General features: G+C 36.3%; 1 long non-coding RNA gene across 3 annotated transcripts; it reads left to right on the forward strand.

Annotated features, from left to right (window-relative positions):
* The first annotated feature begins 16675 nt into the window (after positions 1-16675).
* Positions 16676-80497, forward strand: LOC306665015. 3 transcript variants are annotated; one of them, XR_013764891.1, is made up of 4 exons: positions 16676-17041; positions 62500-62564; positions 68741-68888; positions 72232-80497. It is a non-coding gene; the product is annotated as an uncharacterized lncRNA (long non-coding RNA). The 3 variants fall into 3 exon arrangements; XR_013764892.1 differs by lacking the exon at positions 62500-62564 and having other exon boundaries at positions 16684-16965; XR_013764893.1 differs by lacking the exon at positions 62500-62564 and having other exon boundaries at positions 16685-17041.
* Positions 80498-144179: the final 63682 nt, after the last annotated feature.

A 144179-nucleotide genomic window follows, 5' to 3' on the forward strand; every position in this document is an offset into this window, starting at 1 on the left:
CCTTGCAATTTGATGCTAACTGGATGAAGATTCTCACTGACTCATAAATACACATTGTCTTCATGCCAGTCTCAGGGCCTTTTATGACTTTTTCCTTCTCTGTTCCTCTGCGTATTCATCTATGAATTTTATGCATCATCTAAGACTCAGCTTTGGTCCCACCATAGTTATAGTTACTACAACATTTATTAATGTCTTCTTCTTCCTGTGAGTGCTTACTAGGGTTAATATATGGAGAAAAGAGTTGAACACTTTTCCAGCCCTATTCCTAGGCCCTACTCCTCATTCCTATTTCTTCTGAGCTGCCACAGTGAGGTTTCCCAACTTTATCTTCCCTAGTTCTCTGACCAATCTGCAGATAATGTCCAGAGGCTGGTAGGCATTATGCCGGCTCAAACTGCACTTTTCTTTTCAAATGCCATCTGGCCCATCACAAGTCCTCTCAGACCCAGGTCCCCAGACAGGCACAACTACTCAGGTTTCTACTCTGCTCTCTGGGTGGATTCAATGGCCTCCCCAAGGTTTACCCTAGTTGGCAATGTATTTCCAGTTCATTTGTTTCCTAACATTAGCTCAGTGAAAAAAACTGAGTACCTCTCTTGTCTTTCAGATGATCCTAGCATTCAAAACCTTCTTGAAGCCTATCTGCTTCAGGCATATAGTTCTCCTTCTTGGTTATTTTTCTAATTTTTCCATGTGTTTATCCTTAAAATAAATCTTACCATAAAAGTAATAATAACCTCTGCAGTAATAATAACCTCCTTAAAATAAATCTTACCATGAAAGTAATAATAACCTCTGATACCTGTTACAGGCATTGTTCCACACGTTTCACATTTTTTTTTTTTTTTTTTTTTTTTTTTTTGCAGTGCAGGGGATTAAACCCAGGGCCTTGTGCACGTGAGGCAGATACTTTACCAACAGAGCTATATCCCCAGCCCTCCACATGTCTTATTAAATGCTTTAATCTTTACAACAGTCCTATGAAGTTTACTGGAAATAAACCTGGAGCCCAAAAGGATAAGTAACTTCTCCCAGGTCACGCTGCTAATGAGTGATCTAGGATAGAATGCAAAGCAAGGTAAATGTCTCCAGAGCCTGCCCCCCTCAGCTTTTCACCAGGACAGAAGAATAAAAGAAGGAGCACTACCTTTTAATGAGAAATCTGTGTTTATCTCATGCTATTTCTTAATAATACAGGACACCTGATACATATATAGATAGATAGATAGATAAAGAAAGATATAAATAGCTATATAGAGATAAATGGCATGCTTCTCTATAATTCCATATTCTAGATTATTTGCTGCAGATACAGGGTAGCACTTCGATTAAATGGCACACTGTTTGATTTCAGGAATACTGCATTCACTTAGTACACTAGAAAACACTATATACTAAGTGATGAATTTTTAAAGCTATGATGGAATGAGACTAAGTAGCTACGATAGGCACTTGTGTTTTAATTTATAATGTCTATATAAAAAACTAAATCATTCTGCATCCATTCTCAGAAAAGCCCATGTTGTGAACACAGAAAACAAAGACCTTTTGTCTCATATCCCCACCCACAAGCAGTACATATACCCATATACGCACAACCCATAAGAACAAGGTCTAAACTCTTAATCTTAGAGAGTTGGAAGAAATAAAAGGGACAGAAGACACACACACAAAAAAATCGAAGATATACAAGGGAGACTTAGTACATAACCTCTCCAAGAGAATCACCTGTCCTGGCTATATTATGGGCAAGTGAACATCAGAATTCTTGGGTATAAATCTGGAATAATAATTTAGATCTACTGCAATGTCTTCTGGGAAGGATAAAGAATTCTGTAAAATCCATGTTTCCTTTAAATTGCTTTATAAATACTTGCGCTGAATCCTTGCTCAAGCTTGTTTGAACTTCAGGCAGCCCTACTGAAAGTGTCAGCTCATAGTACACAAATTTAAATACTCCAAGACATAAAGCTTATATTTACATATGCAAAGTTAAACTATAAATATGCATAGGTTGATTTCTGTTGGTTTTGTTATTAAGTAAAGATAGTGTGGGGGAGAAATATCTGGTAAATAATTCTCTTTGTTTTGCATGTAATCAGAGTCAACCATGGTCTTCACTCTCCCAGTACAGACCTCTGCCTCTGGCTTTCAGAATGCTGTTCTTCAACATAGTATCATACCTAAGCTGGCATCCCCTGAGAAAAGTGTATTTGGTCACCTCTCTATCCCCTGCTCAATCTGACGACAGCCTTTCATCAAATCCCCCATTTAACAGCAAAGAATTTCAGAGTCTATAAACATACATTCAAAAGCTCAAGTGAAAAAAACCAAAACCCCAAACACACACACACACACACACACACACACACACACACACAAGAATCTGTATCCCTTTACCTTCAAACAGTCACATTAACACATCTGGTACTTTGCTTCACCAATTTGGTAGCAGGAAGATTTTGAATACCAGAAAACCACAATGATCTCTCATTACTGAACTTACTGTTTTCTTCCCTATTTAGTACAGGGCTAGGATTCCATCTTGAGTCTGAAATAGCCCTGCGATGGCTTATGTAAGCACAAAAACACATTGTCATCATTTGCTTCGAAACTTCATTTGAACTGTTTTAAATCCTAGAAAATCAAGGAAGTGTCAGCAAAACCTAAATTTGGTACAGCATCTGAAAATCACAAGATGATAGAGTCTTCTATGGAAAAGGCGACTGAAAACATGGTTGTTCCGAGAAGCATGTGCTGTGAATGTGGTAAAAGATGCAGCTCAGGAGCTCAGCCCTGACGATGGGGCAGGAAACGTGAGACGTCAAAACGTCAAAACAACTCTGCACATGCCCGGAGCTGGTGAGGATTACCAGGGAGGATAGGCAAGTAATTGGAGTGCTGTTTGGGATCTGAGAGTATTAAGTACAATGAACAAGAATGGTTTTATTTTCTGTATTATTCTAGAAAAAGTGGGAGCTGGAGGGGGAAGCAGCTGAGTAAAACATACCGTGAACTTGGATTGAGGGCACTTCCATTGGAAACCGTTTGAGAGATGTGGTTTAATAGCCATTTGGGGAAAAAATATATCAATTATTTGGGGACTATTTTGCTTTCCCATCTTTGGAAAAGTAATTTCACAGAATCTCAGATCTATCTTTATTAGCAGAGCTACAAAGGTAAGGACTAATAACTTTTTCCTGGTCCATATATGGCTGGTATTTCCTGGTTTATATATGGCTAAAGCATGCTTCCAAAAAGATGTCAAACCACACAAAACTTCAACATAAACTTTTCTATATTGGTGGCAAAAGCATGTATGGTTATCATGTGTAGGTTCATGAATTCATTTGTGGCCAGTGTTTTCCAACCGCAAAAGCTTATTTCTTTCAACAGATGAATGGATAAAGAAACTATGGTATATAAAATATATACACAATGGAATATTATTCAGTCATGAAGAAGAAGAATATTATGGCATTTGCATATAAATGGATGAAATTGGAGAATATCATGCTAAGTGAAATAGCCAATCCCAAAACAACAAAGGCCAAATGTTTTCCCCGATAAGTGGATGATGATATATAATGGGGGTGGAGGTGGGGGTGAGAGAAGAATGTAGGAACTTTAGATTACATAGAAGGAAATGAGAGGGAAGAGGGAATATGAACATGGAATGAGACAGACATCATTACCCTATGTACACATATGATTACATGAATGTATGAATCTACATCGTGCACAACCATAGAAACAAAATGATGCACCCCATTTGTGTACAATGAATCAAAATGCATGTGTAAAAACTTAAAAGATAAATTAAAAAAAAGAAAAACATGTTCATACACACACACACACACACACACACACAGAAAGCTTGTTTGTCTCTGGCTTATTACAGTAAAAACGGACTGCCATCAAAGTCCTCACAGAAAGCTGCTGAGCACAACATGACACAGTGGAGAGTCTTGAGGTCTCTGTGTCTTGGAAAGAGGTTCCCTCCAAACACAATGGTTGAACAATTCCATTTACAAATGCCATTTTGAAACTTACCAGTCCTGGTTTGTCTGCATAGAGGCAAATATTAATCAGAATTCATTTGTTTATATTTCCCTATCAAGATCAATAGAGATATATTGAGCTCTGAGGAAGTTTTGTAGCAATAAAATGGACGATTTGTTTTAAATTGAAAAGAAATGCAAGCTCTATTGATGAGGCCAGTACATTGGAACTCAGTAGCCCAAGCTCACTCTATTAGCTAGAGGGACCACAGGGGCCATGACAGGACTAAGAAGATAGATGCTCACATTATAAAAACTTGCAGATTAAATAACAAAACAAAGAACTTACAAATGAAGAAAGGCTAAAAGCTATGAAAATGACACCTCACTATTGCAACGTCCTTAATGCTCTATGTCACCATGAAGGGCTCTACTAGGCAGCCTTTATAACAGTAGTCATGCATTTGAATTCAGTAATCTTTCTAACCCACAGAAGAAACATCACAATTCTCAGCCTTACCTAATATGCAAGAAAATGAAACAAAACAAAGTAAAACAAAAGTTTTCAAGCACTGTGTGTACAGACTTCCATTTCTTTATTCAAGGGAATTGGAACCCTCCCCCAACTCCCATTAGGAGAATAAACCAGAATGTAATTTGATGGAAAATCCATTTGGTTGTGAGAAAGAAAATGAAAGAGCCATTTCAAACCAATACGTGAAATTTTCCTCCGAGAATTTTTCCTTAAAAATAAAATATACAATTAGAATACAGAAGAAAATGTTTGGACTTCTTCAAACAAAACAGGAAGCAAGAGGCACACAGAAACACAGGCTTTATTAGTGTCCCAACTAAGAGTCTTGGCTTTGGAATGACACTATTTGGATTCAAAGCCTGACTTATTTACTCCGTGAAAATGGGCATATCACCTAACCTCTCTGCACCAAATTTTTTTCTTTGAAAAGGGGAGTAATATGAAAAATTAACTCAAAATCCACTCAAAAAATTAAGTGGCATGTGTAGAGTGGTCAGAATACTTCCTAAAGTGTTGCTAATAGTTCATTCATTCATTTGTTCAGCTCGTGTTTATTGAATACCTACCCTGTGCATGTCTTATCCTAGCTGCTTAGGTTACAATAATGAACTGAACAATGTCTGCCACTACAAAATTTATATTCTAGTAGAATTTAGCTATTATGATTAGTCTATTATTCAAAAACCTATTAAAGTCATTTTAAAATAAATTCAATTTGTATTGGGTGTCAAATGTCATAGACATAAGGCAAAGTTGAACACTCATTTCAAAGATGCACTAATTGAGCCTGAAGAAAAGGGGGAAGGACTAAAACAAATAAAAGCATGAGTGGAGATGCCTAAAAGCAATATTTCTTTAAATTTTGAGGCAGAAGGATCCCTTTGAGAACTTATTAAAAGCTACAGATCTGTTTCAAATGAAGTTAGAATATCTACCTGATGATCAAACAGTTACAGTCCCAGGTATTTCTTCCCAAAAATTAAAAGATATTTCCACAAAAAGGCATAAACAGAAATGTTAATAGAAACATTATTTATAACAACCAAAGAGGCAAAGTTCCATGAATATAAAAAAAGGATAGGCAAATTGTGATATATACATATAGAAGAAGATTATTGTGCAACAGCAAAGAGGAATTAAGTATTGATAGATGCAGTAGCATGATGAATTTCAAAAATATTATACATTAGACACACAAGTACATACTGTATGATTCCATGAAGACATGTTTCTAGAATAAGCAAGCATACTTTATAGAGATAAAAATCAGTAAGTCATTGTACTGAGTGGTGGATGGGAAATTGATTGGAAAAGGACCCAAGAGAACTTTGAGTGACAGGAAGTGTTTAAGTGGTAGCTACAGTAATGTATATAATTGTCAAAAATCTTAGAAGTCAACTTTTACAATCTATGCATTTTATTACATATTATAATCATTAATAAAAAAAGTCATTTAAAAAACTGTAGACACTTCCCAAGATAAATATTCACACATTTAGCATAAAATTTTAGATGATAAATGGACCCCAACGTAACATTTCCTGATACAAGAACTAGGGACTGAGTCGGTTAAATTTAAATGTCACTGTTAAAAATATGTATGCAGATAATTCAAGAAGAATATTCTAGAGAAAAAGCTTGGTCTAATTCTCTGACATTTCCCATATACCAATTTTATTTTGACATATCTTCTTTATGGATAGTCAAAATAGAATGTCGTGCTTGATCAGGACATATTTACCATAAAGGATTCCACCATTAATTTTGAAAGGCATGTATTTGGAGTTGTTAACTATTTCCTTTAAAAGGCAGGTAGGGCAAAAAGAAAGGTTGCTAAGTGCATTAGTTATGAAGATATCAATTTATATCAATGCTTAAACGTCATATTTTGCTTTGAGCAATATTTTAATATGTTCTAAAGAAATAAGTGCTTGGGCCCTTTAAAAAGAAGCAATTTTCTGTCAAGGGTCTGTGACCCAGGTCAAGCTATACATCTGCAAAAATGCCTATAGAGGCTAATAAGAAGCCCAATTGTATGTTAATTTCAAATTAGCTTTTATACTTGCTTCAGGCTTCAAAAGGAGCTGAGAGAAAAGAAGTAGTTATAGGGAAGAAAATTACTTGTGATTAGAAAAAGACCTTCCTGAGGGATTCAAATTTCTTTCTTACTTCTGATTGTAGCAAAGGCCATGTAGAAGAGAAAGACAGACTTTTGAGGGGGAAAAAGGCAATAGAAAGAAGAAAGCTAAATGTAAAAATGGCAGACAGAAGAAATGAAATGGTTCACATTGAAAGCCTGTACTCAAGACTTTTGGGGAAATTATTTAGGACTCTGCCTAAGAATGATTGAAGTTCAATGAGGAGATATCTAATCATACTGGTATGTTTATTTAAATATTTTCTACTTGAGTATTATAATGATTTCATTGATTAATAGTTCTGCTTGCTGTTTGAATAAAGAATTTTGTTTTTACAGAGAGCATGACATAACAGGATGAATGTTCTATCTAATACAGGCCTATGTTCAGTTTAGACATTTAATTACTTGGTCTAAGTTTACCAGCTACTGTCCTCCTGAAGAGGCTAGCCATTGTTACAGGGATAGAACCTATTTCTCTAACTCACGTTTAAAAAATATAACTAATATTTTACAACTTATATGAACCATTAATATGGGTTCAAACTTTTAAATCAAGATCCTCAGTAAGAGATATATTTTACAACTGTCTTAGTTGGTTCAAGTTGCTATAACAAAAATACCATAGACTGTATGGTTTAAAGAACATCCCATTTCTAGAGACAGGGAAGTTCAAAGCCTAGGTGCCAACAAATTCAATTCCTCAGGAAGACAAATTTCTTCTTGCTGTATCCTCACATAGTACAGAGATGTCAATATAAGAAAGGAAGGTTTTTCCCTATAGGAACCTAGTTTTCTTACAATACACTAATGCCACCATGGGGAAATTCACCTCAAAATCTCATCTAAACCTGGTTACCCTCCAAAGTCTCCACCTTCTGATACAATCTCATTGGAGTTTAGAGATTTCCACATAAACATTTTTAGGGGGACACAAAAATATAGTCCTTAATATTCTTCATCCTTTCCCCAAAAATTCATATCCTTCTTCTCTACAAAATATATTAATTTCTATCTCAACATCTCCAGAAATCTTTCTTCCAGCACTAAACCCTAAAGTCTCATCTAAATATAATTTAAATCAGATATGCATGAAACTCAAGGTATGATTCATCCTCAGGTAAAATTCTTCTCCAAGTGTGAAATTAAACAAGTTTTGTGCCTTTAAAATACAATGGTAAGAAAGGAGTACGACGGAGTCCCATTCCCAAAGGGAGAAATAGGAAGGAGTGATCAGTCCCTCTAAAGTCCATATCCTAACAAGGCAAATACCATAAAATCCTAAAGCTCAGACTGTCTTGTTGGATGATCCTCTCCACCATGTTGTGGTAACCCACAATGCCACTATCACCTTTCACCACAGCAGCCTTCCAAGGGGGCCCGCAGCCAAGCGCCACATCTTTATCAAAGGGGCCCACCCCACAGCTTCTGCTAGAGACTGAAAAGTCTGACACCCGACCTTCATTCCATTCCATCTCCTTCCCCTTCAGTTAAAGCAGGTAATTTTTCTGCAAGGGTGACTGATTAAGTCTGTGGTTCACACCTATCCTAATCTCTTTCTCAACTGTTTGCTTAGCCTCACTCTCAGGCCTTTTCCAAACAGGATTGTTCATTTTTTGCAGTATGAATAGGTGGAGAGTTTTCCAACTCTTTAAGTTCTGGTTTTCCTTTTGCTTAGAAATCCCTTCAACTCACTTCTTTCTTTTCCCATTTACTATGAGTAGTCAGGAGAAACCAAGATGCTCCTTCCATACTTTGCTTAGAATTTTCCTCAGCTAAAGATCCAACTTCATGGCTCACAAGTTTTACCTGTCACAGTGGACATGAATACAATTCAGCCGACTTCTTTGCCATTTAACAAGGATTGAGACTTATTTTCTCCGTTTTCCAGCAACATACCCCTCATTCTGCTTGAGTCCTCCTCAAGCTAATCCCAAACATCTATCTTTGTGCTAGCATTCATACATGATTGTTAATGTGTTCTCCAAGAAGATGGAGCTTCCTCTTCAGCTCTTCTCATTTCTTTCTGAGTCCTTATCAAAACTATCTTTAAAGGTCTTTCCTAAGTAATATTAGTTTCTTCTAACACCCTCATAGACACACTCAAAAATAATGTTTAACTTAATATCTGGGCCTCCTGTGCTTCAGTCAAATTGACACATAAAATTAACCATCACACATCATGACCCAGAACAGATGTCTGAATGTCACTGTCAAAAAAAAAAAAAAAAAAAAAAAAAAAAAATCCACAGAGAGATCTAATCCTTACTAAATGTGACTCATTGTATTATGTTTTTTCTACTGTTTTTAAACTGTGATCAACCAAAATGATTTCACTGATGCAGTTCAAGAGGTATATATTATCCAATTGTCTCCATGACTGATAAAGTGGCCACACGTGTTCTTTGATGACATGCTGGATACTGAGGTCTGTAAGACTGAGACATAGTCAAGGGGAAGAAGTCTTGGATTTCCAAAAGAGACCTCCAGAGAACTTGTTAAAGCAGATGAGAAACTTAGCAAGGTGTCTTTCCCCCATTTTCTCCACATTCTCATTTTATAGGATCATGTTCCACTCACGGTATCCCAGGGAAGAACTCAGCATCCGACTTTTTCTCACCTGGGTAATTTAATCCTTGGGAATTAAGATTTACTGCTCTAGCTGGCACAGTGGTGCATATCTGTAATTTCAGTGGCACTGGAGGCTGAGACAGGAGGACCACAAGTTCAAAGTCAGCCTCATCAATTTAGTGAGGTGCTAAGCAACTCAGTGAGACCCTGTCTCTAAATAAAATACAAAATAGGACTGGACATGGGGCTCAGTGGTCGAATGCCCCCTGAGTTCAATCCCTGGTACCCAAAAAAAATTTTTTTAAATTTAAAAAAAGATTTACTGCTTTAGTAAATGGATGGAACTGGAAAATATCATGGTAAGTAAAATAAGCCAATACCAAAGAACCAAAGGCCAAATGTTTTCTCTGATATGTGGATGCTATTTTACAATGGAGGGCATTGGGGTGTGCTAGGGAAAGACAGAGGTACTTTGGATTTGACAGAGGGAAGTAAAGGGAGGGGAGAGGGTATGGGGGTAGGAAGAATAGTAGGAAGAATCAGACATTATTAACCCAGGGGCATATATGATTACAGGACTGGTGTCACTCTACATCATGTACAACCCAGAATGAGAAATTATACTCCGTCTATGTACGATCTGTCAAAATGCATTCTACTGTCAAGTATAACTAATTAGAACAAATAAAAAATATTTACCAGAAAAAAACAAAGATTTACTGCTTTAACATAACTATGAATTTAATTAAATATTTGTGATGGTTTTTAGTTATTCAACAACTGATCTATTATTTTTGTTCACTGTCTTTCAGCCTCTAATCTTCATTACCATCTTGCTATAAAGGGTAAAGATGTCAGTATAAAAGAGGAAGGTATTTCCCTGTAGGAACCTATATGTTATGGTGCAGGGCCAAAGCACAGTCTCTGAGCTCAGCTTATGTCTCTAGAAGAACGTCTAAGGGAAGAAAGGTCAATCCCACAGCATGTTCACTTACGGCAGCCGAAGGATTTATGACAGTGGGAAATGTAGAAGGAGGGATAGGCCAACAACAAATTAGCTGATTGCTGGTGAAGCAATAGGATACCCTTTATGTGCACACGTTCCAGTCCAGTCAGTCCTTCGTGTAACGTGCAATAAAACCACCTTGAAGACTGTTTAAACCAAGCTTCATGGCCCAATGTGCTGCCCAATTCTAGCCCCTAACACTGAGTGGGAAGAGAGAGGGGAGTAAAAGCAAGGGAGCCCCAAAGGAGGACCATGCAATTCAAGTAAAGGTAGAGAAGGAATATATGGGTCACTCGCTATGGGTGTTTTCCCATCGAGACAGCTATTGCCATAAGATCACGTGGCTGAGGAATCACCACAAAGACCCCACAGAAAATGGTGGTACTGCAAGACTCTTACTTAAACACACAAGCATGGAAAACAGAGGAGAGGTACTCCAGAAGGCCTGACTTGATACTTACACAAACTACAGTGTTCATTGAAAACACGGTAACCTGACTTGTAGGGCTGCATTAGAGTCTGTGTGTGGAGTAAAGAGAAGTTCAGGAGGCATGAGTCCAGTTACACTATCATGCTCCTCATAGTAGCCCTATATTCAGTGCCATGATACATGATGCTGCAGTAGCACCCTAAATTATCACTAAATTATCTCAGTAATGCAGTCTCCGGTCCAGCTTCCCCAGAGGTCACGTGGTCTCACAGCACTGACCTGAAAACTTAATAGCCATTCATAATGTTTCTATGAAAAATATGTTCCAGGCTTCAAACAACATTCTTTCAGGCACACTTTCAGAGCACAGTCTGCTTAGGAACTGTCTCTACTGGTCTGTGATACATTTGTTTTGCACATGAAGTTTGTTTCAGACTCTCTCGCTACAAAGAAATTTTCTACTCTTGGAAGACGACTTCAAATAATAAATTGTCACCAAAAATGGACATGAAACTTTTAAAAAGCAGTTGGGAGGTGGAAAAGATGAACAAGCTGCAAACAAGTCCATTTTGGGAATGTTCTGAATGTCCTGGTTAAGACAGCTTTTCATTTTTAAGGAAAAAGCATTCATCTGATGTGAGTTTCTTTCTTAATGGCACTTAATATAGAATTCTACTGCGTGAAAACAGGAAGTCAGGTTTATATGACGTTAGCTTTAATGATACCACACTGCCTGGAAATAGTGTGTACTATTACAACTTTCAGACATTAAAAGAAAAGCTACAATACTTAACTCCCTGCTAAAGTTTTAAATGAGATCCCAGACTTTTTGGACATCTGAGAGCAAATCAGGGCAAATATAGGAAATGTAGAGTTCTATAATGAATTCAGGCATCTGAATTATATTAAAAAGTTGAAAAGATGCTCTGGCAGATTCATTCCCTCCCTGTTACATGTCATAAATTCCAAAGTGTTGGTGTCAAACTGTGTCAATTGCACCCATTTATTAATATTTGGAATCCTGTCAATTAACTTCCTAAATGTTATTATCCATTTCCTCATTTCCAGCAGTCTAGTACTAACATCACTAGCCACAGCATTCAGTCACCCGCTAAAACCATACATACTCTGCCTCAGGGAGGTTTGCTTAAGCCAGTTTCTGGGGAGAAGTGGAGGCAGGAAAGAGCAAATTGCAGGATCTGCTGATCTTGGATATAGGTCTCTCTGCAGGAGCTTCCAAATGTGTCTTTGTTTATGTTCTGGGCCCTGGCTTGTTGTGGGGCACAACAAGGAAGGAAGGAATTCCTAAGGAGGAAGGAACTTGTTGCCTCAATTAAAAAAAAAAAAAAAAAAATGTAATTAAGATGTGCAAGAAAGGCTAGGTGAAAGCAAAAACAAAAACTATCTCACTGTGTTCTAAAACAAATATTTACACATTTGTGAATTTAAACATCATCTTTTTTCTCTAATCTGGCTTTCATTCTTGGATATAATGGTTAATAAACCCCAACGATTTTACACAAAATAAAAAGAAGAAAAAGACGGTATGACAAATGACACACACAATCCAGACCCCAAAACTTCCCTGCAAAAAGCATCCATTACAATGATGCAGTGTTTCTTGGTTGGTAGCAAAGACCTTAATTCTCTTCTTGGTGGAACTTACTGTAAGTAGCTGCAACATCACTGGCTCTAAATCAGAAATCGCTTGATCCCAGCTTGGCCTCTGCCATGTCCTAGCCATGCACTGTGTGTAACAAAACTGACCTCTCTGAGACTCAGTTTCATTTTCTTGAAAATGGAAATTATAAGGAAATATTAAATGTGGTGATTATGTAAAAGAAAAAAATGCAGTTTCTGAAATGAAATTTCCTTCCTCTATGCCTTTCCCTCTTTAAGAGCTATATATGCATTTTTAATAAGAAAGTACATATTGATCAGAAAAATTATCCAGAAAGCATATTATTTCACTGCAGAGTGGGAGTGCACTGGGCATGGAAGAGTTAAGTGGGAACACCACTTTGGAATCCCAGTGGGAGGAAGGAGGAAAGAGAGGATTTAATAGACTCATACAAGTCTTGGTGTTGTGCAAAGCAATAGTATTTCTTCTCAGACTCCAACCAGCCAGGAAGTGATTCTCAAAGAAGTTTACATTGTGCCCAGCTCCCCTATATTGCTGCACAGCAGGAAACCCAGGATGCTGAATGCTCATAAGAAAGACGCTTGCATTTCCTGGAAGGATGGAAAGCAAATGAGCCTTATGCCACACATATATTATAAGGAAACAAACTTACTTACATTAAAAATAAGCTCAATTTATATTAAGCCTTACATGCTTGCATGTGTTAAGACTAAGAAAGTGATGCAAATAATATTAAAAAGCTCTAATTTCTGTCCTGCTCCTATTCATGTACCATGAAACATTTTGAGAATAATGCAAAGTGTCCCTGCTCGCTCAGCATCTCTCTCACACTTGCATACAATATATACACTCCCTGCACATGTCACACCTATTGGACAACATAAGAAAGGAAACTTAGGTTCCATCAGAACACAGTCCTGAATTACGCTGTGTTGTCACATGCTTAATGGAGAAAAGTAGGACGTTTCAGAACTTTCTAACAGAATATTCCAAATCTGTTACAATACATCATGTTTATCAGGTTTGTAACATGCAAATGATTCCCTTCTAGTCTTTCAATCAGTATTTTCTCTTAACTAGCCTAGGACATGGGCTTTGTCTGTATTGCTCACTTTTAGACTTGTCACTGCCAAGAATGTAGTAGGTACTTATTATTTGCTGACTGAATTAATGAACTTAGCAAGAACTAAAGGGAACACTGACATTTTTATACGTAATTACAATAAAATTTGTTAATTGAGTGAGAGTGGACACACAGAGAACAGGACAGACTAATGAGTAGCTAGAAATATTTCGTATTATGGATTATTTCCATTTAATCCTTTTTTGATTTTGTATAGTTACTAAAGATTTATTTTAGATTTCTGTTTATAAGAATATGTTTCCCTTTGATCACAGTCAAAATTTTTATACCCAAAGGTATTCAGGTTCTGAGGTTAGTGGTTTCCTTTTTTAGAATACTGTTTCATCCAAGGCTATTTTTATATGACTTGTTCTAGCTGAATGAGTCAAGGCATATTTTGCAGGTTAGGATGGTCACCTGTTGAGAGGTATCTATATGAAAGATAAAGACATTGGTTATTTTTTAATAGGTATCTACCTTCACTAGGGTATGGGTAACCAAATCCTTATCTTTCATGTACAAAAATAGATCAGTGATTTATGAATTCACTTAATCTTACACTAGTTTATGTTTCAGCCTGTTCTCTTTCCAGGTGATGCATTCTATGCCACCTTTCCTCTTCTTTTCAAAATAATGCCTTTTATTTTTCCTAGAATTAAGTACAAGCAGTTCAGCAAAATATCATTAACTCCCTCCTATAAAATAACATAATGCCAAAACTTTATCTTCATTCAGATAATGACTTTCTTTGTATAGTTTAAATTTTTTCTCTACTTCTTACCCCTTTGCATGTCCTTACAAGGAACCATGATGTCAAATTATTTCCTCTTACAGAAACCACATTTTCTTCCCTCTGAGGTCATTGCATGTTTAACCACTAAGTGACTGCTCATCATTACTTCCAGTGGGTGGTGCCAAGACCAGAGGGAGACTTGCCAGTTTGTAGTCATTGTCCATGGTCTACATTTTCCATGTGGAAAGGCATTTCATTAACGATCTTCCAACTTTCCTTTTATTTGTAACAAAAATATCCAAGGTAGTGCCTACACCCATACCATTTGTGTCATTAAAGCACATGCTGTCATGCCTTTGTCCAAACCTATATTATATGTAATATCAAGAGTGAACCCTAATGTGAACACTAATGTAAACTTTGGATCTTGGGGGATAGTGATGTGTCCGTGTAGGCTCCTGGATGGGAACAAATGTACCATCTGGTGGAGGAGGATGACAGTAGGGATGGACTGGATATGAGGGAGGACATGGGGTATATGAGAGCTCTATACTTCCATTCAATTTTCCACTTAACCTCAAACTGCTCTAAAAAAAGTCTATAAAAGAAAAATATTTGCATATAACATAAATACACGGCACTGTTCAAAGCATTTTGTGCATTTTATGAATATTAATATATGCAATCCTAATAACAAGATTGAGATATCGTTATAGACTTAGCAATATGGTTACATCCCAAGAAATCCATCATAAGTTGCAAACATTGTACCTCAAAAATGCACTTACCACCCCACCCTAATGTGCTCTGTGGTTGAGCATCATAGCATAATGTATAGTTTGGGTTTTTTCATGATCATGTGACCACCTGGGTGATTTCAGTAGCTGCTGCCACCAGGCATCACAAAACAGGAAGAACACTGCATATTACAAGGTTGGCATAAAGAACAAATATTGGAACTGAAAGTATAGTTTGTTCTGAATGTGTACAGCTTTTCTACCATCATAAAATCAAACAATTGCAAGTCGAATCATTGGAAGCCAGGGACCATGTGTATTATTATCTCCTTTGACTGACAAGATTTGAGCAGAAAAAGAATAAGTCATCAGACCCTGAATGTCACATCTTAAAAGTAGCAGTTGCTGGCCAGGCTATGATCTATGCCATCAGTATCCTATTTACCTACTATTCACTCCTGACGAACCAAGTATCTACTTACCCATTCCTCCCTTCCACCGAAGTACAGTTCTTCAAACTACCAGCTTTAGTTGTTTTCATAGAAGGATTACATATTTTACATGAAATGAACAAATATGTAGTTATATATTGATACCTCCAAGTGTGTCAATCCAAAGGATATTCTTCATCAGGAAAAGTAAAAGTAAAATAAGAAGTCACCTGAGTTTTTCAATTGCATCAAGATCAGCAAGTGTCACCACTAATTCTTGATATGTGCCTAATTCTGAAATATTCCACAAGTTCATACATTAATTTGGCAGTTTATTTTCCTAGTTATTCCAAGGTTACTTGAGAATGTTTTTATTTTCTTTTTTCCATTTTCTGTCTTATAAATTATCTGATTATGTATAATGTTTCTAAAAACAGAAAAGAATCAATATTTTTAAAAGTTTAATCAAGAAAAAGGCATCTAAATTGTTTAGGTAACTGTAGTGACATAGACCAGAGAAGTTCTCAAAGGACCTAGCTGTTTGTTCTCAAAGTTCAGATCCTTTCTGGGGAGTTACTTTAATGAAAATTATTATAACTACATACAAGCTTATGTTCTGAATATATCAGCTACCAAGAAAATGAGTTATTTTTTAGATGGAGTTGCCTGGATACAAGAATCTTAGAGAATACAAATGAACTTGGAGGAATTAGTAATACTTTCAAAACAATAGAGAAATGAAACTAAGAGTGAAAGAGGTAATTGAAATCTGTCTTTGATGGGAATAGTATCTAAAAGGAATATTTTAAGTATCTGCTGGCAGCTTTTAAAAATATTAACGATTACTGAAATGGAGAAATGTCAACAGTACTGGATGAATAAAAACTACCCCCCTAATGAGGTTTTATGAGGTGAATAATTGTTTTGTACATTTTCTAATCTTATTTTTCTATTTAAACTAAGAGTTTTTTTTTAAAGTGCAAAGAGTGTTTAAATGTTCACAGGAGACTTGTGGTAAATTCAGAATATGATATAATTGACCACTTAAAGAGAAATGCCTTCTTCAACCTTTTTTATTTTGCAATGCTAGGGATTGAACCCAGGGCCTTGTGCTTGCAAGGCAGGCACTCTACCAACTGAGCTATATCCCCAGCTCCACCTTCTTCAACCTTAAAAATGAATAGGGAAATAATAACTGGCATTCTCTATGGCATGTCTCTTTAAAATTAGAAAAAAAAAAAGTAGAATATTTACTTAAGATATAATCTTGGTCGTCAATGTTGCCATTTACAAAAGAGACAAATACAGACATAATGTGTTCAGAGAGAGTCCCTGATGCACACAGCGGGTGTAGTATGTTCTTCTGAGTTGCATAACTACTTTGAGAGAAGTTTTCTTTGTAATCACAAATGTTTTGGGCACTTCCAGGACACTCTATCATTTGGCGCTGTGATTTCTAGCATGCCTGGAGAAATGTGCCATTGGGGTGCTGTTTTTGAAGAGCATTCTGATTTCTGCTGGGTTACCCCCCTGGAATGGAAGACTCTGACCCACGAGTCACATTCCATCTGTCTGCATGTCCGTTTTTCACTTCAATCTCTTTTAATGGGAATGAGGTGAGTCACCTTGCATGTATGTCAGCTGACATTCGTGTCATGGAAACTTAAATGAATTGGGCTTGAAATTAAAAAGGTAAGTGTGATTTAATGAACTGTGTGTATACTGTTCTGTTTTTAGATTTTTCTCTCCTGTTTTTCTTGTTAGTAGATTCCTCGAGTGTTAAACTAAGTTCCATCTCTGATGCTTAGCCTCTCTTCTGTGAAGTACAGTTATTTGGGATGTACCCAACATCTGAACTCCCAACTGGCTCTGCCATGATCATTATTATGTGGCAGGTAGTATACAAAGTGTATACTAATATTAGCTCCTGGAAACAGCCTTATTAATTTGGAAATTCAGCTGAGAAGGGACATAGACTGACACAAATGCAGATACCATCACAAATACAAACAGGGTGTCTGAGAATAAAGGTCTGTCTCTTAACCATTCTGCTCTATTGGTCCTCAATCACAATTGAAAATACAAAAATCATTCTTTGAATCAATAAAGTAGAAATAAAACTAATTTTTCTTAGCTGATTTGATAATGACTAGTAGTCAAAATAGGTATTGAGCAGTTGTGGATGAAGCTAGTTTTTAATAATAGTTCCTCCCCTCCCTTTAAATGTAACAATAGATTCCTAATACCTAGATGGGCAAATAAAGAATAGAAAGGAAAATTACATGTTTTAGTCATTTCTGTTTATGGCCTCAGTTGAAATTTCCAGAAATCAATAGCTAATAAGTTATGAAACAATTCCAGTTGTTAGAGCAGCCTTGGGTGGCTAGACAAAGGTTAAATATTTCATGATTAAAAGCACCAAAAAAAAAAAAAAAAAAAAAAACCAAAGAATTTTCACTCAATATAAATGTTACCCAAAACATCACTATATATTTTAATTACATCTAATTAAAGAAATATTACTGAATATATTTTAAAGAGGTTTGTCATAAATCAAATTCATCTAAGGTCATTGTATTGAATTCCAACCCTTTTTCATATGGAAGAAGTAGAACTTTATTAAGATTAATATTAACATAAACATACAAAACTTCATTTTTAACTTAAGATATTTTGTCTTAGTTTGGATTATTTTATCAAAACAACACAGATTGGTTGATTTAAACAACAGACACTTATTTTCTCAGTTTCAAAGGTTGGAAAGTCTAAGATCAAGCTGCTGGCAGACTTGGTTCTTCATCCTGGCTGGTACACAGCTGTCTCCTTCCTATGTGCTCATATGGCCTTTCCTTGGTGCATGAGGATGGAGAGAGAAAGATCTGGTATCTTTTCCTATTTATATGAGAACACTAATCTCATCCTAAGGGCCCTACCCTCATGACCTTCTCTAAGCCTAATTAGCTCCCAAAGAAATCAGAACCACATACTATCATGTTGGAGATCAGACCTTCAATATACAAATTTGGGAGGACACACTCAGTGTATAACACACCCCTAGGAAAACTTTTTCACTTGGTGTAGATTTGTCTAGTACTAGTCAGATTATTCTATGATGAGAACTGATGGGGGAGTGGGCATGGGGAAGATTGTTCTTTCAGGCCTTGAGCTCACTTCTAGAAGACTCAGGAAATGATCCCCCTTGAAGGAAACCCAAGGACTGAAGAGCAACATGGTGTCTAAGGGTCAAGCATGAATTTCTTGAGGAGAAAAGTGGAAACACTCAGAGAGGGGGTGCAAGTAGAGAGAAGGGGAAGGAGGAACCGCATTTTGAGGTAGCAAAGGACACTGGGGAGGGTACAGAGCGGTGGCAGGTGAAGAAGGGATGAGAGAAATAGAAAAGGTCAAAGGAAGAGAGGGAAGAAGATGAAGGAAGAGAGCATAGTATTACTTTCTCAGCATTAGCATCCCAAACCCAACACTCTAAAAACAATACCTTTGATACCTGCCATGATATGGCAGGCTCTGGATTCCAATTACCAATGATTTCAATACTCTATCTTCCTCATGAACAAAATCCCCCTTCTTGATGAAACTGAATGAGCATTCATTGTGGATTCTACCTTCTCGGAATGTTCATCATCCCAAACTATAGATGTGATGGTTTGGATATTAGGTATCCTCCAAAACTCAGGCGAGACAATGCAAGAAGTTTCAAGGACAAATGATACGGTCATGAAAGTCTTAACCCAATCAGTGAATTGATACCCTGGTCGGGATTGATCAACTGGTAACTGAAGGTGAGTAGGTTTTGGTTGGAGGAGGTAGGCATTGGGGACATGGCTTTGGGCATATGTTTTATATCTGGCAAGTGGACTCTATCTCTGCTCCTTGATCTTCATGTGACCTGCTTCCCTCTGCCACACTCCTCTACCATAATGTTCTGCCTCACCTCAAGTCCAGAGGAATGGAGACCACTACCTATGGACTAAGATCTCTGAAACCATGAGCTCCCAAATAAACTTTTCCTCCTCTACATTTGTTCTGGTCAGGTCTTTTAGTCATGGTGGCAAAAAAAGCTCAATAAAACAATAGACATAAGCAAACTTGCACAGAGTCTAAGGACCGTTAAGCTGTGGCTCCTCACCTATAACCCAAGTTTACCAAATGTGAGTGAAAGCTAGGATAGTGGTTAGCAACCACTTGTGATCCTGAAATATTTATCAAAGAAACCACAACACAAATGCCTTATATAATTTAAGAGACAGTACATCTGAAATAGTGATATGATTTGGTATTACATAAACACTAAATGAAGAAAATTGGGTGACCACTGCATATGTGACATTCATTCCTGTACACATGTGTATCCGCCATTTAAAGAAAAAGATCCAGGGAGGAGACGTTGCCCTAACTCGGTGATGGCTGAAGAGCTGACTGTTGCTTTTACTATTGAAACAGTGTAAATACCAAAAGGAGAGATCTGCTCTGCTCTGGGGCTAGTGGGGGAAGCAGCAATTAGGTCTAATGGAATCAGTTGAGAAAAGGAACATTCGGCCTATTGGGAAAAACTTCCTCCCAGTGAAAACTATTAGATAATGGAATCATCTCCCAAGAGAAATGGTAGAAATTCTATCTTTGAGAATCATTAGAATTCAGCTGGACACTACAAGACATTCCATCATTTCAGATTTCATGCCCTTTTATATCTAAAGTGCTTCAGAATTTTATTTAATGAAATGTGTTCAAACATCTTCTACAGGGACTATGCATATAGGTATATATAATATAATAGCATAGTATATATAATACATACATATATGCACACATATACATGTATATAATGCATATATAATATATAATACATATGTATACATGCAGACATACATATACATACGTTAGTTTGTAGTCCATATATGTGTATATGTATATATGGAGATGGATTAAAAAAAAGACAAAAAGGGGGAAGCGAAAGAACCAGAATTTGATACTCAAGGTTGTTTTATATGTTTATTTTCAAACTTTCAGGTCATAAATGAAAACACTAAAAACTGTGGTTGATGAATATTAAAGAAATATGCTAAGAAAGCAAGCCCCTCCATTTTCCTTATTATACTAACAATACCCTCAAGAGACAGAAGTAATTCCTTTCAGTTAGTATTGGTTGCCTCTGAAAATAAGCCCAATAGTTTATCTAAAACTCCAATAAAAGCAACAAAAAATGGAGATGACAAATTTAAAATGTTCAGACTCTGTGAGAACTTAAGGTTCAATGACCTCACTAACTTTTTCTTGCGAGAGAAACAATCACTTTCAGAAAACCTATGCCCCATGGAATGACGCAGCTACTTCCTCCTAAACATAGATCACATTATCAGTGTTGCCAAATATATCAACAACCGCCTCACTGTTGAACACCATGTTTATCTAATGGACCATAACAGACGGGGAGAACAAGCACAGTTGGAGACAGCAATCTCTAAAAGTATTTTCCAAACCAGTACTGTTCCTTTTTCTTTCTTTCTTTCTTTCTTTTTTCCTTTTTCAATTAAGGAAAGGGGGTTATTAAGCAAGCCAGAACACTATTTAGATACCTCCACTGAAACAATTTCTTTCTGTTCGAATATAAAATAATTCTGGGAGTCACATTTTTGTATCTTTACAGAGAAACTAGGACAGAGAGGATGGAGGGACATGGAGTGAAGTTTATAAACATCCAATCAAATGTGTCTTGAATTGCACAGAGAAAATTCCTAAGGATCCCAGAAATAAATTATCAACTTTTTTCCTCTACATAATGAAACAATTCAAAGCTGACGATCAGGATGGGGCCAGAGAATATTTTATGTAGCTAATTATAAGAAAAATAATATAATTATTCAAAGTGTTTCATATGATTTAATTTCAGGAACAATACATATTTGTTGTAAAATGTTCTGAAAATGTAGCAAATAAAAAGTAGAAAATAAATCACATATAATCATACAAATACAAAAATAAATACTATTTAGATTTTGGTTTCAGTTTTCCAATTTGATATGTTCTGAAAATAGATATTTTAACAACAAAAATGGAATTATCTTCTGTATATAATTTTGCAAATTTGGGATCATAATTTTAATGCACACTATGTACATGTGTGAAAACTATTTTTCATAGCAGTATTTTTCTGTACCATTATAATTGCTCTATAGCATTGAAGTCCTTCACTTACCTATCCAGTCTCCTATTATTACCAAATGTTTGCAATTAACAGTTCTGTGATGTGTACTCTTACACTGTACTTTTATGCATCTCATAAATCTTTCCCTAGAATAATGTACTTGAAGTGTGCCAAAAGGTAAATAAATCCCATGGATTTGTGATATAGTTAAAATATCTTTCAGAATGTTAGTAATCATTTTCCCTTCTACCAGCAAATGTGTTTTAGTATGGCTTTAGACAGTTTCTTTTGGTTTGTTTCTTTTTTACTGAGTTGAACCTATCAATTCTGCTTTATGCTTGCTTTCTTAGATTCCTGTTAAGGAAAACATTGCTATCCAACATTTTCATTTCATGAAAGTGAAAAAAATTGTATAAATAAAAATTAAATAGTCATTTTTTTTTTCTTCAGTGCTAGGGATGGAACTCAGGGCCTCACACATGATAGGCCAGCATTCTACCACTAAACTACATCTTCAGCCCAACATTTATTTTCTTCCAGAGACTTTATAGACATTTAAGAAAAAAAAAAAAAGAAAAAATATATATATATGTCAACCACAATAACCAAGCTATGGAGCCAACATAGGTGCCCTTCAACAGACAAATGATTTTAAAAATGTGATTTATATACACAATAAAGTGATGAAGAAGAATGACTTTATGTCATTTGCTGGCAAATGAATGGAACTGGAGACTATCATGCTAAGTGAAAGAAACCATTCCCAAAAGACTAAAGGTCGAATATTTTCTCTGATATGCATAAGCTAATCCAAAATAAGTGTTGGGGAGATCTTAAAAAAAGAATAGAAGAAAGATCAATGGAGCGGAAAAGGGGAATGAAGGGAAGGGAGGAGAGATGGGTTAGGGAAAGAGAGTAGAATGAATCTGATCTAATTTTCCTCTATACATTTATGAAAACACCACAGTAAATCTTAACCATCCTGTACATCCACAAAACACTAATTTAAAAAAAGAAAAGCTATAATAGCAGAAAGATCAATAGAGTAGAGGGAAGGGAACAGAGGGAGGGAGGAGGAGAGGGGAAGGGAAAATTCTGGGGTCTGAATTAGAAAGAATTATATTCCATGCCTTTATAATTATGTTAAAATGAATCCAATTTGTTATGTATAACTAAAAAGAACTAACAAAAAATTTAAAAAATTAAAATATATCTATCTGCATCATTACTTTTAGAATTTACATTGACACAAAGTACAAGATAAAGTTGTTATCCAATTTTCTCAGTAATCTATTAAATAATCCACCTTGTCCTCACTAATTTGATGTGCTGACTCATAAAATTATTACATACACACTATTCTTTATTTAATTTATTCTGTAAAATTATTATAAGCACTTCTCTTGCATGTCTGTAAAGAACCCAGGAGTAGCAATTATTTCACCTGTGCAAGAAGTTGAGCAGCTTTTCATCTTCCATGTTTATGTATTCTACATTTTAAAAAAAAGAACTTTAAATATTAATCTTCCCTCAAAATCTTCATCCATGCACGAGTATAGAAATCAGCACATTCTAGCAAGAAAAAAATTATGCAGCAGCCCCACTAGAGTCGAGAGCAAAGTTGCAGGTGAGCATTTATATAAAGGACTGTACCTATAGGACTGTTCTCCCTGACCTCTTGTGGCATCTTGTTTAAAGTTATGGTTCTTGAGTGAGGTCTCCAGTCCGATAGCATCACCTGGGAACTTGTTACACATCTGGACATACAGATTGAACCTCGTAGGTGTGGGGCCAGCAACCTAGCCTCTAACAAGCCTCCCAGGCAGTGCTGATGCACACAGAAATCAAGAACATGGATAAAAAAATCATCAGAAAGAGTCTTAATACAACCCAATAGAACATCAGCTGAGTTATTATTCTAAAGCAATCCCTTATTGGTATACTTAAAAATTGTTATTTAGCTCCATCGTCCTTTCCCCATTTATTACGTACTCATTTATTGAACAGATTTATCTACCCATCTCAAGGATGACCACTGAGTGTGAACTTTGAATAAACCCAACCACTTGCCTTCAAAAACTAAACAACTTTAATTATTGTCGTTTTACCTTTCAGAAAACCCCAGAGAATTAGACTAGTAGTTTTCTCATTTATCAATTTGGTTTTTTTAAATAAATTAATTAAATAAATCCAACTACTCTGCTTCTCAAAATATAAGCTTTTTTGGTAGATAAAGCAATTCTGTGATAACTTCCAAGATAAGATCTTATAAAGATAATGCTAAAATTATTTTCCATTGGATTGGAAAATTAGAGGGCATCAGATATGGAGTCATTGTAAAAAATTCAGGAAGAAGCCCAAGGAAGGCAGTAGCTGTTGGAAAGAAGAGATGACTGATAAAGTAGCACCTAACAGTCCTCATTAAAAGATGGTGGTTATAATGAAGGATGATCAAATGTGATCAAGAGGTTTGTCTCTGGGAAGTGAGAAGGACTGGATGAAATATGAAAGTTAAAAAAAAAGAGCAACAATCTAGGAGATTTGAGGAGGTGGATATAAGTTTTGAAAACTGAAAGCAGGACGAACTTGTGTGTTCAAAACTCAAAAAGAAAAGAAAAAGATAATGTGTTAGTCAGCTTTTTGTCATGATGACCAAAATACCTGACAAGAACAACTTAAAGAAGGAAAAATTTATTTTGGCTCATGGTTCCAGGGGTTCAGTTCACGGTCAGCAGGCTCCCAGACAGAAGCATCATGGTTGAAGGACATGACAGAGGAAAACTGCTCTGCTCATGACAGTCAGGAAGCAGAGAGAGAGAGACAGGAAGAGGACAGGGACAGACATAGTCCCCAAGAGAACACCGCCAGTGACCTACCTCCTCCAGCCATGCCCACTGCCTACAGCTACCACCCAGAAGCCCAAATTATTAACTCATTGATGAAGTCATTGCCTTTGGTATCCAGTCATTTCCCAAAACCCCAACCCTGTACCTTGCTGCTTTGGGGACCATGCTTTGAGCACTTGAGTTTGGAAGGGTCCAGATTCAAACTAGAACAGATACAAATTACTGTTTTACCTAAAGAGGGGCAGGATGAACTCACTGATAAGTTTGGTTTGTACTAAGTATGTTATCTTAGTCTCTCTCCTCTCAGTCTATGACTCTTTCCTCAGTGAGTAAAGAGGGTACCTTTCCCTGATGCAGCATCACCATCTCCCCTCTGGACCCAATCCCCACCCTGACTACACAGTACTTCTGCATCTGTCACTCAAACAATTCTTAAAATAACTACAGGGACCTATGCTATTTTATAATCCAGTACAAACTTATGAATGACATCATGAGGTAAATCTACCCAGCTGGCTCCAAGGGCAAGAGGAGCTACAGAATGATACAGGAAGCTCCTGGACTCCAAAATATTCAGGGGAGAAATCCAAAAAGTATTTTTAAATCTCTGGAAAAAAAAAAAAGAAAAACAGTTCTTCACAACTCAAATCTGACCATATTCCCTTATCAGCTTATCCCTGTTCACCTGGACAACGCTGCTCGTTCTTCAGATAAAAGTTGTGCAACAAAATTGATTCTATTTGCTGGGACCATTCAAATTCTCCTCTGAGAGGCTCTCCTGGCTCCTGGTCTATTCTTTACAGCATTGACCACATTCATGACTTTACATCACATTTATGTGACTAACTTCCATCCCTTTACTCTCCTTGACTCCTCTCTGCTTTTCTGTTTTTGCTCATTTTTAAGTCATCAGTGCCTGCCCCACTGCTAGCACATGGTAGGAGCTTACAAAATATTTACATATTTGTTGAGTAAATACATAACCATTCAGATCCTTGAATAAGCAAAACAACCTCACTGCCCCTAACTTTAAGGTCTTTTTTGCCTTTATTGTCTTCTCTGTCTAGAAAAATTCTTCTCTTAAAATTCATGTCTTGTTCTCAAGTCTGTTAGCAGCATTTGTCCAATTACCAATGGACGACTTCCATCCTACTATCAAAAGCCACTTAGCCATAGCTACTTTTTTTTTTTTTTTTTTTTTCTTTTTCCTGTGGTGCTGGGGATTGAACCAAGGGCCTGGTGCATGCAAGGCAAGAACTCTACCAACTGAGCTACATCCCCAGCCCTGCCCATAGCTCTTATATGTTTACTACTTATTTTCCTCATAGTAGAATAAATCTCTGTGAGAACAATAACTATTTGCTTTAGCACTATCGTTCCAGATTCATTCAGTGGCTGAAAGAGTAAAAACAAGAAATGTTCACCTCTCTCATATTAGAACTGAAAGAGACCCCCACAGAGCTGAGGCACACCAGTCTACCAAGCTGATGGTGGGTGCCAAAATATAAGTATACTACCTATTTTGGAAAGGGAGTTACAAGAAGAGAACTGGCAGGAAGAGAGATCACTGGGAGCTGATAATGCTTACAAACTTAAGAATGGCTCATGTCATTGGCTATTGTAACCAAAATAGATGACATCCCGATTTAGGGAACTGAATAGCATGAGTGGTCAGTGCAAGAGAGACTTTTTCAAATATGAGCTAATAATGTAATGCTAATATGTATAGTTTACTCCTAGTTAAATGCAACAGGTTTCATAAGATTCAGGTAATTATGGTGGAATAAACAAAGAGGCTGCTTGGTTCCATATAAGTAAATCCAATTACTTCCCTCACCAAAGTAGGTTCATTATAAAAGTCACAAGGTCTCTTCTCTGTGAGAGTGATCAGCGTGGAGAGTATGGATATTGTGTACATTGTGGTGTTTGGTTTTGCCCTCCACTGTGACTAAACTGGGTTCCTCCAAAATTCGTATGTTGAAACACCATTACCTCAGATTGTGACTTTATTTAGGGATTGGATCTTTAAATATGTAATGAAGATTAGGTGAAGTGATTGGGATGGGCTCTAATTTTGTTTTACTGGTGTCATGTGAGGAGGGGATTAGGGCACACACTGTGATGAAAGAACAATATAAGCCCAGGGGAGACAGCTGAGAAGAAATCAGTTCTGCAGAAACCTTCATCTCAGATCTCCAGCCTCCAGAACTTTAAGACAATATATCTAGTCTGTGGTATTTTGTTATATCAACTATAAAAATCTAGTACATTCTCCATTTGAAAATGTTTTATTTTAAACTCACGAACTAAGTAAAGTACACAATATCCCAAAGCCTATTTGTTGACTTACTAATGAGAAAGGAAAAGATTGCCAAAGTTAAAAAAGACATCAGCAAACATTAACAACAAAGTAAAATGAACAAAATGTTTAAAATACATTTACTGGGGAAAACTCCATGAACAGAGAGAACCATGGTGCTCTAAGAAAACCCCATAGAAATTCCACCTCATGTGAACTGGCACCTGAGAGGATACATTTATTCACATTGATAAGAGACAAGATACAACTCGACACACAGAGGAACGTGTCTATTCCTGGTATCAGAGTGAGTCCTAAAACAATTGACAAGCAGTAGAGATTTGAGAAGTCAGAGTATCATAAATAAAACTGTCAAGAAGCTTTATATCATAAACATGATACTTTTTAAAGATAACTCATAGAAGTCTTAAAAAAAAAGAGAGACTAAAATATAAAGTGGAGGCAAGAAGCAAAGAAAAGAGAGAGAGTTATTACATAATGTCATTGATCCAAGCCAAGGGACCTCTTTTTAAAGGTCTAAAGAAATAGCTGAAGTTTTAACATAAAATGCATTGAACCCAAACATTTAAAAACAAAATTGTAAAATCAAATTTTTAAATATATGAGGATTTCCAAATTTTATTATGATGTTCTCCAGTCAACTGTATCTTCTATATATGAAGGCTGCTATGTGTCAATTTTATGTTATCTAGGTCAAAGAACATTTTAACATATTTGATATGATGCATGTGGTACATCCAAAAGAAAAGATCCCAAAGATGTTTAAAGATCTTAACTTGCTCCAGAAAAAAGGTGACAAAGCAATGAAGGAGAGGGTATGGCAGAGCCATGATAGCTTTGTGAGTTACAGAGTCATAGGTTTTCTAACAATTTATATAGGTATTGCCAGAGAGCCACCCCGAATAGAAAACCTTGAGGAATGTAATGCCCAAAGTTGAAAACTCAAAACACTGTGTAAGCTCCTTACTTTTTGGCATTACAATTCCTAAATTATAACCCAGAGGCATATTTTTGCATCAGCAATTTGTTGTTTTAAAAGTACAAGGTTATATCTAAATGATGGCAGATAAACAATTTCACACACTCAGTGAAAGAAATCTGCTACCAGAGGGAAGTAAAATCCTTCATCAGATGCTTGACATTATGAAGAGAGCACTTTTTCACTCTTTCAAGAGATTAAATCACTGCTTCCTTTAGAAAAGACCTAATAAAACATATCAAGTTGCTCACCTCAACATGAATCCATTGCTCAATAAAATATGGCCATACTTGACCATTAAAAAAGTGTTTCTGGGGAATGCAAATAAGTAGTCATGTTAGTATCTTCAGAGAAACTTCTTTAACATTTCAAATAGAATAAAAGTCTATTGATTAACACTTAATTAAAAAGATAAAGCAAGCCAATGTGATTTCACACTTGAAAGAAGAATTATGACAACTTAATTTAATGCCAAAATAAGAACTTTACTTTTAATAGAATAGTATGGGAATGTTAGGGAGGGCACATTGAGTAGTAAAAACCAGGATGTTTATCATATTGATAGACCATAATAAATTTTTACAACATTCTGCCAGCATGGGAAATCTGAAAATAAATTTGAGTAGAATATATAAAAGCCTGAGTTTCAGTTCACAGAGGAGGGAAATCGATTGTTTAAGTCATGCAAATTAAAACTATATTTTAAATTTCCCATCATTAAATATTCCACTGCCTAACAGTATAGATCTTGTGACATGTATTTAGGTATTTCTTATGCAGTACAACTGAGTAAATTCAGTATCCTTAGAGTTTTCAGATAATACATCAAATAAAGAGTTGTGCAATTAGTTTAATTATTAGACAAATAACTCATCTTCTTCCTTGAAACTGAAACAATCATTTGATCTAAACCTATTGCATTGAGTTGATATACTTTGAATGAAAGTATCATCATATTCCATCAATATAAAAGATATTAACCATGATGCTCTGATTCACAGATCAGCATTTGTGGGATAAAGGAACAGGGGTAGTGAACCTGCACTGCTACTGTAGGCAAAACTGCCAAAAAGTAACAATGACCCACCCGACTTTATTACTATTTGAAGATTGAACTCAGGGCCTTGCACATGCTAAACTATACTTAATTAGATTTCTAACTTTGCATCTTCAAACAGTGAATTTAAAAAAATAAATAAATGCAACCAATATACACATGTCAAACCTTAAAGATGATGCTATTTCAGCAGTTCCACAGGCTGAAATTCATCTTTGAATGTGTCTATTTCTGGTATCAGTGTAAGTATACTGAGTTGGATATTCAAATGCAAAACTGTAGTCCAACTTGTTGATTTAGAAGCTCTGGAACTCTAGTTAGTGACTGAACTCTTCAAAGCCAAGCTTCTTCATGTATAAAATGACCATAATTGTACTTCCCCTCCTCATCTCACAATAAGATAGAAACATCAGATAATAGTATTATGAGTAAAAATTCTGACTCGAATATGAACCAGATGCTCCTAATGGATATATTACATTGGGCTAATCATTTCATCTTTAGGGGCCTCAGTTTGGAAATAGCAAGAGCAATAGTAATAGCATTACACATGTGTTAGGCACTAACAGTCAGGCAGTGTGGCATGTGTTTCAAATAAATTAACCCATTCGGTTCTTAAAATGAACACTGTCCCCATTGCCTCTTAGATTTCCAGGTACATAGTAAACATTCTGTTGAATAAAAGTTGAGTACACAAAATGGAAAATAATGATTTGAAATGTAAGATTTGGTCATATTTCTCTGCAAGAGAAAATAACTGAATTTACTTCAATTACAAGGAAGAAAAAGAGGAAAATCTCTATATAAATAACACAAATGTGAAAGGGTGTGGTATATTTCTGACTTTCTTTTGAAAATGAATTAATAACAAAAGTATGTGAAAAACAGAAAAAATAAGAGAACAATAAATATGTGGAACAGTCCAGGCAGTTAGAATTTGCTATTAAAGTTGACCTAAAAATTAAAACAAAGTTTCATATGTGGTGATAGAAGTCTTTAAGTTAAAGGCTCCTTTCTAATTTTTTTCTTTAGCGATGTCTGGTTAATGATACTCTAGTTAAAGACACTCTAAAAATGGGCAGTGAACTGGAGGACAGATTGTACACTAATAACTTAAGGAGAACCATGATCCACTTTCAGGATTTAACATCAAGAGTGGCAAGAAGGAATAATTATACCGGAATACACACACACACATAAACACACCGAGATAGTTTGAAAACATTTAATGGTAGTGAAGAGTAAATTATTTAACTCTAACCAGGGATAAGAGCCTTTTGGTAGCTATCACTTACTGCTGTAAATCTGCTGAAGTTTGCATTTCCTGGCTGCTGGCTCTGTTTATTTAAAGTCATTCTAAATGCTCTGCTAGAAAGGATTTCAGTGGTGCTGCCAAATATTCACTAGATTAAAAATGTGCTCTGCTGATAATATTTTTATAAACATAGCAAACTGAGCAAGAGCAATGTTCTTTAGATATCAATTTGCTGCTCTTCCAGAGTCAGGCTTTCTACTAGGTCTTATCAATCAACAAATTTTATTCAATTTGGTTATTTCTGGTGAAATAGACTAAAAACCTTACATCAAATTCCCCTCATAGGTTAAGTGCTGAATTAAGCCTCTCTAACTCATAAAGCCATAAGGAGAATTCATCAGCGTGAATGTTGGAATATCTAAAGAGTTATTTAGAAATATCCATAAAGAAAAGAGAAGTAATAAATGACATAATATCAAATGTAACTGGTAGGAAAGGACCCAGATTTAAAATATCTTCTCTCAATTCTAACACTCAGGTAGAAGTTGCTTTCGCCATCAGTAAAGCAGTCCTAGTTAAGGAAGTCTTGGACTTTCCATTATCCCCTTAGCTGTGTCCTGGGATGTGAAAACCACAGGAGTTTCATAAACACAAATCTTGCTTACAATACGCTTCATTAGTGGAAGAGACCAATCTACACTGAAAACCAAGGAATAGCTTGAAAACAGGAATGGAGAGCATACAATAAGAAATGAAGAAAAGGCGATAGAAAATCAGGTAAGGTAAGGATGTCAAACCCAAGAGGATTAAAAGAAGTTCAACTTCAAAGTAGCAAAATAGATAAATGTGACACCATTGATAAATCCTCCCTCCTTTCTCCCAACCCCGGACTTTTTCAGGTACTTTCAAATGAGTTACCATGCCCCAAACTGTCATGGTTACAAATTTCATTTGGAGATAGGATGGAGAGTTTTAATATTATTTTATTTTTTTCTTTTTCACTTTATAAAATAAATATGAACCAATGTTATAAAGAGCAAAATTACCTGATTTTTTATACTAAATTTTAGACTTGTATAGGGTCACTTTATGCTTTCGCCCCAGGCTTTTGTCTTCATCCTTTCTAGTTAGAGCCACTTGGAATAGCATAGAAGAGTAATTATTTCAGTCACTGAAAAGGGAATGATATTTGAGAGTAAGTTCAAGAGAAGTTTCTTAATTCATTCCAGGTATTTAGACTTCCATCCAGTAACTGCTACTAACTTTTTAACAGGACCTCATTAGAATAGAACAGGCATGGCCTTTTGACTTGCAGCAAAGATAACTAAGATATCGAGTCATGTCTCAATTTATTAGAAAGAGAAAGAGAAAGATCGAGGGAAATATATTTAGAAAACAGATAAAATTAATTCCATTTTTCTAAATATAAAACTTGAGATATAAGAGGACAAACGATAAGAGTCAGTTCAGTTCAGGGCAGCACCATCTTCAGTTATATTTTTTCTAGATTTAGTTAATATGTTATATAATTTAACCCCATCCAGCCTAAGAATATTGACTATGGAATGTTTATAAGCAGACATGACCTAATTCCAGCCCCAAATTACCACCACCATAAACTACATTTTATGAAAGCTAAGCACCATCCTTACTTAGAAAAGAACTTCAATTGCATTATTGACTGGGGTTCAGGTTTATTTCACCAGAAGGAACCTAACAGAAGCCAAGTACCAAATACAGAAGGTGAAGGAAAAAAGGGTTGGGAGTTTCTGTCTAGCTTCAGGGAGCAAATTCATCATGAAAAATGAAGAAGCCTAAGCACATTGAGTTAGATGCTAGAATAGGGTCGGACAGTGGCAGGAGAGGATACAAATAGCTGTTATAAAAACCCTATTGTGTAGAGCCCTCTGGGGTGTAAGACTAGGTAGACTAAAGCTTAACAAAACTAATAACACTTTTAAACCCAAGCTGTGCTGCCGTGGAGACCCTCCGAAAGAGCCCAAATCAGCAGACAGAACTAATTCCCTACAAGTTGCCAGAGGGCAATGTGGAGCAGGCCCAAGCAGGGTATAGCTGCACTACCTCAGGTGGTGGCCAAGCAAAAGTAAGTAGAGTTCAGCCTCGGATAGCACGTCAAGTGATCATGGCAGCCCTGGGAAATGGTAGCGCTCAGCCTAACCAAGTGACAGAGTGACAGCAAGACTGTTGAGAGCTGCTTCCTTAGCAGACTAGACCAAAGGCATCAGAGAAGAGAGGAAATCGTGATATTTGCATGGATCCTGAGTCCTTGAAGTATGAAACATAAAAAATAGCCAGACAATAAAAGCCCAGCATGTGTATCCAGATATCATGGCACCCACACCTAGAAAATATCTGGGAGGTTCAGAAGGGAGAGATAAGAACAGATATGAGATATTGTCAAGGTGGAATTGAAAAGACTCAGGAAGCAGTAAGAGAATGGTGCCAAGAAAAAGGAACACTCAAAGATGACAGTGATGTCTTAAATTAGGCTCCTGTTGGAGGGTTGGTTGACTTATTTTTATAATTGGAAATATATATATAAATATATATATGAATATATAAATATGAATATATATATATATAAATTGGAAATATATATATATAAATGCTGGTTGATTTCAATGTCATCTGGTTTTCAGATTCGTACATAGAATACAATGTTTCAAAACTAATCTACTCTTTCATCTCAAGGTGCTTCCTTTGCGCTTATGTGCATTCTCTCTGAATGTGATTATCACATTAGAGCATTACTGTCATTTCAGACTAGTCCTGTCTCCTTGTCATTCATATCCAGTATCTGAACTCTCTAGATTCCGCCTTATCAGTGCCTGATATTTGTCCCCTTTTCTGCATTCTTATTGTCCACTTATAAAACATACACCATTCATACCTCTTGAGGGTTTTAAAATACCTTTTACTGGTCACCCCTTATTCATGGTTTTACCTTCCATTATGTTAGTTACTTGAGTCAACCTCAGTCTGAAAATATCATATGGAAATTTCCAGAAATAAGCAATTTAAAGTTTTCAATTGAATGCCATTCTGACTAATGTCCCACCCAGGATGTGAATAATACCTTCACCCTTTGTCCAGAGTATCCACATTGTATATGCAACTCATCCATTACTGACTTAATAGCAATCTTATTTATCAGATACACTGTGGCCTCGCATAATGCTTGTGTTCAAGTAATCTTTATTTTACTTAATAGAAGCCCCCCAAAACAAGAATAGTGAAGCTGGCAATTCAAATAAACCAAAGACAAGCCGTAAAGTTCTTCCTTTAAACAAAAAGGTAAAAGTAGAATAAGATATTTTGAAACATAAGACAGATAATTTTCACATAGATTTTATTACAGACTATTGTTATAATTGTCCTGTTATTAATCTCTTACTGTTCCTAATTTATAAGTTAATCTCTATCATGAGAGCATGTATATATAGGGAATGTTATGGTGTGATCTGGGACTATATCCCAAAAAGTTCTTATGTTAAGCAATGCATCAATGCTGAGGGGTGATTGGGATATGAAAGATGTAACCTCATCAGTGGATTAATCCATTTGATGAATTAATAATGTGAATGGACTACCTGGTAGCAACTTAGGCAGGTGGGTATGGAGTTAAGCCACATACCTTTGTGTTTCTGGCTCCCTGTCCTGCTTCCTGGTTACCCTGAGTTGACCAACTTTCATCTGCCACCTCCTTCTACCATGATGTTTCTACCTTAGAACCATCCTGTGAGAGAATAAACCATGGACCAAAATAAACTTTTCCAAGAATTGAAGTCAGCATTCTATAGCAATGCATGCAAATCCATGTTTGTATCTGCAGAGTTCACAATATCTAAATGATGGAATGAGCTTAGGCACCCATCAGTGGATGAATAAAGAAAATATAGTGTGTATACACACACACATACACACACACACACACACATATGCACGCGCGTGCACGTGCATAATGGAGTTTTATTCAGTCATAAAGAAAAATGAAAACATGTCATTTGCAGGAAAATGGATGGAACTTGAAAGCATTATGTTAAGTGAACTAACTCAAACTCAGAAAGTCAAGGATTGTATGTTTTCTCTCATATGTGGAAGCTCGAGAGGAAAACGGAAAATAAAAACAGTGTGGGACATTTGCATGAAAAGAGAAGGGAGACCAGCAGAGTAGAGGAGGGGGACCAGTAGGTGGGGAGGAAAGGAGGAGAAGGGGAGATTCTGGGGAATGAAATTGATCAATTTATATTGTCATGTTCTGTGCATGTATGAATACGTAACAACAGATCCCACTATCATGTATAATTAAAATACACTCATAAAAATTTTTTAAAAACTTTTCCTTTTCTAAGTTGTTCTTATCAGGTATTTTGGTCACAGTGACGAAAAACTGACAATACAGGAAAAAACGTTGCATATAGCATATACCGGGGCTTCTACAATTCATGATTTCGGGCATCTACTTGGAGTCTTGGGATTTATCTCCCACAGATAAGGTGGAGCTATGATATTTTGCTCATCATCCACAAACAAGCAGTAATCAAACTTCTTTTCTGATCTTCTAGAGCATAGTACTTTTTGGTTACCTCTTTTAAGGTCATCATTGCTTTATATTTATAATTTTTATAGACATCAGCTCCTCCATTAGCTTGTAAGTTTGTGGCAAGAATCTATAATAATTCATTCATTTTAAACAAATTCTATGGTAGCTACAGAATAAATATTTGTTTGACTTAAATGAGCAGATAAAAATGAATAAATGAAAATCTATATATAAGCCTATGTATTAATGTGCTAAAAAATAATCAATGTCCATTTTTAGTATAGTATCTTTAATTATTTACATTGACATTTATAGGGTCCTCATGTAAATATACATTGCCCTCTCATTCTCCTACCTACAGATGTTTAGGAGTATGTACTAGTCAACTCTTTGTCACTATAATGAAATAGTGAGATAGACTAACTAATGAAGAAAACAGGCTTATTTAGCTTTTGGTCCTGGAGGTTCAAAGTTCAAATGGCAGAGTATAGGCTCTGTGGCCCCTGCTGCCCCTTAGCTTCAACACTTCATGATGTATATATAGCAAGAGCAGGAAGATGATATCCAGAGCCTGGAAGCAAAGAGAGCTGGGTGGATCCAGGGTTGCTCCTTTTATAACAACCCTCTTATAAAAACTCAAGATGCTGCCCAAGAACTACCTTTGGAAAGCATACCCTAATGACCTGAGATCTTCTCATTAGACCCTACCTCTTAAAGTTTCCAAAGCACCTCCCAATAGCACATTTGGGCACCAAGCCTCCAATCACATGAGCCCTTGGGAGATACCCAAATTATATCCAAATCACAGCCAAAGATCTACATGCATATACTCACACATATGTATTTTGCTCTGCTGTTCCAATGAGTCAGCCTATAACAGTACTAGACTTCATCAAAAGACCTGAGCTTCAGTTTGACTTTGCCAGTTATGAGCCATGTAATCAGGCTAAGTTACTTTAGTTCTTTGGGTCTAAAGAACTTTTCTTGTGTAAATGATTTAATTTCTAGATTTGTCCTGAGGCTAAAATGATATGAGGAGTAAGATGGTGTTGTCTATTCAAACTAGATCCCCATACTTTGTCTGCTTAACAATTAATGTCTGCAAAGTGGAAATTGATTGCACATTTTCCTTTTACTTTTTATCTCTTCCTTTTATTGCTTTGTCCTTTCCTCCCACTCTCCTTCTTTCTATTTGCTCAAACTACTGTTTAATTTACTGTATTAGAAAAAAATATGGAGCTAGGAGCCAAAGATTTATGTGCTACAGTTTAATAGTTGAATGACCTTGTGAAGCACACTTAGTGTTTACAAATCTCAGTTTCCTTTTCGATATAATGAAAAATATGAAAACCATAAATATTTATTAATCTATATGGTTTTATTAAGTTAAAAAAATAACACGAGGTCACTATGACTGCCCCAGTTGTTCCTAATACTGTCTTCTGAGATCTTGCTCTTGACTTTGAGTATAATATAAACAGGATTTTTCACAGGTTGTATTTCTTCAGAAAAACCTAAACCTGAAGTTTTATTTTAAATTCACAAATACCCATATGAATCTATTGACTTAATGGAGTGGAGCATCGATTGGCAAGGGCAGTGTACAACAGCGTCAAAGCAATTGATATTTACCTCTGTAATGCTGGAGTAACTACTTGAACACTGATACAAATATATTACGGGGAATAAACAAAAATTCAGTCCCTGAATAATGAAAGCACCAAGGCAGAATGACTGAGGAAAAATAAGGTTTCCATTTTAACCATTTTATCCAGCTCTGAATCTTCCACAGTCCTCAGTCTTCTAGAAACAGGTGGACATGCTGGGCATTCGGCAGAAAAGCACCAGTCGATTGAGCCCTCCCTTCACACTGCCTCAGAATCAGTACAAATGCTTTCTACTCTTTGCGAATGCTCAGAGAAAACGAGATCGAATGAAAATTAGCAAAATGCTCCAAAGCACTTTATTATTTAGCGTATTTAGTTTCATCAATAAAATCTGAAAATAGGAGCTGTCAGATATGCAAATATTCAAGAATTGGCTAGTATTTTGCTTAGCTCTTCATCATAAAATTTTTGCATGTTCTGGCAAATCATCCTAGCTGAAAGAAAACTAATTTCCACAAACTGCTATTTGCTCTGTTCTTCCAAAAGTCTGTCATTACCACCTGTACACATTAGCTAATTATCTCCTGTCTGTTGTTTAAATAAATGTATTTTGTTTACATTTATCTGTACTGCTAAGAGATCTTCAAAAATAATTGATTATGGAAAACTCAGTTACAAAAAATAGAAACTTGTAGAAAGTAAATATAATTCAAGGAGACAATGGTAGCTTAAAGAATTGTGATAGTTTAAAGAATTGTGAGAAATAAAGGTGAAAAAGGAAGGACTATATAGGGAAGAGATATTCACATATTATCCATTTTTTTAAAAGGATTTAAATTTTGTTAATGAAGACATATTTTTGTGAGGTGGAAACAAACTCATAGGGAAAAGGAAAACTTACTTTTTTATACAAGTTATGTCCATTAAGAATTCCTTGAGAAGAGTATGTGATGCACTTCTGAAGGAAAGTCCTGGATTTGCACTAGACTGCTATGTAAGTGAGAATAATAATCTTATTGAATGAAGGCACTGAGATATCTTGGCTACTTTTTAACATAGCCATAATTAAGTACCCTGAAAAATACAATAATTAAATGTTAATTAATAAAGCAAAAATCATAAGTGCCATAGAAGTTTAAAACAAATGGAAATCTGTTAACACTTAAATATCATGAGCTCTAATACTCCATAGCGAACTACTTTTTCACACTGTTTTTAAATGGGTTAAAGCCATTTTCTAAAAAAAGAAAAAGAAAAAAATCTGGAAAAGAAAGAAATTGAGGTAGAGTTTGGAGGCGAGTATTTGTAAGTAAGTGGGTAAGGTTGGCATTGGTCTAATTATATTCTTTTGCTCTAAAGTAGAAGATTTTGACAAATATCATATCTTTACTTTGAAAGACACATATGCAAATCTGAAACCTGGGAATTATACTAGTTCTTTCGAGGTAAAACAAAGGCCAAGACATGCAGATTAAGAAGTTTGCTTAGATATTTTAGTGGCTACGAACTTAGCATATATATTTTAGTAAGTACATCTCAGACATTTCTCAACAACACTATTCCAAAATATAGAATTAGGACAAGTTCTGATCAATCATGGAAGACTAAGAACATGAAGAAAAAATTAATTGCTGGCAGCTGTCTGAAAATATCAGTCATTTATGACTTCTCCCATTCTGTTCAGATTGTTAAGTGACTTATTTACAAGAGCAATCAATGCTAACTTAAATCTTTAAAATTATTTCTTGGATCTGCCCACGTTCATAATCCGATTCTCAGACTCCTCTCTCCTCTCCCACCTTACCATCAGATTCTTTATTCCCCTTAATATTTTGAATATATATCTACCTTATAAACTATTTTTATAAACTTTTTATTGTAGTGTAAATGTATAAATCTTCAATGTGAAGTGTAAAGAATTTTTAAGTGAACGTAACACTGTGACACTACCTAGATCAAGCTGTAGAATATTGCCAGGACAAAGCCAAACAAAAACATCCTTCCTCATGCCCCCTGCCTCAGAAGTAGCCACTGTTCTGATGTCTATCACATGGGATTAGGTATGCCTTTGATCTTTATATGAACAGAATCACACAGAATATATTCTTGTGTGTCTGACTTCTTTCATACAATATTATGTGCTTGATATAAATCCATGAAGCCTATTGCATTGTATAATTTTACCAAAGATGTTCATCCATTCAACTGTTAAATGTCTGTTGGTACTGAGTCCAGTTTTCGGTCATTAGAAACGATACAGCCATGAATATCATTGTACATGTTTGTATAAATATGGACATATTTATATTGGAAATTGAGAGGTAAAAATATTAAGTCACAGGCTATGAGTATAACTAGCCTCAGCAGATAATGTAAAGGAATTTTTCAAAGTAGTTGCACCAATTTTAACTCCCACCATACATTAGAGTTTCAGTTTCTAAACAACCGTGCTTGTGTTTGGTGTTGTCTGAACTTTCTCTGTTTCAATTTCAACCATTACAGTGGGGAAACTGTAGTCTCAAGATGGATATTATCATGCATCTCTGATGGCTAATGATGTTAAAGAACTTATAATGTGCTTGATAGGCAAATTGGTGTCCTTTTATGCAATACATTTCCCAAATCTCTTGCTGATTTTTAATTGGGTTGCCTAACATCTCAACTCTTGGTATTTCTTAATATGTTCTATATAGTAGTGCTTTCTCAGATTTATGTATCGTAAACAGGTTTTCCCTCTCTGTGGTTTACCAGTTCATAGTCTTAATGAAGTTTTGTGATGAAATTGTCCTTGTCAATAATTCTTTTATGGTGTTTCAGGGCCTTTTTGTCCTCTACTGAAATTGTATCTCCAATAAGAATTTTTCTTACACCTTCTTCTACAAATAGTATTGATATACTATAAACATCTAGACTATAGCTGGTATGAAATTAATTTGAGGGTATGAGTTTTTTCATCCATGGGGATATCTAGGTGAAACTATATCTCTTACTTGAAACACTATCATTGACCTCTTATTTAAAACACTATCATTTTTTGTATTGCACTGCCATGGAAAATTTGTCATACACGAGATAACCATACATGTTTGGGTATGTTTATGCATTCATTACCACACTGCATTAAGTATTTTAATTTTACAAAGTTTAACATCAGGTCATGTAAATTCTCTAGATTTGGTCTTACTCTTGGTCTTAGGACTAGGCTACTTCTCTCTTCTCCTTTGCATCTTAATGTAAAATTTATAATACTTTTCTTTTCTCAAAAATTACCTGCTGAGGTTTTGAATGACTTCAATGAAACTATGGATCATTTTGGAGAGAATTGTTTCCTACAATAGTGAGCTATCCAGTATTTGACTATAGAATTTCCCTTATTTATTTAGGTACAGTAATTTTAAAGATTTTAATATAGAAATATTTCACTCCTTCAACAAAATATATTCCTAAATAGTAGGTGTTTTTGAAGATACTGTGAGTAATGCATTTTATTTTATTTAATTTTTATTAAAAATCATAAATTTACATAGGGCAATGTTGCTTGATTCATTCTGTTATTATTTCCCTTCCCCCCACCCTCCGACCCCTCTTTTCCCTCTATACAGTCCTTCCTTCCTCCATTCTTATCACCCTCCTTATCTCTAACGCTAAACCTAACCCTAACCCTAACGCTAACCCTTCCTACCCCCCATTATATGTCCTCATCCGCTTATCAGTGAGATCATTCGTCCTTTAGTTTTTTTGAGATTGGCTTATCTCACTTAGCATGATATCCTCCAATTTCATCCATTTGCCTGCAAATGCCATAATTTTATCATTCTTCATGGCAAAGTAATATTCCATTCTATATATATGCCACAGTTTCTTTATCCATTCATCAATTGAAGGGCATCTAGGTTGGTTCCACGATCTGGCTATTGTGAAATGAGCAGCTATGAACATTGATGTGGCTGTATCTCTGTAGTATGCTGATTTTAAGTCCTTTGGGTACAGGCCAAGGAGTGGGATAGCTGGGTCAAATGGTGGTTCCATTCCAAGCTTTCTGAAGAATCTCCATACTGCTTTCCAGAGTGGCTGCACTAATTTGCAACCCCACCAGCAATGTATGAGTGTACCTTTTTCCGCACATCCTTGCCAACACCTATTGTTGCTTGTGTTCTTGATAATCGCCATTGTAATTGGGGTGAGATGAAATCTTAGGGTAGTTTTGATTTGCATTTCTCTTATTACTAGAGATGTTGAACATTTTTTCATATATCTGTTAATTGCTTGTACATCTTCTGTGAAGTGTCTGTTCACTTCCTTAGCCCATTTGTTGATTGGATTATTTGTATTCTTGGTGTAGAGTTTTTTTGAGTTCTTTATAGATTCTGTAAATTGTGCTCTATCTGAAGTATGAGTGGCAAAGATATTCTCCCACTCTGTAGGCTGATAGTTTCCTTTGCTGAGAGATAGCTTTTTAGTTTGAATCTATCCCAGTTGTTGATTCTTGCTTTTATTCTTGGGTTATGGGAGTCCTCTTAAGGAAGTCTGACCCTAAGCCAAGAAGTTGAAGGTTTGGACCTACTTTTTCTTCTATAATTTGCAGGGTCTCTGGTCTGATTCTGAGGTCCTTGATCCATTTTGAGTTGAGTTTTGTGCAGGGTGAGAGATAGGGGTTTAATTTCATTCTGTTGCATATGGATTTCCAGTTTTCCCAGCACCATTTGTTGAAGAGGCTATCTTTTCTCCATTGCATATTTTTGGCCCCTTTGTCTAGTATGAGAAAATTGTATTCATTTGGGTTTGTGTCCGTGTCCTCTATTCTGTACCATTGATCTCCCTGTCTATTTTGGTACCAATACCATGCCATTTTTGTTACTATTGCTTTGTAATAGAGTTGAAGATCTGGTATTGCGATACCCCCAGCTTCACTCTTTCTATTGAGGATTGCTTTAGCTATTCTGTGTTTCTTATTCTTCCAGATGAATTTCATAATTGCTTGCTCTATTTCTGTAAGGTACGTCATTGGGATTTTAATTGGAATTGCATTGAATCTGTATAACACTTTTGGTAGTATGGCCATTTTGACAATATTAATTCTGCCTGTCCAAGAACATGGGAGATCTTTCCATCTTCTAAGGTTTTCTTTAATTTCTTTCTTTAGTGATCTGTAGTTCTCATTGTAGAGGTCTTTCAACTCTTTTGTGAGATTGATTCCTAAGTATTTTATTTTTTTCGATGCTCTTGTGAATGGGGTAGTTTTCCTAATTTCTTTTTCTGAAGATTCATCACTTATGTATAAAAATGCATTGGATTGATAAGCATTGATCTTGTAACCTGCCACTTTACTGAATTCACTTATGAGTTCTAAGAGTTTTCTGGTGGAATTTCCAGGTTCCTCTAAATATATAATCATGTCATCAGCAAACAGGGATAGTTTGAGTTCTTCTTTTCCAATTCGTATCCCTTTAATTTCTTTGGTTTGTCTAATTGCTCTGGCTAGAGTCTCAAGAATGATGTTTAATAGAAGTGGTGAAAGAGGGCATCCCTGCCTTGTTCGTTTTAGGGGGAATGCTTTCAGTTTTTCACCATTTAGAATGATATTGGCCATGGGCTTAGCATAGATGGCCTTTACAATGTTAAGGAATGTTCCCACAACCCCAATTTTCTCTAGTGTTTTGAGCATGAAGGGATGCTGTATTTTATTGAATGCTTTTTCTGCATCTATTGAAATAATCATGTGATTCTTAACTTTTAGTCTGTTGATATGGTGAATGACATTTATTGATTTCCGGATGTTGAACCAACCTTGCATCCCTGGGATAAAATCCACTTGATCGTGTTGCACTCTTTTTAATATATTTTTGTATGCAATTTGCTAAAATTTTGTTGAGAATTTTTGCATCGATATTCATTAAGGATATTGGTCTGAAATTTTCTTTCCTCGATGTGTCTCTGTCTGGTTCAGGTATCAGGGTGATATTGGCTTCATAGAATGCATTTGGGAGGGTTCCCTCCTCTTCTGTTTCATGGAATACTTTGAGGAGTATTGGAATGAGCTCTTCTTTAAAGGTTTTGTAGAACTCGGCTGAGAACCCATCTGGTCCCGGACTTCTCTTTGTTGGTAGGCTTTTGATGACCTCTTCTATTTCATTGCTTGAAATTGATTTATTTAAGTTGTGTATGTCCTCCCCATTCAGTTTAGGTAATTCATATGTCTCTAGAAACTTGTTGATGTCTTCAAGGTTTTCTGTTTTGTTGGAGTATAGATTTTCAAAATAGCTTCTAATTATGTTTTGTATTTCACTCGTGTCTGTTGTGATATTTCCTTGTTCATTCCGAATTTTAGTAATTTGAGTTTTCTCCCTCTTTCTCTTTGTTAGTGTGGCTAAGGGTTTATCAATTTTGTTTATTTTTTCAAAGAACCAACTATTTATTTTGTTAATTTTTCTGATTGTTTCTTTTGTTTCAATTTCGTTGATTTTGGCTCTGATTTTAACTATTTCCTGTCTTCTACTACTTTTGGTGTGGGTCTGCTCTTCTTTTTCTAGGCTTTGGGCTGTAGTGTTAAGTCGTTTATTTGTTGATTTCTACTTCTTTTGTTGAATGCACCCCATGAAATAAATCTTCCTCTAAATACTGCTTTCATAGTGTCCTAGAGATTTTGATATGATGTGTCTTTGTTCTCGTTTACTTCTAAGAATTTTTTAATTTCCCTCCTGATGTCTTCTGTTATTCATTCATCATATAATAGAGTATTATTTAATCTCCAAGTATTGGAGAAGTTTCTGTTGTTTATTCTGTCATTTATTTCTAATTTCAATCCATTATGATCTGATAGAGTACAAGGTAGTATCTCTATCTTCTTGTATTTGCTAACAGTAGCTTTGTGGCATAAAACATGGTCTATTTTAGAGAAGGATCCATGTGCTGCTGAGAAGAAAATGTATTCGTTCTTTGTTGGATGGTATATTCTATATAAGTCAGTTAAGTCTAAATTGTTGATTGTGTTATTGAGATCTATGGTTTCTTTATCAATTTTTGTTTGGACGATCTATCCAGCAGTGAGAGAGGTGTGTTAAAATCGCCTAGTATTACTGTGTTGTGGTCTATTTGATTTCTGGAATCGAGAAGGATTTGTTTGACATACATGGATGAGCCAATGTTCGGGGCATAGATATTTATGATTGTTGTCTTGCTGATTTATGCTTCCCTTAAGCAGTACGTAATGTCCTTCTTTATCCCTTCTGACTAGTTTTGGCTTGAAGTCCACATTATCTGAAATGAGGATGGATACTCCAGCTTTTTTGCTGTGTCCATGTGCATGGTATGTTTTTTCCCATCCTTTCACCTTTAGTCTATGGGTATCTCTTTCTATGAGATGAGTTTCTTGTAGGCAGCATATTGTTGGATTTTTCTTTTTAATCCAATCTGCCAGTCTATGTCTTTTGATTGATGAGTTGAGACCATTAACATTCAGGGTTATTATTGTGATATGATTTGTATTCCCGGTCATTGGACTCATTTTTGTTTTTTGACATGATTTGGTTTCTCCTTTATTTGGCTATTCCTTTAGGCTAGTTCCTCCCGTTGCTGATTTACATCATTGTTTTTCATCTCTTCCTCATGGAATATTTTGCTGAGAATGTTCTGTAATGCTGGCTTTCTTTTTGTAAATTCCTTTAGCTTTTGTTTATCATGGAAGGATCTTATTTCATTGTCAAATCTGAAAGTAAGTTTTGCTGGGTATAAGATTCTTGGTTGGCATCCGTTTTCTTTCAGGGCTTGGTAAATGTTGTTCCAGGTCCTTCTAGCTTTTAGGGTCTGGATTGAAAAATCTGCTGATATTCTTATTGGTTTCCCCCTGAATGTAATTTGATTCTTTTTCTCGCGGCCTTTAAAATTCTGTCTTTATTTTGTATGTTAGGTATTTTCATAATAATGTGCCTTGGTGTGGGTCTGTTGTAATTTTGTATATTTGGAGTCCTATAAGCCTCTTGTACTTGGTTTTCTATTTCATTCTTCAGATCTGGGAAATTTTCTGATATTATTTCATTGAATAAATTGTTCATTCCTTTGGTTTGTTTCTCTAAGCCTTCCTCAATCCCAATAATTCTTAAATTTGGCCTTTTCATGATATCCCATACTTCTTGTAGATTCTGTTCATGATTTCTTACCATCTTTTCTGTTTGGTCAACTTTGTTTTCAAGATTAAATATTTTGTCTTCAATGTCTGAGGTTCTGTCTTCCAGGTGTTCTATCCTATTGGTTATGCTTTCTATGGAGTTTTGTTTATTGTTTCCTTCATTTCAAGGATTTCTGTTTGGTTTTCTCTTTTTTTTTTTTTAGTATCTCTAACTCTTTATTGAAATGATCTCTTGCTTCCCGTATTTGCTCTTTTAACTGTTGATTGGTGCGATCATTTAATGCCTGCGTTTGCTCTTTCATCTCCTCCTTCAATGCCTCCATTTGCTCTTTCATCTCCTCGTTTGCTTCCCTGATTGTTTTAATTATGTACATTCTGAACTCCCTTTCTGACATTTCTTCTGCTGTGCTGACATTGGGTTTCTTTGATATAGTATCTAGGTTTGTTTGGGACATTTTCTTCCCTTGTTTTCTCATATTGGTCAGATGTCAGTGGGACTCTGTGATATTGCAGATTTCCTCTATTGGCTTATAGTGTCCCTGTAGTTTTCCAGTATATCACCTCCCAGCCTTCAGTAGCCTGAAGTCTTGGGGTAACTTGACAATGCAGTGCTTCCGAAGAAAGCTGCCCCAGCCCACTACTGGTTCCAGGGAGAGAGACCTGGAGAGGTCTCTGACTGCTCTTCCCTGGTCCCAGAGGTTGCTTGCGGGTTGGAGGTCTCCATTGGCTTGGGGACTTGTGGCTGGCTCTGTGTAGAAAGGCTCTCACTGGGCAGTCTGCTCCGAGAAGCTAGCCTAGAAAGCTAGAAAGGTGCTTCCCGCTGGAGGGAGCCGGGCTGCTTGGGGAAGTCCCTGTCTGCCCTGTCCTGGTCTCTGAAGCAACTTGAGGGTGGGGCGGGCCAGATCTCGCCTGCGTACTGGCCCAGAGACTTGGAGCTGGTTCTGGGCAAAAGGCTCTCACTGGGGGACCTGCTTCGAGAAGCTGGAGAAACTGGCCCTGTGGGAGGAACCCACCACTGGAGTGCTCAGGGCTGCCTGGAGGAGACTCTAGCTGCCCTGCCCTACTCTCATAAGCCACCCGATACTGGGCCTGCCGCCGGGGCCGAGCTTCACCCAGTGGGGGAGACTCACCCCGTGGTTCTATTTTAGTCCGAGTCTATTTTAGTGCCTCCCCTTCTTGAATCCTGGGTTCTGGAGTGACTGGAGATGCAGTCACCCTCTAGTCCACAGTAATGCATTTTAAAATAGCATTTTCAAATTGTTCACTGTGAATACGTAAAAATACCATTTTAAGATACATTTTCCAAAAATTATAATCAACTTTATTGAAGAGTTATTTACATAATATAAAGTATTCAAATATTGTGAGTACAGTTGGATGGATTTTGACATATGCTTATATCTGAGTGAACCCCACTACAATCAGATTGTCCATTGTGTCCCTAAGTCCCCCAATACTCCTTCTGGTTTCAGTTCTGACATATAAACTGACTAAATGTCTTCATTCCATCATTATAAAGAAAATCTGGAAAACCTGAACATAAATGCCTTTCTTTGAACTTTGGAGAATTGAAGTCACAGGACAAACAGTTACCCCAAAATCCGGAGCATCAGGTACATTCAAAACAACACAGCTGAGATCCCTCTACCTGAAACAGACACCTTCAAAACTACTTTGGCAGGCATATTGAGATGATAATTTTGAGCAATTAATTATTGGAGACTCAGTGTGGACTACCATGAGAGTGAGAAACTCTTGGAGCTGGCAGTCTTAGGGGGCCCCGATAATTTCATTGTCTTCACATCTGAGAATTCTACTGGTTACTCATGGTAAAGGTAAGAAAAATATGCTTGATAATTCTCACAGAGAGAAGGAAGAGTAATCATTATAAAATATACCCAGAGTCTTCTGAAAACAAAAACAGGCTCTCCAGGGGAAAAGATATTTTCAGACCTTTATCCTGGCTTGGGGAAGGAAATTCCTAAAACTCAAACCCTCTCCAGGGTCACTATATGTTGTCTACAAGTGTTTTAGTCAGCTCTTTTGCTGCTGTGACTAAAAGATCTGACCAGAACAATTTTAAAAGAGGAAAAGTTTATTTGAGGGCTCACAGTTTCAGAAGTCTTAGTCCATAGAAGGCTGACTCCATTTCTCTGGGCTCAAGGTGAGGCTGAACATCATGGCGAAAGAGTATGGTAGAGGGAAACAGCTCACATCATGGTGATCAGAAAGCAGAGAGAAAACTTCACTTCCAGATAGAAATATGTGCCCCAATGCCAAGCCCCAATTCCCACCTCCTCTGGCCATGCCCTATCATTTCAGTTACCACTGAGTTAATCCCTATCAGGGGATTAAATCACTGGTTGGGTTAAGACTCTTACAACCCAATCATTTCTCTGAACCTTCTTAGATTGTCTCACATGTCAGCTTCTGGGGGACAACCTCACATCGAAACCATAACAACAATAAACCCATTTAAAATACTTAAGCAAAGACAAGTTAAGAACAAATGGATGGAGAAAGACATACCATCCTACGAGTAATGAAAAGAAAGCTCTTGGACAAAGTAGATTTCAGAAGAAGAAAAATCATCAGGCCTAAAGAGCAGAATTACGAGGACAAACCAGTCAATTCTCCATGAAGACATGACAATAGTGAGTATGAAGTTCACTAGAGAACTGTAAAGGAAGCTGATAGAACTGAAAGGCAACATAGACCAGGCCACTATTATTCAGGGACTTTAACAGCCTTCTGTCAGATAGTGACAGATAAAGCCAGCAGAAAACCAGTAAGGACGACCAGAACAGCACCATCAATCAACTTGAATATTCCCTCCAAGAGCAAAATTGTGCACAGGGAATCCTCATGAGTTCACAAGAATGTTCACCAAGAGAGACCATAGGAAGGCCACAAGACACACATTAACACTTGTGAAAGTATAGAAAGAACACAACCTGTGTTGTCAGATAATGATGGTATTAAAGTAGAAATCAATAACAGACATATAGCTGGGTTGGAAATTTTTCAAATACTGGAGACTAAACATAAAAATGCCAAATACCCCATGGGTAAAGAAGAAGTCTCAACAGACATTAAAAAATGTTTTTAACTAAATGAAAACTTCCCAAAATTAGTGAACATGCAGCAAAATCAGTGCTCAGAGGAAAATATACATAATTAAATGAAAATATTAGGAAAGAAGAACAGTCTAACATCAATAAACTAAGCATTCATCTTAAAAACTAGAGAAAGAAAAACAATCTAGGCCTAAAGAGAGCAGAAGAAAAGATAATATGATAATTAGAGCAGGAATCATTGAAATTGCAATCAGAAAAACAACAGATTAAATCAACAAAACCAAAAGCTATTTACTTGACAAGATTAATAAAATTGATAAACCTATAACTGGGCAAACCAAGAAAAAAAAAAAACAAACCACCAATATCTAAAATGAATTCAATCTGTAAACAGTTGTACACAAGTTTTTGCAAAGATATATTGTCATTCTTTGGAGTATATATCTTAGAATAAAATTGCCAGATTTTATTCTAATAGTTCTGTTTAACTAAAAAGAAACTGCCAAAATGTAAGTTTGTACCACTTTACATTCTTGTTTCTAACAAAATAGAATTCTACGGCTTTGTGAACACTTGTTACTGTCAGTCTTAAAATTATGGCCATTAGAGTGAATGAGTTATGGTATTAACATGATTTGTATTAATTTAATTTTCCAGATAAAAATTTATGTTTGATATATCATTCTGTGCTTATTGGCTATTTGCACATCTTATGTTAGAAAGTATCCCTCAAATCGTTTTGCCCATTTTTTATTAAAATGAATTATTTTGCTTATTATTATGAGTTCTTCATATGTAATAAACACAAGCCTTCTGAAAATATACACACACATGCACATACATAGGCATGTTCACATATACGTACAGACATACACACACACACAACATATGTAGCTAAAATATTTTCTTTATCTCTTGCTACTTTTTGTAGATTAATATTTTACTTGTACAAACTATGTGGACGTTTTTTTAAAAAAAGACAAAAATTTGCTGTTTATTGTTCTATTGCACTGGCTAAGACCTCTAGTATATGGCTAGATAAAAACAGTGCGAATTTCCATTCTTCCCTGTTCTAGATACTAAGGAGAAAATATTCACTCTGTTAATATTAACTTTAACTGCACAATTCTTATAAAAGTCATTCTTTATATTCAGAAAGTTATTTTCCAGTCCCACTTTACCAAGAGGTCTCTCTCTCTCCTCTCTCTCTCTCTCTCTCTCTCTCTTTAAACAAATGTATGTTGAATTGCATCAAATATTTTTCCTGGATATAAGATAATTTTCTTACTTATTGTTCAATATAATCAAATTCAAATGTTGAATCCACTTTGAATTCCTACAATAAACTATATATAGTGATAATATTTTATCCTTTTATATATTTTACTGGATTTAATGTACTAAGATTTTTATTAAGTGTACATGTATTTATACTTATGAAGAACATTGATCTGTATCTTTCCCTTCCTGTGGAATGTGTTTTGGCTTTAGTATCAAAGTAATGCAGCTCTCATACAATGAGTTGGGACATGTTTCCTTCTCTGATTTTCTGAAAAAGTTAATGTATAATTGGTATGGATTTTTCATGAAATGTTCAATAGAATTCACCAATAAAGCTCTTTGGGTTTGGAAATTTTTTTTCTATAGAGGTTTTTAGCTATAAAAATGATTTTTAAATATATTTAGTTCAATTTGAATTTTCTCTTTTTCATCTTACACCATCTTTCAGAGTCTGTGTCTGTCAAGGGATTTGCTCCTTTTGGCTCTCGCTGTTTTTCCTCTTTCATCAAATGTATTGGGATCACTTCGTTCATGGTATTAGCTTATTCACTTATATGTATATACATGAATACACGAATATATATATATGTTTATATACATATATACATGAATAAGCTAATACCATTTATACATTAATATATATTTATACATGAATGTATATTTATATACATATATATTTATATGTAATTATCATGATGGTTCCCCTTCATTCCTTATATTGATAACTTTTATTTTTCCTCTTACTTTTTCTTGTTCTATCAATCTAGCTACTAAACATTAATCAAGGTCATTGATTTTGTTAATTTTTCTCTATTTTTTGTTTTCTATTTGGTTAATCTATGAATTTACTTTTATTATTTCTTTTTACTTAGTTTGAATTTCCTTTGTTGATTTTCTTTTTAAGGTGGGAAATTAATTTTTTTATTTGAAATATCTTTTTTCTTTTCAAATATAAGGATATAATGTATAAAATTGCCTGTAACTCTTATTCTATTTATAACCCACAATTTTTCACATATTATACTTGATTATCACTGTACTCAAAATGTCTTTTTTATATTTCTTTTTCTTTATCCTATCAGTTATTTATAAGTATGGCCTTTAATTTCTACATACTTAGATTTTTCCCAATTTTTGTTATTGATGTGTCAATTCTAAGTTTTAAAGGACTTTTTATTTGATTTACCATCTTCATAAATGTTCACTATGTACCATTAGAAGAATGTAATGGTACATACATTCCGCTGTTGGTTAAATATTCCAAAAAATGTCATTTAAATCCAAGTTGTTTGATAGTGTTGTTCCTATATCCTCTATCCTTACTAATTTTCTGTGTACTTATTCTATTAATATTGGGAGATGTGAGTTGAAATCTGTATAACAATGAATTTGCCCATTTTCTCAATTTGGGGTCATATTCTTCTTATGAAGGGCATGTACATTTGAGGTTGATGTATTTTTTATGATGAAATATGAAAAATACTTTTCATCCCTGCTAATATTCTTGTCCAGACTCTATATATTTTCTGATATTAACATAGTCACCTTTAGTAATATCTTTATATTTTTTTCATGATTGACCTCTTTTACTTCCTACCATTTTTCTTAATTATTGCAGCACTTCACTTTTAATCTAAGTTCCATCTTTCAATTCCCTCTCACAATCTTTTCAATGTATTTTCTTTAGGTCTTTTTACTTCTCAATGCTTTGCAAACCTTGAAATACCTTACTTTTATTTTTGTTTTAAGCCACTATATTTAAAACTTTAAGACTATGAGAGAAAATCCTCTCAATTTTTTCATTTAGGGCATTTTAAGATTATATTTTCTTTTTTTTTTTTTTTTTTTTTGCGGTACTGGGGATCGAATTCAGGGCCTTGTGCTTTCATGGCAAGCACTCTACCAGCTGAGCTATCTCCCCAGCCCCCTAAAATTATATTTTCTGAATCCAACATTCCACCTAGTATTATTTTCATTCTTTCTGAAGAACTAACATTAACATTTTTGTAGTACAGAATTTTTTTTGGCAATTCTCTGTTTTTGCTTTACTACAACAAATTTAAGTCTTCTAAAAATCATTTTTTAAATTCTTGATGGAAAATTATGGATTGGCAGTTTCGATTTTTTTTTAAAGATACTTTTGTTATATCTTTTGGTTATATTGGTCTTGATAAAACATCTTTGGTCATTCTCATCTTCATTCCACCATATGTAATGTGTCTGTTACAAATTTAAAAATTTTCTCTTCATGAAGATTTCCTTTTTTGTTTACATCAATGTGCTTATTATTTTATCTGTAGATTATTTTTAACTTTCTGTGTACACAATCATGAAATTGACAATCCTATGTTTTGCTTTACAATCCTTATTAATCTTTCTTCTTGATTAATTATAATGGATAAGATCTTCATTATAATGGTGAATAAATTGGTAACAGTTGGTCACTTTGATTTCTCTACCACTGAACCACATCACAAACCCTCTGTTTTATTTTGAAAGTGGGTCTCACTAAATTGCCCAAGTTGGCCTTTAACTGGTGATGCTCCTGCTTCAGTCTCCTGAATAGCTGAGATTACAGGTATGTGCCACCATGTCAGGTATGATTTCTAATTTTTTAAAGAAAATTTGGGATAGGAACCATCACAGTCCAAATAATGACCAGAGAGACAATCATATGATAGAGGCATGTTCAGTTCTTTGAAAGGAACAACCAAGGATATCTTTCTTCATTAAAAAAGCTGGGGATAATATTCTTATAATAGGCTGTGAGTGATGCAGACACCTCAATTTATCCATCAACTGTAATTATCTGTATTATAATAGAAAATTCACAGAGTAATTATCTAGTTCAACATCCTGCTAAAATGCTAACATCCCCTCTTCAACATGTCTCATAAGTTGATAGAAAAGTTTCACTTGAGTACTTCCGGAATAAGAAGCTGCATTTTATTTTTTAACGTTTCTTAAGAAATACCTTCATTAAATAACTCCAAAACCTGCATATTGTCCTCTCTTGTTCAAATAGGTAATTTTTTCATAGGCAGTCCTTCAACCACATTTATTTCTTACAATGATGTTAGGTTGAGAGAAAGAATTTGAGTGGAAGTTGGGGGACAGAGCAGTCATGTAAACAAAATAGAATTTTAGATTCCTCTCAACTAAATATCTGGCTAGGTGATCCAAAGCTGGTATGGTATTGGTCATTATAAGGAACTCAAGATCCATATTTCCAGGACTAGGGTTGTGGCTCTGTGGTAGAGCACTTGCCTAGCACATGTGAGGTACTGGATTCAATCCACAGCACCACATAAACATAAATAAATAAAATAAAAGTATTATGTTCATGTACAACTTACAAAAAACAAACAAACAAACAAACAAACAAAAAAAACCCTTATTTCTCATCATCCAAGGAAGCAAGGCCCCAATGGTCCAAATGCAGCATCTACCATGTAGGTAACTAGGCTGGAGAAGTCCATGAAGAGGCTGATATTTTACAAACCCTATCTTACAAGGAAGCATCCCAGAGGCAGTTGAATGACATTTCGGCTCCCTCACCTGCCCATACCTAATCACCCAGGTGCTTCGGAGCTGTGGCAACCACTTATTTAGTAGTGCTTTCCACCTGGTGATCTTTCTCCAAACTCCAGTGATTCACTGACATGATGACTTCTAAGTCTATCTTTTTCTCCTATGTCAGTTTCTACTGTTTTTGCTCCTTCTTACTTCTCTCTGCAATGGCTCCTGAGTACTCCTGGTGTCTATTGTCTGGTGATTTGGGAACTGTCTGTAGTTCTCTATCAGTATCACTGCCCATATCTCTCTTTATATTCTTCATATTAATACTTTCTAAGAAAGATGGTTTTCCATAGTTACCAGTGCAGTATACAGTGCCCCTTCTGGTCGAACGCTCTGCTAATTCATATCCCAGTGTCCTGGCCAGTCTGGAGAGAGCAGCTTGCAGCTTGGCATTCAGATTTCCTCAGGGCATAAAAACTGCTTTTATATTCCACATGCATTACAAAGGACGTATTAAGAAGGATGTGTAGTGTGAGTTTTGTTTAGTTTTCTAGACCACAGGTAATCTTCCTAATAGTTTTAGCATAGAAAATTGAAAAGAAAAAGACACTAATTTCAGCCTATTAAAAATCACTAGCCAGATGTTGTAAAAAGAACCACTAATGAAAGGTCTCTCTGGAGATTTTAAAAGTTTCTTTATATTCAACCTAATGCTCTTAAAAAGAATATCACATTTCATTGACATACAAGGCATTCAAGTTAAATTAAAAGGTTTGAAAAACACCCTTCTCTGAACTGAAGTCTAAGGCACTCTTTTTGAAGTTTACCTATTTTCCTAGGAGAACTCTCACTGCCCTCTACCATAAACTGAGTAATTTTTCCCAATTTGAATTGATGCCATTCAACCTTTTTAATTAGATCTATAGTTGGATGCTCTGTTCAGGTGAAGCTGAGTCAACAGTCACATTAAGTTTGTTAGGGGACCAGAAAGCAAGCAGTTAAGCCAGAAGTGAATCTAAAAGGCCAAATAAATGTTCTTTTGTTCAGAAATGAGGAGTAGGGATAAGGCAAAGCAATTAAAGATTTTAAGTGGTAGACTTCACAAAAATCAGTTGCCAGTCGTTTTCTATGTACTAGATTCAAGAAATAGTTTATGGATGTAATCTGGGGGAGACCAAATTTAAAAGAAGCGAGATATTCAACTTGATTTAGACACAGCATAGTTGTTACAACCCCAACTCCACAAGCAACTCTTTTTCCATTTTTTTCTAAAACCAACTAATTCGCAGTTAGAGTTTTCGTTCTAAACTATTGCCTGCAAAAACTCTCTTCCTGGGTATTCATAACAAAATAATTCCTCTCCCCGCCCCCAGCTGATTCTGATGTGATGAGGTAACTTTGAACAGTTATGTGCATAACTCATTTTCCTCACTGCTGGAGAAACATGAGTTGCTTGGGGGGAGGGGGCAATGCCTTTTAAAAAACTCAACACTCAGTCTTGCTGCACATTCTTACGTTAAAGGAAAATGAGGGAAGTTTTACAGTTTTCTTTCTCCTTTACTCCACTTTCATGTCCCAGTAAAGGGGAGGCTTAGTCACTTGTGGTAGTAAGAATAACTTCATAAGACTGCCTTTTTCATGCAGGCATTTGGGAGGAAAAAAAAAAGTTGGAGAGATTATAAAGATTCAGAATCTGACCAAGACAATAATCCTGCAGGTGCTAGAGAACTCGAAGTTGGAATCAAACAAAAAGAAACATGTAATTAATATCTAATGGTACATAAGGTATTGTTTCGGTAACATTTGCATCTGGGCAAGGAGATTCTGCTCAGGTTTTGAAAAATTCTTTCCTGGTTTCTACATTGTAGTTCCTGAACCTTAAAATGAGCTGTAGATAAAAATGATAGTAATTAAGATATTGAATAGGAATGAACCTTGCTGACAACTCTCACAGAGAAGATGTCCCATACCAGCCAAAGCCAGAAAGGTACATTGACCTATACACAGGAAATTGACACTTCTGTGACAGGCCTCTGCTGATGTCATAGAGAGAAAGTCACCAAGAGAACCAGGAAGTCCCAAACACATGTAAGTCCATATTTGTTTCTGGGAACACTTATCTTCTACCTGTGAACCATTATTCTTCCCTGTCTCTCTACCTCACACCCTGCCATGCCCTGTCACTCACAGGCTTGTTGATTTCACTTTGGCCTTTCTCTCCCTTCCCTGAGACTCTTTCTTGTCTATGGATATATCTCATCATCTTAGGTTTCCCATCTTCTTTATGTCTTTTTTGCTCAATAAATGTTTCAATGTTCATAAGTCATGCAAGGAGAAGAGAGCTTGGACTTATCAAGTAATCTAATTTGGTTTCTCTGATCCCCTCTGCCCAAATGACCCATACTGCACTTCCTTGACGTCATTAGACGCCTTCAAAGTGTCAACACACCTCCCATATCAGCAAGGGTGGCTCCTGGTGGCTGTGTCTGAAGACACCACTTTGTTATAAACTTTGGAAAAATGAAGGTTAAAAGAGCCACTTCAAAAAAATGCACATATCAAGAAAGTTAGCTGTCAATATGTCTTTCTCTTTTTTTAAAAAAAGTGGATAACTCTATAGCCGTGCTCATTTAGTCTAAAGAAATAGCATCTTTTCATGTAAATCCTGTAATCAGTAACACACACAACACAACCACCAAAACCTTCATAGGATGGTTTCAAAACACAGTTATTTTGTTCTCAATAAAATTCAACATTACTTTGCAATTCCAAATGTTCAAATTTCCTTTTAGGGTATTACATGCTAATAATCTTCATATGAAATATTTACAACTTTAATATAGTAGGTCATTACATTAGAGTATTATAGCATTGTCATAATATATATTTTTTACTAATTATTGCTCAACTCCTGTTTAAGAAAACTTTCCATAGCCTTGTCCCCCTAATAGAGCCATCTACTCTGTATAGTTTACTTTGCCCCACAGCAGCATAGTAATTATAGCTAGATATGCTAAAATAAAAATTATGTTTGGCCAAAATATCCCCAAGCCTTTTTTAACTTTATTTTATTTTTTTTTTTTAAACAAAGTGCTACCACCACTTCTGCCAAGGAGTTTGTAAAGAAAAGATGGTAAATAGGGGTGAAAACGAGAACGCAGGTTTCTAGACCAGAGTGTAGTCTCAGTGCACACAGCCTTAATTCAGATGCACAGTGTAAGTAGTATCTAGTAGCAACAGTGGTCAGGGTTGTACATGTTAAGGCCATGTGCTAAATTTAAACAAGTAAAGATTACCATAGTCGTGAGCAAAACAAAATTAGAGCATGGACAATGTCAGAATCCCTCCTATTAAAACCATGCTTCCCAATCGTGTTTGTAAAACCACTGTTGCGCCACAAGATGTAATTAAATATTTTGTGGGGTGAATAAAAAAACATCCATAATCAAAAGGTTTTTGGAAACACTCAGGGAAACAGAGCTCTTTACTCTAGAACTTCTTTGTGTCCTTAATGTGTCTGTCCATTTTGAATCACCAAAAGGGTGATAAAAACACAACTTTCCCAAACTAATTGGACTGTAAAACTCCTTGATTACAGAAAGCATACTAACAGTCCCTGCAACAGGAGTGTTCCAAAGAATGGTTTGGAAAGTGCTGTGTTTGAAGTTTAATAGTTATGGATATCAATATCTTTATTGAATAATAATGCTATTCATCAAAATGGGGAATTAGTGTAAGGAAGGGCTAAATATAAAAAGTCTAATTTAATCATAGATTTCCAAAAAAGTTTAATAAAAAAGCCAATAGAGCTCTTATTGTTTATTTGTACTCTGCAAATTAAATATGAGCATCTCAAAGTTCTAATCAATTTTAGAAGTATTTTGTTTAGGGGGATATCTTGCCTTTCTACATGCTTGCTTTTATAATAAAATGTGTTAACAATTAATTGACTAATTGTAAAGAATTTGTATCTTAATCCTTCTGACTCTCCTAATGCTTACAAAATATTTTAGATTTTTCTAGGTTGTTTTATTAATAAATGAGTAGATAAGTAGAATGGACCAAAATGAAAAGATTGTTTGGTGTCCAAATAATTATTAAGAAGCCACTCAGATTATTTCCTATACCACTTTTAAATCGGAGATTGAAAATTCATCTATGACTACAAGGAGCTTCTTTTTTGTCTCAGATGGCTAGAATCATTCCTTTCTGCATTCTTCTGCTTTATTGGCCTCCAATCTGAAAACTCTGGATCTCTTTCAGATGTAGAGCTGCTTTCCAAGCATTGAAGTTGCTGAAGCAGCTTATTCTTATACAATAAAGCCTACATACAACATGTGTCCTTCTATAACCCTCATGCTAATCCAAAATAAATAGAAATCATACATGAACTGAAACCTGACCTGCTCCTTGAAGCATAGCTCAATGGGAAAACAGCATGTTTTAAGACATTTACATTAAAAACAAAGGAAAAAATTTCTTTACCTTGGAAAACCCTAATTTTAAGAAGTTTTCAAGACAGTTAAATTTTATCCAGAACATTTTTTACATACAAAAGTATTGGTATCAAAAACACATATTTTTTAATTCGACAATCATGTGCTAATATCTGCAACTTTCTTTAAGGCTAAATAAACGAGGAAGCCATCTTGTTTTCCACATCACTGGCTCCAGCATGCTATAGAGGATCACCATGACAACAGGAGCGGGTTTGCCTGGTGTGAAGACAACAGTGTAGGCCTCATTTCCTAAATGCATGTTTCCACTAAAGTTGAATCACCAATTAAAAGACTCTTTTTCTGTCCTTGGGGGCTTCAGAGATGCAAATGGTGCTGGGAAGGCTGGCTGGTCAGCTGCTACACCTAGAAACTACTCCTGATGATCTGAAATAAAATGACTCCCGCTAAAATGTTTTTAAAAATACAAACATAGGTATTTCTACATCACACTGAGCTGAGAATTAATACTCGAAACCAGTAAATTTGCTTGAAATTATGAGTACTGTCTTTTTTATAACTTGCGATTATTCTTAAATCCTAAAAAAAAAAACTCTTCTGAATGTGTTTTTATGTCTTATTATCGTATTATGAGATACACAATAATGTTAACGCTTCCATTTGTGAACAAGAAACAGAATTCAAAAATATGAATTAAGGTAGGCTTTTTTTTTTTTAATTTAAAAATGTGTGATGATTCCATAAAAGAAAAATTTAAACATTAATCTGAATTTATTACTAAAGAATATCTTTATGATTTAAAGCAAGAAATACAAAGTAAGTATTTTTCAAAGGTTCAGACTCTCAGAAGTATTTTCTTCACATATAGGAACTCAACCTATAATTGTCACTCTAGTGAGTTTTAATTTTAAAAAGAGAAATGTGTGACTCTATCAGGGGCAAATAAGAACGTAGAAATTTCAACACAATTATTTTTGAATAAATATCACAATTTTTTTTAAAAAATCAGTATTATTCTTCAAAAACCAATAAATATTTTCCACCTATACCCCTAATATATGCTACTGTGTGAATTTCTACTTTCTACAGAAATACAGCAACTTAATAAATGCCTATTCCAGTTTTGACATTTTACTTTCGTTATTTACAAATGTAATATTAAAAATACCCAAATTATGTTACTCCATATATTGATGATTTTATATTTAAAAAGGGAAGACATATAAAGTGCAAAAAAATTAATTACAAAAGTAAAATTACACATTTCCATTAATAGGCATATGATAAAGACATATGCTGTTAAATGGTGCTATTTAGGAGTTATGTGCACAAAATTAATAATACACTCTAGCCAATTTTCTGTAATGTGTGTTTGTATGTTTAACTGTTTCTTTATATAGCTAATTAAATGTTTGTTGCAAAGTCTCATGGGAAGCTCATTTGCATATACCTTCTTATAATGACTATACACATTCTCACTAACTATTGCCTGATGAATAGATATTTCACAGATGCCTGCCATGGACACAACAACAAACTATGGACACATGTCATTATTACTGTATTTCATCAGCACATCTCTCTGGGTTCTATCTGCATGATTGGACTCATATAGGAATCACTCTCATGTTTATGAGTGGTAATTATGGTAGCATTACATTTTAATTTTTAATGCTTAATTAAAATAAAAATTTGTTCAGTTTTATATTTATTTAAATACACAGATATTTTAATATGAATTCACACCGATTCAGATTTTAGGGGAAAATGTTATATCAGAAAATGAATTGTCAAACTCAGAAACTGAAACAAAAATGAACAAAAACATAAATGGTAAAATTTCTTTATGCAGTTATGAGAATTATATGAGATAATCCACATAAATAAAATGCCAGTTGATACTAGGTTTAGAGTAAGCAGCAGTTTCTTTCCAGTTTTCTCTTTAGAATAAAACAATGTAGAGTGACCTAAAAAGAGCAGTAGATAACTTATGAAATTAATTATTCCAAGAGACTCCCAAGGCACGACAGCATGTATCTGAACAAAGACTGTTTAGTTTGGGTGTGATCTTAGTTTTGCAGCCAGGCAACATTATAAAAGCAGAAGTCATTACTCCTCCTTCCACTTCCTGTGAATAATTGGTGTGCTGATTAATAAGCCTTTAACACATTCAATTAAATTTTTTGCAATCTAAATATTGTTTTGCTACTTCTTTCACATATTTCTAAACTCTTTAAATATCTGTCCTCATGGATGTTCTTAACATCTCCAAATTTAGCATCATCAGTAAATTTAACTAAGTGCTTTTTTCATCCTTTCTTTGGATGACTAAAGGTATCTAAATTAGAGGCTGAGTTGGGGGTGTAGCTCAGTGGTACAGCTCTTGCCTAGCAATCCCTGGATTTGTCCCTCAGCTCCACACACACACAAAAGTACTCTAAATTAAACAATGACAGACCCCTCCAATAGCCCACAATGTCTTGTCATATTATGCACTTTAAGTCACAAAACACCAAAATCACCAATGATGCTTTTAAAAATGCAGGAGTTATGTGGCTATTTCATTTTTGCCAATGGAAAGAACCCAGAACGTTTCTTGCTGGAAAACATCTATAATGTGTAATAGCTATGGCAATCATAATTTTGATAGCTGATCAAATTTTATTAAAACAACTGAACTAAAATGACTATAGACACTTATAGCAACAGTTTTATGTGCAAATGTGTAAAACCATTTTGAACGTGCATATGTGAATCAATGTACATGTCGAAGCCATATGTCAGAGCAGACGCACCAACTGCTCAGAGTGGTCAAATGACTCTAGGGAATAAAATCATGGGAGAAAATTAGGGAGACTTGCATTTTTTCCCTCTATTTGCATGTTTTATTTGTACATTAAAAGTAATTGAGGGGCTGGGGTTGTGGCTCAGTAGTAGAGCTCTTGCCTAACATGTATAAGGCGCTGGGTTCAATTCTCAGTGCCACATATAAATAAATGAATAAAATAAATGTCCATCAACATCTAAAAAAAATTTTTTTAAAAGAAGTAGTTGAGTTCATTTATATATATTTTATGTCATACATATTATATAAAAATATGTGATATATTGTATATCATGATACATTATTATATGTAACATTGATATAACATTATATCTAATATAGATAACATATATCATAACTATAATATGTATAATATAACACAATATACACTTGCATATTCTGTTCTTATTACCTTAATGGATGCTCCCCCAAATGTGGCACATAGATTAGAATCCATGAAGTCCCTGAAAGAAGATGGTCACTTTTGCAAATTCAGGGGAATTTTAAAATAACAGCTTATCAGAAAATATATCTTGATACCATATTATGCACAGGGCACTTTGCTAGGGTACATGGAATGTAAGATTTTTTTGTCAGGAGACAGTATAGCTTCGTGGTTAAGATACAATAATATGGCCGTAATGGCTGCCAGTCCTATAGTTTTAAGCCCAATTGACCCCTCTGAGCATTAGTTTCCACAGCTTACAAACGGGTATCGTAATACTACCAACTGCAAATAATTGCTGTGAGGATTAAATCAGGTAATTTTTATAATTTTGTAAAGCATTTAGAACAGAACCTGGCATTAGTATTTCTTTTTAAGTGATGAATTCAATACAAAATTCTTGAGAGATGTTTCCAGCTGTCACATGTCCTTTTGGAACAAAGAGAGTTATAAGTAAGCTAATAAATAAAATATCATAAATGAATGTAAGTATATAAATAAATAAATGAGAGCTGCTGAATGAATTGTAATGAACATTCTCTTGATGTAGTTTATGTTTTGATTAAATGGAAAAATAAACCATGCAAGTTGTGGCCTCAGTGTACAGTGTTACAATGATCCTCTGAACGAAGCCATGTGGACATGGCCACTGATCAGTCCTACCTAGGAAGGCAGCAGAAATCCCAGAAGGCATGATATTCTTGCTCAAGACACAGGCCTTGAAAGCCAGGTCTTTCATGCATATTTTCCTCACCTTTATAGGTTCAAGTTCAAACTGAGTAGACATGAAATAAAATATTCTACATGTTCTGGCCCAAATAATCTTTTTCACTCCACCTTAACCCTCATTGTAATTTCTTCCCACATTCCCATAATACCTTGTCCATCAGTGGTAGAGACCACTTTTAGAATTCAGAATTCTTCAGATTTTTGAAAGATAACTTGGTGCTCAACTTTAGATTATCTATCAGAAGTTTGAGATGTACCATGTTAAACACATCAATATAGCTGCAATTAAGTCATTCATTTCCTGTCAGTTCCAGTGAAGTTTTTTTGACAACTGGGATCAGGTCAGATCAGGATCAATATGGAAGGAGTTAAGAAAGGACTTTTAGTTTTCACAACTGTATGCATTTTGGAAATGTGAATAAATGATTATTGGTCTGTGTCATCCTCTGTCAATCATTCCTCTCTTACTAATACCCTTGCCCCTTCCAAACAATTATCCTTCAAGGCCCAGCGCAGATATCTTCATTTTGATAGATTACCTCTGACAACCATGATAATATTTTCCTGGATCTCATTAATACTTTGATAATCTCAACCCGAGTATTGTGGCACTTGCCTGTAATCCCAGTAATTTGGGAGACTGAGACAGGAGGATTGTAAGTTCAAGACCAGCCTCAGCAATTTAGTGAGGCCCTAAGCAACTTAGCAAAACCCTGTCTCAAAATAAAAATTACAAAGGGCTGGGGCTGGGCTGAGGGGATTACAGATACAAAAAAAAAAAGAAAAGAAAGAAAGAAAAGAGAGAGAGACTCTCATTGTTTTGATAACATTGTACACTAATCATTTACTTAAATGTGTTACTACCTCTTAAGCATTAAAGGCAGGATTTTGTCTCACTCTTCTCTCTTCCATTTGTAATACTGTTTCAAGCATATGGTGAACACGCAGTATTTGTGGTTGTATTAGTCAGCTTTTCATCTCTGTGCCCAAATTACCTGACGAGAATACTTAGAAGAGAAAAAGGTTTATTTTGAGTTTCTGGTTCCTGTCCACATTTGGTGGACTCCATTGGTCTGGACCTCAAGTGCAGCAGAATTTCATGGTGGAAGGGGATGGCAGAGGGAAGTTTCTCAGCTCATGGCAGCCAGAAAGTGGGCGTGGGGAGGAAGTAGAGACAGACACAGTCCAAGGGCACACCCCAGTGACCTCCTTCTTCCAGTCATGCTCCACCTACAGTTACCACCCAGTAGTCCATTCAAATTATTAATCCATCAAATGGACCCATTCACTGATGAGGTTTCAGCTCTCACAATCTAATTATTTCCCCTCTCAACATTCCTGCTTTGCCTAGCACAAGAACTCTTTGGGGAACATTTTTGGATCCAAATTATAACAGTGGTAAAATAGGGCTAACCTTTAGCCACTTAGGAACATATGGTGAGTACACAAATATGCAAAAATTACCCATCAAGCTTTTAGTAATGAGAACTCTATGAAATGATTCAGACTAAAGTTTGTAAGACAATACTCAGAAACACTCTTACTCCTCATAAACAGATTGAGAAGAGTATTTAGGAGATATTAATTAAAGAAATATGTTTATGAAAGGAAATCCAGGCTTATGGAAGTGTCCAAGTGAGTTAGAGGGAATGATTCATGTAGGGAGCAAACAGGAGATAGGGCCACAAAAGAAGGACATCGCCAAATTGGAGCAAACTTGAAACTCTATAGTAACAGAGTCTGTTTTTATTCTCCTATATGTCAGACACCCATATTTTTTTGCTTTTGCAATGGACAAGGGAAAAACCAGTAGAGTGTAATTGAGCAATAAATCCTTCTATGCCGATATGTTATGTTTTGGTAGGCAAACAATTTATACTGACTAATAAGCAAAACAATTTTTAGGTGGATGGTTGATGAAGGAAATCATTGCTCATTCCTGCACAGTGAACCATGACAAACAAGTACAGGTAAGTTGATTTGACTGTGAGGCAGTAAAATCAATGGAAAAAAAAAAAAAAAAAGCTAATAGTTTTCTAAAGAAAAAAGGCATAATTGATGGATGAATTTAAAAATGCTTTTAGTACTTTATTTCAACTCTAGGAGAAAAACAAATACTTGCCAGTTTGGTGAAAATTAGAAAGCTGGTATACGATTTCCAAATAAAACAGGAAAGGCAATATACAATCGGGGGAATCTTGGCAGTGTTGACCCTCATTACAGAAATACTTCTTTAAAAAAAGTGCACGGCATTTTGTTAAAAATTAGGTTATGTATTTCTATCACCTTTTGTTTTTCAAAATATGTCGTTGCCTCCAACATTAATGATTTCCTGTTATTAAAAATTAGTTTAAAAAAAACACTTTTATATCCAGAATGATAAACTGAGCACAGGTCTGGGCACTTCTGTCATAGAACCTGCCCGCTCCAATGTCCTCCTTTGGTTTATCGTGTAGACTCAATATTGGCCATGAGGGACCATTCCATTGACTCTTGTAGGGATTTCATCTACTGGATTTTCTTATTCATTTGTGAATGTTCCCCAAAGGTAATCCTTTAAATTTGTGTTCCCTGCTATAGTGCCCATTCAGCCATACCCAGCTGCAAAGTGCAGGTAGTGAGAGAGACTGAGGCACTCCATTTAAATCAGGAGGTAAGAAGAGGGATTGTACTGTGAAGAAGGTAGGAGAGGAAGACTTCACTGCTGAAACTCCACTGTGTTCTGTTAAGTTACACACGTGTGAAAAGGCATTCTTCAAATGCCAGCCCCTTGCAGGACTTGACTTCACAGCAAACAGAGTTGACCCTCAGTTAATCATAAAGTAGCATAAACCAAAAGCATGGCTCTCCTAACCACAACTTGTAAGTTCTAGTCTTACCCTACCTGACCCTGTTGACTCTTTTAAATCACCCCTAACCTTTAGAAACCATTTCAGAATCTTAGGCAACACTTTAAGAGATTGTATTGTGGAGGTACTTAGCAAAAAGCATATACTAAATTCACAAAGTAAATTCTTTTCAACTGCAACAATAATAAACATGTTTAAGCAAATATTTGCATTAAATTAGTCAATCAGCAGAGGTGGTTCCCTATTGTAAGTAAAAGTTTATGCTAACCTTAAAAATAATAATACCAACAGGTTAAAGATCCATTGAAATTTTAGCTCTAATCCATATTAACTTTATTATTATTTAATTATATATGTTTAATTCATATTAAGTTCATATTACTGTAACTGCCCTAAATCCTCTTTGAAACAAAGAGGAATAAAACTAAGCAAATCTTGATTTACAAAATTTAATTGAAGCTACATTCAGAAAAATGTGATGTGTATATTAAAGTAATATTCTGGCAGATCTGTTCAGTTGCTTTCTTATTAACTAGTAAAAGGCCCTGAAACTTTTTAAGCAGAATTTGTACAGTTTCAAGAGTAAGAATGGGATCCTATGTATACTATGTCAAAATACACTCCACCAGATCTAAAAAGAAAAAATTAAGAAAAAAGAAAGAAAAAAAAAAGAGTAAATGTATTTTCATGGTGCCCCATATTACAAATTCATAGTTTTGTCATATTTTCTGTATATATTTAGCACAAGGTCATGCTCACCCTGGAGTCTGAATAATTTTATGATGATTACATGGTGAAAAGTAATCAAATAGAGTTTGTGAATCCTAGCAAAATCTCTCCCTTCCCCTGCCTCTTTCCAGCTCTCACCTGAACACAAAAACACATAATACACATACATAAGCACACACACACCTGCGAAGACATAATTCTGTTAACTCTTGTACGTCCTAACTTGACCTGACCCAAAAAGATTAAATGGTGACATTATTTTTAAAACACCTATTACAAGTGCAAAATTTTTCACAACAAAATAATAACCAAAAAACTTTTAAATGCTAAAGGAGAATCCAGTGGATGAATGTATGCACAAAATCCTACCTAAGGAACACTGCTGTTATTGGGCCAAGTTCAAGTTCATCATTTCCTAACAGCCAAAGCAGAGACAACATGATGGATTATAGACCTATCATTTTCTACAGAAAGCACACCAGTTCATCACCAGAGACAAACTTCCCCAGCCCTGAGTTCAAAGATGAATTTGTCAAAACGATCTTTATGTAAGGGACAGTGAGCTCCATAATGTCCCCCATAGCAATTTTACAAGCAATATAGATACGTTCCACATGGCTATTCCTTATATTGCTCTGACACTGAAGCCAAGTGCATTTTAGAAGTTGTATAAAGTCCTACAAAGGCAGTATGGGAAGTAAAGTCGGGGAATGGAAAGGGAAAGAGAAATTGGGCAGAGAGGAAAGGTTTATGTCTCAGCAATGGGGCTTAATACAGGTTTGAGTTTAGACAATAATGAAAACTGAAAAGTTAATATTTTCTTATACTATATTGCTCAAATATCAGTGTCTCCTCTGAGCTTCTGGGGGAAGTTTTTTGGCAAGTTATTTAGGTGTTCTAAATTGTAGTCATGCTGCCAGATACATAGATAATAAAGATAGTATATAATTACAAAAGTTACATTATTATATATTTGCAAAATCAGCCAGATTACATACACATAAACTAGTCTCTATACTGAATTCATTTTGTATTGTTTTGTGTTTCTCCAGAAAAACAACTCTGTATTTTGAATAAGCACTTGGTAGGGACATTCAAGTTCAGTTCTATAAACCATTATACCAGGCTATATGCATAGCTTGTGTGGACACTTAAATCCTGGCTTTACTGGTGTGTATAACTGGTTTCATGGAGATATTAAAACATTATAACTATGTTTCAAACATCTATAATTTGCCTAGAATAAATATAAGTTGGATGTGCAGCCTGTAAAGGTGAGTTAATTGCCTATCACTTAAAAAAGGAGCTATTAACTTGAGATTTGAAAGTGTCCTTTATAATAAATGTACCTGGACATTGTGAGAACTATGTAGTTAGACTTGGGATTATTCCGTGACAAACATTGGGCAAGTGACTTAATCTCTGTTAGCTTTGAAGGCTGTCTGGAGGATGAGAGGTCAAGGGAGTATGCACCAGGCCTGCAATACAGCACACATAATATTTAACCAATCAATCAATCAATAAGCCATAACTGTTACACATTTGAATATTACAATTTCAATTTCAGAATTGAGTCTTCCTTTTTTTCAGAGAATCAGGGGTTTCAGCTCATTTTACACACTATTTGTCAAAAGATTTGTGGTTCCTTAATGCCAACAATGATATAAAACATAATATGCTAATAAGAGGAGAAATTAAGTATCTTAGGTTGCAATCAAACTTCTCACTTTGGCCCATATGTGAACCATACAAATCATTTGTTTTATTCTATGCACAAACTATATAAGACCTGCACATTTTTTTTTTCAGATAGATTTGGATAAGTAGACTTTATGTATATGATGTAGAACAATTTCCAGAAAAGAAACTTTGCTTATATTTTTATGATAATTTTTGGGACAAAAAAACAGTATCATGAGTTAAATTTTTATTTAAACTGAAATCTTGTAAATGAGTTGATCCAGGGACTGCTGCCATGGATGGAATCCATTTATTTGCTGATGATTCTTAAGAGACCACTGCTTGACACCATTAGCTCTCTCTGCCATTAACAGGTGGAGCCTCAAGATGTAAATGAATATTATAATATATAAAGAAATATCATAGAAAGCCAAGGAAATACTAGGAGAAAAACACTTCGCAATGAATTTATCATGCAATTTTGCCAATTTCAAGTGTGTGTTGTGTATTTGAGTATTTGAGCCAAAGATACTTAATTTCTCCTCTTATTATCATTTTATATTTTACATAATCTCTCTTTCTCTTCTATATAGGTGAAAAGGACTCTAATTCTGCAAATCAGCTGTGTTTTTTCTTTTATCTTGTTTACTACTTCAAGAAGAGGATGGTATTATCCTTCATATGTCTGTTTATCTTTCCTCAAGTAAAAGCCAGGTGATATAGCCAAGAAACTGTGGTGTTTCAAATTAGAACGACCTATATTTTAATTCTGGTTTCTCTTATCTATTATTTGAGGAACTCCAAAAACACAGCTCACATATAAAACTCTTTAAACCTTCATGTGCACATATTATTGATAATAACCATCTCCTTGTTTAAAGTCAACTCTTCTGTTCTAGTAGATTAAAAGAACTTTTCCTTCTCCTTTTACATGAATGTCCCACTATGTAAAGAATTTCACAGGATGAATGAAAGCTCAAACAAGCTGTAAGGCCATCTTTTCCCTCCAACATTGAAAGGGAGGAATTTCAGTCAGGGAGGGATGTTAAGGGTTACCTGTCTTTACTGCTCCAGGCACTGATTCACCAATGGAAAAGGAGGACTGAGGTGTACGTTGACAGACATTTAGGCTTAGAAACTCTTTTCTCACAAGTTGAAGAAATAACTGTACTCTCAAGAAATCCCCAGAGAAATGCACAGCATACCAGTCCCAATGTGTGTCCAACAGCTCAGACCATCAGAGAGAAAGGCTCTGAGTAATCCCCCCAGCCGTACAGGTCCAATGGATCTGGGAGTAGTTGACTCTTCTGAGGCAGGTTGAGATAGGAGGCAGCCTGATCGTATCCAGAGTGAGGAGCCATTGAAGGGTAAAGCTTCTTACAGTGGCCTGGGAAGACCAGGCCTAAGGTTTTTCAGTCAATTTCAGCCAAACACACATTTTTAAATAATAGCAAAAATTCAATCCTAAATATACAGTGAATCCCAAATCACACTAGAGTGTCATAGTCAAATGTCTCAGGCATTTTTGCATCCAAATTCTGCAGCTTTTAAATTCCTTAGATACTAGTTTTCTGACTAAATAAAGCCACATTGCCAACTGGATTCTTTTTGGAAGAGTCTAGACCTCAGAAAGAAGTTGTCCCAGAAATTCATCCAACATGAGTCAAATGAAATGCTGTATGAAAAGTGTGTGGCCCATCCTAGAATATGCTAGTGCCTTTCCATGGTTAACTCACTTCTCCACTCTGAACAAAACAACAAAATGTCCATCAACTGTCTCCTCAGTGGCAAGTGCTGGGCTTGCTCCTGGAGCAGAGCAAAGATGGAGAAAGAAAAGTTCAGACTGTTTAGTCAGTTTTTTGCTGCTGTGATTTAAAGTTCCCACTAACTTTAGAGGAAGAAAAGTTTATTTAAGGACTTATGGTTTCAGAAGCCTCAATCCATAGACAGTCAGCTCCATTCCTCAGGGCTCTGAGGTGAGGCAGCATAACATGGCAGAAAGTGTGGCAGAGGGAAGTGGCTCACATGTTGATCAGAGAGCAGAGAGAGAGCTCTCCACCCTCCAGATACAAAATATATGCCCATGGCCTGCCCCCAATGAACCACTTACTCCAGCTACACCCCACCTGCCTCTAATTACCACTCAGTTAATCCTATCGGGGATTCATTCACTGATTTGGTTAAGGCTATAACCCAATCATTTCCCCTCCAAACCCTATTGCATTGTCTCACATGTGAGCTCTTGGAGAACATCAAATCTAAACCATAACAATAACGATGGAAACTCTGGGTTTGATTTTTGCTTTAAACTCTATCTTCCAGATATGGTCTTGGCAATGTGGTTTGTTAAAAAGAGCACTTTTAAGTTAAAAAAAAATATATGATTCTTTTTCTACCATTAATTAGTTATGATTTTGGAAAAGCTATATAATACTCCAGATGTCAGTTTCTGTAGAAAAAAGTGAACATTGGGCAGATAAATTCTAAAGCCCACCCTCTTTTTTCTGAGCTTAGGTAACCAGATGGTTATCAAACGTGTGACCTTGGATTTGTTTGTGCCATAGCTCAAACAAGCAAGTTCTCTCTCTTTTGAAAGTGCTACTTTTCTTGCCTGACCCAATCACCACTCTTGCTTTAAGTCGAGTTGGCTAATATTGGCACAAAGTTTCTTCCGGTCCACTTAAAGCCATTTTCCTGTGCCAGAACTGCCTGCAGATCAAAGTGACTAGTAAGACTTAGAGTGCAGCCATTGACAAACGGGTCTTGGGGCACTGTCTCCAGCAGTAGACAGCTGCTCAGAAGCTGTCTACACCATGATTTAACACTGTGAACCTGTTTTGAAACAGTTCTTTTCGACACCAGATGTCTAACAATGGCTATTTTCACAGGCTTTACACTGGTCCTGCAAAACTCACGCATGTCATCTTGCTCCAAAATGTGCTATATCAACTGCATGGCTCAACACCATCTCCAATCTCAGGTTTCCTGAGAAAAGGAAGGCACTGGAGTGAAGCAGAGGCTCCACTGGATTGATTGGTACATTTTGGCCTTATCTAGATTTCCCCATGTTTCAGGGTAGTTTTGTGCTCTTTGGTGATGCTGAGAACAGATTGATGCCAATAAGCCATTTGAGATAAGAACTAATTGGAAACAGAAGGTTGAAGAATGATTATGTTGGGAATGAGCGAAGGGGACAGACAAGTAATTATTCAGGCAGAATTTTTTTTTTGCACAAAAGGCAGATGGAAGAGGGAGCAAAATTCCAAAGTCCGTGGCAGAAGTAAGCAGCTGCACATTTCTTTTTTTTGTGTGTGTGTGGAAAAGCAAACAGAGTGATTCACTGGGTTGGTAATGGGCTCCAGGGATCCCTTGGGATTCACAACATGTTGGCATCCCACAGCATGTAAAATAACTCAGTGGTATCAATCTAGTTCACCTCTTCCACTGACTCTAAGTGTGAGACACATGACATGATATTTAAGGGAAAACTGAGGAGAAACAGCCTCTGGGTTCATACAGGAAACACAGAGGAGGTGTGTTGCAAAGATGACAGGAAACACAACTCACACACATTCCACATTCGTCACAAGCTGTCAATCAGATTTATCTGAACATTGCCATTCATTAGTGTGAACTCAGTATAAGAAGAAATCAGAGAAAGTAGAATTTTATAAACTATTCCTCTAAATTCTCATAGAGTCACCGGGCTGCAGCTAAGTAAAACTGTATGATATCAGAACTGTGATTTGTTTTGGAAAGACAAAGACAATAACAATTAGTAATCAGAATAGGAAACTAAGCCTCACAACATCCCCCAAAGCAAATCCATTAGCAGCAGCCTTATTCAGCAAGGCTAAAAAGCCATCTAACACTGTACTGCATCAAAAAACACAAATAAGGACAAAAAAAACTTTCTTCATTTTCCTCTCAAGCTCAAATTATCTATTTTGTGTGGGAAAGATATTTGTGATATATTCACTCAAGAGTGATTTAAGGACAAATTCATTGGAAACCCCTTCTAAAGGAATGGTAATCAAAAGGAACTCGAACTCCCTGTTGACTGTGAACATGAAACCAAATCTGACTTTACAGTGATGAGATAGGTATTCATATCTAGAAAACTATAGAGAAAAGAAAAAAGTAAAGAGATAAAAACCACATAGGAGATAAGAGCCATAATCTGATAATAAGGGATAAGATAAAAGATAAGCAGTACAATGATTAAAGGAAACAAAAAATGGCAATAAGAGATTTTAGAACAACAATAGATTTCAGAATAACAGATTTCAGAATGGGATTAGGTATGGACTTTTCCAGTGCTTGATTGGTTTAGGGTTTTTCAAATTTGATATTGAAGTGCATCCAATTACAACCTCTTTCCTATCCCCAACATGTTTCCCCTCTTCCCCTGAATTTTCTAAACTCCTTTCTGCTTCAGGACTATACCTTGAGTTCTTCTGTTGATCTGGCTCTCCGGGACATTTCCTTCTAGCTAAATCACATCAGTCTCTCAGGTTTTCTTGCACCTTATGTAATGAAATTTGCAGTTATTTATTTTATTTCTCATTGGTTAATGTCAGTCTTCCCCACTACATGGAAAGCTCCTTTTGAGAAGAAATTTGTATATTCATCATTTTTCTATCTAGTTTCCAGCCAGGAGCCTGGCACAGAGTGAGTGCCCAATAAAATTTCATATCTGAATTCATAAGCACTATCCTCAATGTCTTCCCTAGATCTCAGAGGGTAAGAAAATGGTCAAGTTAATAAAGCTAGATCAAGGGACTGGTATTACTGGACATGGTGGCACATGCCTATAATCCCAGTGGCTCAGGAGGCTGAAGCAGGATAGCAAGTTCAAAGCCAAACTCAGCATCTTAGCAAGGCCCTTAGCAACTTAGGAAGACCCTATCTCTAAAACAAATATTTTAAAAGAGCTGGGGATGTGGCTTAGTGATTAAGCCACATGGGTTCAATCCCTGGTGGAAAAAAAAAAAAGTGGGAGTCTGATACTTCGAAACAAAATAGTCAGATTTTAAAAAGGAAGTAAGCTGGGTGCGGTGGTGCATGCCTGTGATCCTAGCAATTCCAGAAGCCAAAGCCGAAGGAGCGCAAGTTCAAAACAAACCTCAGTAATTTAGAGAGTTGCTATATCAAAATAAAAAAATTTTAAAGGGCCAGTGATATAGTTTAGTAATAGTATGCCCCTGGGTTCAATCCCCAGTACTATAAAAATAAAATAATAAAATGAAATCAAATAAAATATTACTAAATTAACATATTGCTAAAGTGATAATAAAAATAATATCTGATTGCTGTATATATTATATGTGACCGTAACAACACTAATAATACCTAGGACTAACACAGCACATGGTCATGTGTCAGGTACCACCATGAAAATCATATTTACCTTAATCCATTTAATCCGCTTGACACCCAGTGGATGTAGTTTCTCTTATGACCTTCACCTTAGAAATGAAGGCACTGAGTCACAGAAAGTTAAATGACTTACTCAAAGTCATACAGCTATTAAGTGCTAGAAATTGCATTTGTCAGTTTCTCCAGAGAAACAGAACCAATGGGATGGAATATAAATAGATTTGTTTTAAGGAAATGGCTCACAGGATTGTGGGGGCAGAAAAGTTTGAAATCAGAATCAAGTAGGATGGAAATGCAGGAAAGAAGCGATATTGCAGTTCAAGTCCAAAGACAGTCCTCTGTCAGATCCCCTATTTCTCAGAGGAGGCCAGGTAGAGGTCTTCAACTGACTGGATGCGACCCATTCATGCTACACAGGTAATCTGCTTTAATTAAAGTCTACTGATTTAAATATTACATGTAAAATGTATTCACAGCAATATTGATTACAACTTGGTACCTTGACTCAGGTACCACAATTAGCCATCATAGAGTGAGGATACAAACTCAGTCTACTCTAACATCCAAATGCTTAATGAATATATTACCTAAGCATTTAGACGACAAAGATTAACTGAATCATTTCATCTAAATTTCACTGGCTGTATCAAGTCATTCTTAAAGTCAATTTTCCTTAGTTTTGCCAGTCAGTGTAATTGTTACTTCACTCTTATCATAGGAATTTGTGTTTGTGTGTGCCTGTGGCCGGGTAGGGCGGGGGTTGGTGTTTAAAATACAGGACCATTTTTCTTCAATGATTTTCACAGGTAAAAATAGTCCCTCATTGTACTGGGATACTATTGAGTATTAAGATGGCAAAAGGCACAGTGTAGGACTTTTATAATAACATTCTGCTCATTGTCTGTTTTCAAATGAGCTTCAAGCACTTCAAAGTCATTCATGCACCACAGTCCTCCAAAAAAGTGTTGTAACTAAATTATCTGGTATGTTTTCAAAGCAGAACAGTGAACAGAAGTGACAATCCCAGAGTTTGACTTGTGATCCTGCCATGAGTGATCTTTCAGCAGAGCCGGTCTTGGACATTCTGAATGCCCACACATCTCCCTATCGGCATCACCACCAACTTCTCTTCAAAGCGAATAGTCCAAGTTTCATGCTCCTGCCTTGCGGTGAAATACGACTGCATCTAGAACAACTTGGCTAAATATAACATGGGCCAACTATGGTAAATATAGTGGGCCATGGACATATGTTCACATAAGCAAAGTACAATTTGTCATTTATAAGCCACCATGGTGGAGCGCTTTGCACATCCATAAGAAGGGATAACATTTCCAGTTAGGTATGTTGACACATTATAGAATATTGGGAAATGCATTTTCAGAGACTCACTTCTGATAGTACAGCTTTTTCTTTAAAGTAGAGTCTGGCTTTGGAAAAGATGGCCACTAGAGAATTGGAGTAAATATTTACAAAGATTTTTTGAGAACTGAGGATATCAGAAGCTCTTTGCTCAGAACTTTTATCCATCATTAAAGTAGATGCCCTGGAGCCTGGCCGTGGCCAGAGCTCTCCTCTGCCCCCAACACACCCGCTGTTTGGAAAGAACCACAGCAGATCTGATGTGTCGGCACATCCAGAAAAATAAGACTCTGCAGGTCAGTTCCTCCAGGGCAGAGCATCCAACAGAATGACAGCTATATCAGTAGCCAGAAATAGACATCAGTGAATCTAAAGCAGTCAAGTTAAAGAGTCTAAATTGAGAAATCAAAATTTTATGTATAACTAGAGGCATGATAATTGATGATTTGGAACACCAGGAAACAATGTTTACATTTCAAACACAGAGAGCTTGATTTTCCTGGCATGAACACGAAAAAGACAAAGAGGATATGCACAGTTACACAGGCGGAAACATGTTTCCATGATGAACATTTCACTAAAAATGACAGAGAGCTTCTGGGAAAACCTGGAGTTCAAGAGCACTGAGAAGCAGGAAAGGGGTGGACACACAGAGATGAGGCTAAAGGGGCAGAGCCGCCCTTTAACACCCAGAGAGAATCACATTTTATTATTTTTCCCTTTGCCTGGTCCCTGCAGCAACTAACAGTAAGGAGGGGAAAGTCTATCTGCTATGTCCCCCCAAAAAAACAATGCCATGATAACACAATTCTATGGGGCTAAACACCAGAAGAAATGCAGATAAGGTCAAAGAGGATATTATGGAAAGGATGTGATAAATATATTGGGTCATGAGAGAACACTAGAGAGGAAGAGGTGAATTGTGAAGCTGGTCAATGGAAAAGGGGAAAAAACAGCAAAAAGCATTTGCCAAGGGTTTGTATAAACAAGAAGCGGAAGTGAAATGCTTTCCCAAACACTCAGTGAGATGTGGGAATAAACAGAGTCACTGGCCATCTGAACAGAAAAAGAAGTGGCAGGGAAAGGATGCTTTGGGAAGAAATACCAACAGCAAACTGTTTTACCCAGCACTCCCATGCTCCGGAGCATATTGACCTCGTTTGGTGTGCAGGTGGCCTCATCTGAGAAGCAAAAAAGTGTCAGGAGGAAAACAGAGTCGTGCAACAGGGCTTCCCCAGGACGCTGGAAGCTGGAGGGGTCATTAACATGCACAGCAGGTGGTAGCTGAGCCTCCTGAGTTAATAGAATCCCCAGGTAAAATAGCAGAAGGCCAAATGAGAAAGGCAAAAGAAGGGACAGGCGCTGAAAGAAATGCTAAAGTCACAAAAATAAGAATCAGATTATACAGTGGATTAGAAAGAGGAAGTATTAAATTTTAGTAGAAAGGGAAAGAAAAAAAAACCCTGAAAAATAAAATAGGAAATGGAGGAGAAGGAGCTCAACACAGAACACAATACTCAACTCAGTTCACAAAACTTCTGCAAACTGGAGACAATTCAATTATGTTGCTCCACAACTACCAAAGATGTTAGTGTTAACAAGACCTACCACTTCGGGCCTCCAGCACTTTCATTGTGTTTCCACCCCTGAGCTGCTAGGACAGGATCAACTTAGTCACAAGAGGAGCAAGAACACATTTCAAGCTTCAGGTGGTTCTGAAAGTCAGTAAAACATCTTTGCCTTCTACCATTCTACCAGGTCAGTGTCTGTGATCATCAGCAAGTTCGATCTACTCATCGCTATCATTTGGGTGTTTAAATATCTGAAGCCACTGAGATGAATTTTTCACAAGAGTATAGCCACTGCAGTAGAGTTAGTTTCCTTGGCTTTCAGTTTAAATTATTTTCATTTACATCCTTGTCTTCTTTTTTCCCAGTCTCACCTTGCTGGCAATGAGGGTATTCCCAGACATGTCCCTGTCTTCCACCTTCTTAACTTTTTGAAAAGACACATTGCCAGTTACCATAGTGTGTGTCTAACCATGTCTGAGCCAAAGGGCACCTATCTGGGCTTTTAATCCTTATTCAGAAAGCTGCTTTTTGAAATTATAAAAATATCTTTCTCCTTATTTTGTGACTTTTCCAGCATATGCATATATTCTCTGCCTCCCTACTTTCTCAAAATGAATAGTTTGAAAAAGTGTCATCCATCAGTCAGAAGCAGGTTGAAGGAAGAAGCATTTTTCCCTCTACTCTGCCCACTCCAATATTTTAAAAGTCTATTATTCTCCATGTTTGTGGAAAGGCGCCTGCCACCTTTCAATCCCCCCTGAATGGCTCAAGATTTTGCAATAGTTTATGGAGTCAACTGCATGCTAGAATTTAGCTTTTGTGGTATAGCCTCTGCGTGTGTGTGTGTGTGTGTGTGTGTGTGTGTGTGTCCTAAAAGGAAGGTGTTCTTTTCACCTCTTTGCTGCAGCAGAGAATAAAAGCCCCCACAGTTTACATTCGCTTTGTCAGCCCGTAAGCAACCATCTGTTTCAGCTGGGGAGTGCGATCTGTCAGTTTTGTTTTAGGTTGTGATGCAGTGGCAGGAGCTCCCTCATTGTTGTCTTCTTAGAGAACCGCAAAGTAATTAACCATTCCAGTACTGGCTACAAAAGAGATGGCCACTCTCAATGTTGGGCCAGATTTTTGCTTTCTCCAGTGCTGGAAGTACTACAAAAAACTGAATAGCTATTCATTGTGTTTCATTGTTCCCTAAAGAGGCAACATGCTCTTTGTTATAAAGGCAACCTTGATTTTCCAACATACCATTTCATTTCAATGTCCGGGTGCGGCAGACGGACAATCAAACCATGTTGGTGATGAACACCCTGAGAGGCCTTATTCACGCACACGTGATCATAAAATGTCTTTCCGGGTGATGGGAGGTGTGAGCTGAGGTTGGGGAGAAAATAGGGTAGGAGAGTGGATTTGATATGATTGGGATGGATGCTTTCCTGATTGAGTAAAAGTTCATGAGGCACAGTCCTTATAAATAAAGGACCCGTGGAGAGAGATAAGAGCCAACAGGTTTTATACCCCACTGTTTCTCAGATTGTTCCTCTTTATCTCTTTTTCTTTCTCTGTGGTCTTGGACATAATGTTTGGACTCTTTTCCCATCCATACACTGTGCCTAAATTAAATTCTGAATTAGCAGACATTGAAAACACCTCTAAAATGATACACAGAGTAGGTCTTAAACACGTTTGGAAGTGCTAAACCTATGAAGAGAAAATTCAGGAAAAATAAACAATTTATTGTTTTGTCTCTCACATAAGGATGTCTGAGACTGTAATAGACATTTATGAAGTTAATGGAGCTGATTAAGCATAAACTCTATCTCTATTTCCAATGATCTCTTCTCTCTTTACACCAAATTAAAAAGTTGGATGAAACCAACTATCAGATGAGATGAGAAGATACTTGCAGGGATGTGGACTAGGTATTCCACACCCACACCTGTTCTAGCCATGTACACAGTAGCAGGATTGGAGTAATTAGGTTCTTATCTTCCCAACATATCCTCTAAAAGTCATTTAGCCAATTTCCCTGACAGCTTACTAAATTTCTTGATTTTTCTAATTAACATTTATTATGCTTTAAGTAATAAATTCGCAAGATATTTTACTTTGCAATTAAAGCTACTCCTTATTCATTAATGAGAGTAATTAATCCATGTCCTCTTCTCAATGTTCCTTTCATAGTTCCTCAATGTTTCCATTCCTCCATTGAACATTTATTGGTTTTATTTTTCCTTATAGATGCTTAGTTACCTATGTTTTGGGTCCAGTCTTTTGATGGTTTCCTTTTTTAAAAGCTGTGCACATAAACAGTTTTGAGGTAATAACCAATACTCTGTGGAACAGGCATGTACATTTCCACTATTTTAGAAATAAGACTCTTTAAATTAGGAAAGTTACTATGTTTGAAGTTAATCGTTTGCTCAACTCACTTATTGCCCTTGTGATTCTCTATATGACTTTAAAACTTTTGGAGGCCTAGTATTTGTGTAATGAAAATTTTAATTAGAAATATGTGAAAGTTTCTGGTGCCTCATCTAAGTTCAATTTTAAAGAATCCTTTTGCTTCTTTCATAAGGAGAGAGTGTTCTGGATCTGCCCTTGAGCTATATCTAGATCTGTGTAGCCAGGTCTGGTGGGCAGTTTTATGCACATACTGACTCAACAGGTATCTTTATCCATCCCGCTGCCTGTATCCAAAATGACAGAATAATAGAAGTCAGTCTTACCAAGATACAGTCTTCTAGGAAACACTGAACCCCAGTAAAGACCAAGCTCTTGGAAAAATTGCAAAATAAGTATATTTTAACTTGTCTGTTTCTGAACTGTTCATTAAAATTCAACATCCTGGAAGGCAGGTTCAATATTTTATTCAACTTTGTAATTATTCCATTTCTTCCCCTTTCGCAGCCCCAGTGCTTCTGGTCACTAAGAAGATTCAAACAGAGTAGAAACCCACAAAAGGTCTAAGATACTTGACTGTACTCTATCTTTCCCCATTTCCCAATTCTTCTCCAGGATTCCCAAACAGATTTCCTCTGCAAATCTGCTCTTTCCAAGGACTCAGCATGTTTTCTTCTATCACATAAATAGTCAAAAAAAAAAAAAAAAGTCTTCTAAACTAATGTATCCTATACATTAAAATACATAATGGAACAAGGAAAAAAAATGTATATTCTTAAAGTGGAACATGTTTTTCATTGTTTCATTTACAGCTTCACAGTGTGTATCTCCATAAACCATTACAACTCCAAGAAAAGCCAGTTCTTTTTGTACAACAAAGTGATACATGAAAATCATGCTCTCATTCTTTACATCAAAAACCTAGGTTCCACAGGAAAGTGTCCACCATATATGTAGTGCTTAAAGGAGAAAAAAATTAATATCTCCTTTCAAGATAAGAAATACTTCAACATAATTTGGATTAGCAAAGGATTAAGTACACATATTCTACGAGGCCCAAGAAATACTATGAGATGAATATACAGTATCACCTTTGCTAAGTATTAAAATGAACAGGGGAGAGGAGATTCTAGACTCTTGAAGGAGAACCATCTTTGTTGATTTTCCTCCCTTGATCTTCAAATAAATTGAAACTATTACTATTTATTAGTCCTGCAAGTGTTAAACCAAGGTCTTAAAAAGAAGGAAGCATTTTCAACATTGTTCTCCCTAAGAAAAAGCATCAACACTGATAACGTGTTTTCTGAAAGAAAATCTTTTGTACTATCAATAAACAAGATGAAAATTATCTCAAACCTCTCCCAGTTTAGTTTCTATATTAATATATGAAATGTTGATTTGTGATATGAAAGCAGAGTCCCACAGGCTTTGAAGACTTGTACGGGAACAGTCTAGTGAAGAATTCACCAAACTATGACCCTCAGGTCAGTTGCCTGCTTTTTTAAATATAAAGTTTTATTGGAGCATGGCCATGCCCTTTGCTTACTTGTTTTTTCTTTTTTTAATTTGTTTTTTTTTTAAGTATACATGACATACTTAGAATATGTCATACTCTAAGATACAAAATACACTCAGTGTGTATTTTGACATATTATACATACACAGAATATAACTTTCCATTCTTGTGGTTGTACGTGATGTGGAGTTACCCTGGTCAGTATTGATAAATGAATATAGGAAAATTATGTCTGATTCATTCTACTGTCTTTCCCATTGTTTATAGCTGTTTTCCAGGTACAAAGGCCTCCCTGGATCTTCTACCAAATTAGGTAGTTGTTCCTAGCAGTCACTGGGTTTCCACTAGGTAGTGGAGGGAAGGAAGATGGGGCAGCTTGGAATGAGAATTCTCTGCGTAAATGTTCGGGATGGGAAGTGTTGATCTGAGTGCCCATTAGAAGGGACAAACTCATTAGAACAATTTTCAACAATGTCATTTCCATTTGTATCTGCCATAACTATTTACATTTAGATCTCCATTTTAAAAAAATAAGGTTTAAAAACAAAAATGAAAAGAAATTTACTGACCCAAATCATCTGCGACCAATGAATGTCTACATTTATCTGGTTAATGTCATCTCTGGATAAATGAGATTAGGGTACCCTGTTCCAGATCACAGATATTTTCTATCCAGGAAAACAGTTACTTAGTTCTTCTTCATCTTCCAAAAGATTACAAAAATGCCTGCCCTAGTTGTTTGTTTATTGTTTAGGCTTTTTTTCCTTGAGTGAGGGTTACTTGTTGGTTCTCTTTTCAATTGTGCTCAAATCTGTGGACCTGGCTGTAGCACAAACCCCCAAACAACTGGAACCTGGCAAAAGAAGGAACCTCAAAAGGAAAGTGCCAATTGCAACATATGAAATGAAAACAAGTAGTCACAGAAAATTATACCACAACCATTTTATCAGGTAGAAATCAAAATGGCAGGTTTTTACCTATTCAGTCGAGAAAACAAACAAACAAACAAAAAACAATAACAAAAAAAAACCCTGAATTTTGTTACATGATAGTATTTGTTTTTTTAGATTTTTCCATGAGCTATAGATTATTAATCTATAGGGAAAAGGTTTTCTTTCAATTCTAAATCACTTCAATGATTAGAAAAATACCTTGGTAACTGGCATTTTGAGATCATTGGATAAAGAAGATAGCAAACAACTCTGGTATTTACAGAAATGGTCTTTCTCATTAATACATCAAGCATTTATTGGCAAGTGTTTGTGACGGAATGTTGGAGGAATTCATAACACCACAGTGAAAACATGTGTGAGTTGTTTCAGCTCATAGGCTCACAAAAGACGAATGATCACCTGTAAATAAGTAGAGTTTTTCAATCCACTGGATAAGAACAGTAAGGTAAATGCATTGAACCTAAGGATTAGACATCTGGGGAAGGAACTGATCAAAATTTACAGATACATGGCATTGCCACTGCTGAACATTTCTGTAGAATCACATTGTTTTCCAAATACTTCTGTCTCTTCTCAAATGCTTCATGCTCGGCCTTCTGATTGACAGCTGATGAATCAGACCTCCTGCAACTATATCCTAATTTGTCTTAATCTGTCCACAGAAACAAGCAGAGGAAGAGGAGTCTGTTTGCAGTGAAATAGTCCAGCAGGGTTTGAAAATGCTTCGCTCACTGAGCAATGACTTCTGAAGAGTAACAAGGCTGCGGAACTACTTAAGTGATCTTTTTATACAAATGTAAAAAAATAAAGACAATTCTAAGAATTATATTATTCTGTCTAACTCAAAGTTTTAGCTAAAACTTAAATACTTTGTAAGGAAAACAATATCTAAATGGAAATATAAGACCAAAAGAGGGGTTTTCTTAGTTATTAATGTACCCACCATGGGAACACTGCTCTGGGAACATCCTGTGGAAACATTTTGAAAAGATAGATTCACTCATAGAAGATGTTGTTTACAGTCTTTGAAATTAAAATCTGAAGTTAATTGAATAAACAAGCCTATTCCTGTCTTATGGATTTTTCTGGGAAATACATAAAAACTAGAAGCTTCTAGGTAACCAAATCATTTTGAAATTCCATAGAGATGGTTGCTTCAAAGAATTCCACAACAATATACATCACACTTGACCAGAATTCAGTAGAGATGGAGCTAACAGAAGGCAGAAACCAGACAAACTGGGTACAAGTTTGAACCCAGCTTTGCAGATGTAGTAATTATGGCTATAAAAATAAACTATGGTTGGGACCAACTTTAAAAATCAGTGTAAATGTGTTAACAACTAAAAATTACAGGCGAAACTCAACATCTCTGGTATGTTCCATCATACCTCATATAGCAGAAAGTAAAATAATAGAAAAGAAGGTTTCTCTGATTAAAAAAAAAAAAGAAAGAAAGAAAAAAGAAAAAAAAAAGAGAGAGAGAGAGAGAGAAATCTTGCTTACTTGGACCAATCAATCCTAAGTCCTTTTTCTATTACAGTAGACTTAATAAAGCTTTCTCAGCAGGTTGGGGGATTTATATTGGTGATGATAAGAGTATAAACAGAATGTTAATATCAGAACGAATTAATAATAAGTGGAAATCAGTGTAAGAATATGGAATGAACATACACTTCTTAAACTATTTTTCACTATTTGACCCACAATTTTCCAGTTTTCCATGATGATATATTAACTCAAGTCTTTGCAAACATATTCTTAATTATAATGTTCCTTTGTTACTATCTGTTTGACATATTATTACATGTTTAATATATAAATATTAACAGGAAACAAAGGAAATAAATTTTAGTTCAACTGTTGTTTTCCTTTTTCTCTAGTTACTGCATTTATTTCACTGTTTCCTTGCTGAGAATGTGACAGATTTTCACACACACAAAAAAAAGAAAATTCAAAATTTTCCCTCACTATGAAACAGCTTCTCTTGTTTTAAAACTCTTTGGGTCTATCAAAGTTGCATATTTAGATCATTATTAATACAACACATGTTCTTATGATACTTAAAGTAATAAAAAATATCTATTACTAAGTGTATGCTATTTAATAATTGAATTACAAAATTAACCTCATGGGACATAGACTAAAAGACAGCAATTACCTATAACAAGCTATAATTCCATTGCAGTTTTTTTTTTTTAAATGAAATTAAATCTAAGTTGTACTCTTAAAACAAATAAAAAAACTTAATGGTTAGATTACAGTGTTAATACAGAAAAAGATTATTCACTTGATACATTGAATAATCATTGACAATGATTATTAAACAATGAATAAACATTGTTTATTTAGAAATATTGCTTTTTTATTTGTTTCTTCTCATAGGCTCTCGCGTCTATATTTTTGTCTATTGATGCCCACTTAAAGCCCTTTGTCTTTTGCTGTCTTAAGAACTTAATGTAATGGGAAGCAAATTTATTCTGTGATCACATAAGCGGTACTACCCATTCTCCAGTGGTGTGGGCAGTTAAGATTCACCATGAATACATTTGTAATGTTGAGCAACTTCTTGATATCTCCATGCCTCAGTTTCTGCATTTTCAAAATGAATTAGATACTTTTTAGCTTCTTTTTCAGTTCTGATACTGGGTGATTCTGTAAGGGTTGTTTAGCTTGCCAAAGTATTGATATTGGTGGTGTGCCAATAACAAGGTTGAAAATAACCTCACACAAAGAACTACCAACATGATAATTTTTATGAAAATCAGACAGCAGTAGCAGGAATACAGGGTATTTTTTGCATATAATAAAGCTTTTGTAAAATGGAAGGAAAAAAATGTAATGAGATGTACTTTGCCAGTGCTGTCAAAGCTGTTTGGGACGCACAACGCAATCTGACTCAAAGTGAATGTAATTAGCACTGTCATCATTATTGAAGGTCTTAATTTCTTAAAAAGCAAGACCATGACGATTTTTCTCTGTCACATCAGAATCTACAACAGAGTTCCTTATATAATAGGTGCTATGTGAATGTGTTTTTAATCAATTGGCAGAGGTTGTCTGAAGAAATACATTGACAAATTTGCACACAACTATTAAGTCACTGATAAACATAAGCAGGAACCCAACAAACCCAACAAGTAACATCTGTTTCCTTAATAAAAGGAATAAATGTGCTGGACTTGCAAGGTGGAAGAAATCATTGTGTCGAAATTAGCCTCTAGGTCAACAACCAAATGCTTATGACTTCGTCAGGAATAGAAGCTTAAGACGTAGAAGACAGCCGGAGTATTAGATGTCTATATTATTGTTGCAGATGACTCTAAGTGCCATTTTATAAGCCCATTAAAAACTGTCAGGTCTCCCATGACATATTATATTCTCATAAAATGACACAAATGCTAAATTAAGTTTGAATTTGAATTAGCAAAGAATAGAAAAATCAATTTAAGTGTTCCCAATGCAATCCCAACCTCTGCACCCTTGCTTTGCATCTGTGTATTTCATTAGTATATTTTGTTACATGATCATGTAATATTTATGCAGTAACATAATATGCTCTGTACATCTAAGATTAGAGAAAAAGTGCAGTTCCTTTCCATTATTTGGTGCCCTTCATCTGCTGAACACTATGTAACATTACCCGGGGTTTGGTGATTACGTAATGAGGGCTCCTATTGTAATACACCCTGCACAGTTGGAGAGTTGCTGTGGGAAACTTAACTCTACAAATCCTGAGTTTTGGGACAATTAAAGCCTGGGTTTTAATGTTATGTTCACCTCATTTTTTCCCCAAAAAATATTTTGGTTTCTTTCGCCCTGAAAACCCAGAAGTACTGCAGTACAAGAAATGTAACAAGAATTATGGGGAAAAGTTCCCCAGAAGATGAAATAACAACTGCCATCTGGTGCACAACAGATGTGTGTTCCACCAACTTTTTTTTTTTTTTTTTCTTTTTTTCTTTAGAGTTCTCCTCTCCAAGTCCTGGCCAGACCCAAACACTGTGCGGAGCTTATGAGATCTGACAACTTTACAGTCCTGGGCTGCTGGAAGACTGCAGGCCAGTGTTTTTCCTAGAATTCACTGAAGCCCCAGGGAATAAACTCACAGGTTCAAGAATGATATTCAAAAATTGTTCTCCCCGCAATGAGGACTGACCACAAAGTTCCTCTTAACAAATAAAGTCCGAGAGGATTTCAACAAAGGAGCAATAAAGATTCCCTGCCTTAGAAGAGAGACACTCAAGACGTGGCCACATGGGCAGATGCTCTCCTAGTCCCAGATAAAGCACTCTCCGGGAGGGTCACCTGGTCTCTTCCATTCAAGCAGAATTGCCACACACTGATTAGCCACTAAGGTTTGTGCAAGTACAGCTCTGTGGAAACTGAGGGAGCCACCTGCCCCAGGCACACCTAATCCTGAAATTTCTAGGACTGATGATTGCTATTAGATAACACGGAGACATGGAAAGTAAGTGGTTTATTGTGCCATCACTTTTGTGATTTTATAAGTTGGGACAGAATTATTTTTAAGGCTGATACCAAAATTAAAATGAGATAGTCATATTTTTAAGTGAGCCCATGGAAATGGTATATTCTTTATAATTTTTTACTTACTCCCAGAGCTCAAGTGCTGCTTAAAAATAACTCCCAGATTTGGTCAGGGTTCTTGTTTATTGGGTCACCTAAGACTATTCTGAATGCATTGTGATCATAATGTACTTGACATTCTCTTAGAGTTATAACAATCCAATTCCCCTCCCCCCTTCTCTGTGAATGTGACCCTTGTCTCTCTAGATTCCACCCACCTGGCACCAAAGAACCCAGTCAAGGAAATATGGGTGACAGTAAAATCTCTAGTTTTGAGATAACGTAAGTGTCTTTCCTGGATCTAGATCTCCTAGATCTCCTGAGCTGGGACTAGGGAGGTGTTCTTTCCCAGGGGATTCTTTGCTCATTAAATAGAATATTTAAATTGCCCTTTTCTAACACTCTTGTTCATCTCTGTCATGAGTCTACAAGAGAGAATCTATAAGGAATTGAGATACCTAGGCCAAGCAAATTCATCCCAAGGATCGAGGAGATCAGAAGATCATGTCAGACTGGCATGACCATGTCAGACTGTCATTTACCCTGTGTTTTTCACTTCTGTTAGTGTGGTCCTTCGGGTCTCAGCCATGAAGTTCTACACACTGCACTGAGGAGCTTCTAGATATTCTCAGCATTGGCAGGGGGCTGTCTCCTTACTGCCTTTCCATGGCTTCGGATGACATGGGTTCATGATGCAGTGTATGAAGCCATGCTCATAACCACTGTCACCACCTCAGTGCAGTTTTTCTACCCTGAATAGCCTGCTGTAATGGATCCCAGCCAGCACACTTGTCAGTGGGAAGAAACCTACAGAGTTAATTCAAAACGACTTGCTATTTGGGCATGCGGTTAATGTGTTTATAAAACACAAATGTGCATAAAAATCATTACTAAATGGAAAAGAGCCCATCATATTATGTATGTATATCAACCAATAAACACATTTAAAAGGGATAATTTAATTGGAAATCACTGGGATAGGCCAGTTATTGGCCTCCCAAACATGGTAGATTGGAGATCCAAGTCTTCACAAAAGCAAGACTTTATTGGCCTGTTCTAGCAGTCCTCACTCTCTGGAAACCTGAAACGGCTTTGAGAGGATAGGGAGGAAATGAGAGTGAAAACTGAAACCAACTAAGTTTCTGTCCTGTGTGAAATAATACTGAGAACAAAGAAAATTTCACTTCACTACTTTCTTCAGAATGTATTTGTCCCTTGAGGGTAAAACTGAACCAACTAAAATGATTACTTATCAAAACTAATAACTTGTTCATCAGAAATAGTTCAAAGACCCTGGATTCTCTCAGCCCATTAATCCAAATCTTTTGTGTAATAAACTCTTTTCAATCCCAATCTGTACTCTGTCTTGTACGATTTGGCTTTAAAATATCTTAGGTCCCAAAAGCTAATATGATATTATGCCCTGACTTCCACCTTCAGAAGCGCTACTAAGATTTGTTATGCTGGTTTTCTCTCCTGGGCAATAAACTTAGTGCTCCTTGATCAACAGGCATTTTTGGTGGACTTTCAAGGAGTCAGCAATTGACAAACCTACACGTCCCAACAAGACACAGTGAAAAATCCCATCATTGCTCTGTAGAAGACCTGGAGGTGTAGATTTTCTGAATCTCCTAGATCTCCTGAGCTGGGACTAGGGAGGTGTTCTCTCCCAAGGGATTCTTTGCTCATTAAATAGAATATTTAAATTGCCCTTTTCTAACACTCTTGTTCATCTCTGTCATGAGTCTACAAGAGAGAATCTATAGGGAAAGGAGATACCTAGGCCAAGCAAATTCATCCCAAGGATCGAGGCGATCAGAAGATCATGTCAGACTGGCATCTTTTGGACACAATGTACATAGGGTCAATTTTCCAAAATCTTATCTGTATGCTCTGAGTGGATTGTAGTTTATGATCATAATCTATACCTTACTACAGTTGACTTTAAATAAACACTCAAGCCAGGCGCTGTGGTGCATGCCTGTAATCCCAGCAGCTCAGGAGGCTAAGGCAGGAAGATTGCAAATTCAAAGCCAGGCTCAGCAAAAGTGAGATGCTAAGTAACTCAGTGAGACCCTGTCTCTAAATAAAACACAAAATAGGGCTGGGGATGTGGCTCAGTGGTTGAAAAAACTGAGTTCAATTCCTGGAACTCCCCCCAAAATAAAATAAAATAAACCTTACTACAGTTGATTTAAAATAAACACTCAAGGGCTTTCCTGAGTCTTTTCTAGGTGCCATCAGCCTAGAGGGTTCATTGGATCTCCAGCTGTCGACTGCTCATCTTGAGGCAAATTCTAGAAGTACAAAGCAGAACCATCTCTTCTTGATTTGCACTTTTTACACAGATCTCCTTTCTCCCTCTAAAATAATTCCACCCAGGACAACCTGAAGTTCCAGTGACCACTTTGGGAAACTTTTGACATTAAGAAGAATGCTTATGTGAAAGAAGCATTAAAACAAAAAGAGAGATTCCTGACTGGTCTGTCTCAAAGAGATCTCTTTCTTCAATAAGGGCAGCCCTCCCTCTTTCAAACACATACTTCAAAGATTGATGTTTAATTAAAAAGCTTTGATGGAGTAGTAAAAACCTGAGCTACTATTTAAATCAGCTATCATGATTTTCAATCTCTCTTTCTCTCTCTTTCTCTGTTGTTTGTGTACGGGTGTTGTGGGGCGGGGGGAGTTTTCTTTCCACACAGGACCAGGTAATGTTCCATCAGCAGTGATGATTCAATATCTGTCTCAAACTTGCTTCTTCTCACTTCCTCTCTATTTTTTTTTTTTTTTTTTTTGGTTGTTTTTTTGTTGTATGTTGGGTAATGTTAGAAATCAATTTATTAAAACCAAGTGTTTTGTCACTGTGTACACACTCTAGGAATACCTAACTCAGATACACAATCAGAAATATTCAAAAACAAGTTGCTCTATTTTTTCCTTTGCTTATATAATTATGTCGGACTGGACCCTAATATTATGCATAACTGAATTGAACTAATCAAAAAAAAAAGAAAGGAAGAAGAAAAAATTTACTTATGAGTTTGGATAATGGTATTGTTATTAGAAGAAAAAGTTAGGCATATACAGTCTTTGACATGAATATACCAATCTGAGTCCATCTTTCTGTTATAGAAGTAATTTGATATTTTTAATTTATGCAGTATAATTAGATGATAATTTAGAAAAATTAGTGATCAGTTTTCATGTAAAAGCAATTTTAATCATCTTACTAATATCATTACTAGAAAAACTACAGAACAAAAATTTTAATTTAAGACAAGATATGTTAATTTCTCAAGTTTTCAACTTTTAAAATTTACTACAATTTTTATGGGTCCATTAAATTATCATTATTTCCACAAATAAATTAGATTTTAAGTGTACCTTAAAGTGTGTTTGACTAAGTGAAATTGAACAGATATCTTGGTAATAATATATATTCTTGCAGTGTTATAAATTGTAAAGTTTTAATGTATCGGCTTTACTTGTAGTTTCCAGATTTGTACTCCATTTAAGCCAATATTAAACTGAATAAATTAATAAGTTATTTTTGGGTATACAAGTTATAAATAAGAAAAAATATTGAAAATACAGGTCACTAAACATTATTTTAATTAGCTCTTTTCCTGATATTTTAGATATAGGATGGGTATATATTCAACAAGCTGTATAAATCTCTTTACATTATATTAGACCCATGTTTATCCTATAATTTAAAATGTGTTAAACCTGTACAAAATATGTGTTCATGGAAAAAAGTAGCTAGGTAATTTTTGGTATACAGTGTTCTAGTTTTTCTATTGTCCATAAAAACAAAAGTTGACTCCTTTAGTTATAAATTACAATTAATATAAATGATAACAGAGAAACAGGAGTCAATACACAAAATAATAAAATAACATCCATTTTTAAGGAAAATTTTCTACTTTTTTGAAATAGGAATGTCAAAATAATATATACATACTGATTATGTAGAAGTGATTAATTATATTTAATAGATAAGATTAAAAGATTCAAATTTATCTTCTCTTTGCAAATATGTATAAATATACAAATACATAAAAGTATAGGAATATCTACTTACATTATATAAATATCTCCTAGGTATTTATATATGGCATAAAATCTATAATATATAATTTTACATAAATTTAATAAATATAAACTACATAAAAGATGTTAAGATTAACAGAAGGTTTCATAAATAATTGACAACTTTAATAGCATACTTTATGTGGCAAATATCCATGGTAAGAAAATTGTATTTATCTCTTAAGGGCATATAATACTGTTAGCTAACACAATGGTAAAAGTCTAAGGTGGTGTTTTTTGAGATCCATATTTCTCAATTGAAAACTCAAACATCATCTTTGAATCATGTTGTAAGAAACATTCTTAAAAATCCTCCCAAAGCAGATGACCTTTGGGAAGAAAGAGCTTCTACTCAAAACTTTTGGGTAAAGATGACTATCAACAGGTTCTGTACAAGACCCACAGACCAGAGCTGTGGGTTATTACACTCTGGTCTGCTCTACTGTTCGTCATTTACTCAGTCATTATCTTTCTTCTTGGCTGTTTTAATGTTAGACACTTGCTCCCTCTTAACTGTGATAACTTGTAAGGTTCCTGTGTGTAATTTTGCCTCTGGCATACTTCGTCACTCCTTAGTGAAAATTCAATGCCTGACTGCAGTTACTTATGATTTGGCAAAAACTGCCATCAAAATGACTAGTTGAGTTTGTGCTCACTTTCCCAGTAGGCACCTGGCTTACTTTTATAGTAGTTAGTAAGAATCTATTGATTTCTTTAGTTGTTGGACTAATACAATAAGCAACTATTTAGACTAAGAACAATGCACCTGACCAGATCAGATAGAAATCTAAAATCCCATGTCATGTTAAATCTAAAATGGGAAAGCTTCACAAGAGCAAGACTCTCTGGATAGCTGGCAACAGACGGCATGTATTTGAAGCTATCTCATTTTCACAGACCCCCCACCCATTGAAGGCATGCCACTCAGGCTGGCTCTAGCCCCTTTGAGTTTGGCACTACCTAATATCTCTACTATAATTTTCATTACCTGTTATACAATCATACCTGACTGAGTGGCACAAAAATATTATAATGCTATTTGAAAACCACACAGGTATATTTCGACAGACAACACATCATCAAGTGGCTTTCTGGTATGAGGAAAAATTTACCTAGGGCTTATGTTTTCAGAGGTTGGGTTCATGGCCAGCTGACTCCATTGATCTGCGCCTGTGGTGAGGCAGGAGAGTGTGAAGGAAAACTGCCTCAAGCCCAAGGCAACCAGGAAGCCAATCCAGAGATAGAAGCCAGGGACAGGATATAATCGTGAGGGCATGCCCTCAATGACCTACTTTCTGTAGCCAAATCCAACCCGCCTAATGCTACCACCCAGTAGCCCATTCAAAGTATTAGTCCATCAAATGAATTAATCCGTTGATGAGATTACAGCTCTCATGGCCAAGAATCTTTTCACCTCTGAACATTGCAATATTGGGGATCATATTTCCAACACATGAATTTTTGAGGAAACTCTTCATATCCAAAGCATAACACCTTTCTCCTACCTCCATATTTCAATTAAAAGGACATTTGTACTACACTGAGCCCTTCTGGAAAATCAAGAAAAACCTCGCCTCAAAGTCAGCAGATTAGCAACCTTAACTCTCATCTCTTACCTTTCATAAGATTATGTTACGTTGCCATGTAACATAGCATATTCACAGGATCCAGGAATTAAGAAGTGAACATCACTGGGTACATTATTCTTGCTACCACAAAATTAAACAGGCTCATGAAGTTGTACAAAGCTCAGTCTAAAATAAAGCCACTTTAAACACTGGGTTGTCAAGGAAAGAACATGGGAAGAATGTTACATTCGGATCCCCATTAATTTGTGAGGTTTATTACTAACAAGTGTTGGAAACAAATCTTGAAATAAGATAATTTGACTAATATTCCTTTCCTGACTTTGCAGTCTTTGGATTAGAAGTGGAATCTGTCTTTTGTTTTGATTTGGGAACTCCTGGTTCCTGGCTTAGAAATTTACTACAAATGTTTATTATAATCCTTCTAAAATTTACCTCTCAGTCATTCTTGACATGCCAATGTTCCACAGGGAACTAAAAGTTAGGTTCCCCAAAGGACAAAAGGCCATTGTGAAAGTGTGTTAGTTTAAAATAATATTATCCTGCAGTATACCATCTGCATTATAGTTCACTTGTATACATTTAAATGTGCATATAATGTTTAAAACAGTTTCTATAGCTAGGTGCCAAAACTGAAAAAGTTGTGCTGGATATGATGAATCATCTCTACTAATTTTAAAAGATACACAACTAACGCATACCAATCAACTTAACTTCCCAAGAACTACCTGATCTTACTAAAATACTTCCCAATATTTTTAATTCCTATAAAAAAGAATATACCTAACTGCTATAATTATGATATTATATCAGTTTTAGTGGAATGGCAATATCAAATTCATCATTTTATCAATTTTACTGAGAATCCGTGGGCCTGGTATTATGAATCAGTCAGCTGTCATACTGTGTATTTTCCCCTTCATATCATGGGTTCTATCATGACTAATAATGATGATTATCACTCAAATAACTCAGAACTTAATTCCTCCAAAATATAAAATTGGCTTAGTTTATTCAGGTTAAGAAAGCCCTAAATTAACACCATAAATTAGCACATAATTTGCAGATTAAAAAACTAACATGTTTTAAGCCCAGGATGAACTGTTAAATGTCCATAACCCTTGAACCAACCCTTTTCATACAATTCATAATTCAGCACAGTAAATTAAGTCAAATTCAGAGGAAAGATAGAGAAGCAACTTTAACAGTCTGGTTTTTTTCCATATGAAGATCAATATCCCAAGGCTTCATTATTTGAGTATGAAAACAGAGAAGTTAAAGAGCCCTAATCTCAAAAGAATATTTTAACAAATAAAATTTCAAGTGCTTACCACCTTGAGACCCATTGTCTTATTTTAGCTATTTCACCCCCTTGAAAACATTCTAATCCAACATCTTGGCTCAGATTCCAATTTTAGTTTACCCCATTGACTTTTGAGAAGTCCTTTTCCTTTGATAAACCTAAAATTATCTCACTTCATATTCAAATTAATTTGATGATAGAAAAGCAAATGCACAACATATTTTAAACCCTAGAGGGAGTGAAAAAAGAAATTCGAGGGATGGAGTATTTCTGGTTTGCAACAAAGACAAGTGGATCTTTCTTAGAATTCCACGCAAAATTCAATGATTAAATCTATCAATGTATGGCCAAACTTGCTTTGCAATGTGAGTGATAACGTGCTTCAAATTAGCTCCCATTGTGTATTCAAGCTATTTAAACACCTGTATGCTGCACTCCATTCCTGTGTGACTTTGTGCAAATCAACTCAGCCTCTCTGGGTCTCATCCATTTTATGTATTAATTGAACATAATACAGAAAATAATTATAAAAGTACTTGTTCTAGATTTTAAAATAAAGAATTAATATTAACCAAAGTGGAAAAAACTGTTGGAAATTTGATGTGATAGTTTTCAGCAGACTAACTAAATGATACCTTCACAACATGTCTCTGTATCAGTTTTGTAAAAGTTTCAAATCAATGTGTAATAACATTAATAAGTATTTTTTAAATGATAAATATTGGTCTGGAGATGTAGCTCATGGTAGAGTACTTGCTTAGAATCTACAAGATCATGGGTTCAATTCCCACAAAAACAACTTGATAATAAGAATAAATATTTATCATCTAAATGAAGAATAGATGATAAACCTTAAATTTAAGTATTATTTTTCTAAGGGAAACTTTCCTTACCAGCCCATGTTAGCGGAATACATTGCCCTAAGAGTCTAATCACACTGATGTGATTAAGCAAAGATATACTGTAGAAAGAAATACATGATTACAGAATAGTTCTGAGAGTGGTCAAGAACTGCATTTAACTCTCTAAACTACCTAAATCAAGTTTTAGTTACTAGCTCTGTAGCCTCACACTGTTTATAAAATTTTGCTTCATCTCTTTTTCCTTATCCATAAAAATGGAGCTGATCCCTGCTTCAGGAATTTCCTGAGAACTAAATATGGTGAATTCTAAGCACAGGACTAGCAAAGAGGAGTCATTCATACTTGGCAAATATGATGGTCTTTCTAAAAAGTATGTTAGCCAGAAGGTTGTCTTGAAAATTTTAAAGGTCACTCTCTAGGTCTTATGTTTCAACCCTAAAATCACATTAATATGGTCACATTATTCTAAAGTAGGTTCTTTCTGATCTTATCAGTGTCAAAAAACAAAGATTTTTGTTCAACTGTGTAATGGTTGCTACCTGAGTTAGAGCAATTGTAACATGCCAGAGATTATAAAATATCATAGATTATTTAATATACTATAGAGATGCTTCAGTTTTAAAATGTAAGTGAAATAAATAGCCTTAACCAATCATGATCCCTATGACTGAGTGTCTGGGAATCTGGTCCCAGACCCTCTTTCCAGACTTTTCTCTTTTCCCTTAACCCATTCACTTTCCTGCATCCACACGCCCTCAAACGCTCTCCTTCCTAATTAAAGTCCACCTTCTCTCAGCACATCTGTAATCCTCTGTTCTTATTAGGCTATACTTAACGCTTCCCACCGTGCATGGTGCTTCTGCTTCCTTCCGTTTTCTCTCCCTGTTGCAGTGCATACTCTGAAAGCACACTTGGTACTTATCCTTTTTCTATCCCCCATAGTGCTTTGTAAAGGATACAAACTTAATGTACGCTGTCTAATCAAATCAGTGAAACGATAGTAATTTTTTTTCACATTTCTATGAATGTTATTGCCAAGAATTTAAAATACAATCAATTACATATAGAAACTATTTAGCCTCAATAATTCTCATTTTATCCAGTTGTTCATTCAAAACAGGAATGTGAAACTAGAAATATCCCTCATCCTGTTTTTGATCACTGAAAATTGTTGCTTAGTTTAAGTCCTCCACACACTTTTTTGTTACCTTTTATTAGATACATCATCCTTAAAAATGAAAAACCAAAGAGACAGGGGGAAAGCCTGGAGATTCTACCTGTTTGCAAGTTGGCCTATTATTCTGACTCAGCTTCATGAATGCTGATAAGAGACATGAAATCCACAAGTCAAAAACACAGGAGTGTTTGTTATTCACTGCAATAGCAGATTATTATTATTGCACTAATTCCCCAGTCCTTACCATCCACTGGGTAGCACAAGGAGGGTTACATGACACCTGAATCCACAGTAGGTTGCACTGCAAGAAAGAAACTGAGTTTAGGGAACCAAATTTTTATACTGAGCAGTAAGCAAAGCTGATCATTGCTCTGGAAGAGAAATTCGTTCTCTGTCTTAGAAGGCTACAAGCAAACCTGGCCTTTGTTCCAGAGGGGAAAACCATCTCTAATTTCCAAGCTGTTTGCTGTACAAACATCCTTAAAAAAAACAATCTGAAACAAATATACTTTGTGCTTGGTCTCAGAAGATGAGAAGAAATTTGAGAGATTTATAGATCACTATCTCCCAACAAATGCCACTCATTGATTGATTCCTATCAAAGCAGAGCACACACTGCAAGGTGTTCTGGTCTGTCATATATTGAGCAAAATCAATTCTGCAATAGTGCAACATATGCATTCCTCAAAAGTACATGCTATGTGAAGTTATGCAATAAAAATCAGAACTTATAGAGAAAATACTCAAAGAATGTGTCAATAACTTAAATAATATATGAACCTAATAAAAAAAGTAGCATCAGTTTACACATGTTGAACAATTAACTACAGAGAAATAGTACAAGTATGGCATGTCTTCCTGGAGGGGGGAAAAAAAAAAACACTTGAAGTTGGCTTATGGAAGTGAATGTCATAAGTTTTGGTTTTGAGCTATTGTGAAGTGGTAAAAGGAGGGTTTCTGAAATCAGATGGAAAGTTATAACGACAGATGTAGAATGGTGTGACTCATGGTCCATGTGGTAGTTATTTGCAGTGTGTGTGTGTGTGTGTGTGTGTGTGTGTGTGTTGCATTTTCTTCATGACTCAAATGAGCTGAATATCATTCTTTGTATTTATCCCATGTTACTCATGGATGAAATCACACACAAAACAATATTTGTGTTACATTTAACTTATTCCCTATTGGATCACATTTTCAAGACAAGCATAGCAGAACTAACTTTATGTGATGATCTACTCACGAATAACACAATGTTATTTTTTCATTCATTCATTCAAGTTTTTTTTTTTTTTTTCCTGCAGACCACTATCAGTTAAAATTCCCTTTAACTTAAATTGAATTAATCTATGTACTTGAGAGTACATTCTTCTTATTGGTTTATTTTACCAAAATAAAACACAACTGTAAAAACCCAGAATAATTTCCAAACTCCTTCCATATCTTTCCTTCTTGCAGTCCTCTTTCTCTATGAGGAATTAACTATGAGGCACTTTACTGCCATCTTTCCAAATATCAACAGGTATTTGTTGTAATTTTCTACATATATGTAGATTATTTTTCCTTCTCTTTCCATCTGAGATCATTGAGTGCTCAGGTTTCTGAGACTCATCTTTTTCACTGAGAGTCAGCATGTTGCATGAGTATTCTTTGTTAGTACATCATTCTCACTATTATTCAATATTCCATGGTGTGAACACAACATTAGTTCCATGAGTTAACTTTTTCTCTGTCAACATTCTTGAAGTGGGGAGAAGAGGTATTGTGCTCACATCAAAATTTGCTGTGGAATAAATTCCTGGAAATAGCATTAATAGACAAAAGAGTACACAATTTTACATTTTGATGACTATTGGTAAAAATTGACAAAAATAAAGCACTATCAGATCATACTACTACTTTTTTCTCTATATCTTTGCCAAAACTAGATATCTTCCATCTTTTATAATTTTTGTCAATTTGATGAGGATTTATTTTCAATCTGCATTTAATATAATTTACCTGTAAGAGTGAGCGCTGTTGACACTTTTTTTGGCAATTGCATTTTACCTCTGAATTGTTTGTTGCTAGCTTTTGCCTGCTTCTGTCATCAAATTTTTTGTATGTTTTTCTAAAAGATTTATTTGAGAGGATTGTTTATATAGTATGGTTGACAATCTGTTGTCTCTTATATATGATGCAAATAATTATCTCAAAACTTTTATATTTTAACAATGGAATGATTAAGTACAAGAAAAAAGAAAAGAAAACTTTGTTTCTATGAAATACTCTGAAGTTTTTTTTAATTGTTTTCCTAATTTAAAGAAGAGTTCTCTAAATTACCAGGTGTTGGTAAGTGAAAAAAAAAAAAAAAAATTAAGTCAGTTAAGAAGGGAGTAGACATTTAGAGAACAAAAAGAAAGAACAAAGGAAAAATAGCAAACTGCAAGGCCCAAAAGGTACAAGATGTCAATGAGGACTGAGAAAGACACTTAAGCCCTCTGGTACTTTCTCTGGGTGAATCCTGTTAAGAGCACTGTGACTAAAGTAAAGCTCTTTATCTCGGGAAGAGAAAAGGATTCTAATAAAGAACGCAAGTCTATAAATAATACTAAGATGACTTTTACATATGTAAAGAAAATGTAAAGGGTAGTACTATTATTAGGTTTAATTATAATATCAATTAAATGGAAAGACTGCTTCAGATGGATACAGTATTATTTCATAAAGAGTTCCTTTGAAAATTTCTTCTATACTAGAAATAGTGCCAACCCAAGGTCAAATTCTATTTACTAGGTGCCCAAACCAAAGCCCCACAACTCCAAAGAAGGGTGGACTCCTAATAAGAAAGGAGGTCAAGATAAAACAAATAATACACAGGCTTTGCCTGGAAAAATATTCATAGAAAGGATAAAAGACAACTATTTGCCACTTTATTTCTTAACCTTGAAATAGTCAAATATATTTATAAGTGTTAGTAACAGCACTGTATGGAAGTAAATAATGCAATTTGAAAGGAATTTAAAAATTTTCCCCCGCGTGATCACCAGCATTTGCAAGGTCAGTGTAAAGAGGAAGCCAAGTTGTGACAACTCAGTGATATCTGCTTTCTCAGATTAAATGGAAAGCAATACACAACTCACAAGGGGCTGAAACATGTGGGGTGTGATTATAAGACTACTGTCCCTGGAGAACCTGGTAGAAATAAGATATGTATCTCTTGAGGCCATTCCAGAAATGAGAGAAATTCAGTGATTAAAAACAGACTGGGTGCCCACATTTCTCAGTTCTAAACACTGTGTTGAGCATAGCTGCGTTCCATTATTGCACTTAGGCTGAAGGGCAGTGATCTGGACCTCTTTGTTCTCCCCAGTAAGAACCGATGCATTTCAAGTCACTAATCAGCATTGTCTGTGCATTTGCTCAGCTAATCTTCTGGCAATGTGCGATGAACAATCTGCCTATTGACTGTCTCAGCAGTTGCTGGCCCCTCCACCCTCACCCCATGTTGATCCTCATCTCCTTTCTGCTGGCTGCTCTTTTTTCCTATAAAAGAAGGGTATAAAGAGCTGTCCATTCTCTTCCCCTCCCCCAAGATACGATTCTCATCCCCTAGCTGATTCTCTAGTCTCCTGTGCTCAGTGATTCCTTCTGGAATTTGAAAAATGCTGCCTAATTCTTAGCTGCCACTTGGATCCTTGCTGAATTTTAGCCACCTTGAGCTCCTAAACAAGAAGCGCATTTCTGTCTTTCATGGGTGTGTGTGTGTGTGTGTGTGTGTGTGTGTTTTGAGAAGAACTGATTTATAATCAATAGGGACTTTTTGGTGACATCTGTCATCACTTCATCCAGAAAATACTTGTGATTAACACTTTCTAAGAGGAGTGAGAGCGTGAGAGCAGGAGGCAGAGAGATATTGACCTTTGTATTACTTCAATAAATATGTGGATTTGCTGTTGGATCCTTTAAGAAGGGACTATGGAAAAGCTCTGGATTCTCTGTTTTACAACTTTACATCATTTGTCCTTTTTTAGGAATAAAATTATAACAAATTTGCTGAGACTCGGCATGAATTTACTTTTAAAGGAAGATGTAGAAGCTGTACTATGAAATGTACTTACGATTTTCCAAAGTTACTAGAAACAATACAAGATATGATTGTCTGAGACTACAAAATTTGACTACTGTTTGTGTTAAGTTGTTCACAATCAACTTCAAACATGGATTCATTTGTCAGGGACAAAATATGAAAGGAAATCAGATATTTCCCTATGTTTCTACTTTGACTTACCTTCTGGTCTCAACTACATAAAATTGTATATAATGAATCCAAAATAGGAAAATAAATCCTGCAGGCAGAACACAAACTGCAAAGGAGTGTTTCCACTCCTCACGCCCCTATCTCCCACACCCCTTTTCTTTGTTTCTGTAAAAGAAGCAAAAACACAAAAATATCACCATTGGAATTGAAAAGTTTAAAGATAAATATATTCCCCTGGCAATAGTAGGATCTTAGAAAAGCCACTGCTTAAACATGGAATTCTGGACATAGTGCATGGTTATATATAAGCCCAAAGTCTTCAGAGACGGATTCTGGATCATCAGTGCTTTTGTACAGCACAGACAGGAAACTGCTCCTGAATTTAGAGAGTGCATCAGGACTCCTTCCCTAGATAGGCTATGTGCTGTAGTTGCCACAAATTTCTGCTTAGTCCAAGAGCCTAAGACTCTCTTGGTACATGTATTAGAATCATATAAATTTTAAGGGACTGATGAAAGAAGTAACTCTGAATCAATAGGTGGTTAATGTAGTTCCTATACCCACTATGGGGCCATGGCAATGGGGCCCTCCTTTTGTGACAGCACTTGCTCATATTGTGTTGTCACTTCTCTGTAGCTGAGTCCATCCACTGGTGGTCTTTGATTCCTTACAGGGCAGCTTAAAGGTAGTTTTCATTCCTCTTATCTCCAGTCATTTGTGCAGTAAGGTAAATTGCACATCATGTATACACACACACACACACACACACACACCAAAAACTTTAGAGAATGATTCTAGATCACCTGTGCTTTTGTCCTGTGAGGATTTGGACAGGATAGAAATTTCCTCTGAATTTAAAAAAATAACATCGCTTCATATATATATATATATATATATATATATATATATATATATATACACATTATATATAATATATATTACATATATAATATATGTGCATTATATTTATGCTATGTGTGTATATTATATTTTGTATCCTAAGGGTCAAGCATAATGCCTGATAACTAGCAGATAGTCAACCACATTTGATTACAGGAACTAATTTCTGTATTAACATAGAGGAAGGAAGGAGACCTGCATATTCTGGTTTAAGCTTAGTTTTAATTCAGATCTTCCCTAGACCATAGTTTTATTTCCAGCCACTACCCCTTTTCCTCCTTCTCCTACCAAACATCTTCTAAGAAAAGTCTACACTTACTGTCTCTAAGCAGAAGTGCCCAAGACAATCGAAACAGGTCAACCGAGAGATTGAAAACCAGGCATTAAAAAATATTTTTAGATAATCTTATCATGAAGCATTGATATTTTACTTATAGAGGTAAGAAAATTAGAAAACTTAAAAGCTATCTTTAGAAGAGTCAAGTTGCCAGAAGATCTCACTGAGATATTTATCATATTTTCTTATTTTATTCTCGCTTACTAACAAATTCCAATAATAACATCTCTTGCTAATGATGGGTTTTTTAATGTCCTGTACTCTCTGGAGAAAAGGCTTTTGAGTACTCACTGTTCAGTCATTTTGGTTCTTGGTATGACTTCTTTTCAAATCTTTTACTTTCTGAATCTTTATCAGAACTTCAAATATGATTCGGTCTTCAGTTACTTTGTACCATTTGTGCTAAAAGATTTCAGTCCAGGAAAAGAAAGTAATCTATAGCACAGTTGCTCAGGATGCGCACACACACCCTTGATCACACTGGAACAGTTCTCTACCCAGTGGGTGGGTTTTAAATGAAGGGAGGCAACTCAACTGTATTATCACATTCAGTGAAGCTTCTGATTTTTTTGGTGTTTGGTTTTTTAAATAGACCTTTACTATGAAAACATTGAGGCTACTAAAGTCAACACAATTTTGCAAGGGCAAATCAAATGCTTTGTTTAGATTATTAGAGCAGAATTTAAGAAAAAATTCCACTTTAACATCATGACACCAGAGAGACTATAAATCATGACATCAGAGAAACTGAGGGTTATGTACTGAACATATTCATATGTTGAGGCTCTAATCCCAATGTGATATTTGGGGGTGAGGCCTTTGGCAGCCGATTGGGTTTAGATGAGAGTACAAGACTGGGCCTCTCATGATAGGATTAGGGCATAATGGGTACCAGAGAGTTCCCATTCCATCTCTCTTTGCCAGGTGAGGACACAACAATATGGCAACCATCTGCCAGTCAGGAAGAGATTCTCATTGGAGAGCCAAATCCGTCTGACACATTGGTCTTGGACTTCCAGACTCCAGAACTGTGAGAAATAAATTTCTGTTGGTTAACACTCTGTCTATGGTATTTTGTACCACAAGGTTATCATTGTGCCAGTCTTTAGATTTTTTTTTTTTTTTTTTTTTTTAGCACTGAATATTGAGAATATCTGACAGTAGAGTCAAATTCCCTAATCTGTTCTAAGAATAAGGCAAGAGCATGATGCTCACATTAAAACCCTTTTAGGTCCAAAAGTAAGTGTCCTCATAAACTTCATCTTCAAACACTAGCTCTTTTAAATGCAGAAGTTTTAATTCTAACGTTTTACGAACATGAGGAGGTTAAGTTACTTCCTTCTATTATCACAGACAATCCTGCTAATGCATGAATGCAGAAGTAAAAAATAAATAAACATAATCCTCTCAAACAGGGGTGAATAGTGAAGAAGAGACACCCACGCCAAAAAGTACAAGAATACCACACACCCCCAAAATCAGGAAAAATGCTAGACAAGGGAGGAAAACACAGATGTAATGTTGAAGGTGTATTTTGAAAACAGGATTTAAGACATATTTTTATTCATGATGCAAGCAAGTTTGCACTAAATGGAAGACAGATTTATACATACATGCTTGAAGGAGTTCTACAGACTCCTACAGCAACAACAAGGAAAGAAAGAAGAAAAAATTAGGTGCTTAGGAACTAAGTTAAATTCTATTTTATCTAAGTTCAAAGGTATAGTAAAATAATGGAACCAATTGGAGAAGTGGGAAAAGAAAGTTAAAGAACGCCAGAAAGTGAAGTAAGGAAATGAAGCTATAATTTAGAAATTATATCTGCACCAAACATTTTCAATATACTAAGGCCTTATTTATTTATTTATGGTTTGAATAAGAGAGGGAGTATAAGTATAAGCTAAGAGATGAACTCTGAACTCAGAATACCTGGGTTCAAATCCCAGCTCTGCTCTTACCTAGCTGTGTGATTTTCAGCTCATGACTTAACCTCTCTGTACCGCTTCCTCATCTGTATATTGAAGATTGTGATGAATGGCCAACCTGAAGATAAAAGTGAGTTTTATGTGCAATGCACTATGCCTGGCCTTCGGGGACTGTTTCTGTCTGCCTCATGTTTAGCACAGTGGAACTTCAATGTCATAGTTCTCAACTCAGGCTGATGATCACCTCGTGAGACTGAGGAGGTCTATGGAGCAGGAAACAGAGAAGCCACACTCTCATTTCTTTGTGTGTGTCTCTTAATATACAATGTCACACCTGAGAGTGTGGCCTGGTGTCCTTCAAATCAGATTGGTGTCAGGATGAGACCAAAGTACAATTCCACTTTCTTTCTTTTTTAAGTAATGAATTAACACAATTAGTCCTCACCAGTTTTAAATGCAGTTCTGTGAATATTAAGGTTTCTTTTCTCTTTTTAAAGGTATTTTATTGAAGGACACCCAACCCCCGCCCCAACCCAGTGGTCTGTTCCCTGAGCCCTGATTCTGAAGCTGCTCGGCCAAGACAACATCATCAATCAGTGAGAGAATGTGTCAGCAGGGGGCTTCACTTCTTTTTCCAAGGGTCTATGATGTTTGTTTCTCAACAGAAACTGAGCTCTAACTAAACACAAATTTTTATTTCGTAGTAAATGATTTTGAGTTCTACAGCACCTTTGTTTTCTGAGAATGTCAATTTTATTTTGGTTCCCGAGTTGACAGAAAAAGAAAGAAATCATTTAGAGAACTACATTTATTTCTTGCAACAAAATGGTCCAAAGAAATAGCCAAAATGTTCAGTAAAGCAAGGCATTTGCTAAATAAATGAAAATTCCACAAGCTGAATAATGAATATGAGCATGCATGCCCACGGAAGAAAGGGGGAAGGCAACAATAAACAAGTTATGCCAGGCTTAAATTTAAAAAGTGCTGTGCCATAATACATCTCTGTTAAGATCATAAAACAAAAACAGAAACAGATTTGGTCTCTGTTTCCCCAAAACCTTGGTTCAGGCTTGTGTTCCGCCTTCTGAAAAAAAGGAACTTGAAATTAAACAAGAAACACGGTCGTACTCAAATCCTGTGAAACCTACTTACTAGTGAAGTTCCAGGATGTTGACACGGGTAGCATTTCACAAACATGTGGGGAACAACTGAAGCACTTCTGATTACAGTTAGAGTAATCCCACTTGGTATTTTACTTGCTAATGTGACAACTGCTTCTAAGGATCAGAGACCTGAGACGCTCCTGTCTTCTATGGGCTGTGTCCTTTACAACGCGCCGTTCGCACAGTCTCCCTAAGTGTCTCCAAAGTTGTCTGCAAGCCGAAGTTTTAATGAACACAGTTTAAAGAGCCACAAAATCAAGTGGAAGGTTGGCAACCATCTGTTGAATCTGTTCTCCATAGATAGACAATCCCTACCATTTAGAAACTCGAGTGGATTGTTTTGCCCTGAATGGTGTGAATTTCCTCTCCAAGCCGTCCAAAAGCACAGAGAATAACCACGTTGTACTGAAGAGGCCTGGTCTAGGAGCTCTGAGACCAGAAATCAAATCATACATTGTATTCCTTCTGAAGGAGGTCAGCTTGCTTTATGCACACTACCTAATCAATTCTCAAAGCATTCCATTGAAATGAGGGAGAGGCAGCTACAATATTCGCTTTACAGATGGATAACCTGAGGCTCCGAAAGGTTAAGCAGTTTTTCAAGGTCACATTAGGCCAATTCCACACAACTGCAATTACCTGAGCAATGGAGGCAAAGAGCAACAAATAGACCGCAGACTGGTTTTGCTTAAATGGAGGTACAGTGCCTGAATCGCTAAAGAAAAACAAGGAGCGGGCCAGAGCTATCCAAATAAGCTGGCCTATATGCCCAGATTCGTCAGATGATTGACAATTTTCTATTCAACTTGAAACTGGAAACAGCTAGGCAGGGAGAGAACAGGAATGAGGTCACAGATCTGCTATTTATAGGATATCAGCCACCACACTCAGCTGCTTTTCAGTTAAGGTGAATATTGAATGTAATTTTCTTTCTCCAACTCCACACAGAGAAACTACTTTCAGAAAAGGAAATTATGGAATTTAATAATATTTCTTGTGACATGGTGATTTGCTTTGCGACATCTCAGCAACGTTTACCACATATTCATCTGAGCTTATTGACCATAAATAAAAATGCAGTCACATTCTTTCTTCCTCTACAGATTGTTTTTAATGAAGCAATAAAGATTCCCTGGGTTCCACCTCCCACCCCGGGCCTTACTTGCAAAATATTCATTGAATTTGCAGAGTTAGAATAAAACAGAACACCGGTGTAGACCAAAAAGAAAAAAGAAAAAAAAAAAAAAAAAGAAAGAAAGAAAAGAAAAGCATAACATGACCATTTCTGAGGCAACCTGATGTGCTTGTTTGGCTACAAGAGTTAATTCCTGTGAAAAATACACTTCCGCACATTTCCTATGGCTGGGCTTGGTCTGAGGCTTGTGAAGGCTTCAGACAGTGAGCGGGGGAGGGCCGGAAGCTTCTGGGCTTTTGATGTAGATTGATGCATGACAGTAGCCCCTGCCCGAAATATCAAGTTTTCTTTCTCTTCAGTATTTCCCCCAATTCATGAAAAGACATTCCTTTAGTCCAAGTGCACAGATAATACTCCTAGAGAACACCAAAAGTTACAGATAAAAATGCCTTGTGTTTTCTGTGACTCACCAACCGCAACCAAAACCAAAACAGCAAACTGAAACAGAAAGGTTTGAATGACATTGAAGATTAAAAATAAAAGGCAAAGAAACAGAAGACACTGCTCTGCTGGGGAGCATCTCCAAGCTGCTAATTTGGGAGGAAATTAGCAAGAAATAAGGGGCTGAGGACATTTTCCCTTTCCCTCAAGGAAAAGGCTCTGAGCTAACTGCCCCAGAGCCCTGGATCTCCCAACCAGCCTGGAGCTACTGCAGGACCCAGTCATTGGTGCTCACCTTGACCAGATCAGGGATTCTCACCCTCGTACAAGGGGAGCAATTGCTTAAAAATTGTTCAGCACAGATTTTCAGGCTCAACTCAAACTGACATTATTCTAGTCAGTTTAAAGTGAGGTCCAGGAATCTACATTTTTACCGGAACCGCACATATTCCTAGGACCTCACAGATGGGCTAAAAATTTTATTGACAATGCCCCCTGGAGTGTGTTTCCAAAACTGCCTGCAGACCCAGCTTGCCAGAGTACCACCTTAACCTTGCATTGGGGGCATATGGGCCCATCTATTTAACAGATAACTCACATAAAGGCCTAAGAAAAAATCAAGAAGATACCATTTAAATAAAGGCTTCTTTTCACCCCCGAAATGGCACAGAGGTGATATTTCTTGAAATGGTCATGAAAGTGACTGTTAATTTGAAAAGGAAAATTGGTTTTCTATGGAAAGATTTGGCAAAAAAGATCAGAGACATCTCACCCCGACTATTTGTTCACCTTTTTACATGCAAGAGCTTCTTCTGAAGAAGCAGCATGTGCGCCTTCCTTCCACTGTCCGGTATCTCTTGTGCCTTGCCCATCCCCCTCACACCATATGCCAGTCTTTCTTCCTGTGCCCTCACTGTTCCCTTTGTCTCATTTGACAGCCCCTCTTTGTCCTCTTTTTCCCATCATTCAGCTACTGCCGATACAATAAAGCTCCCAGAGAGGAGTGGTCACTGGTGAGACTGTTGACCACTTTATGGAGATGAGAATAAGAATCTCCAAAGCTGTAACTCAATTGTTAACATTTAAAAATTTACCAAGAGCCTTCACATTGTGTCATCTGACTTTCACTAAACCAAAAAACACCAGGACAGCACTGACACCCAGAGAGAAGTGACTTGTTCAAGGCCACTAGGTAGGAAAAGGCAGAGCCTGAGCGTGGACCAAGACTCTGGTTCCAGTTACACTATTCTTTAGCCATACAATTGGGAAGAAGAACTCTTAGAAGGACTCAGATTTTTTACATTATTGAAGTGTTCCAGTTTGAAACTCAGGCTTAAAAATTTTGATTACATAAAACCACTGGACTGTAAGCAGGACTCAATTTATCCTGAGGTAATTTATCCAATGGTGTGAAGAAAAGCACCTTTTGCATTTTTCTAGATGGGAGAAAGGAAATAGCATAGCAAAGAACAGTCATCCAGTAAACTTGGTTAAGGAGTGAATGCTCTGTATCCCAGACACTTAGTCATCCACTCTGGTCTACCAAATCAGTCCACTGAATCTCTGTTCATTTTAAGGTTGACCATTCCAATCAGCGAAAGGACAATATTCAACATCCTGTTTTAGTTGGAAAAACTCAGAATTAGCTGAAGCATACCAAGGACAATATGATGTTGCAATTCTTCCCTGAAATCAGTCCATGTAGCCCAGGTGACCTCTGAGAACTGATAATGTGTGGGCGAGCTCACCAGAGCCACGTAAAGACGTGCTCGGGAAGGCCCATTTTCTAAGTTAGCTAATAAGCCCGATCCAATCCATGAGACAAGAAGAAACTGGACTGTACTTTATAACTCTCAGACTCAAGATCTGAGGCCCAGAAGGATTTCCAAGTTGCGCTATTATTCTTGGGGCTTCAGACAACAAACGTGATCAGGAAAAGGTGCTGGACATTTAAGCGCTGTGCTGCCCTCTAGGTGCTGGACAGTGCCCTTAAAATTATAAGATTATTCTTAAAACACCCCCCTCCAAACCAATGGCAAGCTATTTTGAAGAAATTTAGTGCAATCTTAATTTGCATCCCTGATCACCGGAGTGTAAAACTTTGAACTTGCTAGGGACGTAATTCCAAGTAGACCAAAGGACAGAGTCTCCTCAAAAGTACAGACACCTTTGCCAGAAGGTAACATTTTTAAAGTTAGAATTCTTTCTTACATTTGTCCCCAAAGAAACTGATACCTCACATGGCTGGATTTCTTCTCTTTTCTTTCTTTCTTTCTTTTTTTTTTTTTTTCCTGGTTCCAAGTCTGCTCTTTCTCTAAGACCAATGCTTAAGGCTGAGGCAATCACCTCATTCTGCTGCTGTGGGCAGCAAAGATTCTGAAAACTCAGCAGCCACAGATATTTCCTGCTTATGGAGGTCAAGAGAAGCAGTGACTGTAAATCTGAGAGAAAAATGTGACCCAAAGGAGACACTTAATGACAGAGTGGCAATGCAAAGACTAAATGAACTTTACTTGGACTTTATATGCAGAGGATGCTAAATGAGTACTCATGTGAACTTAGAAAGAAATTGTACTGTGTGACTGACCTGCCCTAGCAGTCTTCTGACGAGCCCCACCAGCATATTCTGGAAGGTAAAATAACCACAGGCATGCCATCTAAATTTTTTTTTTCTAAAATACAATTGCAGATATGTCCAGATGTATATATTCTTGTCTTTTTATTGCTTTCACTTGTGAAACTGGCTATTCTACTATGCCCTGGGGCCCACCTCCACAGTATCATCAGGGGTTGCTCCTTCTTTGAAGACTCAGTAACATTGACTAACAAGAATTGGGTAAAAAGTCATCAGATATCAAAATCATTATACAGTTCAAAATTACCTTTGTTCTTCATTCCTGGCCTTTTGTGTTATTACAATCTCCCACCCAAAAGGCCCAAGTCCTAATTTCTGACCTATTTCTGCTTCACAGAAAATAATCTGATTTGATAAAATGAATTCCCATTAGGTAATTTATAACTTGATGTATCCCTTCATGCAAAAATTTACAGAAAGTAAACCCACTAATGATGGGATCTAGGGCATTTGCCAAAGGCTATTGAGTGCGTAGAAGGCTTTCTTCTACTGCCATGGAGATGACCAAAAACATCATCCTTTAATAAGCCTTGACTAGGAATGTAGAGAACTGTATATGTAGCCCTACAATTGAAATTCACCTAAGAAAGAAGGCAGACTGTCATCCCCTGCTCTTCTGGCTACTGAGGTAAATAACTTGCAAAAAATTGTTTTATAAAAATTGAAATTATGGCCCAAAAGTTAGTGAGATACCCAAATAACTACAGAAGGTAAGGAAATGATGATTTAGAAAATTCAGCTCCTATACCTAAAATGATTCCTATAATTTGAACAACAAAAAAAGACAAATTACTTGAAAGTTAAAATCGAGTATCTTTAAATTGATCCTATAAATGTTAACACTTCATTTCATCCTGTGGACACAGCAAGGGAACACTTAGTAGACTGTGATTTGAGACAAGGTGGTCATGCTGTATCAATACCACAAGAACTTTTAGAGAAGTTTAATGTTCTGTATCTAGATTTTAACTGTTCTGCCCTAACAATTCCCTAGGGACCACTTATAACAAAAGAGAACAAAAACATAAAGATAAAGAAAATGTTTGAAGTTCACTGCAAGGGGACCAAGTGCATTTGCATGGATGAGCATAAATATTTGCATGTAACATACACACACACACAAATGTGAGAGTGACGTGGCTATGACATCTGAAATCACTAGGTTTCCTGTGGAACCCCAAATTGGTCAGTTTAAGTTGGCCATCTCAATAAGTGCTCCCTCTCATCGGGATCCCTTAGAAATTCTGTATTTTGTCAAAGAGGAGTTCTTTGGTCATAGGATACTGGCTTACATACACAGGGCAAAGGATAGGACTTCTGGAAGACAAACAGAAGTATTGCTTTGTTTTGCGTATTTACAAATAGGTAATATTTTATTTTCAAACTTCAAAGATATATAAAGTACCTAAGATGAAGGAAAAAGGATCTGAAATGGAAATTGCAAATACACCCACCTCTTTAAATTGGCTTTATAAATAAATTCTTTTTCTTGCTTTTACATTATTACACAGCTTTTCTTACTGAATAATGGGGGGGGGTAATCAATTTACCATTACATGATCGAATTTGAAAATATTTTTGCACTGCACTTAGGATAGATTGTATAAAACCATTATTATATCCTAGTAATCAATATTTATAAATTCACAATAAATCAACAGGAAGAATAAATAATACTAAGGTCTTGCTTGAGGGCTGGGGATGTAGCTCAATGGTAGAGCCCTTGCCTATCATGTATGAGACTCTGGTTCAATCAGTACCACACACACACACAAAAAAAACAGTACCACACACACAAAAAAATGTCATGCTTGAGGGAGCATATTGCTATATCAAAAATTCTTGCAGGGGCTGGGGCTGTAGCTCAGTGGCAGAGTGCTGGCCTAGCACGTGTGAGACACTGGGTTTCATCCTCAGCACCACATAAAAAATAAATAATAAATAAAATAAAGGTATGCTGTCCATCTACAACCACAAAAAATTTTCAACAAATTTTTGCAAAATGTAGAAAGAGGACTGAAAACAAACAAAGCCAAAATTAACAATCTTATCCAATGACTAAATATCTGACTTAAACTGGTATGTATTCATTAAAGGTTTTTCTTACCTGGACAAAAAAGATGAAAGAAGAAAGAAAGAATAGGAAAGAAAAGAAGGCCGGAGGGAGACGGGAAGGGAAGAACCAAATGCAGAATGCAGAATATTCAGAGAGAATTGACTTTTGACAAAGGCAGGAAGAATATACATTAGAAAAATTTCTTCAATAAAATTATGCTGGGTCCAGGCGCCAGGGTGCACACCTGTAATCCCAGCAGCTCTCGAGGCTGAGGCAAGAAGTTCTCGAGTTCAAAGCCAGGCTCAGCAAAAGCGAGGCGCTAAGCACATCAGTGAGACCCTGTTTCTAAATAAAATACAAAATAGGACTGGGGATGTCACACAGTGGCAGAGTACTGCTGGGTTCATTCCCCCAATACCAAAAAAAAAATAATAAAATTAAAAAATAAATAAATAAAATTGTGCTGGGAAAACTGGATATCTTGATGCAGAGAAAAGAAACTAGACCTCTATCTCTCACTGTATACAATAATATAAATCAAAGACTTAAATGTGAAACTTGAAACTATGAAATTACTAGTAGAAAATACAGGGGAAATTTTTCAGGACACTGATCTGGGCAGTTTTTTGGATATGTCTCCAAAAGCACAGGCAATAAAAGCAAAATATTACAAATAATATTACATCAATCTAAAAACCTGTACAGCACAGGAAGCAGCCAATGGATGAAGGGACAACCCACAGAATGGGGAAAATATTTTTAAACAGTTAATCTGAAAAGAACTAATTTCTAGAACTCAAAAACCACCACAACAAAAACCCAAATAATTCTATTTAAAAAATGGCAAATGAACCAAATAGACATTTCTCAAAAATGGGCATATAAATAACTAACAATAATATGAAAAAAAAAAAATGTTCAACATTACTAATCACCAAGGAAAGCCAAATCAAAATTACAATGAGATATCATCGCATCCCAGTTGAAATGGTTATTATCATAAAGACAGAAAATAACAAAGGCTGGTAAGAATGTGAAGAATGGGGAAGTCTCATATACTATTAATGGGAGTGTAAATTAGTACAGCTGTTATGGAAAACAATACAGAGGTTCCTCAAAAAAACAGAAATAGAACAGCCATATGATCCAGCAATCCCACAGCTGGATCCAGAGCTGGGGCCAGAGGAACTTAAATGAGTAAGTTGAAGAGAGATCTGCACTTACATATAGCATTATGTACCTTATGTAACAGTATTCATAGTAGCCAAGATATAGAATCAACCTAGTAGGTGTCCGTCACATGATAAATAAAGAAACTGTGATACACACAGGTGTGCGTGCACATGCACATACAGACAGGAATATCATTCTGCCATAAAAATGAAGTTCTGCCATTTGCAGCAAAATGGATGGAACTAGAGGACATTGTAGTAAGTGAAATAAGTCAGGCACAGAAACAAGAATGTCATGTGTTTTCACTTGTACATAGAAGAAAATGATGATCTCAAGGAAGCAGAGAATAGAGTGGTTGCTCACTCTAGTTTGGATGTTGAATGTCCCCAAAAACCCATGCATTAAAGGCTGGGTTCCCAAGATGGCTATTTTGGAAGGTGGTGGAAAATTTAACAAGTGGGTCCTTGCATGAGGTGGTTAGGTCATTGTGGCCATACCCCTGAAGAGGAGTATGGGAACTGACTGGTCCTTTTTCTCTCTGCTGTGGTTCAAGATGTGAGTAATCTGCTCCAACTCACACTCCTCACCATTGCTCTCTGCCACTCTCAACAGAAATGAACCAATGCAGACTCTATACTTGAATTTCCAGAAACATGAGCCAAAATAAACTCTTTACTTTGTATAGCCTATCTCTAGTCTTTCATTGTAATTATGCAGAGTTAATGTATTACCAGAATCTGGGAAGGATATGGGGAAGAGAGAATGGGTACACAGGTACAGTTAAAAAGGAGGAGTAACTTCTAATGTTTACAGTACAGTAGGACAACTATGGTTGACAACAATTAGTCGGATATCTCAAACTAGCTAGTAAAGAGGATTTTGAATGTTCACAACATAAAGAAATTAAATAGGTATGAGGTGATAGATATACCAATTATGCTGATTTGATCATTACACATTGTATTTAAATGTCACACTGTACAAGCTAAGTATGTACCATTGCTATGTGTCAGTTAAAACTAAAAACATATCTTCTGGTTTGGATCTGGATTGTCACCCAAAGGCTCATGTGTTGAGAGCTTGTTCCCCTGTGTGGCAATGTTCAGAAATGAGGCTTTTGTGAATGATTGACTCATGACTCTGACTGCATCAGTGGATTAATCCATAGGTAGCTGAATGGTTTACTGGGAGATGACGGAGGCGGTGGAAGGTGGGACCTGGTTGAAGGGAGTGGGATCTTGGGGACATGCTCTCAGGGACCTCTCTCTGTTTCCTGCCTGCCGTGAAGTGAGCAGCCTTCCTCCACCCTGTGTTCTGCCAGAATGTTCTGTCTCATCTCCAAGGCAATGGAGCTGGCTGACTGGAATTAAACCTCTGAAACTGAGAGTCAAAGTAAATCTTTACGCTGTTAAATTGTTTTTTCTCAGGCATTATGTTTCAGTGACAAAAAGCTAACATAACATTTTAAATTTTTTCCATGAATAACGACCAAATGTCTACATAATGCAAATTTTCTAGTGTACATTTAAGATTTGATTATTTAGCAAATACATACTGAATTTATTAGGAGATTCTTAGCACATTAATTATCAAACTGATCTTCAATAGCAAAACTAGTGGAGAGATAGTGAATGACTACACTGGAAACTATGAAATTTATTCATATATAAAATGAATGTGCACCAAAAATAGAAGACGAATGATATGCAACCAGGAAAGTTTATTTTGGAAAGTTGAAAAACTAAAAGACTAAATTTAATTGAAGTTTCCTAAAAATGCTAGCACATAAAGAATAAGAATAGACTGCTTGGACAAAAAAATGTGGTTTAATGTTAATCGGTGACTCTCAAAAACAACACTTTAAAGTATGCTAGAAGTTTCATGCTGGGAGGAATAAAAGTGAGATGAAAACTAACCAGGATGCAACCAATGGGGGAAAAAAATCATCCTTCCTAAAAGATTGATCCTGCCAAGATGAACCAGTTGTGGAAACATCAAGTCCAAGGAGGTCAATGTTTTTATGGAAGGCAGACATGAGCTATTTGACTCAAGGGGCATGTCTTGCTTATCTGTATAGCTCCAGCAGTTGACAAAAGGAAAGAAGGATGGAAGGGAGAGTGAAAATGTAAGAAGGAGAAAAGAAGAAAGGGAGGCCAAAAGAAAGGGAGGGAGGGAGGGAGGACAGGAAAAGACCAATGAGACATAATTGTATATTTTATTGTTATAAGTGAGCTAAAATACTTAGAATCAAGCACATTATAGTCAAGCTTAAAGGAAATTGCCCTAATTCTCAGAAAAGGAAATAAGATGCATAAGATGCATTTGAAATTTATGAACTAGTAACACTAAAGTTGATCCCTATTTATTCTCTGCAAAACTTTGCTAAATTTAGAAAATAGTATAGTGAACACTAAGTGCCTATAGGATCAACTAAGGAAAAGTTACAATAAATTAACCTTCTGTTTATTTTTTATTGAATTACTGAATTGCAATTTCATAGGAATGCTTCCAGTATAGTCAGCTTAAATTTCAAAAGATCTTTGATATGGCCTCATGACATTCTTGGTTGTTTGTATGATTATATATACTCACAGTGGCTTGGATACATATCAATAGGTTTTTATCAACCAGAATGTTTCCTAATATCTTATCCCACAGTCAAGGCCTATTGTATATAAATTGGATAAGTTGACTAAAGACAGAAGGAATGTCCTAAAATCAGGAGAATTAACAATGAATTAAGGTTCAAAATTATCTTAATAGATCCAAAATCTAATCCTAGTTTTAAAAACTCAAAATTTTAGAGGAGGAATGTTAAATTTTGCTTGTAGGCTAATGAACCAATTGTACAAGGCTATCACTGGCATAAAAGTCCTAATAAATTTAGTTAACTGAATACTAAGGCTGAGCTTGTTAATTCACAATGGTCCAAGTGATCCATAGATAGAATTCAGGACATACCAAAACTTGAAGGGGTGGGGGGAAATACATTGCTATTTTCATTAAACTTTGATAGAAGTTTAAGGTTTCTTTCCATTATGAATGAAGTACCATATTGGTACTTAGCAATACCCATAACTTTGTAAAAAATAATAATCATATATATTTCCTTATTATATTATGTTTGTATATATCTCAAAATGGTATATATATGCATCACTACTTCAAAATTAAGATGATTATTGGACATATCACTCTCATCGTTAAAACATTAATACAGAAATATAAGCATTTACATGTACAGCCCTCAATCATACATTTCTTTTCAATATTTTAATAATTGGACACTAATGTAATTTAGGGGGTGGGCTGGGTGGCACCAGTCATCTCACACAGGCACAAATTACACTTGAAACTCACATTTTATTGGAGATACTGACAACTGAGGTAAGTTTGGGGTGGGTGTGGGGAGAAGCAATGACCAGCAAGACGAAACTCCAGAAATTGTACATGAGGAACATAGTTGTTCTAGAAGCAACTAGTTATAGTGCAAGACCCTAGAGAGGAACCAAGATGCATTAAAAATAGTCTGTGCTCCGATTTAGACAGAACTTCAGCATCTTCCACCCTACTGCTTACTGCCCTGTTATCCCAGGTGGTTAGTAAGCCCTCAGATTCTCAATTTTGGTGTCTAGATCTTGAAGGTGATACATACCATACGTGGTTGGAATGAGAGATAGAAAACAAAGTATTAGAAAAACTAACAATACACAGTATATAACAAAATCCTCCAAAACTATGTCATGGTTGGTATGGTCTTGCCAAAGGAAATGAAGTGGGAAAATTCATATCCTGAGTGTCCTCTACCTCAGCAAGGCTGGGAGTTTTATACAGGCTCTTCTGCCCTCAGGACTACTATATCAAAGTTGACCAGCTCTATTTAAGTTTATTCCAGAAAACAGGAATAGGACAAGCAGCACAAGACAGATTCGAGTTCACTGTAATGAAGAAGCACCTAGCAATCAAACTAGCCTTTGACAAGAATTGGTTGCTTTAAAAATAAAAAGACCCTAACTGCGCTCAAGCAGAGACACAATAACGGGGCACTCTGGATGTAGCAAAGGAAGAGCTTGCCATGGTGGGGAGGCTGACCACAGAGCCTCACAGGTGCAGAGCCTCCAACTGCAAGGCTTGGAGAGTTTCTAGCTTCAAACACAAGAGCTGACATAAATAATAGATCCAGCTATCGGACTTAACAAATGTTGTTTTTCCTCTGCTTCTGAAGACCATAGTCATCATTTAAATAAACAGATCATGGGTATGAGGATAGAATTCCCAGCCTTTGGTAAAAGGGACACACTATCGAACAGGGAACATTTGCATTTCAAATAGATACAATGACAGTCACCACTACAAGTTTCCAAAATGGACTTTTAGAGTTCAACGTTGTAATAATGACTAAATAAAATGACTGAAATGATAATGATAATGTATGTGAGTATGCTAGAATCAGTGGAATGCTTAAACAGACTACTGCTTTCTTTGAATTATGGTACTCCAGTCAGTTCCAAACGATACCAACAAGGCCCTTTAAGGAAAAGGTCCACCTCCAAAAGCAACCTAGTTCTAGGCTGAGAATTCCTACGCTTTCTTGCCAGATGCAATTCCCAGATGTAAGGACACTTTACGTTTAGCAAACAAGAAAAAGGCAGAGAGACAGGACAGCTGGTGGTCAATACGTGGGTTAAGCATTTGTTTTAATAAATATTTAAATATTTAAGATATTTATCATGCATTATATAGTTAACAGAATGAAGATTCTTTTTTCTTTTTCCTTCTCTTCTTTCCTTACTTTTCTCCCCCTTCTTCTCTTTTTTCTCTCCTGATCATTTCCTTTTCCCAAAGAGGCCCCTTGATTTGCTTAAAAACTCTCAAATTTCCTGGTTTCCACCCTTTAAAATGCCCTCCCTCTGCCACATTGCAACTCCATTATGCAAAATCTATTCTTCAAAAATAGAAATAACCTTTTCCAGAGAAAGTACATCCTGATAGAATCACAGTCAATGAAGACACTCATATTTCTAAATGTGCTAACCACAATGAAAAAAGAAGCAGGAGCAGAATCTCACACTATTTAGAACCATTTAGATGCACATAAAATTGACAATTATTTTGTTTTTATGCAGATTTAGAAAAAAAACTGTAAGGAAGAGATTTTAGCAAATATGTCAGCATTTAAAGATTTTCCACGTCAAGTGTCTTTACATTAAATTTCAGTTGAAAACACAGATTTTTGTTTTATTTTACTTAGCATGAAGAATAATTATTTAAATGTTTCCCATAAAGTGTCACGATGTACATGATGCATTAACTCAGAAATCTGAGTACTATAAATCATTGAACATCACAAATGATGTTATATGAACATTCCAAAAGAAAAAATATCATTGTCAATACAATACTAGCTTGAGATGTCCAGTTACAGACGAAAATGATCACCAAGGGTGAATTTCCTGCTCTGATGCACAGTCCCATGAACTTGACCCCTCCACTCTCCTAGAGTGAAGTTCATCTTCTTAAGAGTGAATCCATAGCATTCAGGTTCCCACAGAATGGTTATATAAACCTGATCCCAATTTATAAAGGCACAGTGATAGATATAACTGCTAAAGGAACCAGCACATTCTTTCTATAGACGTGAATCAGAGAGAGAAAGTGGGGGTTTAAGAGATAAAGAGGATGTATAATGTGACCGCCAGAGGAGTCCCTGTCAAGGTTGGGTCTATCATAACATCTCCATGGGCCAGTGTCCCAAACCAGGTTCCCATTCCTCTGGGGAGTGCTAGAATGGACACTATTTCATTTTTTCATAACTGACCAATATTTTTATCATTACATTTTTCTTTAAGTATGTAAATACTTTGAAAGCAAACAACCAAATATAGATACTCTGAGGTACAATTGGATATTTTGAAGATGATTTTCATTTCTTTGTTCTCCTGATTTGTTGATGGCAGTATTTTTCTCTAAGATGGTGAGGTGGAAATCTTTTTCTTTGAAATACAAATATTAAGAATGTATACCTGTTTGTATCATGAAATGTAGCCAAGAAAATTTTTACACAAAGACACCAAAAGTGATGAATTTGGAAGTTACTGCCCACAGAACAAGACTGGCTGCTGGTGCTACCATTTGCTGTGTGCATTGGGCGAATTATTGAATCTCTCAGATCCTCAATCTGATCATCTAATGCAGTAAGAAAAACACCTTTCAGGTTGTGTCATGCAGACTTTTTTTAAAATTTATTTTTATTGTAAACAAATGGGATACATCTTATTTCTGTTTGTACCTGAAGTAGAGGCATACCATTTGTGTAATCATACATTTACATAGGGTAATGGTGTTTGATTCATTCTGTTATTTTTTCCTTCCCCCCACCCCTCCCACCCCTCTTTTCCCTCTATACAGTCCCTCCTTCCTCCATTCTTGCCTCCCTCCCACCCCCCATTATGTGTCATCATCCGCTTATCAGTGAGATCACATCCTTTGGTGTTTTGAGATTGGCTTATCTCACTTAGCACAATATTCTTCAATTTCATCCATTTGCCTGCAAATGCCATAATTTTATTATTCTTTATGGCTGAGTCTATTCCATTTTAGATATATATATCTCACAGATTCTTTATCCATTGATCAACTGAAGGGCATCTAGTTTGGTTCCACAGTCTGGCTATTGTGAATTGAGCAGCTATGAACATTGATGTGACTGTATCTCTGTAGTATGCTGATTTTAAGTCCTTTGGGTATAGGCCAAGGAGTGGGATAGCTGGGTCAAATGGTGGTTCCATTCCAAGCTTTCTGAGGAATCTCCATACTGCTTTCCAGAGTGGCTGCACTAATTTGCAACCCCACAGCAATGTATGAGTGTACCTTTTCCCTCAAATCCTCACCAATCATGCAGACTTAAGTGGTTGAGTGATAAGAGTTTGATGCATGAAGGAGCCATGTTGGCACCTTCCTCCCTTGATTTCTTTTCCCTCCCTACTCAATTTGCTCTCCCCAAATAAGCCTTTGTGGCATTTTCCATTGTATCTCTAACAAGTCAAGTGATTTTATACGGGACTCATATGTCCTCCCACATCTGCAGGCCCACCACATCCTTTCCGTCAGATCATTTATGGAGGTAGCTCTCTGACCAGCATCAGCAAAGTCACCTTTAAGATTAACATCTTTCCGTCCAAGCATTATCCCCCCACAACCTTGCTTTCTCAGTCTGTCCTATGTCAATTTGCACTTGATGACACATGGTTTAGTTTCATCATTTCCTCTGTGGCTGGTCATGCTACTATTTTAACTTCTTGAGAGTAAAGACTTTGCTTTCCAGTTCTTTAAAACTGGTGCCCTCATTCACCTAATCCATATCCCCAGCCCTAGTGAATGCAGCAGTGGCTTTCATTTTGTGTTGACTGTCTGGCTAATGAGAAATTATTTTAGCACTACAGCAGGAACAGGTCTACAGAGGAACTATTAGTTATATCAAAGCAGCAGAATAAAGAGAGGAATCAAAGGTGAGGAAATTACATACTCTTCCCCTCTTCTAAAAAGTGAATGATTTATACAAGTACCTTCCCTGTGGCTGTGTCTACTTTCTACAAAAAAAGAGATAGCCGATAAGGTCAGAAATGTAAGTCTCAAAGCAGAAATAAACTATCCAAGAAAAAAAAAAAGAGCCATATTAAATCAATAGGCAATGAGAGTTACAAAGAAATTAAAGAATGTAAATGCAAACATTTTTCTCAAGTGTTTTATGCCACTATTTCTTAATTTTTTTTCTTTCTTTATTTTCTTCCTTTTTTTTTTTTTTCTTTCCATGCTGGGGATGAATCCTAGATCTTGTCCACACTACCACACTAGGTAAGTGCCCCACCAATGAGCTATATCTCCAGTTCCATTACCATTTTAAAACATTTACTATACAAAGCTATATTTAGAAAAAAATTGACATCTACAATGGCACATATAATTGACTATGTGTGACTGGAAATAGAAATAAAGCGCTCCATAACTTCTGAGCAAATTCTCTGTTAACAGAAGTGAAAACAAGTAACTTCATAATCAATATAAGGTGAAGTTCTGTACTGATTAAACTGGATTAAATGAGAAGAACCAAGGAATTCATACACAGTCATTATCTCTGGCTTTCTGTGCCATAAAAAACCCTAGAAGAACTTATTTGCTTCTACCATTTCCCAAAGGAGAGGACATTTATTCCAGGAATGTGCTTCCACCAAGAAGAAGAAGTGCTTTTTGTTACAAGTGAATTACAACTAGGAAGGAATGTTTAAATTGTGGAGAGATTTGGAGGTGAATTAGTAAATAGGATGCAAATCAGAGCAAAATCAAATCATAACAGACAAATGGGAAAAACAAATCCCATCTGGATGTGTGGCAGAGTCAGATTTTTACTAACCATAAAAATGAGGAAACAGCTTCAAGATTTAAATCTCATTTAAATGCGCTCCATTAAAACTTTATAATTCTGAGTGAATGCAATAACTTTAATATTGTATAACCTATATAGGATTTTGATTAACATGACTTGACAGATGGGAAAGAATTTTCCCTTAAAAAATACTTCAGAATGTTTATAAAAAGTAGCTACTTAAAGTTAGACATTGAAATTATTTTTAAATATTATATTATAATAAGAAAGAGCTTTTGGGGAATTACTTATTTAATTTTATAATACTTCTAAAAAGCATCCTGGAAAACATTCCTTATTAACATTAAAGTGAATTTATGTTGATGTTTTGAAATTTGAAAGGACTTCAAGACACTCTGATATAATTTCTGGACACTTGGGTGTCACAAAACATATGTATCTTTTATCTGAGAAAAGACTACAATACCCTTCAATTACGAGAAACTTAAATGAATACAGATAATTCCGAAGCATGGAAAACTCTAAATGTGTAACATATTTGAATTAGAGGAAGTCCTTGGACTGGACAAATGTTTACAAAAGTGTTCATAGATTCAAATGCAAGTTTCTGTCAAAGCTTTCAGTGTGTAAGAAAGGACACACTGAAAGGCATGAGAGTAGACTAGAGTGTCTTGGAATAAGATCTGTGGGATAAAGTAGGTCAAAGAGATTGTCAATTTGGAGTTAGTCCAAGATTAAGGTATGATACATTTGTCATAAATGAGGAAACTTTGATGAGAAGTTATTGGGGAAAATAATCTATGCCAAAGTGGGAGAGTGGGTGTGTATATGTTCTGTCTATTTGAATGACAAGAGACATATATCTTGATGCATGCAGCTTAAATATAATACCTCTCTTCAGGAACTAGATACAAGATCTACAATATAGATTAATAGTTGAAGTCAGTTAAGATCCAATAGAAGACCACAGATCCATGTTCCCGTTTGGCAAAAGGAAAGGAGGAAAATTAATAGAAACCAAAGAACTGAGTGGAATAAAAGAAGGAAACGAAGGGAAAAAAGAATAGTTTGTAGTCCCTAGGATTATTATATTATGGCTGTTAACTGAATTCTTAATTATGAGTATGGGGGTGGAAAAGAGGAAGAGGAGACTGAGACAAAACCTGGAGCAGAGGAGAAGCTAATGAAGACAGACTATAGATTTTTGCATATTTTTTCCCAGAAATCTCTCTCTCATTTGAGAGTTAGTTTAGGCCAGTTCCATTGATTGTCATAGGTTAAATTTATTGAAAGCTTCTTGAGAGATTTCCAAGTTAAAGATGACTAACTTCTAGAACCATTTCAATGCCAATTCCCTCCTAAATTCTTTACATACATTACTACCCTGAAGCTCATAAAAGCCTTAGAATGAAGGTCCTATTTTTTTCATTTTTTTTTTTTTTTAAAGAAGAGGCTATTGTAGTTTAGTAACATGTCCCAGGTCACACAGGTGGCAAGTAAGGATGTGGAATATGAACTTGGATCTGTCTGATTTTCAGATCCACTTACTGAAATTTGTGATGGCAGCACATCATTACATTATCACTCTTCTGTGACATCAGTCATTCTGTACATTAAGTGAATAAACAAAATTTTTAATTAAGGTTACTGAAATTATTTTGTGGTGCTAGGGATTGAACCCAGGGCCTTGTGCTTGGGAGGCAAGCACTCTACCAACTGAGCTATATCCCCAGCACCTACTGGAAATTTTTAAGTAATTTTAGTACCTTCTTCTACTTTGCCAATGTCAGATTTTTAGGTTCTGTGTGCTGTATATAATGCAAATTCTACAAATAACAATGACTTAAACAATTCGTTTCTCTTGCATATAAAAAAGTACAAAAGGAGAGTATCCAAGGCAGACATGGCAGCTTTATGATTCAATGAAGAAATATCCAATCACTGGTCTTCAGTTGTCATTCTACCATCTCAGCATGTGGCTTACATCCTTAAGACCATTCTGTGATGGACCAAAATGGTTTCTAGAGCTACAGGCACAAGATTCACATTCTAAGTACCAGGAAATAAAGAGGGGCATCCCCTTTTAAGGATACACTTTCAAGGAGTCGTTTCAGAAATATGCAAAGCTCTTTAATTTTCAGTGGGCATAATCTAACAAATAGCCATACTCACATACAAAAAAAATTAGGAAGTGTCCTCTATTAGCTGAGTAGTATTGTGCCAACCTAAGACTACCAGAATTTTTAAACTAAAAAGAAATGGAAAAATCAATGACATTTGATTTCTCATAGAATTTTCTGATAGAAGAATTAGGCTAATTTTGTGCCTACATTTGACATCAAACATACTTAGCAGTCAGGGTATTATCAAGGGATTCTTCCTATTTGTTTAGCATTTTCATTTATAAGCAATAGAGAACCATCCAAAAATTGGGACTGTTCTTGGAGATTAAATTGAAAAATATGTATGTTGTGTAAACATACATGTTTACATTCTCATATATAATTGACATGGAACATGATAAAACCCTACTCATGGTGAAAAATGTTATCATCACAAGAAATTTAGTACCATAAGTTGTTGCTGAAATAACATTTATTGTTTAGATGATATTTACCATACATACTTAAAACTGATAATAAAGAAATTATCCCAAACACTATAGTTCTAATATGGATCTTTAACCAAAACTTAAACTGAAGCAAATTTGAAAGTTTGCAAAGAAATTAAGTACTTTCTCCATACCTATAAACTTCTTGAATTCAGTTAGCACTAGACATAACATTACAAGAAAGGCTGTTGTTTTGCTGTTTACAGCCCAAAAAGTACTGGATATCTCCCAGGAAATTCCAGACTTAAGAGGATTCCAACAAACATGAAGAACTGAGTGGTTCAGATTTAAACACAGATTGAAATCAGAATGTGAACTTTATTCCAAGTCTAATGTGTCTGATTTTTGAGATTTAGTCTCTGTTCATGCAAGCTCTGACAGCAAGACATTTAAAATAAACCTGCAGATAAAATAAAGTTGATATATCAATATATAATCTTCTTTACTAGCATAATAAAATCAAAATGTACCACTTCACATAAAATATAGTACACTGAATTTTCATGATTTTATTCTAAAATAGTTAGACAGTAGTTGCTTGTGATATTTTTTTTAAATGCTGACCCAAATTATGCAAAGAGGACTATAAAGAAATGCTTAGTCTTGAGTAATGCAAATGTTATAAGACCGCATATATCCACCAAGATCCACTTACATTCATAGAATTAGTTGTTCTACATATGTTAAAATGGACTTTGGTAATTTTTCAAGTATTATTTAGCAAAATTTCATTGTAATCTACATTAAAAGCATTTATTTAATAAAGGACTTAGGGCTCTCAAATCAAGTAATACACACTGAGCCATATATTAGTGGATTATGTCTGTAATATCATTAATTGCTCATATAAAATAGATCTCTGCCTCTTTTTACTCTATGCCTTTAGTCTCCTAATTTCCTTATCTAGAAAAATATCCTGCACATGGAAGGTATTCAATAAATGAGGTTAAGTGATAGGTAGGTCAATGGTAATATTAGAATTACCTTTATACAAGAGATGCATTAAGAAGCAATGTAGGTCAGTCCTGCAGAGCCTGACTAACTGGTTCTGACACTGGCAAACAGTTCACTTTGACTAATCCTAAAGATTACTTATTACCCACACATACAATTTTAATTACTGGAGTCACTATTAGACAAAAAGATGAGAAAATGATTCAATCAATATTCCTAGCCTTAAATCACTGAGTAGAGACAAAACATTTTGATTTCCAGAAGGTCACAGAAACCCCATGCCCAATAATTAGAACAATCTATTAACAAGTAAAAGTAATCACCAACTCAGTGTTGCTTTGCAGTTAGTCATTGATGCAAATGGGGAAGATTGCCTGGATTAACTGATTTCATTTGACAATTTATATACCTGCTCCTAAATAATCCATGATCTCGTAAGAAAAATGAACTTGAAACGTTTGGTAGTTAGTTCATTTTCTTCCTGGTACACAATATGTTTACCCTTCTCAACACTTTCTTCCAATCCAGCAAGATATATTTGCCTTGTCTCCAGGATTTGATAGGTATATTTTCAATTCCACTATGCTATTCCATGATCAGAAAGAAGGAAAATAGAAAAAATTAATAGAAAGAAAAAAGTGTATTTATTTATGTGTATATAGATACAATATACATGTACATTTTTTTATTTAATTAAAATTTAAATAATTAACCTGAAATCAAGGAACAGAGATGAGAAGAATGAGATTCTTATTGTAGCTCTGTCCTTACTTTCTGTTTGGCATGGAAATAAATTAATTACTTTCTTGAGCAAGAAAATTCTGCCTCTAACAAAAAGATGTTGATGCTCACATTTTCTTTCCTGGCAGCATTATAACAATCACACAATACAAAACTTATTTTGTAGAAGAATAAGAATAAACTTAGAAATACAATAGAAAAAACTTTAAGAGCATTAAAAATTATATAGTAATACATTGGTTTATTAAAAACCAATCCAAAACATGAATGCCATGTTCCTCAAAGAGATAGAGTAGGTCCTTCAGATGTTATTGGCACCAGGTGCTGTGGCACACTCCTATAATTCCAGTGGCTCAAGAGGTTGCGGTAGGAGGATCGTAAGTTTAAAGCCAACCTCAGCCAAAATGGAGGCACTAAGCAACTCAGTGAGACTCTGCCTCTAAATAAAATATAAAACAGGGCAACAGATGTGACTCAGTGGTCCAGTGCCTTTGAGTTCAATTGGTACTCCCCGCCCCCACAAAAGATGCTATGGCATTCCAAAATGATTATTTGCTTTATAAAGAAATTTGCCACAGGACTAGCATTTTCATATAAGTGAAAAGATGAAAGAGGAAAAAAAGAGAAATCCCCAAAATTCTGGACATCTCTAAGTATAATTATTACTTGATTTCTTGGATGTTGGTATAAAATGTTTAGTAGGAGAATTTCTTTGAATTTCTCGTATTATACTAGAAAGTAGGTCTCATTTTAGTACCAACATGAGTTTCACACCACTGCATCCAACCAAAAACACACACAGGTACTTTCCCAGTGTAACATGGTTCCCCAAGCACTGGACGATTCCACAGGTCACCTTTGCACTGCTATCTTCTGTGAATAGAGACTCTAGAAGTCACCTCTTATCCAGCCTTGAGCAAGGAAACTGAGCCTATTGCTAACACATTGGTACTACGTCATGACCCCAAGACAAATGATCAAGCCAAAACTCTAACATGTGCAAAGGTATAAATCCTGACCCCCAAATTTGAGAAGGGAGAACCTTTCCTACCTTGAGACCTGCCAACATGCTTGGTCAATAGGCCACTCATTTAATTATGGCGGATCTTACCAGAAACCCAGTTTTTGCAGAAAGGAGGGTGGTTGCGCTCCCTTCGTGTATGTACGCCAGAAAGCTAATACCTGGGTATTTTCCAAGCGGAACCCCAGTTTTTAGATGCACTTCACATTTCCATCATTCCAGCTTCTTATATTCTCAGCTTTCATCCATCTACTTTCAATTTTAAAAAAAAAAAAATGTGGTGGCTTTGAGCAGGTGGAACTGTCTGAGTCTTGCTGTAAATGCATGGTGCATGTGTGTCTTAAGACACAGATGACTCAGTTGCCTCTTTTCGTTCCTTTCTAATGTGTTTTTCTCCTTTGGGATAATTTGTTCCTGGCTAGAATGAAAAGGCAATAAAACATTCACTTCACATCCAATGTCATCATTAGCTAAGGATCTTGCAAAGTAAAATGAAATGCAAACCGAACTCAGAATTAAAATTTTCCTAATATCTTCTAAATGATTCATTTTTGTTTGCCTTTGATAATATCAGGTTCCAGCCTTTATCCCCCTTCAGCATAGCAGGGTTTAAAACAGAGAAGTTTCTGGGTCCCTTCTTTCTGCTCCCCTCCCCAGTCACACACTGACATCCTGGGATTAGTCAAGAAGGTCAGTTAGCTGGTAAAGTACCCTCACCTCACACTGCTCACACAGAGACACTCACACATGCATCCCTATCTCTTAGGCCTGTGCACACACATTGATACACACTTTAGGCATACGTGCTCCTAAGGAGGTCACTGAATATTGCAATCATTCTTCTGGAAATAATCCTTAGCAATAAATGAGCAAAAGAAGTAGACAGTTTTCAACCCTATTTTTTCTTTTCTTTATTTCTTTCCTCTTTCATTTCCTTTCTCCTTTCATTTCCTTTCTTCTTTCCTTTCCTTTCCTATTTTATTTTTGCCCTGGAGAGTTTCTGAAGTTCAACAGTGATTTCTTAATTAAGGAGAAAAAAAAAAAAAAAAAAAAAAAAAAAACACCAGAGAACAAGAAGGAATAGTAAACAGTTCCCTCCACTGCCTAAGGGGTTAGTTACAAAATACACATTTCATAGACTGGGGCCACATCTCCTATAATGAGACAGCTCTGGTTCTGGCTAGTGAGACTGCAACTGAAGTCCCCCATTAAGGGCATTCTCGCATGGAAAAATTAAGTGACCCACTTGTGTTGACTAAAGAGATGCTCACAGAGGGCTTTTTGCAACCACCTTACAGCATTTTTTTGACAATCCGCCCTGCGCCACCAATGCCTTTGCTGAAGGCTCTCTCTGCTGCATTTTGTTCTAATGGTTCAGCTTTCTCACTGGTGATTCAAAGTCCAAGCTTTTCTTCTTAAGCTTCCATATAAACTAAAATCCCTTAACCCAGAGAAAAGCAGAGGTAATTAGGGTGTTCGGTTTGATATTTGGTGGAATATACAGAGACAGGAAATTAGTATTACATTTTTTTTTCCTTTTCCAAACCAAAACATACAGACAAAAGAAGATTGTTCACATTTGCAAAATTTGCCTTAAGCTTCTTGGAGGAAAGATGCTATGTAAAACCTAAGAATAAGTAATGATTAAAATGCCTTAGAACAAAAACAGAGCATTCTAGTAATAACCTCAGAGATAATATCATCAGTTCCAGAAATGAAGGGAGAAGTTACAAAAGAAAATTATTTGCAATCTAGGGACATGCTATATATCAAAAAATCACAATCTATCAAAATCAGAACACAAATGCTAAAGTAATGAATATACAAATCATTGATGAACATGAATTGTTATTTCCATTGAATTAATGAGAAGATAGGAGTAAGGAACTCAACTGGCCAAAGTTACTGGAATAATAACTGAATTTTAGCTCAGAGTTTCCAAGCAAGAGAAACTCAGCAGGGTCATATTTTATAACATTAAAGATGAAAGGAGACAAAAATCTAAACCATCCATTTATTTGCTTTACAAGCTACAATTAAGGGTTGTTAATTTATGAAGGTGTTTGTTCACTTGTCAGCGAGCTCAGCAGTACAAACTGAAACCTGTAATTCACTTCCAGGTCTCTCCTATCCTCTCCATCTATTTTTTGACCTGCTCACAAAATGCATTTTCTACTATATCAAATAATTGCTTTCTGCTTTCTGTTTTGACCATTGTATTCAGAAGCAAAGAAAAAACAACCAAATAAATTTGCCTCCATGACATGTGAAAACACACACACTGTGAAGTGTTGCTTTAAAAATAATTTTTTAGCTACAGGTCTGGGGAGTGAATAAGAAAGTCCAAGACATCAAGTGTCTCCGTTTACTCCAAGAATGGCCAAGTCTTCCTTGCTATCCATTTACATCTACTTGCTGTCAGGTCTTTTCTTTCTTCAGCTTTGCCACCTCCCCACCCTGCCATTCACAACCTTGCTAAGTGGCACTTTTATTTTCCTTCAGGAATCTTTGAAACAACTTTGAATTGTCCCTTCTCTGAATGTTCATGCAGCTACATTTCATATTGTCTTCTTAAGAACTTGGATTTTTTTTTTTTCATTCACCCATTCAGTGCACAAATATTTATTGAATACCTACTATGTGCCAGGCAGAGCTCCAACTGCTGGATTTCCAGTAGTAAACTTACCAGATAGAGTTCAGCTCTAATTGGAGCTTACATTCTACTAGGAGTTGCAGCCAATAAACAACATAAATAAGTTATAAAGGTAGGTAGTGATCGTCTCGGAAGAAAAACTAATGCAGAGACGGGAGATGAAATTGCATAATGAAGATGTATGGGTGGAGTGTATATATGTGAGTAGAGTTTTTTTATTTCATTTTGCTGAGGACTGCTGAAAATTTCCTTATGAATTAGCATAAGAAAAGGCTCTGGCAACCCACTGCTACATAGTTCTTGACACAGTGATGGACATAATACAAGTATCAATAAATGCTCAGTAATTAATTCTTTCAGTTCTCTGCTACTGCTTTGCTTTACAATTATAGCCAACCTGTTTTTACCTCTGACTCTTACTCTCTGATGAGGAGGAAAGTAAGAAATCTTAGCTCTCTATTTTCAAAACAACTATAGGGTTTTGAAGTCTGAAGTCCTGAAGTTTGAATTCACCCCTAACATTCATTAACTGAGCAATGCTGGCCCAAACAATTTTTCTCCGCATCTTTTTCATTACTTGTAAAATAGCAATAATTACACCTGCTTCACAGAATGAGGACGAATGAATTCAAACATGTGACAGTATTTATAAGCTGTTCTACATTATACCACTGGCCCCTATTACTATTATTAATGAGAAGTTTGGAGGAAAAAAAATGACTAGAACATCCAGTTAGGGGAGTGTGTATTAAAGGAGTCTTAGGCTGCAGAGAGTTGAGACTATAAAGCTTCAGGAACATATTCATAAACTATCACAAGCCAATATTTTTAAATTTGCCCAAGGGCTTTAACTAATAAAAGTTGAAGTTGCCACAGCCTAGATGAAATAAATATCAGGAAGCTTCACAGTATCTGTTCCTTGGAATTTATCCTCGACTGGAGAAAACCAAATATACACACAGAGAAATGCCAGTTTAATCATCCCTGAAGTCACTACCAGGAACTTAAGGCAAGCCACATACTTTGGTCTCAATAACTAACCAAACACGTGCTTTACTCCCGTCTCCCCTTGATACCTTTATGGCTTGTAATTAACTCTGCTGGTTAAAGGTCCCACTAGTTCCCTGACTGTGGTCTCTGCCACCATTGTGAAGTTTCTCCACCCAGTCCCAACCCTTTCTTTACGTTAGCCATAGCCACATTTTGCATTCTACTTCAGTACTTAAGAAATAGTGTCTCCAGAAGCTTTGGAAAAACATCCTGAGTAGCCACTGATGAGTTGTCTGTTTATTCTGGTGGCTCTTTGCTTTATGTCTAACTAAAGAACATAAAAATGCGAAAATCGGACACAGGCTATCAAATGAGTCTACTTGAATCACTCAACCATTTCTGAAGAAAAAAATAAGTTGAATTGTTTAGATTTCATTCAGAGGCATACAGAGTAGTAAACATCTGAAACTAAGTATATGGATTAAAGAGTCTTTAAAGGAGGGAAAACCAACACCAATGTTGTGTTTGTAACAAGGTCCAAAGGAAGGTCTCTCTCTGTTTTCTCACGGCATTAGGGGAGCAGGCTCTCCAGCACAATTTGTGCAGCCCAGCTGTGCAGTCACAGGGACACTGCTGCCCAAATCCTTTTGGTATTCTTGGTGATAACTACTCTAAGTTGGATTTTTTTTTTTTTTTTTTTTTTTTTTCCCAAAGCGGTCTCTTTTCAAGCCCAACGCATTCTTCAGTGGACCCTTGGAATAGTGAGTGTTCAGTGAACCACACAATTGCTACAGGGATAAGTATTCCAGATGTTGGGAATCAGAGGTTAAACTAGATTTTGTTTGCATTACTAACAGACACCTTTCTGCTTAAATCAGAAAGACTCATGGGCCCTCAGGAAGTGACACACAACCTCAGAGGTGTTTACTGTCCACAGTCTGTAACAGCATCTCGCTGCATGCCCAGTTATAACTGCAGAGAGTTCTTGGACATGTGTTCCCAGCCTTAAGTAATCTCCATAAACTTAGCCATAAATCTAACTACAGCTAAACGTGAGAGTTTCTGTTTTGTTATTATAGATCTTAATCCTCCGTGTGGAACATCGTTCATTCCTCTAGAAAAAGGAGAAAAAAACTCTGAACAATAAAGTTAGCAATGTGTCTCCCCAAATCATGAAATAGTTAAAAATGAGCTCCATTGAAAGTAAGTACAACCAGAAAGTGAAACAAAGCCCCTCTCAAGCCAATCATAAAACTGCTCTGGTCAGGCTGCCTCTGTTTAGTAGTCAGGTCTCTTGTTGGTGAAACGGTTGTAAATGCATAGGAATGTGTGGCCTTGCGTGAGACTGTTAGTGGCCTGCAGGCAAGCAAGGAGAGGATTTTTAAAAGTTCAGATGGACTCTTTTTTATCACTATCTAAAAGTTGGGAGGATCCTCTATAAAACTGTATAGATGGATGCTAGACCCATAACTAATTTTTCTTATCCAGTGATAGAATACAAATCATTATAGTAATAAAAATAATATAATATAATACTCAATCACCCTCACTTTATAACAATTCCTTAAGTCAGGAAAACAGGCAAAAAATTATTCACCAAAGTTGATAGAAATAATCGATTTTATCTTTAAGCCTGGTCTTGATGTATGTGCATACATACTAAATCAAAATGTGGCAGACTAGAAGTTACAGATCAACACAGAGGTATGAACACATATTGTTTACCAGGGTTTCCTTCCAAAATTGGCAGTAATAGGATTTCAAAAGCAGAAAAACAGCACAATATTCAAGAGATCAATGAAAAAGAAAGACAATGGGATTTTTTTTTTTAAGAAGAAGAAGAAGAAGGAAAGCAAAAAGCAGAAAATAATTGAAATGGCAAAATCTCCATCCTGTTTGAAGGAAATCCCAAAAGTGAGTCAAATTATACTAGAATCCTGGAGAGCTTTGAACTATGGAAGTGTCAGATCCTTCCATAAGTAGAGTGTGCAGTTAAAAGTCCACAGGTACTAACTAAAACTCTGTTTAAGAAACAAATAAAGACCTGAATGCCAGCTGCCTAGAGAGAGTCCTTCCCCACTCCTGGCAAAACCATAGGATTTTACTTTCTAGGGACACTGTAACAGAAGCCCTAGATGGGGAAAAAAAAAAAAAAAAAAAATAAGTCCAGAAGAAGGCTGTGATCTTCCTTCCTTCCTTCCTTAATTCATTCCTTTCTTTCTTTCTATCTTTCTTTCTTTCTTTTTGCAGTGCTACGGATCAAACCCTGAACTCCCATGCTAAGCAAGCTAAACTCCCAGCCTTATTCATCTCTCAAGGGAGGAATATTAAGTGAAAGTCTATGGTTTGAACATTCCATCAACTTCTTGCTTAGCAAATTTCTAGAAAGAATTGCTCTGAGGCTTATACCTGCCAAACAGAAGATGGGACAATTACTCTGGACAAAAACATCCTACAAAGCATGCCACTAAGGGACCCCCAGTGAAGATTTCTAACACTATAACACTATAGGGAGTCTAGCATTTAGCAAATTCTATTCATGAATGCAGAACTTCTAAGCAACTTCTTAATACTTCCTTAATAAAGGCACACAGTATACTAACTAGCCAATGACATCTGACGACATATTCAAAATAAATAACTGAAAAAAGAAACTTGGAAGACATGAGTGCAAATAAGAGACTAGACCTATGAATTCTACAAACAGTATATTTATAATAAAAAACATTAAAACATTACATTGATGTAATTAAAAGTCAGTACTTTTCCCAAAAGAGAGAACCGAAACATCAATTTAAAACAAACAAAAAAATGTGCTATAAGAAATGAAAATTCCCTATAGCAGCTGGAAGAGAACTTTGTTGAGGCTCTCTATACTAGAACAAAATAAGAAAGGAGGAAAAAAAAAAAGAGGTGAAGAACAGGAGATAAAAGGTAATAAAAATAGAAGATCATAGGGGTCCAACATCTGAATAATAGGAGTTCTTGAAGAGAAAATTGGAAAGAAATTACTCAAGTCAACTTTCCAGAACTAAAGGACATGAGTTTTCAGATCAAAATGCCCCACCAATTACCCAACATAATCAACGAAATAAAGACCTACAACAAGGCAAAATTTTGTGAAATGCAGAATCACCAGAGACATAATGAAAATCCTAAAAAGTTTCATATTTGAAAAAAATGTTTAAACAAACCACAAAACCAGATGGTAGATGACAAAGAATCTGTTTACTCAGTGGCATAGATTTTCTCAAATATGCCATTGGAAGACAGAATGACTTCAAAATTCTGAATGAAAATGACTTCCAACCTAGAATTCTACTCTCAGAAAACTATCAGATAAGTGTGAGAATAAAATAGAAGTATCTTAATGCATGCAAATTTTCAGAAAATTGAACTCCTATGATCCTTTCTTAGTGTGTTTGTAAAATAAGATAAGGAACTTTGGGATTAGAAAACAGAGGACCAACCAAAAGAGAGATACCAGGTGATGTTCCTTCAGAAGGATGGAGGAATACATGAGGAAAAGAGGTGATGTGTAGAACTACGGGAAAATTGGCCCAGATTGAAGAAACAGGGTGGAGAATTCTAGAAAGGATATTTCCCAGAGTAAAGAAAAATCTGATGGATTTGAATGATGCGTCTAGTGAAGAATTTTGGGAGAATTCAGTGGTAAATACACAGAAAATTCAGCTTGTTAATTTCAAGTTAACAAAAGACTATATGAGCAAGAAACGTAGTCATAGTACATTATGTAATTAACTTATAAACAGTAGTTAATATAGCCATGACAATGTAAGTACTGAATGTTGATTTGACCTAAACATTGATTTTGTTGGGAGGATGTGGAAAACATTGGAGGCTGGACAGTACTAAGGGGAGGAAATTGTAGTACAGACCAAATATGCATCATTCTGAATAGGAAGTTTTTAAAAAAATGTTAAAAATAAAAAAAATAATAGTTTCAGCAGATCATTTAGAAATATAGAAATAACTAGATGAAACTGCAAAAAAAAAAAAAAAAAAAGCCCAAAGTAGCAACTTCAGAGAAGATGAAACTAAAAATAGGGAAAAAAGAAGGAATAAATCATTTTTGTTTAACCTGACAGGACCAGTTGACAGTGACAATCTTGTGCATGTATAGCTGATAAAAAAATTTTTAAATTCCATTGAAAAGAAAAAGAGCTGGTAAACTAAGTGCCATGATATCGTTTATGATTATGCTACATCCAGCCACTAATTAACTAGGGAGATGTACACAGAGGACTGCTACTATGAAGTTTACCAAAAGGAAATAATGGAGATGGGCATTCCTGGTAGAGCGTACACCAGGACAAGACACAGAAGCAGGAAAGGGAAGGGTGCATTCTGGAGTCACGTGAAATGGTCACAGATGGCAGTAGTCTGGGAGGATGTTGGTAAGAATGTGTCCAAATGGACTTTGGAATCTTGAAATCCACACCAGGGAGTTTGAACCTTTTCCTATGGGCTGCAGGGAGCTCTTTGCAGATTCAAGACTGAGAAATAACAGAACAAATTTCCAGTTTTGGAAAAGTTTCTGTCAGTTTTATGTTAAGTGAATGTAGAAACCTGAGACAGCAAGGCAGAGACCATTTAGGGGGCTACTGCAACAGTTCAAGCAGAAACAAACAAGGGTCAAGGTAAAAATGAACTTAGAAGCATGAGAATGTCAGGTACTATCAATGTGGGAAACTGGCCCTCAGAAGAGAGTGGATGAAAATCTTCCCAGCTACCTCTGGAAGACACACCATCCCTGTCTACGTTACTTGCTTCTTGTCAAGAAACAATGAAAGAAACAACTAGTAAATGGAATAAACCTAGGTCCTCCTGAGTTGAAATCTCAGGTTCTCCAGACTGGATTTGGCTGAGACAAAACTTTATTTATGTATAAAATGATAAAGGACCTAACTCAGATGATCATTTGGGGGGATAAAATGAGAATATATTAAATTTGTTTTTTAACCTCAGAAAAAAGACACATATGTTCATAGTTAAAATAACTTTGCCCGATGTCTCCTGCTCCCAGACCTCTTCATTCATTATGTCCACTCACTTGGTGCTCTTATGTTAAGATTTGACAAATATTTAATTTTAACACAAACTATCATTTCATGCAGTTGTACATTTCTGATGTCATCCTATCTTTCTGGGGGAAAAAAAAAAAGACCCATTGGTTCCAACCCCAAGTTCCCCCGAAACCAGGAGGGGCTCTTAGATGCTTCACATAGTCTACTCAATATTTTTAATCCACTCAAATACATACTAACCCTTTGAATTAAGGCCCTCTCCCGATGTCTCTGAACGACCATGCAGAATTACAATGTGCCCTTCTTTCCCTACTGATGGGGAGGGCAGTGAAACACGAAGCCGGGGAGATTTTTTTAGTCATAATCATGCGCACTTGCAGGTTAGGTTAATAAAGCTCAAGGGCACAGAATCTGTCGGAAACAAAAACACAAAGGTCTTATCTCTGATAGGCTCAGAGGTCTCCGAGATTTTTATTATTTCTGTTTCAGTGTGACACACATTGTCTGAGAGGAGGAGAAGGAGGGGCTCTGCTGGCAGCACCATTATCTATGGCTCATTGTTAGCCTGGGGAGAAGATATCATTTGCTCTGCCACCTTTGTGTCTCTTGGAGAATCAGATAACCTACTTATGCTTTCTAACCAGTTGAGCAATCTGGACCCTCCAAAGATGCTGTAACTCCTTGGCACTGATTTCTCATGCTAAGCTGTTCAGTCTTTGAAACTGTATACTCACTACTTCACAGAAATCCTGAAGGCAAAAGCCTCGTAAAATAAGGATTTGCTATTACGTGTGGGGGGTTGCTATGTTTGTGTTTCTAGGACTTTGTCAATCACTCTCTATTCAATATGCTCTGTCCTAATTTTCCTCTGCGATTGAATTGGGTTTATCGTTCCAGTAAATATCTGCAGAGAGGTACTGAACCCCCAAGGGATCCTCAGCCAGGATGATATCACCTGACTGCTTGGACCTCTATCACAACAAGAACATTCCTGAGGATTCAGATGTATTGTTGGTGCTAATCCCAGGCTAGTGATAGCAGAGAAAACTAAAAGGGGGTGTGCATTTTATATAATTGGAAGGGTAAGGAGTGAAGACAGAATTCTAAGGAGGTGGGAAAAGAAGAGAGTCACAGCTCTCTCAGATGCATTCTTAGGGGAAATAAATGGGAAACCACACTGTGCTTACACCTCTGCCGGAAACAGTCAAAATCAAGGACACATCATCAAGATGAATAGTCATATTATTACAAATAAAATTGCATTATTCATTGGTTTTTATTGTATCATGACTGTATTATAATGCTTAATTATTCATTACTATTTTTCTCCATTATTGCTATTATTAATGATACGGCTTAAAAAAAAAAAACCTGTAATAAAGCCACTTCCCTTAATCAGTCACTGTTTATTTTCTGTATTTCTGTCTCCATGGTGCAAGGGACATAATTGTTTTTCATTTTCGGCAGGCAGCCAAAAGGATGGGGAGAGAGGGAAGGTACAGGGAAAGGAAGATTGTCCAAGTGCCTCGCACACCATGCACGACCAGGCTATTCTCACAGACATCACACTTTCACCCAGCTTGCTCACACACTTAGAATGTGGCATGTGTCCCAGAGAAGAGGAACTTAACCTACAGGAAAAAATAGCCCAATAAGACCATTAAGCTGTTACAAGTCCTTAAAATGCCCCTGCCCAGTAGTGAGCCATAAAACCCATAAGATAAAGTAGTTAAGAGTATGTTACTTTCCTGGAAATATTTCTACCTCTCTATTCCTGTTTAAACTTAGCTTGCTATCACTTGAAACAGTTTTTCTTATAATAACAACCTGTGAAATCTAATGAAAGCCTAAAAAGTCAAACAATCACATGGTTCGATACATCCATCTTACAGATGGCAATCTTGAGGCTTAAAAGGTCAGATGACCTACCAAAGGTCACACAACCAGTGAGGGGCAGAAAGAGAAACCACAGTTGCTGGATTCCAGTCAGATTCTCCTCCTTGAACCATGCATGTATCCCTCAGTATGATTTTCCAAAACTGACATTGATGAAAAGTAGATTGTAAAATGACTTATAAACAATGAGTAAAGTCTACTCTTGCCAACAACTACGATAACAAAAGTTTTGTTTCTACCCCTAAAATCTGATCTCTAAGGAGAATTATGTATACTGCACCATTCCTGGTTATTATTTACTATCAATATATTGCATTAATCCTCAAACTAACTGTGGTAATTCAGACATCTGTATTATTCTGATTCACATTCTACCATACACTGAGAATGAACTATGTGTGAAATACTGTGTTAGAAATCCTGTGGACAAAGGAAAACATCCCTTAGAGTTCATAATGGCAGTGAGACTGGCCTTCATCTCCTCCAGCTCCTCTTCCAAACTTCTAGGCAAAGTCTACCTGCTTCTCAAGAATCCTTACCTCTGCTTGTGGGAGGAGCCCAAGGGAGAGCCCATTTCTCAGTTCATGTCCTCCCTATCTGAGTCCATCATTCCACCTGAAATCTTATCCCAGGTCTGTAGCAGGCTGACTGGTGATTAGGTAGTTGAGACAAGGGAATGACCACTTCAGGACCCAGGAGATGCACAGTGAGGAGGAGACCCCTCCTGCTGAATTAGAGTGAATTCATTGTTGCATTATTGGGGCAAGCGCCCACCCCACCTTTTTGTGTGTCCTTACCTTTTGACAAGTTACCTTGGCCTCAAGGTTGTGGGAGGAACTTTCTCCCACAAAAGGAAGTAAGCACTTGCCTGGCCTCTGACTTTGTGCTTCTCTATGTGGTGTGCTTTGTCCTGCAGGATACAAGAAGCAGCATCATTGAGCCAATTTCAAGCTTCGGTCATAAAAGATTTTATGTGTTTCGGCTAGCTTCCTTATGCTGATGCCATGACCATGAGGAGAACTGTCCCTAAGTAGCTGCTGCCTGTTCTGCCTGGGCCCCTGGATGAACATATGTGGGGCAAGTCAATATATAGCAAGGGCCAAGTCCAGCTAGCTCCACGGCCTGAAGAACAGCCCCCAGCGGAGCTCAGCCACCCTCAGCCTGCCTACAAGTACAATATGAGAAATAAATGCAGTTGCTTTATGCGAGTGGAATTTGGTGACTGTTTGTTAATGCAGCAACAGCTACATGATAAAGATGCTGTTTTGGTGGTGGTGGTGGTAGTGGTAGAATAGACCACAGGAAGGATGGAACTTCTTTATAACTTAATAGCCATTTTCTTATTGACATAAAAGTCTGTCAATGTCCATTCTAATAATGCTCTTCTAAATTCTCACCAAGTGCTGTTGGCTCTGAGGCTTCATTTAAGGAAAAGGAGGATGGTCTGTGCTCACAGTTATGTTTTACTTCTGAAAACAATCAGTAGAATGTTGTTTGGAATACAGCATTCCTGGGAGGGGAAAAACTTGGGAGGAACTAAAAGGATGTAGATTTTCTAAGGGTGCAGCTGAATTTGTTTTGTGAGAAGTTACATCATTTATCCATTCCATGAATATGCAACAATGACACACTGACAAAGGACAAGAACACAGGAAAGAAGGAGCAGATTGAATTGACATTTTTTAGCTTGCATTACCAGGAGGATGGGGAAGATAATAACAGAAACATAAAAGTGCAAAGAAGAGTTTTGATGAGGAAAGAAGGCAGCCTAGGAGAAACCTTGGGGTACTCTAATATTTAATGGTTGATAGAGAAGAAATCAGAAAAGGAAAACTAGAGAGGTAGGATGAACAGAAATACTGTGGTAACTAGTGTGCTGAGCAGGCTGTGCCCTGATTACTCCATGCTCTGATTACTCCATGTTGTGAGGAATCTCAGTGCCGAGACTTGAGTGTCTCCATCTTGTAGAGTTTGCCAAGAGTTCCGTTTTGAGGACAAGTGTTAAGGCAGAATGACTTAGTAACTTGCCCAGGCAGGTAGATAATCACCAGATGTTGGACATACAGAATTTATCAAAAAGAATAATCTCCAGCTGTTCAATATAATCATAAGGCACAAATATAAAAAAATTAATCATGCTAATTAAAATATGATGTTTTAGTCAGCTTTTTCACTTTTGTGACTAAAAGATCTAAACAGAACAATGTTAGGGGAGGAAACATTTATTTGGGGGTTCACAGTTTCAGAGTTCTTGGTCCATATAAGGCCAGCTCAATTCCTCAGGGCTTGAGGTGAGGCAGATATCATGGTGGAAGAGTCTGGCAGAGGGAAGCAGCTCACATGATGATCAGAAAGTGGAGAGAAAGACTCTACTTTCCAGATACAAAATATATACCCTGTGCTTCACCCCCAATGAACCACTTCCTCCAATCACACCCCACCTACCTCTAGTTACCACCAGTTAATCCCATCAGGGATCAATTCACTGATTATATTAATGTTATAACCCAATCATTTCTCCACCAGACCTTCTTGCACTGTCTCACACAGGAGATTATGGGGGACACCATATCTAAACCATAACAAAGACCACCTGGGAACTTACTGAATTCAATCAGAAGCACATGGATGTATGGCATAGAAAACCCATGTCAGAGAGACCAGCCCTGTAAGCTTATCAAACAGGCCACACCACTGAATGATGTGACCCCCTCACCTGAAACACATAGAGAGAGAGGCACCAAAGAGGGTGGTACAGTTACACACACACACACCATCTTATCAGACCAGTCATCGAATGCATCAGGAGGTTGGAAAGCAGCTGACTCCCTGCTCTGTCCCTGGGGCTTCATCTAAGCTGATCTCCCCGCTCAAAGTGGCCCATTTTGAAACTGCCCAAACTCTGTCCTCTGGATTTAGCAACAGCTCGGTGCCCTGAACAGCTATGAGCCATAAACAAGTTCTTGGACTGGTTCCTAATCTTGTCTGACCACCTACAGTGACTTTTTTGCATTTATATCTGCTTTTTGCTTATGCCCTGGGTTCAGCCTCTTAAAGCCCTGTGACCACTGTTAACTGACTCTCTCTTAACTCTTCTGTAACCTATATATCATTGTATTCAGTGTGATGTACGACTTGAGTGTTATAAATATTAGTGATTAAGATTGAAATAGAAAAAAAGAAACTGATTGCTCTGCTTATGGCTACCAAGTGAACCAAGTGTATGTGGTGAATTAATGCGGATGGAATTATGTATCGGTGACTTTATTATAATTCAATAAATTCTGACACTGTGAAAAGACACAGTGGTCTATGTTAATGGCATAACTCACTCATTATACAAAGCAAAAAGATATTTCAAAAAAGTCAGAAGATGTCAACAGTGTTCACTACTACTGAAAGAGTCAATAAGAGGACTGGCAGAGAAAACTTCATTGAGTTTGCCTATATCAAGATGTATGTGAGAGGATAAATAGTCATCAGTACTCAGTTTTTAAAAGGGAGACTAGTGAAGTGGACATAATAGAGGAACAAGAAAAGGATCATGGGACGCAGGGGAGTATTCATTGATCAATTTTAAAAAGGTAGATATGAGTTGGCACTTTTTCTACTACACAGCCTTTAGTGAAAACGCGAGAAAGCAACATAAAATGACAGATTCCTCAAAAAAACAGAAATAGAACAGCCTATGATCCAGCAATCCCACAGCTGGATCCAGAGCTGGGCCAGGGAACTTAAATGAGTAAGTTGAAGAGAGTCTGTACTTACATTAGCATTATGTACCTTAGTAACAGTATTCATATAGCCAAGATATAGAATCACCTAGTAGGTGTCCGTCACATGATAAATAAAGAAACTGTGATACACACAGGTGCGTGCACATGCACATACTACAGAATATCATTCTGCCATAAAAATGAAGTTCTGCCATTTGCAGCAAAAGGATGGAACTAGAGGACATTGTAGTAAGTGAAATAAGTCAGGCACAGAAACAAGAATGTCATGTGTTTTCACTTGTACATAGAAGAAAATGATGATCTCAAGGAAGCAGAGAATAGAGTGGTTGCTCACTCTAGTTTGGATGTTGAATGTCCCCAAAAACCCATGCATTAAAGGCTGGGTTCCCAAGATGGCTATTTTGGAAGGTGGTGGAAAATTTAACAAGTGGGTCCTTGCATGAGGTGGTTAGGTCATTGTGGCCATACCCCTGAAGAGGAGTATGGGAACTGACTGGTCCTTTTTCTCTCTGCTGTTCAAGATGTGAGTAATCTGCTCCAACTCACACTCCTCACCATTGCTCTCTGCCACTCTCAACAGAAATGAACCAATGCAGACTCTATACTTGAATTTCCAGAAACATGAGCCAAAATAAACTCTTTACTTTGTATAGCCTATCTCTAGTCTTTCATTGTAATTATGCAGAGTAATGTATTACCAGAATCTGGGAAGGATATGGGGAAGAGAGAATGGGTACACAGGTACAGTTAAAAAGGAGGAGTAACTTCTAATGTTTACAGTACAGTAGGACAACTATGGTTGACAACAATTAGTCGGATATCTCAAACTAGCTAGTAAAGAGGATTTTGAATGTTCACAACATAAAGAAATTAAATAGGTATGAGGTGATAGATATACCAATTATGCTGATTTGATCATTACACATTGTATTTAAATGTCACACTGTACAAGCTAAGTATGTACCATTGCTATGTGTCAGTTAAAACTAAAAACATATCTTCTGGTTTGGATCTGGATTGTCACCCAAAGGCTCATGTGTTGAGAGCTTGTTCCCCTGTGTGGCAATGTTCAGAAATGAGGCTTTTGTGAATGATTGACTCATGACTCTGACTGCATCAGTGGATTAATCCATAGGTAGCTGAATGGTTTACTGGGAGATGACGGAGGCGGTGGAAGGTGGGACCTGGTTGAAGGGAGTGGGATCTTGGGGACATGCTCTCAGGGACCTCTCTCTGTTTCCTGCCTGCCGTGAAGTGAGCAGCCTTCCTCCACCCTGTGTTCTGCCAGAATGTTCTGTCTCATCTCCAAGGCAATGGAGCTGGCTGACTGGAATTAAACCTCTGAAACTGAGAGTCAAAGTAAATCTTTACGCTGTTAAATTGTTTTTTCTCAGGCATTATGTTTCAGTGACAAAAAGCTAACATAACATTTTAAATTTTTTCCATGAATAACGACCAAATGTCTACATAATGCAAATTTTCTAGTGTACATTTAAGATTTGATTATTTAGCAAATACATACTGAATTTATTAGGAGATTCTTAGCACATTAATTATCAAACTGATCTTCAATAGCAAAACTAGTGGAGAGATAGTGAATGACTACACTGGAAAACTATGAATTATTCATATATAAAATGAATGTGCACCAAAAATAGAAGACGAATGATATGCAAACCAGGAAAGTTATTTTGGAAAGTTGAAAACTAAAAGACTAAATTTAATTGAAGTTTCCTAAAAATGCTAGCACATAAAGAATAAGAATAGACTGCTTGGACAAAAAAATGTGGTTTAATGTTAATCGGTGACTCTAAAAACAACACTTTAAAGTATGCTAGAAGTTTCATGCTGGGAGGAATAAAAGTGAGATGAAAACTAACCAGGATGCAACCAATGGGGGAAAAAAATCATCCTTCCTAAAAGATTGATCCTGCCAAGATGAACCAGTTGTGGAAACATCAAGTCCAAGGAGGTCAATGTTTTATGGAAGGCAGACATGAGCTATTTGACTCAAGGGCATGTCTTGCTTATCTGTATAGCTCCAGCAGTTGACAAAAGGAAAGAAGGATGGAAGGGAGAGTGAAAATGTAAGAAGGAGAAAAGAAGAAAGGGAGGCCAAAAGAAAGGGAGGGAGGGAGGGAGGACAGGAACAGACCAATGAGACATAATTGTATATTTTATTGTTATAAGTGAGCTAAAATACTTAGAATCAAGCACATTATAGTCAAGCTTAAAGGAAATTGCCCTAATTCTCAGAAAAGGAAATAAGATGCATAAGATGCATTTGAAATTTATGAACTAGTAACACTAAAGTTGATCCTATTTATTCTCTTCAAAACTTTGCTAAATTTAGAAAATAGTATAGTGAACACTAAGTGCCTATAGGATCAACTAAGGAAAAGTTACAATAAATTAACCTTCTGTTTATTTTTTATTGAATTACTGAATTGCAATTTCATAGGAATGCTTCCAGTATAGTCAGCTTAAAATTTCAAAAGATCTTTGATATGGCCTCATGACATTCTTGGTTGTTTGTATGATTATATATACTCACAGTGGCTTGGATACATATCAATAGGTTTTATCAACCAGAATGTTTCCTAATATCTTATCCCACAGTCAAGGCCTATTGTATATAAATTGGATAAGTTGACTAAAGACAGAAGGAATGTCCTAAAATCAGGAGAATTAACAATGAATTAAGGTTCAAAATTATCTTAATAGATCCAAAATCTAATCCTAGTTTTAAAAACTCAAAATTTTAGAGGAGGAATGTTAAATTTGCTTGTAGGCTAATGAACCAATTGTACAAGGCTATCACTGGCATAAAAGTCCTAATAAATTTAGTTAACTGAATACTAAGGCTGAGCTTGTTAATTCACAATGGTCCAAGTGATCATAGATAGAATTCAGGACATACCAAAACTTGAGGGGTGGGGGGAAATACATTGCTATTTTCATAAACTTTGATAGAAGTTTAAGGTTTCTTTCCATTATGAATGAAGTACCATATTGGTACTTAGCAATACCCATAACTTTGTAAAAAATAATAATCATATATATTTCCTTATTATATTATGTTTGTATATATCTCAAAATGGTATATATATGCATCACTACTTCAAAATTAAGATGATTATTGGACATATCACTCTCATCGTTAAAACATTAATACAGAAATATAAGCATTTACATGTACAGCCCTCAATCATACATTTCTTTTCAATATTTTAATAATTGGACACTAATGTAATTTAGGGGGGTGGGCTGGGTGGCACCAGTCATCTCACACAGGCACAAATTACACTGAAACTCACATTTTATTGGAGATACTGACAACTGAGGTAAGTTTGGGGTGGGTGTGGGGAGAAGCAATGACCAGCAAGACGAAACTCCAGAAATTGTACATGAGGAACATAGTTGTTCTAGAAGCAACTAGTTATAGTGCAAGACCCTAGAGAGGAACCAGATGCATTAAAAATAGTCTGTGCTCCGATTTAGACAGAACTTCAGCATCTTCCACCCTACTGCTTACTGCCCTGTTATCCCAGGTGGTTAGTAAGCCCTCAGATTCTCAATTTTGGTGTCTAGATCTTGAAGGTGATACATACCATACGTGGGTTGGAATGAGAGATAGAAACAAAGTATTAGAAAAACTAACAATACACAGTACATAACAAAATCCTCCAAAACTATGTCATGGTTGGTATGGTCTTGCCAAAGGAAATGAAGTGGGAAAATTCATATCCTGAGTGTCCTCTACCTCAGCAAGGCTGGGAGTTTATACAGGCTCTTCTGCCCTCAGGACTACTATATCAAAGTGACCAGCTCTATTTAAGTTTATTCCAGAAAACAGGAATAGGACAAGCAGCACAAGACAGATTCGAGTTCACTGTAATGAAGAAGCACCTAGCAATCAAACTAGCCTTTGACAAGAATTGGTTGCTTTAAAAATAAAAAGACCCTAACTGCGCTCAAGCAGAGACACAATAACGGGGCACTCTGGATGTAGCAAAGGAAGAGCTTGCCATGGTGGGGAGGCTGACCACAGAGCCTCACAGGTGCAGAGCCTCCAACTGCAAGGCTTGGAGAGTTTCTAGCTTCAAACACAAGAGCTGACATAAATAATAGATCCAGCTATCGGACTTAACAAATGTTGTTTTTCCTCTGCTTCTGAAGACCATAGTCATCATTTAAATAAACAGATCATGGGTATGAGGATAGAATTCCCAGCCTTTGGTAAAAGGGACACACTATCGAACAGGGAACATTGCATTTCAAATAGATACAATGACAGTCACCACTACAAGTTTCCAAAATGGACTTTTAGAGTTCAACGTTGTAATAATGACTAAATAAATGACTGAAATGATAATGATAATGTATGTGAGTATGCTAGAATCAGTGGAATGCTTAAACAGACTACTGCTTTCTTTGAATTATGGTACTCCAGTCAGTTCCAAACGATACCAACAAGGCCCTTTAAGGAAAAGGTCCACCTCCAAAAGCAACCTAGTTCTAGGCTGAGATTCCTACGCTTTCTTGCCAGATGCAATTCCCAGATGTAAGGACACTTTACGTTTAGCAAACAAGAAAAAGGCAGAGAGACAGGACAGCTGGTGGTCAATACGTGGGTTAAGCATTTGTTTTAATAAATATTTAAATATTTAAGATATTTATCATGCATTATATAGTTAACAGAATGAAGATTCTTTTTTCTTTTCCTTCTCTTCTTTCCTTACTTTTCTCTCCCCTTCTTCTCTTTTTTCTCTCCTGATCATTTCCTTTTCCCAAAGAGGCCCCTTGATTTGCTTAAAAACTCTCAAATTTCCTGGTTTCCACCCTTTAAAATGCCCTCCCTCTGCCACATTGCAACTCCATTATGCAAAATCTATTCTTCAAAAATAGAAATAACCTTTTCCAGAGAAAGTACATCCTGATAGAATCACAGTCAATGAAGACACTCATATTTCTAAATGTGCTAACCACAATGAAAAAAGAAGCAGGAGCAGAATTCTCACACTATTTAGAACCATTTAGATGCACATAAAATTGACAATTATTTTGTTTTTATGCAGATTTAGAAAAAAAAAAAACTGTAAGGAAGAGATTTTAGCAAATATGTCAGCATTTAAAGATTTTCCACGTCAAGTGTCTTTACATTAAATTTCAGTTGAAAACACAGATTTTTGTTTTATTTTACTTAGCATGAAGAATAATTATTTAAATGTTTCCCATAAAGTGTCACGATGTACATGATGCATTAACTCAGAAATCTGAGTACTATAAATCATTGAACATCACAAATGATGTTATATGAACATTCCAAAAGAAAAAAATATCATGTCAATACAATACTAGCTTGAGATGTCCAGTTACAGACGAAAATGATCACCAAGGGTGAATTTCCTGCTCTGATGCACAGTCCCATGAACTTGACCCCTCCACTCTCCTAGAGTGAAGTTCATCTTCTTAAGAGTGAATCCATAGCATTCAGGTTCCCACAGAATGGTTATATAAACCTGATCCCAATTTATAAAGGCACAGTGATAGATATAACTGCTAAAGGAACCAGCACATTCTTTCTATAGACGTGAATCAGAGAGAGAAAGTGGGGGTTTAAGAGATAAAGAGGATGTATAATGTGACCGCCAGAGGAGTCCCTGTCAAGGTTGGGTCTATCATAACATCTCCATGGGCCAGTGTCCCAAACCAGGTTCCCATTCCTCTGGGGAGTGCTAGAATGGACACTATTTCATTTTTTCATAACTGACCAATATTTTTATCATTACATTTTTCTTTAAGTATGTAAATACTTTGAAAGCAAACAACCAAATATAGATACTCTGAGGTACAATTGGATATTTTGAAGATGATTTTCATTTCTTTGTTCTCCTGATTTGTTGATGGCAGTATTTTTCTCTAAGATGGTGAGGTGGAAATCTTTTTCTTTGAAATACAAATATTAAGAATGTATACCTGTTTGTATCATGAAATGTAGCCAAGAAAATTTTTACACAAAGACACCAAAAGTGATGAATTTGGAAGTTACTGCCCACAGAACAAGACTGGCTGCTGGTGCTACCATTTGCTGTGTGCATTGGGCGAATTATTGAATCTCTCAGATCCTCAATCTGATCATCTAATGCAGTAAGAAAAACACCTTTCAGGTTGTGTCATGCAGACTTTTTTTAAAATTTATTTTTATTGTAAACAAATGGGATACATCTTATTCTGTTTGTACCTGAAGTAGAGGCATACCATTTGTGTAATCATACATTTACATAGGGTAATGGTGTTTGATTCATTCTGTTATTTTTTCCTTCCCCCCACCCCTCCCACCCCTCTTTTCCCTCTATACAGTCCCTCCTTCCTCCATTCTTGCCTCCCCCCCACCCCCCATTATGTGTCATCATCCGCTTATCAGTGAGATCACATCCTTTGGTGTTTTGAGATTGGCTTATCTCACTTAGCACAATATTCTTCAATTTCATCCATTTGCCTGCAAATGCCATAATTTATTATTCTTTATGGCTGAGTCTATTCCATTTTAGATATATATATCTCACAGATTCTTTATCCATTGATCAACTGAAGGGCATCTAGTTTGGTTCCACAGTCTGGCTATTGTGAATTGAGCAGCTATGAACATTGATGTGACTGTATCTCTGTAGTATGCTGATTTTAAGTCCTTTGGGTATAGGCCAAGGAGTGGGATAGCTGGGTCAAATGGTGGTTCCATTCCAAGCTTTCTGAGGAATCTCCATACTGCTTTCCAGAGTGGCTGCACTAATTTGCAACCCCACCAGCAATGTATGAGTGTACCTTTTCCCTCAAATCCTCACCAATCATGCAGACTTAAGTGGTTGAGTGATAAGAGTTTGATGCATGAAGGAGCCATGTGGCACCTTCCTCCCTTGATTTCTTTTCCCTCCCTACTCAATTTGCTCTCCCCAAATAAGCCTTTGTGGCATTTTCCATTGTATCTCTAACAAGTCAAGTGATTTTATACGGGACTCATATGTCCTCCCACATCTGCAGGCCCACCACATCCTTTCCGTCAGATCATTTATGGAGGTAGCTCTCTGACCAGCATCAGCAAAGTCACCTTTAAGATTAACATCTTTCCGTCCAAGCATTATCCCCCCACAACCTTGCTTTCTCAGTCTGTCCTATGTCAATTTGCACTTGATGACACATGGTTTAGTTTCATCATTTCCTCTGTGGCTGGTCATGCTACTATTTTAACTTCTTGAGAGTAAAGACTTTGCTTTCCAGTTCTTTAAAACTGGTGCCCTCATTCACCTAATCCATATCCCCAGCCCTAGTGAATGCAGCAGTGGCTTTCATTTTGTGTTGACTGTCTGGCTAATGAGAAATTATTTTAGCACTACAGCAGGAACAGGTCTACAGAGGAACTATTAGTTATATCAAAGCAGCAGAATAAAGAGAGGAATCAAAGGTGAGGAAATTACCTACTCTTCCCCTCTTCTAAAAAGTGA

Source organism: Sciurus vulgaris (assembly GCF_902686455.1).
Source record: "Sciurus vulgaris genome assembly, chromosome: 7".
NCBI classification, from domain to species: domain Eukaryota; kingdom Metazoa; phylum Chordata; class Mammalia; order Rodentia; family Sciuridae; genus Sciurus; species Sciurus vulgaris.